This window comes from Diabrotica virgifera, chromosome 4 (genome assembly GCF_917563875.1).
Source record: "Diabrotica virgifera virgifera chromosome 4, PGI_DIABVI_V3a".
Taxonomy (NCBI): Eukaryota; Metazoa; Arthropoda; class Insecta; order Coleoptera; family Chrysomelidae; genus Diabrotica; species Diabrotica virgifera.
The window spans coordinates 188513089-188657267 of NC_065446.1; positions in this window are offsets into that span (position 1 = coordinate 188513089).

Consider the following 144179-nt stretch of genomic DNA (forward strand, 5'->3'; position numbering starts at 1 on the left):
TTTTTTGGACATTTTACGTTGAACTAGTCGATTTGGAATTTGACGAATAAGAACCAACTTTTGATTAGCTCCAACTCTGTTTTTATTGTGTGTCCAGACTTCATACATACATCATTTTTTTTACTGTTTTATAAGCTTTATATTTGCTAGGAATAGTTTTTCGATCAAATACTTACTTTTTGATTTATTTGCGAAAAACCATCTAAAAACAAAAGTTACAAGGAATTTAATTAGTTTATCCACTTACGGACTTATTTGGACCTATATTTTTTCACACTCGAGAAGGGGGTGGTACTCATCCCCAGAAAAAAAGCACACACTGGCACTCTGATGTTCATTTCGCGAAATATCGCAGGGTTCGTATTTAAAAATTTTAATTTACTCCTCACCCCTTTCCGTGGGGGTTCGTTTTTGGTATCATTCGATAGACTTTTGAAAAATATTGAACACGCATTTTTTAGTTTTTCGATCTGACGTTCATTTCGCGAAATATTCGCTTTTTTGTGAAACTTTGTGGCTCGCCCATCATTTCTTCAGATTTGGGAACACTTAATAATCGGAGGGGGCCAAGTCAGGAGAGTAAGCCGCATGAGAAAGTAATTAGAACCCCAACTCGAATTTTTGCTACTGTCACAACGCTCTTGTGAGTCGATGTATTGTCTTAGGTCTTGAGAACACTTTTTTCTTCTGCTTATGGAGTCGTTTTTCATTCATCACATACCGGAACTCACCACATAAATTTTGAAGACCCTGACATCAAAACTGTATTAAATTATATGTGATCTAAGTAAGTTAATGAAAAGTCAGAATAGATAGAGTAGAACACTTATAAAAAAAATTGTAACAAGCAATTGGACATCGTAAGTTCTAATTTTTCACAAAAAGTGACCGGAAGTTGAACCGGCAGTCGATATTTGAACCCTTCGTGTAACTTTTTGTCAGCTGATATGACGGATGAATTTTGTTCACCTACAGATATGGACGAACAGACAGGCATGAAACCGGAAGTATGTATTTGTTCTGGTCTTTCTTAGTCGTGTTGACCAATAGTTTGTACTATTTCGACGAATTTAAAACAGTACTTTCGGTTGCAACTCTGGAACAGGCAGTCCGAGGTCAAACTTCTCACATGTAATATCATATTTTGGTTATAGGCTTTCATTTGACACCTTATTTGTCATTCTTTCTGTCCTACTAATAGACGAGTTGTGTTTATTGACGGACAGACATGGATAATTCTAGGTTTTCACATTTAATGATAAAAACAATAATTATACAATTCAGTTAACCTGACTATATCATTGTGATAATGACTTCTTATCTAAAAGTGACAACGGCAATAATTGCCGTTGTAATAATTATTATTCCATTCACTCACGATAAAATATCGCAAAACCTCCAGATTTTAAAGAACCGCTTGGATTGACATAAAATTTGGCACACACGTAGCTAAAATGCCAAAGAAAAAAGTGAGATTATGCCGATATGTTCTCTTGTCCTGGATGTGACTTTCACCCCTTCTTGGAGGTGAAAAAACATACGTGCAAAATAAGTCCGGAAGTGGATAAACTGACTAATTCTAATTCTAAGCAAATTTTGTTCTATAAAAGTTTTAGGTCAATACTTTTCGAGGTATGTGCGAGTGAATATGTTTACTTTTCATAGAAAAACACGTTTTGGACGGATTTTCGCAAATAACTCAAAAAGTAAGTATGTACATATTTTATCGAAGAAAATATTCCTAGCAATAATATAGCTTATGAAAAAGAGGTGTCAGTATAAGGTCTGTAGACCCCAGTAGAAGCAGGGTTGCAGCTAATGAAAAATAGGTTCTTATTCGTCAAATACCAAATCGAATATTTCAACGTAAAATAACCAAAAAAATAAAGCACTTTTCGGGAAACACTCATCATAACTCTTTTAAAGTGTTTAAAAAAAATTTTTTTTGGTGTTTTTAAAACAGTTTCTAGCGTGAAAAGTAAGCAAGTTACGCTGAAAATAAAATCGTTCCCTTTTTTTTGGCAAAAGAAAGTCATGAAAATTAATTGTTACCGCTTCACACGTTACTTTAGATAAATGTATTGTTTATACAGGGTGTCTCCGAAAATAGTGCGTTCCTTTAAGGTGTGGATATAATACACAATTTAGAACAAAAAGGTGTTGTAACATTTTTTCCTAAAGTTAACCGTTTCAACAAAAATTACGTTGTTCTCCATAAGAGTAAATTTTTATTTTCATAAATTTATATGACCTGGCAACATGGCGTAGAAGAACCTGTGACTGTGAAATTTAATCTAATGGGACCCCTTGTTTATTTACTAATTGAGTATCAATTTGCATATCAAAATGTATTTTCGTTTTTTGGTCAAACGGCTGAATTTAGAATAAAATGTTATAAGACTTTTTTGCTCTACATTGTGCTTTCTATCTATACCTTTAAGGAACGCACTATTTTCGGGGAAACCCTGTATATGATCTGTAAGTTGCATTGGTTCAAAATGCTTATTTTTGAAAGGGGTTTTGTTGAAAAGGCCTCGAACGAATCACTAGTCACGAGTATGTATATGCAAATTTTGAACAGCCATATCTTAACCAATTTTTGTCTTCCAGAAAATCAAAAAATTCCAAATATTTAAAAAAGCAACACCTACATTTTTTACTCTTTAAGATATTTGGTATCACTAATAATTTTTAAGTTATTTTGACAAAAGTCTTTTTTTCAAAATTAAAGATTTAAAAAAATTTACTTTAAAACCAAATTTTTCCACAAATAAGCACTTTGAACTGATGAAACTTACAAACACAAACAATACATAAAGTTACTTGTGAAATGGTAACGATTAATTCCATTTGGGCTGTTAATTAGAGGGAGTTTTTAGAATATTTTTAACCAAAAAAAAAGGAACAACTGTATTTTGAGCGTAACCTGCTTACTCTTGCTGCTGGAAACTTAAAAAAAAAAAAATAAACGTTTTCTTAAACACTTTAAGAAAGTTGTAATAAGTTTTCCCAGAAAAGTGTTTCATTTTTTTTATTTCACGTTAAAATATTCGATTTGGAATTTGAGATATAAGAGCTTATTTTTCACTATAGTCTGTTTTTAAACAAGAGGAGTCATTCAAATTTCCCGCGCCGTACACCTTGTTTGTAATTGGTAAAACCTCAGGCAATTTTACTCATATCAAATTTTGACACTATTGGCATTTCATAGGTCAGTTTATTTATTTTATCAGCAATTTTTGTATTTTCTGCGTTCTTCCTTTTATTTTTAGATTTTTAGTCAAGATTACCGTCAAAGGCCGATATGATCAACCAAAAAAGAAGATTTATCTGATGATATTTCTAGTGACTTTCTTGGGTGTGAATCTGCCATTTAGTTTACCTACTCCTCTTGGTTTTAAAACAAAGCTTAGCAATAACTCTGCTTCTACTGGGTCTACAGACCTGACACATATACCATTTTTTTACTTTTTTATAAGCTATATTTACTATTTGCTAATTTTTTTTCAATAAAGTACCTACTTTTTGAGTTATTTGCGAAAAACCGTATAAAAACGTTTTTTTTTTTGTTGAAAAATGAACATATTCACTCGCAAATATCTCTAAAAGTATTGAATTAGTGAAAAACGCTATAAAATAGAAGTTGCTTAGAATTAGTCAGTTTATCCAATTCCGGACTTATTTGAACGTATTTGTTTTCATACCCTATAACCGACGAAACTCACCTCCAGATCAAAAGCACATATCGGCACAATATCACTTTTTTTCTTTAACATATTAGCTATAGGTACGTGTCCCAAATTTTATGTCAAACCAAGCGTTTCTTCAAAATTCTGACCAAAAACCCTAAGTAAATTAAACGAAAATATAAAATGAATTTTTCAAACAAATATTTTAAGTCGGTATGAGAAATTTTAATTTAACAGATGAAATCAAATAAACACAATTCAACTCGTAAAATATTTAGACCCTTGCTTGGTAATCCAGCTGAACAGGTAAAGAACCTACCTTTTATGTAGTTTATAATCTGAGAGGATGGAATATTTTACCAAAATATTCCATCCTCTAAGTTTACAATAGACCTTTTCTACCTGTCCTCAAAAGATCGGTATTTTTAACTCGTGGCAACGTCGAAAAGCGGCAAAATGATGGGAAATACACATTTTTATGTGGTGGAAGTCAAAATGGTTATGAAGTGTAAAAATTTTTGTATATAATTTAAATTTTTAAAATTAAAATTTTAGAAAACTGAGAACGATACAGGGCGTTAAAAAATGCGCTCAACAAACATACACGAATTAAAATTCGAAAATGATAGTATTTCTTGGTGATGCCAAATGACTGCAACATGAAAAGATGACATAATGATAGCGGGATGTATATATATAAATATATATATATATATATATATATATATATATATATATTGCATTTGCGTCCCTCGTGGCTTCTGTATAGTTTTGACTCTTCGTGACTTCCGATCAATATACAGCGTGTATATTAACAAGAATAATTTCATACAGTTAGCGCTCGCTTTGGCATCCGTTATACTGGCAACAATGTACTTATAGTATCAAGTAAAATATTTAACCTTGGTCGTGTTTATGTGCAAATTTAGTTGTAGAACCCAGACCAATTCTATTTATAACTTTTGCCAATTAGGTGGTTTTGCTCGGATATACGATAAGGATTTGCTGTAAATTGTTTGTTTTCGTTTTTTTTATACTCTTAAATCAAGTTAGGAAAACTTATTTCTTGGGTGTAGTTATGAAAGATGTATTTTCTAATTTTTTAAATTTTCTATTTTATTTCGATGGAAGAAGATTATGTATTATATATGATAATGTAATGTTATATTATGTATGATAATGTAATGTACTTAACAATACCACTATATACCCTTGACAACTGTTTATTTTTTAAAGTTAATAATTGTTTGATGAGCCTTTCGATAGGTTAGGTTAGGTTTATTATTAAATTTTATTTTGATAAATAATCGGTATTGTTTCTCTCTCTCTCTCTCTCTCTCTCTCTCTCTCTCTCTCTCTCTCTCTCTCTCTCTCTCTCTCTCTCTCTCTCTCTCTCTCTCTCTCTCTCTCTCTCTCTATCTCTTCCTGTAATCCCTTCCCAGCGCATCCTTTTCTGTTTTATTCTTTCGAAATTTGCTATACAAGTATTTTCCATTGCTCTCTGTTTCTCGCTCTCTGTTGGACTTCTCTCCATCTCAGGCCAATTCTTTCATGATCTCTTATAACAGTTCTTCTCCAGCTATTATCAGGTCTTCCTCGTCTTCTTCTTTCGTCTGGTTGGTATTCGAGTGCTTGTTTGGTTATATTATTTCGATCCTTCCCCAGAGTCCGTATAATCCATTTCATATTTTTAATCGTGACTGTTATTTTCTCTTATTTTGTTCTTCTCCGTAGATCTATGTTTTTTATTTTATCTGGCCAGTATATTTTTAGGATTTTCCTCAACGATTTTTTATAAAGGTTTGTAATTTTTTGCTAGTTGTTTCTTCCTGTCTCTTCCTGTAAATATTTTGATTTTGGTTAATTCTGATATATCGCGTGTGTTCCAGTTTTTCCTTAATGCATTATGATTATACAGGGTGTTAGTAAATAAGTATGAAAAATTTTAAGAGCTATTTCTACATGAAAAATTAATGACAGTTTGCTCTATAAACATATGTCCGCAAATGCTTATTTTCGGAGATACGGGGTGTTGAAATTTTTATTTCAAACTTCCAATTTATTTATTGCTCTAAGACCAGTTGAGCTATGAAAATGAAATTTGGTGAGTTTTAGGGGGTAGTTATTACAAATTTTATGACATACAATTAAGAATTTTGTATTCATCATTGGCGCGCCTACGGGCAATGGTCTGAATTATTTTAAAGAAAAAAAATAGTACGCCACTGAGATATTTCGAATTAGAAATTATTTTTAAATTTCGCATCTAATTTATGATAAAAAACCTTTCTTGCCTTTTTTTCATATGATGCACCTTTTTTATGCAGAAAAATAAAACATCTTGGCGCATATTTTTCATTTCTTAATACATCATCAAGAACTATCCAATATAATAATACTTAACTAGAACAATAACAGAAAATATTACTAATACCATTTCAACTAGGTGCAAAGCTGCAAGAAATGTTTAAAATGATCTCCTTTACAGGTAACAGAAGAATTTTATATTCATCATTGGCGCGCGTACGGGTAATGGTCTGAATTTTTTTAAGAGAAAAATAGTACGCCACTGAGATATGTAAAACTAAAAATCATTTTTGAATTCCTCCTTCAATTGACGACAAAAAATCTTTCTTGCCTTTTTTTCATATGCGGTGCTGTTTTTATGCAAAAAAATTAAACATCTTAACGTTCACAAAGTATTTGAACTAATTTTCTATGCATATGGAAACTACCTCAAATACTTGGTAAGCGTTAAGATGTTTTATTTTTTTGTATAAAAACGGCGCCTCATATGAAAAAAAGGAAAGAAAGATTTTTTATCGTAAATTGAAAGAGGAATTCAAAAATGATTTTTAGTTTGACATATCTCAGTGGCGTGCTATTGTTTTCTTCAAAAGATTCAGACCATTACCCGTACGCGCGCCAATGATGAATATAAAATTCTTCTGTTATCTGTAAAGGAGATCATTTTAAACATTTCTTGCAGCTTTATACCTAATTGAAATCTTATTAGTAATATTTTCAGTTATTGTTCTAGTTTAGTATTATTATATTGGATAGTTCTTGATGATGTATTAAGAAATGAAAAATACGCGTCAAGATGTTTTATTTTTCTGCATAAAAAACGGTGCATCATATGAAAAAAGGCAAGAAAGGTTTTTTATCATAAATTAGACGTGGAATTTAAAAATAATTTTTTAATTCGAAATGTCTCAGTGGCGTACTATTTTTTTCTTTAAAAAAATTCAGACCATTGCCCGTAGGGGCGCCAATGATGAATACAAAATTTTAAATTGTACGTCAAAAAATTTGTAATAACTACCTCCTAAAACTCACCAAATTTCATTTTCATAGCTCAACTGGTCTTAGAGCAATAAATAAAGTGGCAGTTTGAAATAAAAATTTCAACACCCCGTATCTCCGAAACTAAGCATTTGCGGACATATGTTTATAGAGAAAACTGGTATTAATTTTTCATGTAGAATTAGCCCTTAAAATTTTTCATACTTATTTACTAACACCCGTATAATGAGTGCATATTTTGCCTTTACTATCCTTTTTTCTACATCTGATCTACTAAATAGCTTTATTCCGCTAACTGTTCACTGTAATGAAAATCTATGCACAATGGAATTTTACTTATTAAATAATAAGCTACAATTTAGTAGTCCATAAGTTTTTTCGTATCTCCAGTATTTTCGGAGATATTTTGAAGTAAAAGGTGACAAATAGGAAATTGCAAAAAGTCAATTTTTCTTTAAACTCCACTTTTTCTAAAATTGGGCCTTTTAAATAGGTCAAACTTCTTGGGCGTATTGATAATACGAATATAAAAGGAACTACTTACAGAAAGGTGAAGATCAATTTTTAATTAGAAGGGTAGTTGGGGGGCTGTTTTCACTGATTTTTTCATAGAGAATAGCAGGTACCGACCTTTTTTGATCATAAGTCTCTTAATTTTCATGCTAGCAGCTTCATATTATTTTTTGAAAGGTCTAACAGTATACTCGAAAAAAGATTGTTTAAGTTTAATTTAATTTGTGTTACTAAAAGATTAATTTTTGATATCTACAAGTTTTTTATTAAATGCATATTTTTCGATGTATTCTCAAAAAACCCTCTACAGTGGAGTCACTGAAGGTGGATATGAGCTATTACCTCCGATTTCATTGAACCTCCATCGATTTGTATAAAAATTGGTGAGTGGTTAGAGGCTATCTCAAGGAACAAAGGTGACATGGTGCCAACTTGCGCTTTTACCCTGGGGGTGGATGCCACCCCTTCTCGGGGGTGAAAATTATTTTATTGAAAATAACCCCATAATTCAATAGAGAAGCAAATTCTAAGCAAAATTTATTATATAAAGTTATTAAAATAAATCAAAACTTTTTGAGTTATTAAAGACCAAAGTTTAATATTTCTTGAGAAAAATGCATGTTTTACACCGATTCTTCATCAATAACTCAAAAACTATAAGTTTTTACAAAAAAGTTATTATTACTAAAATTGAAGCTAATAAAAAATGAAATAAACTCCTTACTAGAAAAACCTTTTAGTGTTAACTAAAAGTGAGTTATAGGTAATTGAATGTATATTTTTTTTCGGCGAGTAAAAAATCTACGTATTCAAACTGAAATCACGGGAAAATGATGCATTTTATAACATAAACTTATTAAACATTTGTCAAAGTACTTAAAAATATCTACCAAATGAGCCCCCGAACATGTTGATAGCATTAAAATTTATGCTCCAAAATGTTTTCAAAATTTATCCTTTAAAAATGTCTCCAAAAAATGTTACTGTTTTTTTTAATAACTCCGTTCATTTTTACGATGTAAGGTTCATCTAAAAACCGTTTAAAAGCTAATTTCAAGGGCTATTTCGTCAAGTTAAACTTAATCTCTTAAACCCCTTATTTTTTTAAAATAAAAGGTTAAATGGCCCCGGTTGTATGGTTCTCACAGCAAAATTTAATATTTAAACGTTTCTATCTCGGTTATTTTTTACCCTGTAGAAACAATAAAACAGGTAAAGTATTTGTCACAAAAAAATCTAAAATTTGGTTATATATTATTTTTACGTGTATTGAGTATTTTTGGAGTTATTATCAAAAGAATATAAAAATTACAATAATTTTAAAAATTACATTTTTTTTTAAATTATATCTTTTTTTCAAAAATATGCATTTTAAACCGGTCAAAATTATCGAAATCATTACTTATGCTAATATGAAGAAGTTCCTATAAGGATTATTATAAATTTTATTTTTTATGGAAAATCGCGTATGATTTATTTTTCACTTTTTCTTAAAAAATTCCAAAGGGTTCTTTTATTTTCATCATAACTTGCTTAATTTTAACGCTTTTAACTTGCTTCGCAGCTCATTTGATAGGTATTCTGAAGTAATTTGACAAATGTTTAGCAGGTATATTTTATATATTGCATCGTTTTCCCGTTATTTAAGCTTGAATACTTAGATTTGAGTACTCGTCGAAAAAAATACACATTAAATTGCCAATAACTCACTTTGATATAACATTAGTTTAGTTCTTTAAGTGAGGAATGTATTAAATTTTTTTATACAGCGGCATGATATAGAAAATGATCCTTGGACTATTCCCTACCTTCTGTGAAAATTTCAAGTAAATCCATGCTGGACGAAACAATTGCGAGTCAAAATGCTTCATTTCCTCGACTATAGAAGGAGGAGAAACAATCAGTAAATGTAACGAATATAAATACCTGGGTATGAATATGAAAATCACGAATGATGGAACACTGGACGGAGCCGTTAAAGAACGAAACACTCAGGGCAGGAAAGTAATTAGGCTCCTAAACTCAGTACTCTGGGACAAGCAGATAAACAACCAAAACAAGAAAAAGATCTATAACGCCGTAGTGAAAAGCATTATAACATACAGCTGCGAAGTATGGCATATGAAGGAAAAATCAAAATGAATGTTAGAGGTCACCGAAATGGATTTCTGGAGAAGGGCTGCAGGAAGATCAAGAAGAGAACATGTCACCAATGAACGGATACGAGAAATAATGAACGTTACACATACAATAAATGACGAAATTAACGAAATACAACTACGATGGTTTGGTCACGTACAAAGAATGCATGATGACAGAAAACAAATAATAATACTATACACTTCGCGCTCGTTTTGGCATCCGTTATACTGGCAACAATGTACTTATGGTATCCGGTAAAATATTTAACCTTTGGTCGTGTTTACGTGAGAATTTAGTTAAAGAACCCAGACAAATTATATTTATATCTTTTGCTATTTTGGCGTTTTGTCATAGAAAATCAGTTTTATATATAAAAATCTTTTAGAATCCTAAATTTATTCTTTAAACACTTGCTCTGTAGAATTTAGAATTAACAGGAAAAATTATAATTTTATAATTAGGTAGTTGTATTTTGCTTGACCGGTTTCACAAAGTTTGTCTTTGCATCATCAAACGGTTTAATATAATTAGATTTTTAATGGTAATGGCCAACGTTACACTAAAACAAATAATATGGAGAATAGAAGATTATGTAAGGTACATTCCATGTCAAATCACTCAGGCAAAAAATTTTGGATCTCCGATTTGTCTGAAAATTGGTATATAGCTTCTGCGTGACGTAAAAATAAGATATTTAAGGTCAAAAAATCTTCTTCTTCTTTTTTTTTCTCAAAATGTTATTTTATGCGATTTTACAGTGATTTGGTGTTTATTTAAACAAATTTTCTGTGGCAAAGTATCAATGAAAAACATAATATTTTAATAGAGGGGACTCAAAAATGTCATCATATGGCATATGGCACAAGTTATTTTGATTCAGAACAAGGTTTTGATCAAATTTTATAGTGTAGAAAACGTTAAAATACCGTTTTTTTACATTATTCTCCATTCCCAAAATACATCATCATCGATTTGGCTAAAAATTTGCCCACAGATAGCCAAAATATAGGACTTTAAGTAGTTAGAAGGATTTGAATTATATTACAATACCAAAAAAGTTACATGCAGTAATATCAGACTCAAAAGTATATTATTCCAGTCACAGTCGGAATAGCATTTGACCTTGCATGCCGAGCTGCCCAAAATTTTATTTTTCTAACCTTTAGGGGAGTCAATAGTAGCCTAAATTTAAAATCACGAATGAATTCCTTCTTTACGTTAGCCGCCATCTTGATTTTAAAGGAGAACCTGTTTTGCTCAATATCTCAATTTTTAACTTTTCGACAAAAATGGTAGAAACTGAAATTGTTCCTATTTATTTTACTATTTACTATTTACTATTTACTATTTACTATTTACTATTTACTATTTACTATTTACTATTTACTATTTACTATTTACTATTTACTATTTACTATTTACTATTTACTATTTACTATTTACTATTTACTATTTACTATTTACTATTTACTATTTACTATTTACTATTTACTATTTACTATTTACTATTTACTATTTACTATTTACTATTTACTATTTACTATTTACTATTTACTATTTACTATTTACTATTTACTATTTACTATTTACTATTTACTATTTACTATTTACTATTTACTATTTACTATTTACTATTTACTATTTACTATTTACTATTTACTATTTACTATTTACTATTTACTATTTACTATTTACTATTTACTACTTACTATTTACTATTTACTATTTACAATTACTATTGAAACTATTTACAATTACATATTACAATTTCTTTTTACCAATGTTTTCCATTTATACTTTACGATAGAAAATGCAAATTTGGTTAAATAAACACCAAATCACTGTAAAATCGCATAAAATAACATTTTGAGAAAAAAGAAGAAGAATATTTTTTGACCTTAAATACAGTCGGAAAAATGAAAGAATACCCATGAGCGATCACCTCAATCACTTATTTTGTATTTGCTGTCTTTTTCTATAAATAACAAACGTTAGTTATAGAAAAAGAGAGCAAATACAAAATAAGTGATTGATGTGATCGTTCATGGGTATTGTTTCATTTTTCCGACTGTATTTAAGGTCAAAAAATCTTCTTCTATCCTAAGGTCTTCTTATAATAGCTTCTGCAACCTTGTTTATCCAAGTATTTTCTACTCTGCGTACGTGGCCGTACTTTACGTGGCCGTACTATTTTAGTCTTCTCTCTTCTATATATTGCAGGGCATCTTTTTCCACTTGCATTCTTCTCCTTATCTCCTCATTTTTTATTCTGTCTCTTCTGGTGAGACCACAGCATCTTCTCCAGTATTTCATTTCGGTTGCCAGAATGCTCTTTCGGGCTTTTTTGTTTATAACCCAAATTTTTGCGGCATATGTCATGATCTTAATCTCGGCACAAGTACTAAAACAACTTCCTCGTAAGGCCATTATTATGCTAACAGTAATATTTAATCGCATGCTAAGTTTATCATACTTTCCAAAAATATGGAAATTTGCATAAATTATAATGATCCTTAAGCCAGGCAAAGCTCCCAATGAAGTAACATCTTATCGACCCATCAGCCTACTCCCAATCGTTAGCAACGTTTTTGAAAGATTGCTGCTATAAAGAATATACGCAGATCATGAATTCCTAACATTACTACCAGAACATCAGTTTGGTTTTCGGGAAAATCACTCTACTGCACAAGCCCATCGAATAGTAAATGAAATATCAAAAACTCTCGAAGAAAAGAAATACTGCAACGCTGTATTCCTAGATATCTCAGAAGCGTTGGACAAAGTTTGGCACAGAGGACTGCTTTACAAAGTAAAATTAGCACTATCTAGTAACTATTTCCTCCTAATCAAATCCTACTTATCAAATAGATATTTCTCAGTAAAATTCAAAGACCAACAATCCAGCCTCTATCCTATTAACTCCGGAGTTCCGCAAGGTAGTGTTCTCGGACCGCTGCTTTTCTCACTCTACACAGCCGATATACCGGAGTCTCCTAATACTACGATCGCTTCCTTTGCTGATGACGTAGCAATACTAGCAGTAAATGAAGATCACATACAAGTCTCACAAGACCTGCAACACCATCTGGACATACTCAGTGAATGGTACACAAAATGGTGAACTAAAGTAAATAAAACAAAAGCATCTCAAATAACGTTTACAAACCGCTACAACACATGCCCACCTGTAAGAGGAAAATGTACGAATACCAACAGTAACAGAAGCTAAATACCTTGGCCTCCATCTTGACCAACGTCTTACTTGGAAAAAACATATACAGACTAAAAGAAGACAACTAGACTGGAAGTTTCGGCAAATGTATTGGCTCCTTGGACGCAGATCAAAACTCAATATCCAAAACAAAATTCTGCTGTACAAAGCAATAATCAAACCTATTTGGTACTACGGACTACACCTCTGGGGCTGTGCAAAGTCAACATCACTGAATATCATTCAAAGATTTCAGTCGAAAGTTCTAAGATCAATAGTGGGTGCACCCTGGTATGTAACTAATCAAACACTTCACGAAGACTTAAATATACCTTTCATCAGAGAAGAAATCCATCGAGCCTCGGAATCACAAAACGAGCGTACCATTCACCATGACAACGAGTTAGTAAGGGAATTATTTCATAATGGCCCTGTCACAAGGAGACTAGATAGAACCTGGCCTCAGGACCTATTTTAAAACTTTAAACGTAAATAGAATAAGATGAGACATCATTGGAAGTCTCTTCTTCATGGCCAAAAACATGGAAAAAATTTACTTAATACTCTTTTAATGATGTAGATTGTAAATAAACATAATTACATAAAAAAAATATGTCATGAATGCTTCTCACTATTGTTTGGTATATCATTTTTTTTATTTCCCGTAATGTTCTTATTTCAGATTACATTATGGAGTTGTCTGAAGCAAGATCTTGTTTGTCCCAATCTATTTTTTATTTCTGCTTCTGTTGTTCCGTTTTTTGACATTATACAGCCCAAATATTTAAAATCCTTCGTTCCTTTTATTTCTACTTGTTCTTCTATTTCTAAGTTTTTGACGTCTTCTTCCGATATTGCTAAGTACAGTAGAACCTCGATTATCCATCAGGGCACCGGACCAAGGGTATGACGGATAATCGAAAAGACGGTTAACAGAACATTAAAAAAAAATTCAAAATTCATAGTATAACTCACAAATTTCATTTGTATGTTTTGTTTGACAATATAAGAGGGATTTGTATTCGTAAGATCGAATCAATTTAAAATATTCTGAAGTCTTTGTTTGTTTTACTGTTGCTTCACATTTTGCGACGGCTGAATTTATTAATCAGCGTAAGATCATGCAATCTACTTTATTGGCTTCTTCTTGTTGAGAATACCATTGATGAATTATTGCATGTGCGATGCAGCTTCTCTAGATTATTTAGGCAAATCTTTATCAGTTACAATAGGTTCATCAACATATCTACAGTCAAATTCCAAGTCTGTGTCAGCTTCTGAATCTGTTTGGTCCGCCTTTGTTGCCATTTCAACGATTTCTTTATCTGTCAGCAATGGCTAGCCCTTTCTGTCCTCATCACAAATCAAATTAACTTTTTTTTATTTTTTTACATTAAAATTTTTGCTTATGTAGTCAATACAACGTCTGTATGTACCCTGACGGTTAACAGAGGTGACGGTTAGTGGAGAGACGAATAATCGAGGTTCCACTGTATTCCGTTTTCTTCATATAAATTTCCAGGCTCACCTTTAGTATTCCTCTTTTAGTTTTCTGCAACTGATATCCTCTGCAACATGCAAATGGTATCCTCTTCATCTTGAGACATAACCACCTGATCGTCTGCGAAACACAATGTGTAGAGGTAATCGTCTCTTATCGGTATTCCCATACCCCTACATTTTGTTTTCCAAGTTGTTAGTGCGTGTTCTAAAAATATTTTAAATACAGTTAGTGACGTTGGGCATTGGGCATCCCTGTAGTAATCCTATTGTTGTTTTGAAGATAGCAACTGCCTTGTTTTCTATTTTTATATTTGTTTCATTTCCACTCTACATGTTCTTGATGCTTGTGTTAGGTTAGGTGGTATCCCTATTTTAGTCATTGCTTTGTACAGTTCTTTCCTTGGCACAGGTCGTATGCCTTCGTAAGGTCTATAAACACCATGTGTAAATCTTTGTTCTTATCTCTTCTTTTTTTCTCTATTGGCTGTTGTATTATATGTATGGATATGATCTAGACATGATTTCCCTGCTGTGAAACCTGCTTGTTCTTCTCCGATTTTACGTTCTATATTTTTATCTATTTTGTTCCTGAGGATCCTGCCATACAGTCTTCCCATTGTAGTGATGACGCTTATCCCCCTGTAATTTTCGCAATCTTTTCTGTTCCCTTTTTGTATATTGATGTTAAGTAGGATTCTTACCATTGTTTAGGGATGTCGTCTCCATTTATTGCTCTTTCCATGATTCGGCATATAATTCTTCTTAATTTCTCTGTTCCATATTTGATTTGTTCCACCATTCCATTTTAATTAAATGTACGTTAGTATTATGCTTTTCGTCTGTTCTTAAATTTCTAAGGGTTTGCCAAACTTCAGATACTTTCGTTCCTCCCATATATCTATTCAATTCAGCGCATTTAATTTCCCACATTTCGTTTTTTCTTTCTGCAACTTTCCTTTTCACTTCTCTGTTTAACCGGGCATAATATATCTTTCTACCTTCACCGTCTTGTGAAACTAACCATGTCTGGTAAACTTTCTTTTTGTTTTCTATCAAGTATTCTAGATCTTGTGACCACTATTCTGGGTATTCTCTTTTAATGTTTTCCTTTTTTCCTAGCCCTTCTTCTGCTGCTCCATGAATGGCTTTCTTTACCTCCTCGTATATCGCTTCTGCGTTTCTATCTACTATGTCATGTTGTTTAGTTTTGCAACTAGTCTCCATTTACCTATACATAAAATATTATATAAAAATAATAATTAATGTTTAATTATTTAAGTAGTAAATATACGAAAAAATATAAAATTTTTTCATTATCATAAATAATTTCAATTCAAATACTGATTTGAAGACGTGTCTGTAGATTGTAGATTGTAGATAAATAATTTGACCAGGGCGTCGACGTCGGACCGTTGAGTATCGAGAAGTTATATCTTTAACACATGCCGACACAGAGTTGGTGACATAATTAAGAATTTAGTTGTTTAGTCTACGATGATTTATGGTTAACGGTGCGAATATGATTTTGAGAAAAAAATATTTGAAGATGATATTAGGTTCATAAAGTCAAAATCTATTCACTTGTCATCATTTTTTTTTTTTTTTGTTAAGAAAAGGTAACAACCTCGTATTAATAGAATCACATTATTAGCCTTCACTTTATTTTATTATTTGGTATTATCTAATAAAGTTATAAACTTCTCATTATAAATTTAGAAAACATTACAAGAATAGAACCAAATTTAAATAAAGAACCAAAACACGGACCCACTTTAAATAACTTTTTCAAATACTTTTCAATTACGATTAAGTGAAGGACGTTATAACAGTAGAATAGGGTGACCAAACATTCCGTAAAAATGGGATTGTCCCGTTTTTTAACGATTTGTCCCGGGGTCCCGAAAAAGTCTCTCGGGACGCCTAAATGTCCCAAATGTTTGCTTTTGGTTGATTTTTTGTAACTGACCATATTTTCCCTCTTTAATTTTTCTTCAATTGCGGCATTTGTTTTCATTCGTATTTCTCTCTCTTTTGCTACATTGTGGCCCAGTATTATTCTCATTCTGTGTTATTAGATAGTTCTGAGTTATTGTGTCATCCTTCCCTACCGTCATGTATTTTGTTTTTTGCTTGTTTATCTCTAGTCCTATTCTCTTCGCTTCCTTATGTAATTTTCCAAGTGCTTTTGAAAGTGTCATCTTTGCCTTCTCTATTATGACTACATCATCTGCATTATGTTACTAGTTAAAGTTGATCTGTAATGTTTTTTTTTTGCACAGTTTGTCCTTCTCATGATTACTTTCAATATAAGATTAAATCATGTCGTAGCGAGATAGAGTCACCTTGTTTCACACCTTTGTTTTCATTAATCTTCTTAGAAGTTGTTCCGTTGAAACTGATCCTTGCTCTGGTGTTCTTTAGGCTCACTGTTAGCATATGTCTTAATTTTTCTGGGATTCCAACATTCTCTAGCTCCCCCATCATTTTCTTCCGATTGATTGTATCAAAGCGCTTTTGAAATCCATGAATATTAGGTGTATTTCTCTGTTGTATTCTCTCGATTTTTGAATTATTTGCTCCACTGTATGTATGGAACTAATCATCGACCTTCCCGGTCTGAACCCGTTCTGGTATTCTTCTAATATTCGTTTAGCGCATGATTCAAGTCTTATGTTTAGTATGTTTGCTAGAATGTTATATGTGGTGTTAAATAAAGTGCTTGCTCTGTAATTCTCGCACTCCTTCCGATCTCCTTTTTATATACAGTAGAACCCCGTAAATCAGAACCCCGCTAATCCGAACGTTCGGCAAATTCGGACCAACGGCAAGTGAAAAAAATTCAAGACAAAAACTTAAAAACATGTTTATTATACAGAGTAAAACCAGAAAATTGAACAATCTACGTTTAATAGGTCTTTGACTCCATAACTTTGTTCTGACGCATGGAAGTGTAGCCAATTGACGCAGTGATGATAAATTATTTACACATAAACATTACATCTACTGGTAACGCAGCAGAGTTATGCTCCACGTAACGTAGAGCCACACCCAGAGCTTTAGTGGCATCTGCGTGTGACACCCAATATGACAGGGAAACTTCTTTCTCGCTTTCTTCATCTTCATTAGTCATTAGGGTTGCCTTGAGGTTGAACCAAGTCTACAATGTATTCATCCGTAAATTCTTCGCCCCCTTTGTCGTCAGCTTCAATCCATTCTGTAATTACACTTTCTTCTTAGTTTTCTCATCCATCTTGTATAGGGGAACGGGGAAAATGGAGCTTATTCAAATTAGAAATCAAGCCATGGAGTTAACGACTAAGCACAAATGATGACACTGGCTCTGCATCAGTGACATCAATCTGAGATGGGTGGAAGAGGGAGAGAGACAGGCACAGCGACTCAAAATCAACGACAAAGTAAACTTTCAATTATTAGTTAGGCTAACTTTCGGATAATCCGAACTTTTCGGAATCCGAACAGGCTGTCCCCCCAATTAGTTAGGATTTGCGTGGTTTTACTGTATATAGGTACCTACTATAATATCTGCGTTCCAATCGGCTGGTAGTCTGTTTTGATCATATTTTTTGTTGTATTAGCTGGTTTATTTCCTTATGTAATTCTCTTCCTCTGTATTTTATTCCACTGTTATTTCATTTTCTTCTGCTGCTTTTCCGTTTTCTATGTTTTAATATTTGTTTTTGTACGTCTTCTTCTGTGAAAATTTCTACTTCGTTGTTATCTTGTTCTTCTTCATCTGTTTCCTTCATAGCGAATAGCATTTTTTCGTAATATTCTTCTCATATTCTGCTGATCTGTTTGTCTTCAAACAGCGTTTCTTTTTTTTTTTGTTTTTTAGTACTCTTATTTTAATGCTGGACATATTTTTTTTTATCTGACTTTTTTGTAAAATTGTTGTATTTGATGGTTTTCTCTGTCTTTTTTAATGTGCTCCAGCGAAACCCGTCATTTTTCTTCTTTTTATTTGTTGAGTTTGCTGTGTTTCTCGCTATTTTTTATTCTTCCCTGTTTTGTTTTGACGGATTGGTTGTTTATACACGTCATTCTAGCGTAGTTTTTTAGTTTTCTGCTGTTTCGCAGTCTTGATCGTACGTAAATTACACATTTAAAATTGAAAATGATTTATAGGTTCCAAATTAGCTAAAAGACGACGTTTCAATCTCTGTTTGGGTATCGCTCCAAACCCTTCTTGGCAGTAGCGCACCCAGGGGGGGATTTGGGAGGTAAACCCTCTTTCCCCCAGGGCATATGAAAAATATATAAATAATAGCAGGAAAATGTAACTTGTCTTTCACAAAATATAGAAAAAAATTTCGAAGCCCAAGCCAACCCCCTTCTCCCCAGAGAAAAGTTATAGGTGCGCTACTGCTGCTTGGATGTGTCCCGTTTTTTCAAATTTATGATATGGTCACCCTACAGTAGAAACGCTTCTTAATTCCCGAGAGTATTCTACACACTTGTTCTTAATCCAGAATACAGTTTTTTGTGTCAAATTAGAATTTCATAATGGTAGATAAGTTTATTTTAATTTTCTAATTTATTTCAACAGTAAGGCCCCCGCATAATGAAGACTTTTTACCTGCCGATAGTTTAGTCGGGTTGGGCAAAATTAAAGATTTTTCTTTTAAAAATATGTAAGAATGTAGTTCGTTTGGTATGGCATGAGTGCTTTAATTTTTTTAAGTATTCTATTTGTTTTTAATTTTGTAGACTAGCAGACTTAACTACTTTATGTAATGTGAAATTTAAGATTTATTACTATATTTTAAATATTTTTCAAAATATTATTTTCTATATCCTTACATAAAAAAATACATTGAGTGTATGAAATAAGTAAGCAATATTTTAAACATTTTTATTATTTTCCAGACACTTTTGCACGTATTAGTTGAACAAATTATATTATTAAAAATGTTGTACTTATGTACTTTACTTAAGCCGTCCTCTTGTACCCTACGCTGTCGAGGTAAAAATTTTGTAATAAAAAATTAAGAATTCAATTTTAACACTTCTATAATATGTTACAATTGAGCAATTAGACCAGCAGATTCGGCAACTGGCTATGATAAATTCATCAATTTTAATGAACATACTTTTTAATTTTTTATTTTTGCAGTGAAAAAAAAAATACATTGTTAATTATACAAAAAAATATCATTGATATATCACAACAACAATTTTTTCAACATACTACAATAATCAATTATAAAAATATCCGAAGTCTAAATTCCAACATTTGAGGTGGCAACAGCGCAGTGGAAGCCATGAGGACATAAACTCAAATATACGGAGACCACCACAACCGCAAACTGAATAAATATATATTTGGATGCCATCAAAACCGTTAAAGTGATTTTAGATATACAGCAAGCGAACATGGCGCGCCTGACGGCAATTGCTCCAAGTAATGTGTATATTATTATACAGATAACGTGACTGAGGACGTCCGGCCAATATTTTGTGTAAGCATTGTAGGAAGTGGTACCTTTCATTTGCGATACATTTTAGGGAAAGTCCTCGTGGCAACCGTATATCGGAGTTCACGAAGACATGGAAGCCACGAGAGACTACGGTTTAACATGGGAGGACGTCATGAGATGCTAAAAATAAATATATATATATATATATATATGTATATATATATATATATATATATATATATATATATATATATATATATATATATATATATAGATATATATTATATAGTATATATTCTTCAAACCACTATATATATATATTTGTATTTGTACAAATATTATCGACCGTACTATATATTATATATTATATATTATATACCTCAATTTTATTTAAATTTCTAAATACCAGTCTTACACTAACTCATGAAGTACCATCAATTACATTTTATAAATCAATTTAACTTACTCTAGGTCCTTTCTTAGTTTTCTACTATTACCTTTCCACCTTAAAATTTCGTAAATGTATAATTTCCTTTTTTACTTTGACCTATTCACTAAAAATTGTATATATCAGATAACATTCTATTAATATAAAATATATTGCAGTTACCATAACTCCCCAATAAGTCAAAATAAAATCTGTCATTTTCTAAATCAATTTTCAAAATAATGTTAAAGAAATTTAAATTTTTACTCTTATAGTTGTAAGTATCGAAATATTTAAGTTTGTCCATGTCTAATATTAATAAATTTGCAGTTTTCTCCTGAAGAAGTCACCAAATAGTGACGAAATATTGAGACTTAAAACAAATAGAGTTTTCTTTCAACTGACCGAATTGCCGTTATTCAAACATTACTATATATATATATATATATATATATATATATATATATATATATATATATATATATATATATATATATATAAAATTTTATTTTTTCTTTACTGGTAGGTACAGCAGTATGAATTATCTTTTAAGTAGTCTCGCCCGGTTTCTGCAGCATTTTTAAAACCAATAGAGTATTAACTTTAATGCTAGTTTTCATGGCTTTTCTGCTAAAACTCTTAATGAATTATTAAGACTCTTTCCCTTCACGTTTCAACGTGATTGTTATTCAAATTTATTCGGAAACGTTGTATACCTTGCATATTTCAATAACTTAAGCCGACCTCAGAATTTAACCTTCTCTTGTAAAAAAGAAATTCATTAAAGTAAAGCTCTCGAATTTCAAAAGATTTTTGTTTTAATATTTTTCATTTTTGCTTCGCTCCTCCGCAATCAAGTCGAAAGGCTGAAAAATGGCAGTATCTCTAAAATTACTGAAAATGATTAAGGTAAGTGTTTCACCAAAAAAGCAAATTTAAGAGTGGTTTAAAACTGATTCGAAAGAGAACTTTTTTATTTTCTTTGAAGTTATCTTTGCAAAAATTGTAAAATCTTAATCTTGGTAATGTATAAAGCATGTCCCTAAACTAATACTACTTAATTTGATGGCACACAAACCAAAATATTTGAAATGTTTCATTTAGGGTTAAATTTTTCAAAGGACGTAAATTGGTTTTCTTTTTTAAGTATAGGGGGGTTAGTAGAAGTTTAATCTATAACCACTGATATGCGGTGTGTCATACCTGGCCGACAATTTATTTTATTGCGAAACGTGTTTTATCAAAGATTTCTAGAACACCATCTGTATACCTTCAAATGGTATTTAATTGTACCTGCTCCCAACTGCTGCAGTTTTAGTAGGGATGGTAAAAACCTACCGGTTTTAACTTAAAACCGGCTTTTTTCTCTGCAATAATCGGTTTTTCCGGTTGTTTTTGTCCCGGTTATAACCGGTTTATTCTTTATAAAATAATAACCGATGAAAAACCGGAGAAGCGGAAAAAATACTGAATTTCATTTACATTTAAAAAATGGGAAAATTTTTCGGCCTCGCACTAAAATAAGAAATTTTAAGATGACTGAAACCAATTTCATAACAGTGATGACTGATTTCTATACTGATATGGATTCAAATGAAATGTCGCAAACTAAAGCGCAATGTAAATGTAATGTATTGGGTATTGGCTATGACTAAAAAAACCGAACACCGGTTTTTGGAATAACCGGTTTTTTTGACCGGTTGTAACCGCCAGGCTAAGTCGTAGGTAAAAATAACCGGTATATCCGAAAACCGGTGTTTTGTCAACAACCGCCATCCCTAAGTTTAAGTACGGAATGGGACGTTTCATCGCCGCCGGTTCATCGTCGCCGGTTCATCGCCGCCGTTTCGATGCCGCCGGTTCATCGCCAGTACATTTCATCGCCGGCCGTTTCGATGCCGCCGGTTCATCGCCAGTTTAGTCAGTTGATTTTGTATTATGGGAGATGACACGACATGCGACGTTAAATTCAGTTCAAAATTTATGACAATTAAAAAGATAAAAAATATTATTATATTTACTGTTCTACTTTCCCTAAATTTTATAAAAGATAGTACTAAATTTGTAGTGTTAAATTACCTTTGTAGAAATATATTATACAGTGAGCACGTAAAGGTTGACATACATTCATTTTCTCGAGAATCGATGATTTTGGAAAAAAATCCCGAAGCAGGTCAATTTTCATTTTTAAATTACGACTTTTTGGCATATACAAGGTGTCCAGAAATTCTCCTGACAAATGAAAACCGGAGATTCTTCAAATCATTTCAAGACAATTTAACCCAATTCACCTAGTCCGAAAATCCTTCCTAACGGAGCTAGAGCTCTTTGAGGAAAAAAATTAAAAAAAACTATTTAGAAAACCAAAAACTGGTATGTTTATTTATCTTGCAGAGATAAATCGATTTCCTCAATTGAGAAATTCTAGGACCGGCCATATGCGTCCGTTTTGGGTAGGTCAAAGGTTATTTTATCGAATAGCTATTTTGTCTTTATTTTTTAAGCATTTTTCACACTTACTGATTAAAATTATGAGGTAATTTAGTACTTCAAGTTACTATATTGCTTTAAGTCGGTAAAATACAACGTCTTTTTCTGAAAAAAAATGATTTTTTTAAATTCAGTAAACGAAAAATTTTTAAGTCGATTTTTCTAAAAACAGTGCATCCTACCGACTTAAAGCAAGAGTACCTTTTAGTACTAGAATACTTCACAATTTAATAATCCTGTATCAAAAAGGCCTATAACTTAAAGGTAAAAAAGTTATGCGATAAAATACCCGTCGGCTTACCCAAAACGGGCATCTATGATCGGTATTAAAATTCGTAAATGATGGAATTGGTTTTGTTTTTGGAAGATAAATAAGTGTACCAGTTTTCGTTTTCTAAATAGAAGCGTTCTGGAGATATTTAAGAAAAACTAATTCCAACACGCCATATTCAACGAGCTCTAGCTCCCTTAAGAAGCATTTTCGGACTAGGTAAATTGGGTTAAATTATCTTAAAATTATCTGAAGAATCTCCGGTCTTCGTTTGTCGGGAGACTTTCTGGACACCCTGTATATCATACTAGTGACGTCCCCCATCTGGGCGTGATGACGTTATCGATCATTATTTTAAATGAGAATAGGGGTCGTGTGATAGCTCATTTGAAAGGTAATTCAATTCTATATTCAGTAATATAAACATTAAAATAATTATTTATACAGGTTGTCAAAAAAAATTTTGGATTAAATTTATTGACATAAAAAGAAGAATGTATGTAATTTATTTACTTTAAAATACATTTTACTGCTCTCAGAATACTGAAAAAAAATTATTTGAACAATAACCATTGCTTTTCGCTTAAATTAAATGTTCAAACTGTCACGAGGCTGATGGGTGGCGGCTTTAATATTGAATTTAAGCAAAAAACAATATTTATTTGCCAAATACATTTTTTCCTGTTTTCTGATAGAAAAAAAATGTATTTTGAATTAAATAAATTACACACATTATTCTTTTTATGTCAACTGTTTTAAAAATTTTTTCCAAAATTGCTCATTCTCGAGAAAATGAATGTATTCCAACCTTTACGTGCTCACTGTATATTCTTTATGTAGTGTTCAACACACCAGTGGTGTATCTACTTTATAATTTTTATTTACATAATTTGCATTTTTTAAATATGCGTTGTACATAATTTTTTTTTCAATATACAAGGCGTTCCGTAAGTAGTAGTACCAACGAAGAGTTGGTGATAGATGGGGCTAAAACACATACGAAAAATAAGTTTTATTGTCTTAGATCCAATTAAAACATGCATATGATTAACCGCACATTTCTTGTGTTCTGTACAATAACAAATAAATAACAATTTAATTAGGAAGAAAAATGTACATCAAAACAACTTTGACAATAAAAAAAGCAGAGATAATAATAATATCAAACAATACAAAAATTACAAATAATTTAAAAATAAAAGACATCTCCTAACTATTAGTTCAAGGACAATAAAACTTATTTATTGCGTGTAATAGCCGCCCCCCTAACACCGACTCTTCTTTGATCTCCTACTTACGGGACACCCTGTATATTCAATGTTCAAAATATGTAGTCGAAAAATCTTTAATTATTTTGCTTTACTTTATACGGCGCATACATTGTTGCCGCACTAATAACCGGCACATACATATGAGCGCGCTAATAACCGGCAAAATAACGCAAAAGATGGAAAACATATTAAGTTGTGAGAAAAAATAAATGAAACTAGTGGAGGTGGGATATTTAGCGAAAAAAACTTACATTCTATTTATAACACTTACATTCTATTTATTGTTTCTCATCTTTAGACATATCAGAGCAGAGGAGTATGTCAATTAAAATTGTCACTGTCACAGTGGTAGTTGCCAAACTCGTCCGATACGTCTAAAAGTGGGAAACAATAAGTAGAATGTACATTTTTACGTTTTTATCGCTAACTCTTCCACCTCCACTAGTTTCACTTTTTTTATCTCACAACTTAATATGTTTTACATCTTTTGCGTTGTTTTGCCCTTATTAGAGCACTCATCACTATACTTCACGTTATACTTACATTTTTCTAAATATTTTCTAAATTTCACTAAAAAAAAGAATCATTCGTGTATCAAAATTGTTTTTAAAATTGTGTTCAGTTTTTGTCGTCATAAAACTCAGTAGTGTACCTACTGACTTATAAAATATTGATGATAAGAAATATGGAGAAAATTTAAACTGTATAAAAAAATTAAAAATGATAATTATGTGCCAAACCGCGCAAATATTAAATTTTTTCTCTATTAATATAATCAGAAACTATGTTTTTGATGCGTTCGTCAGCTTGGCGATACTTTTTTAATTGTATTGGTGGTTGATTACCGGACACTAATTGTTCATAAAACATATCATGACCTTAATCAACTTTTTTTCATACGCGGGATCCAGACCTAATTATAATATATTTGATATTATAAAAATTTAAAAGTCTATTAAAAGATTAAGTATGGCAACGGGAATGGTCATATCTCGCATTTCCTAGAATTCCTAATTAATACTAAAAATTAATAATAAATGTAACTGTCGAAAATTGGTCGAAAATTCGGAAATATATCAGTTAGCGATTAACTGACTGGCGATGAACCGGCGGCATCGAAATGGCCGGGGATGAATCAGCCGGCGATGAACTGGCGGCATCGAAACGGCGGCGATGAACTGGCGGCGATGAAAAGTCCTAGACCCGTTTAAGTATGGTTGATTTTTGAGCTTCGTTGACGTAAAATTTTCTTGCGGTGTCACGTACAGTATGTCAGTGTTTAGGTGACTATATTTAGAAGCAGTTCAGTGTATTATTTCGCTATTAGTATAGCAGCAAATTTATTTATTTAACACTATACACACTGCATTTTGCTGACGATCAGGTGGTGATTGCCCAGGATAAAGATGATCTAATATTTATGACAAACCGGCTGTTTCGAAAATACAAAAAATAACTTCATATTAACCATACGTTAACATGAAGAAAACCAAATATATGTGTATAGGAGGAAAGAAAAGTGAGTTACAACTAGAGGATGATATGGTTATCGAGCCAAGCTCTGATTATGTATAACTTGGAACGAGAATCCAACAAAGTGGAAGGACAGAATTCGAAAGAGAGGAAAGAATTACGAAAAGAAAGAAGGTAATAGGAGCTTTGAACTCAATACTTTGGTCAAAAACCATATCAAAAGAAAAGAAAACACAGCTTTATAATAGCATCTTTAAAAGCATGGTACTGTATGGATGTGAAACCTCGCAACTAAATAAGCGAACAGAACAGAAGTTGCTCGCACTGGAAATGGACTTCTGGCGAAGATCGGCCTGCATCTCCAGACTCTCACATATAACGAATGAACGGGTGCGAGATATTATAAATAGAAAAACAAACATAATTGAAGAAGTCCCACAAAAACAATTTTGTTGGTATGGCCATGTACATAGAATGGAGGAACATCGACTCCCAAAGTTAATAATGGAATGGCAACCCCCGGAAAGAAGGAAAAGGGGCAGACCGAAAACAACCTGGATAAGTGGAATCCAGAAAGCCATGTCTGAGAGAGATCTCCGACCAGGAGATTGGACAGATCGACGCGGCTGGAGAATAGGAACCGGAAGGCGCAAGACGCTATAAACCGGTGTTATATATATATATAAATATATAAAAAAAAATATAAATTTGCTATATATATATATATATATATATAGCAAATTTATCCAGTTGCTTTACCTTCAAGGAGAAAATTATATTTTACTATTTTTGAGTTACCAACACCAAAATTGAGTTTATTTGTTGTAATTCAGTTTATAAAGAATTTTTTAAAAACTTTTACCATTGTTATAATATTAGCATTAGACAAGACGAAAACGGCGGGTTCGTCGGAAAATATATTCCCATGAGATTTTTTTGCATATTCACTTTCGTGATATACCCCAGAATAAAGTTCAAGAAGTCGCCCACGCGAAAAGTGGTCAAATTGTGTTTTTGTGGTCAAATTTTTTTTAATCAAATTGCAAAAATGAATTGTTTTGGTACGAACAATTTTTTTGATTTTTTAGACCATTGTGGACAAAATAGGTGTCTTGTAATTTTCCTCTAAAATTGATAGTTTTCGAGTTATAAGCAATTTAAAATTTGAAAAACGCTAATATGGCCATTTTTAAGACTTAATAACTCGGTTAAAAATTAATACTATGAAAGTTAGCCAGAAAGTGACTGAATCAAAGTTTAAAGCCCCCTACATGATCCTTAAGAAAATTCTGTCTATAATTTATTACTAAGCTGTTATTTTTAATTATTAACAATGACCGGTAATATCGTACTGACGCGGCTGTAAATGTGAGTGCGAGTAAGATGCACGAATGGCATCTCTCTCGCACTCACCATTGATGGCAGCCTAATACGTGTATTGCGCTCATTATTATTACTTATAAATAACAGCTTAGTAATAAAATAATGACAAACATTTTTTCAGTATCTTGTAGGGGTGTCACTTTCTGACTCTTTGGTTTAGTCACTTTCTGACTTTCATAATTAGGGGAGTGCAATTACAACGAAAACATGCATTTTTTCGGAAAAATTCAAACAAGCTTATATTTTTTTAAAACTTTTTTTGTTAGTTTATATACATGTTAAAGTAAAAAGTTCTACTCGCAGATTTGGCCGCTAATTGTTTATTAATTGTTTAAACAATAACAATTGTTTTGTATAAATAATTTAAAAATATCGTTAAATTCATCATTTTACTTTGATCAAATATGTTCCTATTTTGTTTTTGCTTATGCTGAATCTGAATATGGCATTGCAATTTGAAAATTCTTATATAGAAGCTCTTATACAGTGTGTCTGCGTAGCTAGGAACCACATGGAAAACTTTTTTATTATCAATTTTACGAAAAAAAATTGTTCTTAATAAAATGCTCTGGATAGTCAAAAATCTAAAACTCAACCATCAGATATCAAATTTTATCAATTTTATACGAGTGATGTCAAAAATATGAATTTTGTTAAAGATTAAAATACCTTTATATTCCAGAATATTAAAAAATGCTATAATGAAAAGTTGTTTGAAATTAGAAACTATGTCTAAATATACAATTACATCATTCTAATCGAAAAAAAAAATCAATTTTTTCTCAAATTACGGATACTCATCATCATTTTATTACAATTATGATAACTATTTTATTATGACTTTTACGAAAAAAAGTTATTATTCATAAAATGCTCTCCATATTCTAGAAACTAAGATACAACCATCAGATATCAAACTTTTTTAATTTTATACGAGGTATGTAAAAAATATTAATTTTTCTTAAAAGCTAAATGCCTTTATTATTTACAATATTTTAATTAGGAGGATGTAATTGAATATTAAAACATAGTTTTTAATTCCAAACAACTTTTCTTAACAACAATTTTCGATATTTGATATGTGAAATGTAAAGGTACTTTACTCTTCAGTGAAATTTATATTTTTTGACATACCTCGTATAACATTAATTAAATTTGATATTTGATGATTGCTTCTTAGATTATATACGATGGAGAGTATTTTATCAAGAATAACTTTTTTTCGAAAAACTGACAATAAAAAAGTTTTCAATAGGTTCCCAGTTACGCAGACATACTGTATAAGAGCTAAAAAAAATTTTTTGCTGAACATGTATTATTGTTGAAGCTTATTATTAAATGTATTTTAGGTAAGTTTTACAGAAAACAGTTTTGATCACTTTGTTTGAACATTTTTTTAGCTGGTAATTTTCGGGTTTTTTTATTACATTTTTGTTATCTTTCTTAATTTTCTTAAAAAGTTTTACAGAAAACAGTTTTGATCACTTTGTTTGAACATTTTTTTAGCTGGTAATTTTCGGGTTTTTTTATTACATTTTTGTTATCTTTCTTAATTTTCTTAAAAAGAAATAGTGTATGTCAATTCTAAAGTAAATTAAGTTACTGCATTGTAAAGACTACATGCTACGCTTTAGAAAAGAAATTATAAAACTGTAATAGATCTGTTAAAACTTGAGTAATACCGTCTTAAATTGGTGGTAGTTCTATAAAACTACGAAGATTTCAAAAATTAAATTTTTTGAGACGTCATATAATTTGAATTAAATTTTTGAGATTTTTTTCGAATGAAACATCATTTAGTAAGATGCTTGTAAGTGTAAGTTGTGCAAAATTGAGATTCTTATCAGAAAAATTGTATTAGTTACACATTTTTAAACCATTTTTAAACAAAATGCATGTAAGGCTCATTTTCTGCCCACACCTTACTTATGCCCATACATTTTATTTCTTTCATCCTTTTAATTATCCTTCTTTCATATTCAATTTGTAAAATTTCATTTGATCCATTAGTTAAAGAATTATATTAAAAGAACTCAACCGTGCACTTCGCCGTACGCTAGTTTACAGTGCGCCAATGTTTGTGAGAAGGGTGACTTTAGCGTTAAAAATAAAAAATTACAGAAGCTACAGATTTAATTTTAAAAAGATCTTTATAGGTTTTTTGGGAAAATTTTCTGAATATTGCAATGGTCACGTCAGTTTTTTTCTAAAATTTATATTTTCGGAGTTATTTAAAAAAACATCTAATTTCGCAGTTCATTTGTTTAATAAAAAATAAAGCATCCACTTCTCGAGTAGAACTTTTTGATATGTTGTTTATTAAACATTTCTTAATGAAATTACAAAAATTTCTATCTTGTTTGATTTATTCCGAAGTGAAAATCTATATGCACTCCCCTAAATCGCCATTTCTCGTATTTTCAATTTTGAATTGATTATAACTCGAAAACGATCAATTTTAGAGATAGATAGATAGATAGATAGAATTTTATTGTTTATAAAAACTTTACAGTTTCATAACAAGAAATTTAGTTCTCTACATGTACCGGGTGTCCCAATAAGAATGGCTCTCGGCCATATCTCAGGAACCGTTTATAGTAGAGCTTTGAAATAAAAAAATTTATAACAAAAGTTGCCTCAGGAAAAGCCTGGAAATTATTTTCATAATTGTGGGACCACCGCTAGAGGGCGTAATTGAATATCAAAAATTAAAAAATCTAAATTTTACAAAATTTTCCTAATGAAGGGGCACTGGAAATCCGATCGTCGTATTCTTCATAAAATTCTACGCATATTTGATTTGACAAGTTTAGGTCTACCTTTGGAAATAAGAGGTGGGGGTGAGTGGGAACCTTGTTATGAAAAACTGGCTGTGAGTCCGGTTCTGCTTAATCAAATTTTGCAAACTTGGTCTTGTTGAAGACAGATCTTTTTCGTCAATGTAAAAGTTATGATTTAGAACCAATTTACTGAGTAATATGCCAGCTACAAGGCGTTATTTAATTTTTTTCAGAAATCTAGTGTTCCTTGGAAAATATTAAATATAAACATGCATTTTTAATACCATATTACAAAATTAGACAAAATTAGCAACAGAATAGCGAAAACCGCATGTTAATACCTTTTTTCTATCTCGAGATATCTTACAAAACGTGTAAAATTAAAAACATAACTGTTACTGTCACCGGTAAACGAAATAATTCATTAAAAGTAGGTTGCTATGGAAACAACAAAGAAACATTTTCCAGCTGTCAACGTATATTAGGTCTTTTCAACGCTTCTCATTTGTTTCGAGCCTCGTTCATATCTCGTATATTAATATTGTACACGGACTATACGGCATATGACAGAGGCTCGAAACAAATGAGAAGCGTTGAAAAGCCCTATTACAAAGAAATAAAAACAACTATTTAGTGATGACATAAACGTTCAAATTTTTGCCCATCATTTTCATTGCAAACATTTACTCTTTCAAGAGTAGATTGAACAGCAGTCTCAATTTCTGCTCTCGATATGCTTTGAATGGCGTTTAGTATTCTCTGGATAATGTATTCTAGAGTAGTGTATGATGGGCAACAATTTGAATATTTAGGTCGTCACTAAGTAGTTCTTTTTGTTCTGTGTTATATTTAATTTTAATAGTATTGTTTCTCTTTATATTGTTGTTTTAATTAATTATATTTTTATACGTTGACATCTGGAAAATGTTATTTTGTTTTTTTCCACAGCACACTACTTTTCATTAACCTGGTTTACCGGTGATAGTAACAGTTATGTATAAAATTTACACGTTTCTCGAGATATCTTGAGATAGACAAAAGGTATCGACATGCGGTTTTCGCTATTCTATTGCTAATTTAATCTAATTTTATAAAGTATGATTAAAAATGCATACTTGTATTTAATATTTTCCAAAGAAAACTAGATTTCTGAAAAAAATTAAATAACACCTCCCAGCTGGCTTATTACTTATTAGGATGGTTCAAAATTATCACGCTTACATTGAAGAAAAAGATCTGTCTTCAACAAGACCCAGTTTTCAAAATTTGATTTAGCAGAACCGGACTTACAGCCATTTTTTCATAACAAGGTTCCCACTCACCCCCACCTCTTATTTGCAAAGGTAGAGTTAAACTTGTTAAATCAAATATGCGCAGAATTTGCTGAAGAATACAATAATCGGATTTCCAGTGCCCCTTCATTAGGAAAATTTTGTAAAATTTAGATTTTTTTATTTTTGATATTCAATTACGCCCTCTAGCGGTGGACCCACAATTATGAAAATAATTTCCAGGCTTTTCCTGAGGCAACTTTTGTTAAAAAATTTTTTATTTCAAAGCTCTACTATAAACCGTTCCTGAGATATGGCCGAGAGCCATTCTTATTGGGACACCCGGTACCTACATAAATACCTTAGATATAAATATCATTAAAAAAGTATAAAAATGCAAGTAAGTTCTAGAATACAAACTTATACATATATAGACATACCTATATTACATATTATATAAACATACACACCTATACCCACCTACCCGCATACACATACATATACTTAATTACATATCTAGAAAGAACAAGATAAATATATAATGAGATTAAGGGAACACGTAACTGCAATATTACTTACATTATAAATTTTAAAATAAATAAATAAATAAAAAAGAAAAAAACTTGTGAGTTATTCGGATACTTTTTTTGTAAGTGCTACTAATAATCTTTTAAGGTACGCTAATAATACATTGAGAAATTAGAGCTTGCGTTATTAATTTTTTTTTTATTCGTTAATTACGAAAGCTCGTAGCTTCAGAATATTCTATATATGATTTGAAATTGTTTTCGCGGTAGAGGGTGTAATATTATTCAAGGTGTTTGCTAAATGTTCTGGATTTAAGAGATTGGTAATATTCTGTGGTCTCATTGCTGTTCTGTCTCATCTGTAAAAATATTAGTACATTTGGACGTTGAGAGGTGACTCAAATTCTTTCGCAGAAATTGTTCTAAAACAGCTCAAACAACAATATTTGAGTTATCCTCCCTCTCAAAAAGGTCCGGAACATTGTCTAAACAATCAAAATGTCAAAAAAAGATGGAAAAATTCGATTTTTCCCTTCGTTTTCTGATTATAACCCCAAAAGTATTCATTTCCGAGAAAAGCCGTACTGACACAAAAGCTGAGCAATCAAACTTCCCACAACATAGAATTGGTAAAAATCCAAAAAACATCCACCCCTGTTGCAAAATAGCAACAATTGCGAAAAAACCACACAAAAACAAGTATTCGCACTTTACGCCTTTCAACCACCCATGCTAAACCTTTAGAGATAAATTATAAGAGACCTTTTTTGTCCAGAGTGGTCCAAAAAACCTAAAAATTTGTCCGGGCCGAAAACATTGATTTTTACAATTTGATTAAAAAAAATTTAAAAAAAATTGGACACTTTTCACGTGGGCGACTTCTTGAACCTTATTCTCGGATGTCTCGTGAATATGACTATGGAAAAAAATCTCATAGGAATATTTTTTCTAACAAACCCGCCGTTTTCGCCTTGTCTAAATATGTTAATAACTTTCTTGAAAAAATAAAGTTTATTTTAAATGAGTGAAATTAATGTCAACAACGTTGTAGACATTCATTTCACTAATTTCATCGTTCTCCGTTAGAGGTCGTTCTAACCATACTCCGGTATAAATATTTCATTATTTATACCGAGCAGAACGAACGTTTTGATTCAGATCGGTCTTCTTGCAAAGCCCTCTTGATAACGGGTAAACCTAGAAACACGTGTCGGGAGATGGCAAAGGAACCCGATTTGAAACAAAAGGAAATCTTTATTTTTATAAAGTTTATTTGATTTGGAGCAGTATTTTATTCTGCAGCAGTGTGAAGAATCATTCCGTAGTTTATGTAAAAAACAAACACAATGAAATAAGACAAATTCATATTGAAAATAAAGGAAAATGGCAAACGGTAAAACATACCGCATAACAGAGTCTACGTCCTGAATTATCCACGTCACAAGTTAAGGGTTAAGTTCGACTTTGTGGGGTTGCCACTCTTGTCACCCGGGCCAATATGTTCAAAAACGGGTTCAAAGTTACGACATTATTTGTAAGGTCTGGTGCAAATTAATTAGACCATCGCATATTTATTCTGATTGCTTTCTGCATTTTTATTTGCATTAGTTCTTCAATACACACTTGACGATATACGAGTAATTTTCAGAAAAAATATTAGAGATGTTATTGAACAAATAAATAGTTATCACTGATTGTGTCATCCAGTGAAGTTTGCAAGTGAGTTATCCAATAATTAATATGCACCAGTCATTAAAAACTGTAAGTATTATTAAACACTGTTGATTATTTGGCAAAACAACATAGTACCAAACAAGCTAATCATACCCGTTTCATTTTTAATAGTTAATTAAATTCTAGTTCAGAAAAATAAAATTTTGTTACATATTGGTCTTGTTCGAATTCATATGCTCAACAATAATTGTTTGCTAATCAAAACATTTCTACAACTAAATACTGGAACATAGTTTTCATTGATTTTCCTCGCGTTTCTTAAGTTTTATCAGCCTGACGCAAAGAAGACATTGAAGTCAAACATACGGGTAGTGCGTATCGAAGTCTGGGGATGTGCAAGCAAATCTAATATTGCTATCATCCAAAGGAGCCAGTCAAAAATACTACGCATGATCACAGATGCACCTTGGTTCGTGTCGAATTTAACACTACATGAAGATCTGAAGGTTTCATTCATCACAGATGTCATTAAAGATAGGTACAACAAACACCACGAGAAAATGGAAACACACCCCAACGCAGTATTACAGCCGCTAGTACAAGCTCCAATTGCCAAAAGGTTGAAGATATTATGGCCAGCTGACATGAAGACTATCTAGGACTCCTTCATTGGAGGGAGTTCCTTCACGCCAATGAGGGGCCCAGCTCCCAAGCCAACACTTTAACTTATAGGATGCTAATGTATTCTGATTGTTAAATAAAGCATAACAAAAAAAATTAAATTCTAGTTCAGAAAAATAAAATTGTGTTACATATTGGTCTTGTTCGAATTCATATGCGTCTGGCCTCAAATTTAATTGTTTGCTAATCAAACACTTCTACAACTAAATATTGGAACATAGTTTTCATTGATTTTCCTCGCGTTTCTTAAGTTTTATCAGCCTGACGCAAAGAAGACATTGAAGTCAAATATACGGGTAGTGCGTTGTCAACAATAATTGTCACGCGCCATTTGGGTATGAATGGTTAACAACCGTCAGTTTTATTACTAGTAAAATAAAATAGTGGCACATGGAAAGCCTACTGATCCAAAAGTACGAGAAATTGTTATTCATCAGTAACATAAAGGGTAAACCATACGTGAAACTTGCATTGAATTGACTGTTGCAACAACTACTGTGTTTAATATTAAGAAATATGGCGATACTGCCAGTCTGGCGGCAAAAGCTCAGGCCATCCAAAAGTTGTTTCTCAAAGGAGTGTAAGGCATTTAATTAGAATATGTAAGTTGGAAAGAAGAAATACACTACGAGAAGTAACTGCTAGGTGGAATAGAGAAACTGAGATGCATGTTTCTAGAGAATGTTTGATGGGTATGTTTGATAGCTTCTTCTTTGTGATATATATTTTTTTAATTTTTTTATTTTTTCAGGTAGGCCGAAGACAGACCATTGTTGATAGAAACTTCAAAAAAAATCTTTACTTGTGGGCTAAATAAAAGATTTCGGGGACCAAACATAACTAGGACAATGTTGTCTAGAGCGATGAAACGAATTTGATGTATGTGTGGGAGCGGTGGCGAGCAAAATCCCGACAGCCAAAATCCCGACAGCCAAAATCCCGACGCCCAAAACACCGACACTAGGGTGGATCGATTATCGCAAAATTTAAAAAAAATTGACATATTGATTTGGAATACCAGCCAAAAGTTACCTTTTGTAACGACAATAAAAAAGTGTTATTACAACTTTTTGATAAAATTACATCTTCTGCCCTCTACCGGCCTTTGAAAATGGAAAAAAATGTTGCAGTAATAATCACAAAATAAAAAAATGACATATTGAATTGGAATACCCACCAAAATTTACCTTTAGTAACGACAATTAGAAAACATTATTACGACTTCTGGATAAAATTACATCTTCTGCCCTCTACAGGCTTTTGAAAAATGAAAAAAAATGTTTTTGGCATTATCAACAGAAGCCCGGTCCTGACGGCCCTGGTTTGTTTAGTCTATTAGTCCCATCTTCAGGGTGTGGAGGTGCTGCGACTTTGGACTTTTAGTAATGTTTAATGTTTATAAGTCTGCACATGGCGCACTTAAATTTACAATTAGTCGTGAAAATTGAACAGTTTTGTGGATTTCGGCGATCGTGTCATAAAATATGAGTTCTTCAAAGATACGTTACACTAGGCAATACATTGAGTGTCCGTTACAGCTTGTTTACATGGGGGCGGTTTGCCAGCATTTGACGCCGCGGTTAGCCGACGTTCGCATCATACACATGAGAGCGATTGACTGGGGGTCTCATTCCTCCCCTAGTGAACCTACAACCGCCGCGGTTTGACGACGGATCGGTTCCATATATACGATGTTGAGCGGTTGCATTTGTTTCTGTTACTTGAACCGCGGCGGTTGGGGTTTTCAGGTAAACCGCGGCGTCAAACGTTGGTAAACCGTCCCATGTGAACAAGGCCTTAGCTGGTGTTCCTGCAGATTTTAAAGGTAACGTACTTCCTTCAAAAGCTCATGTTTAACAGTGTTATTTATGGACAAGGTATAATTTAAAATCTCCAAACTCAGGGAAGGAACCAACGGTTTTTGAGATATCTAACATACTGTCTGACAAGATTTTAATTGTGCGGCAGAAAGCTGCAATTCCTACCATAACAAGAAAACGTGTTTTACAATTAATAAAAACTCATCACGACAAGTACTTAAAACTTTTGAGGTACCTATCCGGAAGTTAAGAAAAATGATAGTTACAATATACGTGTCCAGGAATTTCAAACTGAGAACACTCGTCTGTTTGATATCAGCGCTTGCGAATGCGAAATTTTTGAACAATGTCCTTGCGACAAGGGAAAAAACTAAAACCTAAAGGGTACCTAAAAATGAACGGGAGTTTTTACTAGATCAAAGAGAACCTAGAAAAATGATTATTGGAAATATCGATTTAAAGGAAACCTTAAAGTTGACAAATAAGGCAAGAAGAGTGGAAAAAGAGATGCAAAGAAAAGAGCTACAACAATCCGTGCAACACGAAAGCTGCCATAACTTATCAAGAAAACGAAAGCTAGAAACTGATCCAGAAATAGATCCTGAATTGCCTTCCACTTCCCATGCCAATATCAGTACAGAAATGCAGTGTTCACAAAATTATTTTAGACTACCTACCTTGGCCAAAGTCTGTGACCGCTATGGACTATCGGACAGATCTGCAGCAGCTGTGGCAACTGCAGTGCTACACGACCTTGGAATTGTTACCAACGCTAACACGAAAAACGTAATAGACAGAAACAAAATGAGAAGAGCAAGAGACCAATCAAGAAAAGGTTTTATGCAAAACTCCCCCGAAACTTTGAAGGCCATATATTTTGACGGAAGAAAAGATAAAACCTTCGTTATCAAAAATATTGAAGGCAAGCCCCACAGAAGAACCGCACTCGAAGAGCATGTTTTATTAGTTCAAGAGCCAGGCTCCATATTTTTAGGTCACACAGTACCCCTTTCTGGATCGGCTCTAAGCATTTGTCAAAGTATTGTGAACGTTTCAGAGAGTTATAGGTATAATCTAGAAGAACTAGTGGTAGTAGGATGTGACGGAACTGTAGTAAATACGGGAAGAAAAAATGGTGTTATTTCTCAACTAGAGTTAAAGTTAGGTCGCCCTTTTCAAAAATTTGTCTGTCAGCTTCACGCAAATGAATTGCCTTTTAGGCATCTTTTCCAAAATCTTGACGGTCAAGCTCAAGGTCCAAAAGCTTTTGCAGGAACTATAGGAAAACAAGTAGTGCAGTGCGAAAATATGCCGGTTGCAAACTATGACATTATTGACTGTGAGTTGTCAGAAGTAGATTTAATTGACTTAAGTGCCGATCAGAAGTATTTGTTTAAAATTTGTGTCGCAATTTCTACAGGGGAATGTTCTGTCGATTTATTAAACCGAAGTCCTGGAAAGTTGAGTCATTCTCGATGGCGCACGTTGGCGAATCGCATTCTAAGTCTGTAGTTATGTAAGTACTGAAAATCCAACATCAGAATTAAAGGAACTGACCAAATTTATTGTTACGGTTTATGCTCTTTTATGGTTTCATATCAAATGCAATTCATCATGTGTGAATGGTGCAAAGCATGTGTTACAAACAATTAAGCGTAGTAGATATTTAGAGCAAAATTTGAAAAGTGTTATAGATCCTGTAATTCACAGAGATGCCTATTTTGTACATCCGGAAAATCTTCTGCTATGCAAGCTGCATGACACTCACCCGCATATAAGAGAGCTTGCTCTTCGTCGCATTCTCAATGCAAAAACTAAGGCCAATATTGATGATTCATCTAATATCCGACCTTTTATTATACCAAAAATTAATTTTGAAGCAGATGACTATATTGATCTTATTGATTGGCAAAACAATCAAATAACTTGTCCTCCATTGCTTCAAGGTTTGAAAGTAGAAGATATGAAAAATATTATTTCCGGATCTCCTGAGAAAATCATTGACATCGCTACATTTCCTTGTCACACCCAATCTGTAGAGAGAATCGTGAAGCTCGTAACTGAAGCATCCTCCTCGGTTATTGGGTCACAAAAAAGAGACACTTTTATCAAAGCAAAAATTGATTCGCGTAAAAATATGCCAAAATTTGAGTCCAAAAAAGAGTATAAACAATAAATAATCAAAATTAAGGGAGAGGGTAGGAAGTGGGTAGAAGAATAAATATGACCTACAGTAAAACCTATGCTACCGGCCACCTGCCAAAATCGGCCACCTGTACTAACGGCCAGTTTAAAAATTTTCCAAATCAATTATATGTAGACTACAAAAACTGGCATTACCGGCCACCTTTCCAATACCGGCCAATAGTTGTTTTATTTTTAGTGGCATTTACTGACAGGTTTTACTGTATTTTGAAAATATTTCAATTGGATATCATTTTTATACTACTAGTATATACTGATTACTTAACTTTTCAATTAAAATCATAAGTTCGTATTTTTTATTTTTTTTTTGATTTTTTCAATCCCCGGTAGAGGGCAGAAGATGAAATTTTTTTGAAAAATCGCAAATAGAGATTAGGTTTGTAATACTAATTGGCAACTTTTGCGCCCTATTCCAAAACAGTTTTCGAAACTTCGATTTTTCGATCCACTCTAACCGACACGCCAGAAAATTTCTGACCCTGGTGAGATTCGAACTCACGACCATTCGGACCTTTCGATTCAAAGGTAGGCGCTCTTACCACTGAGCCACAGAGGGGGTTAGAATTCAAAGTTATTTTCACAAAAATATTGTCAATGATCTATGAATCTGTCAATTAATAGACGTCAAATTTTTACTGTTTGAGTCTTTTGCCGACATTGAGATTTTTTTATGAAGAATGAAACTTACAAAAGCAGACGAATCGAGACTTTTATCGTAATTTGTTTTTGAGATAGACGAAAATGGTAAAATTGAAAATGAAAAAATGTTAAAAGTACGAAAATATTTCCTTGATTATTTAATTATTCGACGTTCTTTTTACCCAGGTTATAGTTGAGTCCGGAAATCTTTACCAATGCGTCATCATTTAAAGCATACGAAATAAATCGATGATGAGTCGGAAATAAAAATAAGTCGAACAACGACAGCACGACGACCGGAATTTCGGTCGCTTAAGGAGACTGCTGGAATATACAGAAAACGAAGACCAACTACCATAGTAAATCAGAATAACCAGACAGTGCTAGGTGAAAAAGAAAAAATTCATATATGGGAAAACTATATCCAGGAGCTCTTTCATGACGAAAAACCCATATGTAAAGTTTATACAGACGACTAGCTGACTGGCCCTTCAATCACTAAAGAGGAAATAGAAAAGGCAACATTATATTCAAAAAACAATAAGGTACCTGGACCAGATGAAATCCCTTTAGAAATACTCAAACTACTGAATGAAAGGGGAATTTCAGCACTACATAAAATATTTAATTTTATTTATTAAACTGGTTGCTTATCAACAATTGTTGCTCTCTACATTTATCCCCTACCCAAAAAAGACAATGCAAAAATATGTGAGGATCACAGACTCAGAAGCCTGATGAGTCACACTTAAAAATATTCTTGAAAATACTACATCAAAGATTATGCAAAAAATGTGAATGGGACATCAGTAATTATTCTCAGTTTGGGTTTAGGTAAGGGTTAGGAACAAGAGAAGCAATAGTAACAACACAGGGGTTGGTCCAAAATTGTTACGATCAGAGGAACGAGGTATTCCTGTGCTTTTTAGATTACGAGAAAGCGTTTGATCGTGTCCAACATCACAAGTTAATGCAGATTCTCAAGAAGCTTGATATAGACCAAAAAGACATAAGATGCATTGAAAACTTGTACTGGTATCAGGCAAAACAAGTAAAAATAGACAATTTTATATCCAAACCCATACATAAAAGGAGGGGTGTTCGGCAGGGATGTGTGCTTTCCCCTCTATTATTTAACATTTATTCGGAAGCCATATTTCAAGAGTCTTTGGAAGATGCAGAGATGGGAATCAAAGTGAATGGAGTATTGATCAACAACATACGATACGCTAATGATGCTTAATTTGTGACCACATAGCAGATCTTCAACAACTTGTCACTATAATCGAAGAATACAGTAAGCGAATGGGATTAGAGGTTAATATCAAAAAGAACAAATTCATGATCATCTCCAGAAACTTGGATGCATTTGAAAACTCCACCATAACACTGAATACTAAGTCCATTGAAAGAGTGAGCAAATTTAAATACCTGGGGACGTGGCTTTTTGAGGACTGGGCATCGGACAGGGAAGTAAAATGTCGCATTGAGCAAGCTCGACAAGCTTTTGTAAAATTCAGGAAGGTACTGACCTGCTCAGAGTTCGACCTTACACTAAGACTAAGGTTTACTAAATGATACGTGTGGTCGGTGCTGCTATATGGCATATAGGGCTGGACACTAAAAACGAGGGATATAAACAAATTAGAAGCCTTCGAAATGTGGCTTTATTGCCGTATCCTTAAGATACCATGGACGGCGAAAGTCACAAATATAGATGTCCTTAAAAGAATCAACCAAGAATGCCAGCTTTTCGAAAACATCAAGAAAAGAAAAACGACGTATTTGGGTCACATCATGCGATACAAAAAAAAACAGTTCCTTCAACTTATAATCCAAGGTAAAATTGAAAGCAAGAGGGGAATAGGACGCAAGAAAGTGCCCTGGCTCCGAAACATAAGGCAATGGACAGGGATTAACGACATACAGTCTCTGATACGCATTGCAAGGAACAGAGGGTTAATGGAAAATGTGATCGTTAACATCCATTAGTGGATTTGCATTTGAAGAAAAAGAAGAAGTCGAAAATTGAAATTTACTAAACGCAACAGCAAGTGACAGTAAGTGACTTGCTGTTTCGTTTAGTAAATTTCAATTACCGACTTATCATCCACTTATTTCGTATGCTTTAAATGATGACGCACGGGTAAAAGATTCCCGAACTCAACTGTACAACTGTACTTTAGCTTCCTTCGTGGTATAGTATTAGTTGATGTTTCTGGGATTCAGAACCTTCTAGTATTATTACTACAAATTGGTTGCTTTACTTCCTGTTTTGTTTTTTATTTATATTGATTAATTTCCAAGTTCATTTTATTTTTTCAACTTGGCTACACTGCCGCGCTAAGCCCAAAGGCGGGAACTGATTTTTTATCAAAAATGAGATTTTTGTATTTTTAGGTAAAATAGGGTATTTAGTATATATTTATAAAGTTTTTGGAGTTGTAGAAGCATTATATTTTAAATACGCAATTTTGTTAGCGGTATCTACACTTTTCAGTTAAAATACTAAGCCATTTAGCGGCAAATGTTAAATACTATGGCGTTTTGACGGTATCTGCTACAGTTGCCGTCCATATACCTTAGCATATTGCACTTACCGCTAATCTACTTTCAAGAATGAAACCTACATTTAGAAACCGCCAAATCGCCTTAGTATTACAAAGTAAATTCGGCCTAACTTTACAATAAATTATTGTGTTAGTTAAAAGAGTTGTGTGTGTGTGTTCACAAAGAGGGGATGGCATTAGATAGTTAGTAAAAGAAATAATTAGCGGGGATGGTAAGAAATTTTCGAGTTTATTATATCTATTGAAATGTATTTTCATTTTTGTTTATAATATTTCAAGAATTAACCAAATTATGTTGTCCTAAACAATATGAATCTGCCCCAAGTGGATGATTTTTTATATCTTGAATTAGGCAGTAAGACATTTTCATGTTTAAAAAATATGTCTTTTTTTTAATTAGGTTTTAAAAACTTAATAATATATCCACACACTGTCCACAAACATTTTTAGAAAAAGAGACTTAAAATAGGTATTATGTTTTTTTAGAAAATCAAGTAGAGTCGAGTAAGAGTTGTGAACCACGAGGTGATACCACTGAAGACAATATTGTAGAATGAGAAAAATTTATTGTAAAGCAATTACAAGAGGTGAAAAAAAAACTATGTTCGGCCTATACAGGCGCAAGGTTTGTTTCATACTTTGTTTCAAGGTTTGTTTCAGTTTTCTGTATGTTTAAACCCTTTGTTGGTCGTACATGGGATTAGAATTAGCAGTCCCATTGACTGCGTTTTTTTTTGTTTAAATACAAGTTAATATTATTGTTTAACTAGATAATGTCTAGTAGTCTAGTTATACAATGCTATTATAGATACGGGATTGTAGATTTGGGATATCTTTATTTAATCTTTTGAGAATTCTTTACGTAAGTTTTATACAAAAATGCTGGTTTTATTCCTTTATAAATTTTCTAAGAATGCGTCAGGTACCTGGATAATAATCCAAAAATTTGTTTGCATATTTTAAAAATCTTATATATCCCATAATTAGGTATTTTTCGATCTAAAAGACAATGGTCATCATATTTTAATTATAACATATAACTAGTTTGTACAATACAACTAATAAAATGTTAAAATTTGCCCTAATTACTGTAAATTATGGTATTTTCCCAAATATAATATTGTGAAATACCCAATAATACAACAATACATAATAATATTAGGGCAGGTGTCGGCGATCATAAAAATCTTGAAGCTCTATAATAACTCAGGCCTGTCGTAAAATAGCAAACCTTTGTCGCTAAGAAACAAAATAAAAATAGCTGAGAAAGTCAAAAGTATGGTTTACAATCACATTCACAGTTGAAGAATTCTTTAAAACGCTCCAGCAGATGTTTAAACATCTATAACAATCTGAACGAATTCTGTTTAGTGTAAGTACAGTTCTGCCCAAATTATTAGACGCACTATAAAAGATTTTATAAAAATGTTAATTATGAGGTAATACCATTGTATTGTAATACTAAATAGGTTTTGTATATATGTACCAGACACAAATTATGTTGTTTGGTGGTCTATTAAATTGTCTATATTGAATCACAAATAGACCATTAATATTAATGAAGCAATTTGTATTTATTGACTCTTGAAAGAAACAGATATAACTACAACTAAATATTGTCAATTTGTTGTTGTCATATTGTAGCTCAACAAAATAATAACATTTAATAGTACTTTAATTCTTTCAATTTAATAAACTGTAATACACAGAAAAGCTTTTTATTTCATATCAATCACAACTGTAAACCACATACCGCTAATGGGCTTAGTTTTATAGTAAGTTTTGATAAAACGTTTTAGCGGTATCTACCTCTTTTTATATAAAACTTTGTTTTAAAATATAATTAATGGTTCCGTTAATAAACTGGGGTATATATCCATGCATAAAAACTATTAGCTAGTCCATAAATCCCTTACGAGCCAAAATTTCAGCACTCAATTTTGAAATCGATTTTGCCACAATTTGGTGAAATGTTAGTTACCGCCTTTGGGCCTAGCACGGCAGTACACCGTACTGATGAAGAACAATGGTCAAAAATACGTACCTACTGTTGCCTTTTTTATTATTATGTCCATCTATTTCAATGCAAGGTATGCTGATATCATTTTACATTATTGAACTATTTATCCGGAAAATGTTTCTGTGGTCTAAAAAAAGCATAGCTAGGAAAATAATTAAATTGAACCTTAATAAACCTCGATGATGAAGAACATATTTAATTTTTGTGTGAATATTGAATACAATTGAGATAGAATAAAACTCAATGATTAATTCAAAAACAGATGGTGTAATGGATTAAAATAATAATAGAGAAAAACAAAACTAACCGTCGCATTGAGCAGGCTCTACAACTAAAACCGTTGTCTGATGGCCGTAACTAAAAATAAGAAGATGAAAAATAGAAGAAAGATATTGGCACTATAGATATCATATTATAAAAGATGAAGGAATAAAATGTAAATGAAACTAATTCATAATACTAAGCAAAACCAGAAAAATATCCAATGTAGAAAACGTAAAAAACAGGGATAAATATTGACGAGTATTACAGGCATAAACTAAAAACATTATAGATATTGCACTATAAATCTACAGGTATATACCGTAACAACTTTTTACAAAACCAAAGGAAAAATAAATTTCTCTTTTAAGTAAGGCAAATTACTGTATGTATTATTCTTACACTGTAGAAAAAAATGTGTCCCTGAAGATGTATTCATATTTTATATTCCCCTAGTACAAATTCATTTAAATTTTTCCGGAAACCAAAGCAGATCTGTATGCAATCACTGAGTAAAATTTTTTACATAAAAGTTAAGAAAAGATAGTTAAGTGCACAATAATATTTAAATTTTATATTAGAATGCGGGCTTTTGCTGTTATCGCGTTAGTTTTATTCTGTTTTTCTAGTCTTTTCTCATCGCGGTCTAGTTAAATTTTCCAGCTTTATGTAAATTTGTATGTACTACCCAAAGTAACTTTTCAGATATTTTCAAGTAGTATTCGTATGTTTAGAAATTTGTAAATTTTTTGTAATAGGGTTACTACCATTTAAACGGTTTCAAAAATTATTTCTTTTATATCTTCCTTATCCTTATAGATAAGGATACAGTAAGATAATTACCCTTAAATCCGAATCTATTCCGACCATACATAGGCAAATACGTCTTGCTTGGATTGCCTATCAAAATATATGTTCGTAGCTATTCTTAAGTGAAGGCGTAGCACATTTTTGTATTTTTTTAAAGTATAGTAGAATTATGTTATCCTTAAATTATTTAATTATATTCAGTACAATATTCTTTATAGTCAAAAAAATATTCACTAGTATTACCACTAGAGGTCAAATTATTTCCGGAAATTTTTTTGAGATCATGAATATTTTTAAAATTTCCCGAGTCGCAGACGAGGGAAATTTTCTAAAAATATTCATGATCAAAAAAAAATTTCCGGATATTAATTTGATTTCGCGTGGTATTCGGTAAGAAAATTCCACACCAAATTTGCATTTGAAAATCCAAAGCTGCATGAACAGATTAATAGCGTGCCATAGCTTTGTCAGCAATTATTTAGGCTTTCAAATTCGTAATTTCTACTCATTGTAGTTGCATGGGAATACCATTTCAAGATAGAAAATAGTATATTCTTCAATTTTACATAAGTTTTGAGTAACTACAAGTGATAGAAAATGAATCAAAACTAAATTATGTAAACAAATAAAAACCAGTCTGTCAAAAATGTTCTGTTATTGTAAACGTCAAAAAATGTCCAATATAATTCGCTGTTGGGTACCCCACGAGCAAAAAATTTCCGATAAAATACCTCCGTTGCCATGGTGATCTGTCAAAATAACGTATTTTGATTGGTTCAAAATTACAGGTGTGGAATTTTCAAGGAAAAATATTGAAAAGTAAACCAACCGTGGCAAATTGTTTCAGACACCCAAAAAAATGGATGTTGTGGTGGACATCAGAACTAGTCATTGGATCATGGAAAATAAAAAATTTAAAAAGATTCTATTGGTATTAGCAGTATTATCAGTTTACAGAGGTAATGTTATCGATTTTTTCAGTTTTAATGACATTTCACTGTTTGTATCACTCAGAAGTCAAAATGTTTTGCAAAAAGGATGAAAATCAACATAATATGTATTATTGTTAAACTAAAAATAAGCATAGAACAAAAACTATCTCGACAGCGGTACCTCGCAAAATGTCTAAAGGAAATATAAATATGTAAAATTTCAGGTGGATTTGCTCCTATAAATCTGAAGATTTTCAGAAAGTATTCTCGAAGGTATGTACTTTCATTTAAAATTAAATAAACCAAATATTTATCTTTGTTCTTGTTGGTTAATTGCCAGACTTCAGCTGAATAGGTTGGTCTGGATCCCGCGTATGAAAATAAAGTTGATTAATACCAAGCTGAAAATTTGTTAATAGCTTAAGGGTGTCTAGTCGGATAAACTTTCATATAGGGGAACACTGGAACAGGGGCAGTTTTAATTGTGGAACAGGTTAAAAATTTGGAACGGTCAAACTACGAAAACGGCACATTTACTTTGTCCGACAGTATAGAATTTTTACATTTACTTTTTACGGCAGACAGTATTTATCACCTGTCATAATTCCTGTCATTTGACATATTCTACATGTTCCACTCATTAAAACGCCTATTTGGTGATAAATAACAGTCTGACTTTTGCATGAGAGTTAAATCTCTTTTCGGAGAGTTTAAGTCTGTTCTGTCGGACAAAATACATCTGCCGTTTTCATGGTCTGACCGTTCGAAATTTTTAACCTGTTGCACAATTAAAACTTACCCTGTTCCAGTGTTCCCATATATCAAAGTTTGTCCGACTAGACACCCTTAAGCTATTAACAAATTTTCAGCTTGCTATTAATCAACTTTTTGAAGTTATACTTCTTTACCGGCGATAGAGGGTGATTTTTTTATATGTTAAAACCTATCAGCCCGGCGGATGCGCATTATAACTTTGTTCTGATTGGATATTCAAATGACATGTCAAAAATTATCCGATATGGCAGCTGTGGTTTGGAGGTAAAGGTAAAGGTAAACAAATGTATAATATATTAGTTTTATTATTGTGAGGACAGAAACAAAAAAGTTTATAATATTGTAGTGACTTTTAAATAGTTTTTAAAAGCAACAGGTACGTAATAATTGTTAATGTAACATGGGTATAAACCTACCTATTTGATCTGCCAAAATACATAGTATGTAATACTTTTATTTATATAATTTGATTACCATCAAAATTTCTATCAATATTCACCTAATATACAGTCGGAAAAATGAAAGAATACCCATGAACGAACATATAAAACACGCTGTATTTTCCTGTCACCGTGCCACAAAGAAAATTGTCCAGTGTAAGTACATGTAACAATAATTATTACATGTACTTGCGCTGGCCAATTTTTTGTCTCACACGGTGACAGGAAAATACAGCGTGTTTTATATATTCGTTCATGGGTATTCTTTCATTTTTCCTACTGTATTGTTTTTTTACTCTATGTTTTGTTGTATTTTTTCAATTCTAAATCATTTCAATTCAAAATTAAAATAATTTGATCAATTTTCAAAATATCAAAATATCACAAGTTTAATCCGTTTAGTTAGTCGATCTTCGTAAATAATGACACATAGTGTCTGTGGCTAAGCGGAGAAGGCGAATGAATTCCAATACCAACCGCTCTTATCAGCGCTGGTTCGAGTCCAAATAGAAACTTTCTTTTTTGTTTTTTTTTTAATACATTTTATGATTGTAAGTATATTTATTATATAATTGTATTTTCAGAAAATACGTATTTAGTTAAAAACATTTTCGACAATAATTAATGTTCAGACATCATTTGTGGCTTGTTTAATGTGTTTGTGTGTGTTTGATTCTTTTATTATTTTAATTTTTGGCACTGTTCTAATAAAAATGTTTGAGAAGTAGTAAGTATAAATTAGTTTAATATTTAAACAAAATATAAATAAAAAGTATATTAATTTCGTTTAAATCATATAATAGAAGTATAACTTCTTACGTGCGTACAAAGTACACACACATTCTTTTTTTTTTTTTTTTCATACGCGGTATCCAGACCTATTAACACTGGTTTTATTATTGTGTTATAAATTCGTCTTTTTATTTTCTGTTCTTATGTTTTTTGCCACAGTACCGAACTCAGGGCTCCTATAACCTGTTTTCCCTTTACCATTCTTTCTTTAATATTTTCTTCGTTTCGTCCTGTACTAGTTAGTTTTATTCCCACATATATGTATTCATTGAAGCTTGTAATAATTGTCTCCTGTTCCAGGTTCAGGTTCTCCGTTTCTTCCCTTCCTACGCATAGATATTGTGTTTTTTGGTATTTACCTCCAAACTACATTTATATTAGTTTCCTTGCTATACAGGGTGTAAGAAAAATACAGGTCATAAATTTAATCGCTTATTCTGGGACCTAAAATAGTTCGATTGAACATAACTTACCTTAGTACAAATGTGCACGGAAAAAAATTTACAGCCCTTTGAAGTTACAAAATGAAAATAGATTTTTTCCAATATATCGAAAACTATTAGAGATTTTTTATTAAAAATGGACATGTGGTATTGTTATGGCGGTAGTATTTTAAGAAAACATTATAATGAAATTTGGACACCCCATAAAAATTTTATGGGGGTTTGGTTCCTTTAAACCCCCCAAACTTTTGTGTACGTTTCAATTTAATTACACAGGCCGACATGATTTTTGGTGTTTTTTAGTTTGACAAGTGTCCTTAGCTAATACGGGTACGCTGATTCTGAATATAAATTCGGTTTAAGCCCATCACGTCAAAATTTTTCACAAAATTAAAAAATCGAGTGAGATATTATGTACTAGCTCAAACAAGTATCTTATTGATATTTTGTAAATTGCATTAAAATTATTTCTTTAAAATACTTGATAGATCGATAGAAAATATTTTAATACAATATGTGAATTTTATTTGAAGAGCAACACTGCGCATCAAGTCAAAATGTTTCACAAAATTAAAAAAAAAGACTTTGAGATATTATATACTAGCGCAAACAAGTACCTCATTGATATCTTGTAAATTGAATTCCTCATTCCCCCACCTTTTCTTCACACCATCCAACAGCCATCATCAGATGAAACTTAAAACGAAAAATCCGATGAAGACGAATTCAATCCTGGTATAGACCAACCTCCAAAGTTCATCCAAGCTGAACTAAATGACTTAGTGATAGACTTGGGCCTATCGAAGGATGCTGCACAAATCTAAGAATCTCGACTGAAGGATAAAAATGTATTGGCTCCAGGTACCACATTTTCGTCGTATAGGCGAAAAAGATTTCGTGGAATATTTTTGTCAAGAGGGCTCACTGGTGTATTGTACTAAAATTCCTGAAGAAGTCGAGAAACTGGTAGCTGATTACGATTCCATATCATGACGGTTATTTATTCATTGTTCTACGAGAAGTCTGAAGGGTGTCTTGTTGCACAATGCTAATACTAATGCCTCAGTACCTGTTGCTCACTCTGTGCATTTCAAAGAAACATAATATAGGAATCTTGAGCTGTTCCGAAATAAAATAAAGTATAACGGATACCTACTGTTGGCATCTCTATGAGATCTCAAAATAATATCTATGCTTTTGGGTCAGAAGTCTGGATTCACAAAGTATCCGTGTTTTTTGTGTGAGTGGGAGCACAAGCAGAAAAAATTAGCTTACGTTAAGAAAGAATGGCCACAAAAAAATGTGCAGCGTGATACTCTAGTTGACCCAATGAGTCCCTTTTCCTCCTCTTCACATAAAGTTAGGATTGATGAAGTAGTTTGTCAAAGCTTTAAATAAATAAGGTGACTGCTTTAAATACCTTAGCGACAAATTTTCTGCATTTTCTTAAGCTAAACTTTAATTTTGGAATTTCTATAGGCCCTGAAATTTGAATCATAAAGTCGGACAGATTGTTCCAGAATACAATGGCCCAGGATCAATTTGAAGCATGGAGTGCTTTCGTAGCAGTCATAGACTGTTTCCTTGGAAACAACAAGTTCCCAAACTATTAACAAATTGTGACCAACATGGTCGAAAATTATAAAAACTGGGATGCGATATGAGTGTCAAGCTTCATTTTCTGGATTCCCACGTTGACAGAAGAAGAGCAGGGAGAGAGGTTCCATCAGCATATAAAGGAGATGGAAAGACATTACCAAGGAAGATGGGAAATAATAATTATGGCTGATTACTTCTGGACCTTGAAGAGGGACTCGACCACAAAAATTCATAAGAAAACTACAAAACGCAGTTTTCACGGAAAAAGAAAAATGATTTTTTTCAAAAAAAAACCAACGATTGTCTAACGTAGGTTATACTGCATTGTTTGTGTAGAAACAACTCAATCTTCAAGTTTCAATAAATATTTAGTCAGTATTTTTGGCAGTTTCTATGAAAAATTTCAAACACACTTTTCTTGAAAACCTGACGTGCTGGAAAAAAACTAAGCACAGAATTGTGATCAGCACATCCCATTTACTATAGGACACCAATCAAACTTAAAACACTTTTTCATGAAAATAAAAATGTAGGCTTGTGTTACTATTGTAGCGCCATTAGTTAAACACAAGTTTTTAAAAACTTTTTTGTCTCTTAGTACTTTTTCCAAAAGTCAGTTTTTATCGAGATATTTGAATATTTGTCAAATCCACCACATATTTGTATATGGTAAAGTACGATTATGGAGACTTGGTAATAATATGAAAATTTATTTATGATTTACATTTTTAGGTATATTTTGAACCATATTAAAAAAGAAGCCACATCTCGATAAAATATGCTTTATCAAAAAATACAAAGAGGCAAAAAAGTTTTGAAAACACTGTGTTTAACTAATGGTACCGCATTAATAGTTTAATTGGAACGTACACAAACATTTGGGGGGTTTAAAGAACAAAACCCTCATAAAATTTTTATGTAAACATATTAAAAAAGAAGCCGCAAATCGATAAAAACTGCCTTATCGAAAAAATACTAAGGGATAAAAAAGTTTTAAAAATATTTAATTTAACTAATGGCACCAGAATAATAATTTATTTGAAACGGACACAAAAGTTTGGGGGGGAATTTAAGGGAACAAAACCCCCATACAATTTTTATGGGGTGGACAAATTTCACTATATTTTTTTTAAGATATTCTTGCCATAAGAATACCACATATCCATTTTCAACAAAAAATCTCTAATAGTTTTCGATATATTCGAAAAAATCGATTTTCATTTTGTAACTTCAAAGGGCTGTAACTTTTTTTGTGTGCATATTTGTACTAAGGTAAGTTAGGTTAATTCGAACTATTTTTGGTCCCAGAATATGTGGTTTGATTTATGACCTGTATTTTTGTTACACCCTGTATATTCCAGATTTTCCTTGTCCTGTGCAATTACAATCGTATCGTATCTCTTATTGGTAGTCCCATTCCATTGCACTTCATATTCCATTGTCTAAGGGCTTCATCAATATATATGTTACCGGCCAAACCCGATTTCAGGATAAACTAGTTTAGCCTAGGCCAAACAAGTTTATCCCGATATTAATACGGAACTGCATAATATTCTATGTACTACGACCTAGTTTAAATATTATCAGTAGTAATTGCACAAGAGCTCTAAAATTCCATATTAATTTTAGAGATCTAGTGCAATTTGTTGCGATTATTTCATGAATAAAACTGTTCAAAACCAAAATTTTAGTGTAAATATTTATGTAATTACAAATTAGTACAATTAAACACACAGTTGTTATAAATATTAATTTGATGGTTGAAAGCCATCACTTTTATAATTTTTACAACATTAATTGTCATTAATGTCACTGAATATATTTTTTTGTAGCAACGAAGGGCATCTGATGTAATATACTTGACGACGGGAAATTATCAAAAATTATCAAAAATTATCGGGTATAATATCACAAGAGAGTGAGAATAAATTGAATATAATGCGACAGTTTTTCGAAAATTTGTTGTCTGGCAATAGATACGAGAGCCCGCAGGGCTCGAGTGGCTATTGCCCAATGACAACAAATTTGAGTAAAAATGAAGCATTATTTTCTTAAAAATGAATAACCATTTTCAATTTCTGGGAACTTTACCGCGCTGAGCAGATGGGACGTGAATTGTAAATTGTAGAATTTCCTCATCTTCCTTAGTCTCAGCATCCGTATTGCTTGCAAATTGTAGAAGCCTCGGAGGTGTAACCAGAGAAGGTTCCCATTGTTTTCATTCTGGTGGGATGTAGAATAGCATTATGTTGTTTTATATGCCATTAGAGTGAAAACTTAGTCTTTTCCATTATTTTCTTATTTATTCTTACTGTCGTGTGATATTTGTAAGATTATTTTTTAATACGTGTATTATGGATATTTTCTTTAATGTGACAGTTGTTAAAACTAGGAAACTGGTTGCCATTAAACAGAAACAATCTACTTAAAAAAATTCTATCGGTAATTTTCTACAGTAGATAATTCTCAGTATAATTTTAATCTGATTGGACAGAATTAAACACGTGATCAAATATCTTACTATACGAATGGAAGTTGAAATCATCAAAAAATAATCGATTTAATTTAGATTTATGTAGCTTTCTATTGGTCAGAATCTCCTATGAATGAAATAATCATTATAGTATACCTACAAAGCTAAAATAAATAAATAAACGGAATAAAATACTCTGTAACTGGATGTAAGATAATTATTATTTTTTAACTATTATAATGCATCGTTAAATCTAATGGACAATTTGGAAATACAAACAATCATATTAGAAAAAACCTCAGTTATAAAAATTATTATTTATTTTTTTATCGACTGCTTTGGTGACACTTATAATTGCATATTATCATTGCGCTTGCACTTGCATCTGTATGTGGAGCAGTTTTTGTTGCAGTTGCAATTGACAAGACCTTGTCCTCATCCAAGTGAATTTCTTGCAGCTTATTAACACATTTGTGGACACGACTGCATACGCAGACACATACAAAAGGACATTACTGTCTATAAATTCGTAACCGTGAATATGTTAAGTAAGAAAATGAAAATCAGAATACAGTTTCCGAAGGACACCAAGTTTGGTGCAATCTTTGTAAAATTCTTTGTCATTTATCTGAAGAATAATTCCAATGACGTTTCTGAGATCACCTTTCCCTGTTAGCATCATTGACTTCTCTTAGATTAACATTGTAATTGCAGTCTATTATCTTCCTTAAGTTATCTTCATTCTGAATTTCATTTATGATTTCTTGCTGCAAAGATGAAGTCGAAAGTCCTAAACCAAGGCTTTCAAATACCTTTAATGGTTCCAGCTACGATATATTCAGTTGAACCAGAACAAGGTTTTGTCAAATACACCTGCAACAAAAACTGTTCTATAAACAGATGCAAGTGCAAGAAGACAATGATATTCCGCAATTCGAAGTGTCACTAAAGCACTCCATAACATAATAAAAAAAATTTTATAATTAAGGTATAATGATTTTTTTTATAAAAAATACTGATTATTTTTTATATGATTGTTAGTGTTTCCAATTGTCTATTATTTTATGCTGAATCATTATCGTTATTGCGAGGTTGAATCGGGTTTAGGTCTTAGCGCGATAAAAAAATATACAAAAAAATACATAAAAAAAAATAAAAAAAATAAAAAAAAAACTAAAAAAAAAACTAAAAAAAAATAAAAAATGTAATAAAAAAAATGTTAAAAAATATATTAAAAAAAATAATAAAAAAAAGACAGTAAAAAAAAACTTAGTAGTACTAATAGTTTTAAATTTAGATACTAATAGGTCTGGATCCCGCGTATGAAAAAAAAGTTGATTAATAGCAAGCTGAAAATTGGTTAATAGCTTAAGGGTGTCTAGTCGAACAAACTTTGATATATGGGAACACTGGAACAGGGGCAGTTTTAATTGTGGAACATGTTAAAAATTTGGAACGGCCACACCACGAAAACGGCACATTTATTTTGTCCGACAGAACAGACTTAAACTCTCCGAACAGAGATTAAACTCTCATGCAAAAATCAGACTGCTATTTATCACCAAACGGGCGTTTTAATGAGTGGAATATGTAGAATATGTCAAATGACAGGAATTATGACAGGAGATAAATATCAGTCTGATTTTTGCATGAGAGTTTAATCTCTGTTCGGAGAGTTTAAGTCTGTTCTGTCGGACAAAATAAATGGGCCGTTTTCGTGGTGTGACCGTTCCAAATTTTTAACCTGTTCCACAATTAAAACTGCCCCTCTTCCAGTGTTCCCATATATCAAAGTTTATCCAACTAGACACCCTTAAGATATTAACAAATTTTCAGCTTGCTATTAATCAACTTTTTTTTCATACGCGGGATCCAGACCTATAAGCATATATTTTGTAAAAGAGATAATTCAAAACACATTGACTGGCCAGTTGGTTGCTTAAACCAGTGCCAATAAAACATAAACACACACACACACATTATCGTTATTCGTAATAAAAATGATTGTCTTACCTTCATTTACAGAGTATTTTATTCGGTCTACTATCCATATATCTTGGCTTATATCAGTTATACTTTATTGTTTATACTAGGCCGTACTAGTATATCTTGCAGTGCCGCATTAATATCAGGATAAACTAGTTTGGCCTAGGCTAAACTAGTTTACCCCATCGTGTTTAGGATAAACTAGTTTGGCCTAGGCCAAACTAGTTTCTCCTATCGCGTTCAGGACAAACTAGTTAGACCTGGGATAAATAGATTGAGATGTAATCATGCTCTTACCCCCCTTCATATGTACAGTTTGGGTCTCACAGAGTCACCTAACTGTGAGTGTGGAAAAGAAGGCGATCTACTACATATTCTGCTCGAATGTTCACATCAATCAGTAAATATAAACAAATTTTATGATAATCTTAATATATTAAAAATTCCACTTCCCGTCTACCTGAACAATTTGATATTTTCTGAAGATATCAATATATTAAAAACAATTTACGAACATATCAAAAACTGTAAATATAGATTGTAGCAATAAAATTTACCCTGTATTTAAGAAATCTTGTTAAAACTAAGCAGGCATGTTTGTTAAAACAAAACAAACATGTTTGTTTTGTTGTTATTTTTTTAAACCCTGTAGATTTAAGTAATTATTGTATATTATAATTGAAAAAAGAAAAGAACAAAAAAAAAAGAGAAGAAAAAGCAAAAAAAAAACGGAAAAAGCAAAAAAAAGCCAAAAAAATAATAAAAAAAAAAACTAAGAAGATGTAAACCTCCGCGAGGTTGAATCGGGTTTACGTCTTAGCGTAGTAAAAAAACAATTCATAAAAAATAACAATAAAAAAATAATAAAAAAACAAATTAACAATACAAAAAAAATTCAACAAAAAAAAATAAAAATTTACAAAAAAAATGAACAACCAAAACAGAGTATTATTTAGATAATAATTGTAGATAATAATGTTAGTTTGTTATGTATTTAGAGTTAGAAATACAGAAAAAATTCCTCTGATTGAAATATCAAATTTGTTTGTTTTTAAAATAACAAAATGTCTGGCTAATTGGCTCGGCCAAAGCCATCAAATTCACACAAAAAAAAATAGGCCTGGGCCAAACTAGTTTGTCCTGAAATCGGGTTTGGTCGGTAACATATTATATTTCATAATACTGGAGATATACAGCATCCTTGCCTTAGCCCTTTAGTGGCCAGGAAACCTTTTGATATGTTATTTCCGCTTTTAACTTTGGATGTCGAGTTTCTATATAGTTTTTTGAGTGCCTGTATAATAGATATATTTATGCTGGTCTTTTCTAGTACTTCCCACATTTTATTGATGGGGAAAGTACCATATGCATTCGTTAGATTTACCATGAGTAAATGCAACTCTTGGGCTGTTGACAGCCTTTTTTCTATTACCTGAGTTATACAGCAAATGTTGTTGTGAATATATCTGCCGTAACTCTCGCAGGACCAACCTTTTAGTAGAAACAGCGAGGACCAAGGAGGGCCAATAAATGTCCACTCATAAATTAATCAAAAACTTGCTTCTTTATTTAAACTAATTAAAAAATATCACTCTTGTATTTGTATTATTCCTAGACGCTAATGTAACAGTTAAAAGATACGAATTTATAATTTACCCGGAGTCTTCGGCTTCAGTGGAATTGGCATCATCGTAATCGACCCATGCAACGAAGACTATAGTAACTCAAAAAACGTTACATTTGACTTACTATTATGGTATTATTCTTCTTTTTAAGCTTTATTTGGTAGAAAAGTATGGTAAATCAGGTATGAATTTTAAGGCAACCAGTAAAGCATTTGCATGTATATAGTAAGTTTACTGACCCACACTCCTGCAGGCGAAAACCATAGTAAGTTGAGTTACTGTAGTCTTCGTTGCAAGAAACACCGGAAGGTATTGCAAGTTTGAGTCAAACTGTTTGACTTACTATAGTTTTCTCTAGTAAGACTCTAAGTTTAGTTATTCCGATTAAATATAGAAATGTGTTTTATTATAATTTTTTAAATAGTACTGCTTTGCTTCAACAAATCTGTTACTAGAAAGTCTAGTTTAGAATAAGTATTTTTTTCATTAACTGTTTCGACGAAAACTAGAGTAAGTCTACAGAATTTAGCAAAAAACCTATTTTTTTATGTTTGATCTGTGAAATCTTTTAAAACCCTTTATGTATATAATATAACAGAAATCTAAATTTGTAAGACGTATTTCTTCCAAAGATTACGTCATTTACTGTTACTAAGTATAGAGTAAGTATGTTTTTTTCCTTAATTGCTTCGACGAAAACTATAGTAAGTCTACAAAATTTAGCAAAAAAAATGTGTTTTTTGTTATGTTTGAACTATGAAACCCTTTAAAACACTTTATCTATAATATAATAGAAATTTCTGGTTGTAAGGCGTCTTTCTTCCAAAGATATCGTCATTTCTTAGAGCGATCTCTTTGCGAAAAAATTTTCAAACGCGATTATCTCAGTTCAATCAAAACTGAGTTACAATAGTCTTCGTTGCATGGGTCGGTATGATACATAAACATTTTTGACTTCTTGCCATGCTTACCGCATACATACTTACATTTTGAACAAACTATGGTTGTTTTTTCCCACTTATTGGGTCTTTTTGCTTTTAAATTTTGCTAATTTGACAAATGAATGATATCGTCCCTTTCCATTTTGGGATGGTGTTGAAGGTATTCAAGGGGATTATTTATAGTCCACTGTGAAGTTTGTGTAAAAGTATGAGGAAATGAATTAAATTATATAAATGCTAATTATGCCATCTAATAGGGCAGTAGTACGCCGACAACTACTAATTATTTGAGATTTTTAGGAACAAAGGTATTTAGAAAATCGGATGTAATGCAAGGTTGGGGATACTTTTGAATCCTCCTTGGTGCTTCTAGGGTTAAAGCCGCTTTGTTCCTCTGATTCGTACGGATGGTACTTTTCACATATTGGATCTTTAAGAATTCTTCCGTACAGCTTACTCAGTGTGCAAGTTACGGTAATACCTTTGTAGCTATTTGGACCTTGTTTACAACATTTCTTATGTACAGATGTTATCGATCCTTCTTTCCATGTCTGTGTACCGTTTCTTCAAATAAAAACCTGTTAATTAGTTCGGCAGTTACTCCTTCCGGCCCTGGGGCGCGGCCGTTTTTTAATAAGGATATTGCTTTTTTGTTCTTGTTCTTGTTCTTAGTGATATTTTTGTGATTAGTGAAATATAAAAAAATTGAAAAAATAACAAATATTTTTGTAGAAAATCTTTCAAAAGGTTTCAACAACATGAGGGTGCTGATTTATGCCGAAATTTAAGCCAAATGAATGATAACAATTTCTGATATGTCAGACATGTCGTAAAATATGTCAAACCTATCATTGATTAAATAAATCTGATTCTATCTCATACAGTTGGCTTCAGAAGTAATCACTCTACCATTGAACAAGTACATTGACAAGGATATCATTGAAGAAATTCTTATAGTAGAGGATCCGGTATAAGGTCGATCGGGACCGATCGGTATGATGAATAAAAATGATTGATTATGTGATTTAGTATGTTACCAATTATAAAAAACATGTGATGCCCGATCCAATTTTGTTTTGACTAGAAATTAATTAATAATTAAAAAGTGATTTCTTTTTATAAAAGCAAAAAATTTTAACCCGCGCAGGTACTATTTCAGAATTTTTGGATCATTGTAAACAAAAAAGGTCTTTTGTAATTTTTTTCGAAAGTTGGTCGTTTTTGAATTATAAACAATTTAAAACTAAAAAAATAACAAAGATGACGATTTTCAAGGTTAAAAAACACAAGTAAAAGATATCATTTTTGAAATTACGAAGTACCTAAATTCAAGCTCAAACCTTCTTCTAATCAAGTCCCAATAAGAATTTTTGTTATGTTTTATTCTTTAATTGTTAATGAGGAAGGTTGCCGTAGATCGGGTTTATTAACAACAACTAAAAACGATATTTTAAATAAAATAAGTGCAAAACATTAAATAGGAACTGATGGAATAAGGTTTGAACTTAAATTGACTTACTTTGTAATTTCAAAAGTGATATTTTTTACTTATGTTTTTAAGCCTTGAAAATGGTCATATTTATTTCGTTTTTTTTTCTGTTTTAAATTGTTCATCACTCGAAAATGATCAAATTAAGAGAAAAATTACAAAAGACCTTTTAGTTCGGAAAAATGCAGGAAATCTTAAATAATACCTGTCCGGGTAGAATTTTTTTGTTTAGTTATAAAAAAAGTAATTTTTTAATTATTAGTTAGTTAGAACCAGAACAAAATTTGATCGTCAGAACAAGTCACCCCTTGTTTTTCATAACTGTCCCGATCGATTTTATATCGTATCTTATACTATTATTAGATTAGAAAACAAATCTTTATAAGAACTGCTGTCTTTACAGCATACAGGCACAGGCATCAATATCTTTTCCATAAATTAATTTAAAAAAATATTTATAAAACTTTCCTATTTTTCAAACAGAAAACAAATAATTTTTATATTCTATTATAGTTGACGATTTGTCAAACAAAATTTTATTATATGTATTTCATGTAAAACCATATTGTATGCCCGTCGTTAATAACACAATATCTGATGTAAAGCCTATAAAAAAACATCAGAATACAAAATCATTTTGTTTATAATTTTAGAATAAATAAATTGTCGAACGTCAATGAAAATTCAATTATTGGGAACTCTGAATTAAAAATCAAACAATAATGTGTCACTGACATCTCAAAAGGCTCGATTTTAAAAGTAATTGTTATGTCATGTCAGTTCGACCTCAAAAGCATGTTAGTGAAAAATGTGCAAGTAATTTCATTACAAATTACAAACGTGAAAGTTTGAATTTACTTTTTGTGGCAGTTCACACCTTTTTTATTTCAATTTTTCTGAAAGCGTCCTAATAAAATAACTTTTAGGCATTATACAGTCTGGAAACTACTTATAGAATAAACGTGTTTTTGTCCTTATTTTAAAAGATATTGTTCCGAGAGCTGTTAGGCCGCACATCAAAAAAACATGAACCGTGAAATATTAAACGTGAAACATGAAACAAATAAATTGTAAAAAAATAATCGATAAAACAAAAATAAAATTTGTATAGTCGGCAATGGATAGTGACGTAGTCGTTGCTGTCGGCACCGCTCTTTAATTGCTTTTTAATATACTACATTCGCTCTCGCGAGATTTTTTTTGACACATTCGGAATAGGAAACATACAACACAAAAATTCCTACCTCACACTATTAACTGCTAAAATCAACTCAAATCAACTTCATCTTTCATTAAAAAAAGAAGAATTATTAGAAATAGTGGGAGTGTCTACTAATCTCATAAAATTTTGTGAAGTTTATTTCTACAAAGTATTTTTATTTTGTACAATAAATAATTTTCTCATTTACTATCAATACATTATAATGGTTTAAATAAATAATTATTGATTGGCGTAAGGTTTATGTTATTTTTATGTCTGTTTACTATTAATAATATTGGATATGAGCAGGTGCGTTGGTTTTGTAGTAATTTCCAATCACTTCTGACAACTGAACTTTTCTAAAAAGAAATTACTAACGTCAGTGTCAAAAAAAATCTCGCGAGAGCGAATGTAGTATATCAAAGAAACGTTAAACATGAAACAAATAACTTGTGAATAACGAAACCGTTTCATGTTATATAGTATAGGAAACAAAGGTTGAACTTCGCAAATAAGTCTGGTTATTTTTTTTTTCAGTATATCAAGGGATGCTTTTAATGAGACTAACTTTTTCTTAAAAGATTTCGCCCCGGAACACCCATTTTCATCCCTTTAACCCTTAAACGCCCAAGGGTGGGTAAAAAATGTCCACCTAATGCGTATTCCCTTGTAACATATTTATTACGTGTTTAAAAATTTTTTAAAAATTATTTGTTGTTAAAAAGACAGCTCTTTATCGAATGTTAATTTGGTTTTACCGATATTTTTGAAAATAAAAGTAGCATCTTGAGTTGAATATGGGTGGGCATAAAAAGTACACCCTTGGTAAAACTTGTTCCTAAAGGTTTCTATATAATTTCTCGTGGTAGGAAAATAATTCATGTAATTATCGACGTGAATTATCGAATATAACTATCCGCCAATGAGGAGGCTGACTGGAAGAATGTGGAGAAAATCGACAAATCTGAATTATTGGTTTTTACTGGTATGTTAATTTTGATGTGCATTGTAATTTTGTTTTAAGGTTTGTAAATTGTTTATATTAATATTTTAGAAGATGCTGTGTTTATTAAGCATAAGATTCTTAAGTTTAATCCATTTCCAACAACTCTCAATAAATATATTAGCTATTTTCGAGGTGGACATTTTTTACCCACCATTGGGCGTACATGGAACCTAAAAAAGGTTGGGCGTTTAAGGGTTAAAGGGGGTAGTTTGTCGTTTTTGAGAAACGTAGCCCTTCCTGTAGGTCATTGCAAAAAATTCCTCAATAGAAATATGAAGACGACTATATTTCCTACAATTTATTCCGCGACAGCATATGTCTATCACACACCGTTTAGCGGAGGTGGCGCCTTAAAATTGATAGGATTTTAAAAAAGATTAAAAAAAAATATTTTTCCCTAACCGTAATGAGAATCAAGAAGCAACCCAGCGGTAATTAATCACAAATAAATGTCTGATTTTTGGTATAGGTTTCATTTAAGGGTAATTGTCCATTTTATAATTACAGGGTGTTAAATTTTAAAAAGCCGCTTTTTATATATACCATCTGAACTGCTTATGCTAGCGTAAAAAACTTTCAGCGATTACCCATGTACAAGTATTATTTACAAATTTGTATAATTCACCCCCACATTTTCCCCGAAACCCCCCCAAAAAAAAGGAAAATGGATAAAGAAAATATGCAAAACTTGACACTGGGCCACCACTGTGGCTTTAAGGCGCAAAGAAAGTTAAATATATATAGGTCATAATATGTAGCAGACAGTGTGTTCTTTTACTTGTCATAAGCATATTATTAATAAAATGAATAGGTGACGAAAAAAAAACAAAAACTGTAGCCCGCCAAAGCATTTCTCAGGTTTGCGGCGCCACTGTTCCGTAACGGTTGCTTATACGAAAACAATGCATAGGACCTTATCTGTAGAGCAAATAGTGATCTTTAATTTTGTATAAGCGCTGTTTCAAAAATATATATAGGTAATGAGAAAATCGTAAAAACATGCTCGCCAAACTTATTTTCAGGGATAGGGTTAGTTTCCGTAGGGACGTTGCAATAACCATAATATATAAATGTATTTATAAAAAACCCTACTGATGGAGTACGATTTTTCCCTACCCACTTTAAAAGAATGAAAATGGGTGTTTCGGGGCAAATCTTTTAAAAAAAGATAGTCTCATAATAAGTACCTTTTGATATACCAGAAAAAAAAATACCGGACTTGTGTCGAGTTTGCGAAGTTTAATCTCTATTTCCTACACTAATATACTAATCAAAGAAATAAAAATAAAATTTTTATTTAATAATAGAAAGTGATGATGACGAGGTCGTTGCTGTTGTGGCAACTCTTTTCTTACAGTCCAAAAATCATAACCATAGACCTAATATTTGGTTGCAAACGAATTAAATAATCATCTCGCTAAATTTCAATCATTTTATAGAATGAGTATTCAAACATTTACATTATTTTATTGTGGGTTCTGGTTTAAAAAAACCATATTTTCTTGTTATTGTCTATTCGAGTATCACTTCAGGTTATAATTATTGTACAACTCTTCGTTCTGCTCCACCAAAGAATCCAATATAATATTTAATTCTTGGTCGGCATTCATTTTACGCATGTAATTAATTAGTTAAAACAATGAAACTGATATCGAAAAATAGAACACGTCCTATTTCATGAAACACGTTTCAAGAAGATAAAAATGTTTCATGGGCATGAATCACACTCGTTTCATGGATGTGCGGACGTCTATTTGTTTAGTAGTGTTTTATTTCCATGAAACGTGTTTCACGTTTCATGTCTCTTTGGTATGCGCCTTCGGAAGATAAAAATGTTTCACACGCATGAATCACACTCGTTTCATTGGTATGCGGACTTCTATTTGTTTAGCATTGTTTTATTTTCATGAAACGTGTTTCACGTTTTATGTTTCATGTTTTACGTTTCATGTTTCTTTGATGTGCCTTAGACATTTTTGGGTAGGTATTTGGGGCAATCTGAATTTTTTTCACAGGTAACTCTTCCATGAAAGCCCAATACAAAATTGCTAGTCTGGCTGGAGGATAGCGGTCATATCTTTGAGGTGACTTTATAGTAACTATAAATATTCAAATATAAATACAATAAGTAAGGCAGGCAATTTGCGAGGGATTTAACTCTACAAGATGGGGGTGAATCTGAATTTCAGGCTATTTTATCTGAAGCTATACATACTATTAATAATAAAATAGACAACTACTTACACATGTATAGCTATGTACTTTATTTCCAGGGAGAGGGGTGCAATTGCTCTTTTGACAAAGTATTTCTTAATATTAAAAATAAATATTCTAAAAAAGACATGTCTTTTGGAGAGAATATCTACCTGCCAGGTGATAAAAAAAAAATAGGTACGCGTGTATGTGAATGAAAAACGCTATCGGTAAGCTGCAATCTGAGAAAGAATCACGTGACCTGACGATATTTATGTTGTTGTGCCTCAATATAAATATAAATCAATTTTATTCTGTGTCCAATCTTGTAACTACTTCTTCTTCAAACTCCTCATCCAAGCTAAAATATTTATTTTCTTCTTCTTCTTCATCATCGGACTCCCTTCAGACTCGGAGTCCTCTATAATATGATCCGTATATAGTTCAATTAAATTATTAAATTAATTCAATATTATTTTAATAATTATTGAATTTAGATGCTACGTGTTACATTTTTCTTAAGGTAAAGCCTTGAAAAAATGTGAAAAAGTTATTAAAAATGTGGAAAATAGAATGTATACAACACGTAACAAACATGGAAGAAAAATGAGAAAGGAAAAAGGAAAAAGACATACTCAACAATATTGTTAGAAAATTTTCTAACATATCGATAATTATAATTTGTGCTTATACAATCTCAATACAATTCATCGCGTATTTGACTATTTCAAAATGAACACATATGCCTATTTGTAGATTCTAACTGACTAAATCCGAGAAAATATCGCATTTACGTAGGCCTCGTTTGATACAAGAAGTGTTGCACTATGAAAACATTCGATTCTAAGATATCTTGTTTCTTACAGTTTCGCCTGAAATAAAAACAGTTTTATATCCTAACTTGACCATGTGTGTACAATTATAGTTAGAATTCGAAAATTAAGCTGTTTCGCTATTGGGTTTATGTTTCCTAAAATTAATAAAAGCCCTTGTGGTACCGGACCGCATTAGAAGTTTTGCTTATTCTAAAACTAAAATTAGATATGTATATGAGTTTGATAAATTGATTTTCCCTCTTGTTGCCAAAACCGAAAGGATGAAGAATTCTAATGCTTTTAGTCGGTTTAATTTCTCAGTCAGTCACTAGCCACCCTCACAGCTAGACTTTCGCCTTTTAGCTCAACTCAGAATGTATTCTCTCAGATGATTACATTCACACTTCACGGCTCGCATTTTCTTATTTCATATAAATGGTTATTCACGCGAATTATTGCTCTCAATCCTAAGGGTAAGAACATAACAAGTAAGTCGAGGTGGATGTGTAGGTCGCGGTAGATGCCACTAGTTAAGTCGCGGTCGATGTCGACAGCACATAGCAAGGAGGTCACCTGCGCTGTCAGTAGAGCTAGAATCACTATCAAGTGAAGTAGTTTAATGAAATTTGAATTACAAAAAGACTGTGCTTTTGCGATGTTGTGTCATTCAAGTGATGATAGCGATGAAATGTCAGCTGTAAATAATCAGATCCTTCTTCATATTTCAAAAATTTACTGAATTTAATTACTTTAGAAATTCAAAAATAAACTGAATACAAAAAAGGGATTATATTATAAAAAGTATCAACTCAGATAGCGCAGTTAATGACAACTTGGCTTCGAACGGACCAATCACAAAAAAGCATCCTTGTAGGCCGCGCAGTAGACATCCATGTAAAACAAACTCATTTTATTTTCAAAAGCAGCGATGTAAACCTCCTAGATGGCATCGCGCTAAACCTCCACCGCGACTTACTTGCTCTGTTCTCTTTCATTCAGTAAAATGTGTTTGTTTTACATGGATGTCGACATCGACCGCGACCTCCACATCCACCTTCACCGAGACTCACTTGTTATGTTCTTACCCTAAGGGTACGATCATGTAAAAGATACATGGATGAGAGCGGTGTAGGTCGCGATCGCGGTCGAGGTTTACATCGATGACGGGCAGAACATTGCGAAGATACCTTCTTTTCAGTGTTCTTGGTGGTTACCATTATAACCAAAACTTGTCGCAACCTGATTACAACAAGAAATGAATAAATACACCAGCCGTTTCTCCGGCGAATGTCACGTGATTTAAAAACCACCAATTAACTTTAATTTGCCACGTGATCAGCAGCTCGATCGCGATTAAAACCAACTATTTTGTTTTTTCATCGACATCGCAGTAAACGGCGATGATAGGTCGCGAGGGTAAACGGGTGACACATCCTTGGTGTGTGTGATCTCATAAGAAAATAAAAGTTTGTTTTGGCATCGATGTAACGACCGCGATCGCGCCCTACACACACCGCGCACATCCATGAACCTTCGGCATGTTTGTACCCTTGTTACTCACATACTCTTAAATCGCAGTTCATTTTACTCTTAATTCTACATAGTAAATGTATGTAAGTTTTTGTAATAAACCCAGTAATAAGTATATTGTACAGTGATTGTAAATAGTGATTGTGTTAAATAATTATCCCACACGTTTATCAATCACTTCAACACCGATTTACCCTTGCTCTACTCGTCAAAGATTATCAGAGTTTACAATATCAACCACTAAAGGAGCTGGTTCCCATCTTGTGTGAAGGACAAGAGATATTCACCAGGTCCATTTAACAACTGGTGAAGCGTTCTGCACAACTATGAAGAAAAGAAAAATAAGCTATTTTGGTCACATATTAAGAAATAAATAATATGAGTAAATAAATAAACATAGACACAAAACGTTTTCGCTCTGTAGCAAGAGCATCATCAGTGTTACCTAAAATAAGTATAACCATATTAATTAAGCAAAAGGTTAAAGTTAAAATGATGACCAAGGTAAAAGCAAAGTTTGGTTATACTTACAAGAACATGGTAAGCCAACCAAAAAATACAAAGGTCAAAGCCTTTCAAAAACAGACTAAAAGTCTTATATAGTTGCCAACTTGGCAAAATCCAAAGGATGGATAAAATTCCTGTGGCTACGGCCCTAGGGCAACATATGGCTCCCACACGTGTTAAGTGGGTCAAAAGATAACATTAGGTCATTATGTTAAAACAGGTGACAGGCAACTAAGAGATCAGACTTCAAAAGCGAATCTGTCTGATATCAGGGCAAAGATTGTCAATGAAACTTGAAGTTTTATGAAATGTTGGTTACGTAACCACTAAATTTAAAGTTGTTTATGGTACAAGCAGTGATAATAGCTAACATCAGTGTGTTGGAATTATAAAAATACAAGAGTTAGTGAAAATAAATTATCTAAGATGTAAAAAAGAGGCGAATTTGAAATCCCGCAATCATCAATGAGGTGTACTTGAATTAATGAAGTAAAGATAGGCAAACCAAATTACAGAAGGTATGTTTCGTAGTTTGCATTGGAAATAGATAATTAATATTTGTGACCCAACACAAATGATGGCTATACAGGATAAAGAAATTTGGACTAAGCTTTTTAAACACCCAGTCTTTGAAATGTGTGTTGATGAGTCTGTCTATATCCTATAAACTCACAAAAAAGTTTTGCATTTACAACATTTCTCATACTCTGGGCTAATTAGCAAAATACAAGGAAAAGTTATTTACCAGCAATTTTATTGCTGGAATCGAATCTTATTATTGTATGTATTAATAATATAGGTATGCAAAGTCCGCAGATAGTGTGCTACTTTTTTTATAAACCAAATGGCACCCGAAAATCGTGTTTTTTTCAATTTTTGCTCTATAACTCCAAAGATTTTAATTTTACACCAAAAATACTCAAATAAAAATTCACCGCAATTAAATTCTGCATAGAGACGTGTTTTTCCCGATTCATTTTCACAAAAAATTTCCCCAGAAAAGCGGGTTTTTCCAACAAAATCTTTAATTTTCAACTAAAATTTTAGATAAGTAATTGTTAATCAATAATTAAATAACTTGGTAATGCAAAAGCCCTTCTTGTATAGATTATAATTCCAGAAGCCGATGGAAATGCAATGAACCGTTTAGCAACAATTGAATTGTAAATTAAAAATTTACGGTCGCTATAATGACGACAATAATTATGGTGCATAATAATAACTATGATTTTTTCATAAAAATGCACTATACCTATCTAACGTACTTTACAGAATTAAAATTGGAATATTTGAGCGGCCTAAGGAATATTTTAAAATTATAAACAATTTTTTGGCTTATAAACAAATATAATATCTCGGGAAATGTTAAATTAAATTAAATCGTGAAAGCGGGATTCGAAAAGTAGCGACTGGACGCTTCTGCTAAAAGAAAAAACGTTTAATTATTACGAGGGGTTCCTGAGATACAACCGGTCAAATTTGACCGGAATTTACGGCAAAGATATAAACAATAGGATCATAATTTTCAAACCAGCACCTTTTTGTTTTTGTCCTCTTTCTCCGCACCAATTTTCATATCTTTAAAATACTTATAACATATATTATTACAATAAAAACTATCGATAATACATGTGAAAATTGCCAAAAATAGCAAAATTCCAATCAAAAATTAGGTTGGAGAAAATGTAACCCTCAAAGTTCAAAATCGGTATACGTTAAAAAATGGATTTTCTCGGCTTCCGATGGAGCAATTTCCTTCATTCTTTTTTTGTTCCCTAATAACTCGAGTAGAGCCATCGAACTAACGCATTATTAAATGTCAAACTTGCTTTTGTTTTGTTATAATAAATTTATTTATTTATTATAACACAAAATTTTAATTTGTTTGAATAAAAAATTGTTTAAATAATTATACAGCTTTCAAATGAGATTATTTATGTTTCTAACTTTAAAAGGTACACTTGATGTAAGTTTATCTAAGAAAAAGCCTGCAAGTGGAAAAAATATGTAGTTTTCTGTTCTTATAAATAAATTAATCTATTATAACAAAACAAAAGCAAGTTTGACATTTAATAATGCATTAGTTCGATGGCTCTACTCGAGTTACTAGGGAACAAAAAAAGAATGAAGGAAATTGCTCCATGGGAAGCCTAGAAAATGCATTTTTTTAGCGTATATCGATTTTGAACTTTTAGGGTTACATTTTCTCCAACCTAATTTTTGATTGGAATTTTGCTATTTTTGGCAATTTTCACACGTATTATCGATAGTTTTTATTATAATAATATATGTTATGAGTATTTTAAAGACATAAAAATTGGTGTGGAGAAAGAGGACAAAAATAAAAAAGTGATGGTTTAAAAATTATGATCCTATTGTTTATATCTTTGCCGTAAATCAAGGTCAAATTTGACTGGTTGTATCTCAGGAACCACTTGTCATAATTAAACGTTTTTTCTTTTAAAAGAAGCGACCCGCTACTGGCTTTCGAATACCGTTTTCACAATTTAATCTAGTTTAATATTTCCCGACATATTCTATTTGTTTAAAAGCCAAAAAATTGTTTATAATTTTAAAATATTTCTGAGGCCACTTAAATAGCCTAATTTCAATCGTGTAAAGTGCATTAGATACGTACAGTGTCTTTTTATGAAAACATCATAGTTATTCTTATGCATCAAAATTATTGTCGTTATTATAGCGACCGTAAATTTTTAATTTACAATTCAATTGTTGCTAAATTGTTTATTCAATTTCCATGGGCTTCTGGAATGATAATCTATACGAAAATGGCTTTTACATTACCAAGCTATTTAATTATTGATTAACAATTACTTATCTAAAATTTTAGTTGAAAATTAAAGATTTTGTTGGAAATACCCGCTTTTTCCGGGGAAAGTTTTCGTCAAACTGAATCGGGAAAAACATTTCTCTATGCAGAATTTAATTGTGGTCAATTTTTATTTGAGTGTTTTTGGTATAAAGTTAAAATCTTTGGAGTTATAGAGCAAAAATTGAAAAAACACGATTTTCGGGCGCCATTTTGTTTATAAAAAAGGCACACTATCTGCGGACTTTGCATACCTATATTATTAATACATACAATAATAAGATTCGATTCCAGCAATAAAATTGCTGGTAAATAACTTTTCCTTGTATTTTGCTAATTAGCCCAGAGTATTTCAGCACCTTCTGGTTTACCTAATCGATGGTTAACCTTATTAAAATATCTGCTTGTAGCTCCTTCATTAACTTTCTTTTGTAAGCACTATGCACCTGGCTTATGGGTTGCTAACTATATATTAATAGGCTATTGATTATGTACTATAGAAAGGAACTACAACGTTAACGGGGTTTTATTATTTCATATGGTCAATGAATCTCTATATATGAAAAATCCTCGGAGTGCTACCATTTAACGGGGTGCGTTTTTGAGAAATGGGTGAATTAGTCCCTGGGCACAGGTTACATTAGGGTGAGTTCTATGCACGTTTGGTAAAAACACGTCTACATAAAAATTGTTCCTGGTTAAATTTTCTATCTAAATATAACTTTTTACACTCAAAGATACTTTTTTGACAAAAATATATTCAACAGAAGAAGCACAAAGAAACCCAAAAGAAATAAATTTTGTTTTTTGTCCCATAAATTTTGTCCACGGGGATATAGGTATAGATATTGCTTCACAGAAAACAAACTTACATATTTTGTCTTTAAAATGATGTTTGGTAGAGGTCATTTGGATTTACAGTTTTCAAAATATGATTTTTCAAAATTCGTTGTTATTTCGCAAATATTTTTCTGTAATTTTTTCTACGTAATTTTAGGCATATGTAATGGTACATGTATGTACATTAGGTGTAATGAGTAGGTAAATAAGAAGTAAAAAATTGTAATAATATTATAATAACCAAATTTCACTAATTGGCAATATCTTTAATACATTTACTTTTGATTGAGACTGGCTGAATGACCATAGTCCAAGCCAAAAAAGAGAAAAAAAAAAAAAAAAAAAAAAAAAAAAAAAAAAAAAAAAAAAAAAAAAAAGTAATGGTACATGTAATAGGAATAGAGATCAATTACCTTTAAAATGTTCTACTGTGTAATGTTGTACGACTTCTATTAAAAAGGTTATCTTTTTCAAGACTTTATACTTTTAACGAGTTCTTATATTTTTTACGATTATTTTTTAAATTTCCCATTATAACTTTTCTTTTCTACATTTAGGTATATATTATAATATGATAAAAAAGAAAGCTTATTCTATTTACTTTAAAATGGTGTATCATAAAAAATTCTAGGGATATTTTTGAATAAGGTATGCTTTTTCAAAATATAATAAGTACTTGCAACGATTTTTTATTTTAGGATTATTTTTTAAATTCCTCATTATAACTTTTTTATGTGATTGTGTGTTATGATTGAATCTTATTTTTTATAGGTAATACTTTGGATCCACTTGACTCGGCCGGGAAAACTTCAAAATATGGATTAATTCCAATATTTACTGTCAAAACTCCTGCACCACAAGTTTTGCTTGAAAAAATAGCATGTAAATGTACCAAAGGATGTACAAAAAACTGCGGTTGTAGGAAGAGAGGAATTAGTTGTTCAATATTCTGCAAAGGGTGCATGTGCATGGGTACCAATTGTGGGAACTCTAAGATAACTGAGGTATCAGAGGAAGATATTGAAGCTAATGCTAACGAAGAGATGGACTTTGATTTTGAAATTTTTTTTAAATATCAACGTTTAAATAATTTTAACTAAAGTGATGTTTTCTGAGACTAATGTTTATGTAATTTTTGTAAAAGAAGTAATTTTAAATAATACAGGTCAAAAAATACCAAAGAATAACTCGGTTTCCATTACGTATTTAAATATAAATGATACACCATTTTAAAGAACAGAAAGTATGGCCTCTTTATTGAGCAATACATAGTATATTCATGTACAAGAAAAAAAAATTTATAATGAGAAATTTCAAAAATAATATTTTTTTATATTAAGTATTATATAATATATAATATATAATATAATATTATATTATATATACTATATATAATATAATATAATATACAATATATTATATAATAATATTATTTTATTTTTATATTATATTATAAAAAATCGTTAAAAGTATAAAACCTTAAAAAACCATAATCTCTTTAAAAAAAAGTCGTACAACGTTATACAGTAGACCATTTTAAAGGTAATTGATTTCTATTCCTATTACGTGTGCCATTGCATATACCTAAAGTTACGTAGAAAAAAGTTACAGAACAATATTTGCGAAATAACAAGGAAAATTGCCCAAAATTGCTGTGAGTGGCGAATTTTGAAAAATCATATTTCGAAAAGTATAAATCCCAATTACCTCTACTAAACAACATTTTAAAGAAGAAATATGTAGGTTTTTTTCTGTAAAGCAATGTTTATAACTATATCCTCGTGGACAAAAGTTATGGCATAAAAAACAAAATTTATTTCTTTTAGGTTCCTTTGTGATTTTTCATTTCAATATATTTTGTAAAAAAGTATCATTGACTTTAAAAAGTGATATTTAGATAGTAAATTTAACGAGGAACAATTTTTATGTAGATATGTTTGTACCAAAAGTACATAGAACTCACCCTAATGTAACCTGTGCCCAGGGACTAATTCACCCATTTCTCAAAACCGCACCCCTCTAAATAGTAGCACTCCGCGGTTTCTTCATATATAGATGTCCATTGACCATATGAAATAATAAAACCCCGTTAACGTTGTAGTTCCTTTTAGTTACCTTATTTTGAATATAATCAATAGCCTATAGGGCTTTTCATTCACAGTCATTTGTTTCGAACTTCTGTCATGTGTCACATATTATTAATATATCTACGACATACGTTATTGGTATATACAATAATACAAACCAAAGACGTATAACGTAGATATATTAATATAATGTGACACATGACAGAAGCTCGAAACAAATGACAATCGATGAAAAGCCCTATAATCGGCGCATCACTAATCTGACTTCGTCCAGTATAAAGATATGTGTTGGTGGTAGATAAGTAAGTGTTCATATATTTAAAAAATAACTTTTTTGTAATTTTATTGTTACATGAAAGACAACACCTTATATTTATATGCCTTTATATTCGGTCATTATAAATAATTGCGCCTAATTTGCAGGTCTTTGTAACAGGGCTCTTTTGACGCTATGGCGTCATCCTGGCGCTGATCTTAGAGATGCTTCTTTACTCACACAAGTACGAATAAGTTACTGTTGTATCGGGGTTGAACGGAGGATGATCACAATATACCCCAATTTTTGAATCATTTTGTACCGTTTCATTAGTCATAATATTTTTTGTCCGTATACGACATCGATCTGATGGTGAATTTAAATTGCTTCCACGCTTTTGACATGAAAACGACTAACAGCATAAATTTCGCAATCAGCAGAATTCTAAATCAGCGGAGGAGTTTTTTATACAGAAAAGCAAATATAGGTATAAACAATCCATTTTTGCCATAATGGCGTCTGAGTCTAGTCAATATAAAGTGGCGTAACCATAACATATCAGCCCAGTGGAAAATTAATTGTATGGAACCCCAAGAAAAATCGTCATACAGGGTGAGTCATGAGGAACTGTACATACTCCTACCCCGTATAGAGGCTCATATGGGGAATAACAAGTGACCATAAAAAGTGTCTGCTCCCATTGTTTAATAATATACAGGGCGAGTTTCGCATTTTGACAGAAAATTGTATTCGTCATAATTTTTGAACGGTCAGATCGATGTGTCTCTTATTTTGGCCAATCGTTACACTATTACCACCTAATCAACTAATTTATTCAAGCTAGAAAAAAATCAGGTCCGGCTTTAAAAAAATTAGTTCGTTTGGGTCTTAGAAAAAATTTCACCCTGTATACGCTTTTTGAAAACTCTGATATGAATTTTACAAATTAGACAAATAGGCAATTAAAGTGGCATATTTATTTTTTTCCGCACACGATTACTTAATTTTTTATAAAAAAATCAAATTTCACTATGAATTAAAAGTTTGGTAAAGTGAAGCATGTATTTAAAAAAAATAAATTTTATTACAAAAATTATTTTTTTTGCACAAATAAGTAATTTATGTTACCATCCAATCAACTGATTTATTCAAACTAGAGAAAAATCAGGTACGGATTTAAAAAATTAGTTCGTTTTGGTCTTAGAAAAAATTTCACCCTGTATACGTTTTTTGAAAACTCTAATATGAATTTTACAAATAACACAAATAGTCAATTAAAATGGCATATTTATTTTTTTCCCCACACGATTACTTAATTTTTTATTAAAAAATCAATTTTGTCAAAATCGGAATTTTAACCTAAAAATGAAAAAAAAAAATGAACTCACGGTTTAACTCGCTACAGCTCTGTTCCATTTTAATATTTTTTTTCTGAAATTTTTACAGCACATACCTCTTACCATTGTGAAGACTATGAAATTGTTGTAGACTTTCAGTCTTCTTCTTGTAAAAGTTGCAAACTTGCAAATCGCAAAAATTAAGTGGAAAAATTTAAAATTTATCAATTTGATCACGTCTATGTTAAACTATAGAGTCCAAAAGAAGTGTTATGGGAAGTTTTAGATGTAGACGCGTTATAGAAAAAAAAATGGTAAAATTTTTAATTTTAAGAAAAACGTTTTTGTAAATTAATTTTTGTGAAAAAAGTTAATTTTTTTAAATCTATGCAAAAACTTTGCCAAACTTTTTATGCATAGTCAAATTTGATTTTTTAATAAAAAAATAAGTAATCGTGTAGGGAAAAAATAAATATGCCATTTTAGTTGCCTATTTGTCTTATTTGTAAAATTCATATTAGAGTTTTCAAAAAACGTATACAAGGTGAAATTTTTCCTAAGACCCAAACAAAATAAGTTTTTAAATCCGGGCCTGATTTTTTTCTAGTTTGAATAAATCAGTTGATAAGGTGATAACATAAATTAAATATTTGTTTAAAAAAAAATTCATTTTTGTAATAAAAGTTATTTTTATTTTAATCTATGGTTCACTTTACCAAACTTTTAATTATTCATAGTCAAATTTTATTTTTTTTTAATTAAGTAATCGTGTAGGGAAAAAAATAAATATGCCATTTTAATCGACTATTTATCTAATTTGTAAAAATCATATTAGAGTTTTCAAAAAGCGTATACAGGGTGAAATTTTTTCCAAGACCAAAACAAACTTATTTTTTAAATCCGGGCCTGATTTTTTTCTTGTTTGAATAAATCAGTTGATTGGTGGTAACATAAATTAAATATTTGTTCAAAAAAAATTAATTTTGGTAATAAAAGTTAATTTTGTTAAATCTATGGTTCACTTTACCAAACTTTTAATTCATAATCAAATTTGATTTTTTTATAAAAAATTAAGCAATCGTGTGCGGAAAAAAATAAATATGTTATTTAATTGCCTATTTGTCTAATTTTTAAAATTAATATTAGAGTTTTCAAAAAGCTTATACAGGGTGAAATTTTTTCTAAGACCAAAACGAACTAATTTTTTTAAAGCCGGACCAGATCTTTTCTAGTTTGAATAAATCAGTTGATTAGGTGGCAATAGTGTAACGATTGACCAAAATAAGAGACACATCGATCTGACCGTTCAAAAATTATGACGAATAAAAATTTCTGTCAAAATGCGAAACTCGCCCTGTACATTATTAAACAATGGGAGCAGACACTTTTTAATGGTCATTTGTTATTCCCCATAGGGGCCTCTATACGAGGTAGGAGTATCTACAGTTCCTCGTGACTGACCCTGTATAGTAATTTAATTTTAAAAAATTACTGGGATTTAGTTACCGAACGGTAGTATTGTGTCAATTTTAGTTAATGGTATAGGCGCAAAATCTCGCTCTATAAACGTATATTAAGTGCTTTCATTTTCTTTTTTTTTTTCGAATCCTGAAGTCCCATTTTTTTATTATGTTTTTTGCATTTTTTTTAGTAATTAGATCTTATTTTAGATAGTAGATTTTTTTAATGTTGTTCTGAAGCTATTTCCTTGTGGCATTTTTATGATTAACTATTTAGATGGGAAATAAGCCACGATTAAATTGAAAAAATAATTTTATTAACGTTTCGACTTTAATTTTTTTTAGATTTTTTTAATTTAATCATATTAAAATTTTTTTTTTCATTTTTTATTATTTTTTTTTTAATTTTTTTAATATTTTTTTAAACATTTTTACAAATACCCATATCTAATTACAATAATATTTTACTATCCGAAATAGTTATTTTTCTACAACCACTATTCAAAGTGCACTTTTCTGCACGGTTTTATGTTAGCAAACTTGATATTTTCTCACAGTATAAGATATTTGACATTAGTGTGCAGAAAAGTGACGTTTCTGTGCCGCAAAGTTCTTTTCTGCACAGTTGACTACCTCATTCTGAGTAACGTTATATTCTGTTTACATCCGTGGACTACCGCATTATGAGTAACGTTATATTCTGTTTACATCCGTGGTTAAACTTTAGACAAATATATAACCTATAAGACAATTATTATATTTAACTATAGCATAGAAACTAAATTATGGATGTTACAACTGTTTTATTTTACAATTTTATTCTTATTAAACATTTTATAATTATCAAATAACCAATAAGGATTTAGCAACCTGTGCAAGAGACGTCGAATGAAGTAGGTTTTGTGTAAATCCGTGACTGCGACTGCATAAATATAATGTCAATAATGTGTAATAATTGTTTAAATTTAAACAAATTAAGGCAGTGCATTAATTTTTTAACTGATTTCTGTGCAATTTATTTAGGTATAAGGAATTTAAATTGATTAGTAGGTATTAATTAAATACAGTTTAAAATTTATCACATAGGTACCTATTATAATTAATCGTCGTTTGGAAATTGTGATTTTTATTTTTAGGAAAAACTGTGCTTGTAGAAAAAGTATAGTGTGAAACACGTGCAGAAAGGTAATTTCTCACTCGTTTGAATTGCGGCACTCGCTTACGCTCGTACCGCAACTTTTCAAACTCGTGAGAAATTAGTACCTTTCTGCACTTGTTGCACAATATACTATTTCCTAACAAGTGCAGAAAGTCATATTTTCCGCACGCGACTGCAGTTTGCTTAACGACGCGAAGCGGGAGTTCGGCAAGCAGTCGAGTGCAGAAAAGAGACTTTCTGCAAGCGTTAGGAACAATATTTTTTTACGAGTCTTTAAAAAATGACCAAATCTTAATCAATTAATTTAATTAATATGAAAATACATACACAAATTAATTCTTGGACAAGGTTGTCAAAACCAAAGTTTCAGCATATAGATCAATCAAGTTAGTAAAAAATAAGCCGATTTTCAACATAATTGAAAAGACGAGGCTTGACAGTTGAAATGTGTAGTATGAGATATTACAAAAAGGCTACCATCTTGGGATTCATCAATTTTTTAGCTGAACAATTTTTAAATAAACAATCAAAACGTCAAACTTAGTTTTGTGCTCATAACTTAAAAACTTGTTTATTTAGAGATTTGACGTCCACAGGTAACTTTTTTAGAACAAAATGATACATCGAATGAGATACGCTAAATGAAAATCGGTTAATAAACAAAAAAGTAATTGCAAAACGGACGACAAAATCACTGTTTTTGAATATTGTTAACCCGCCATTACACGCGCTATGAGGGAATCCCTCACCATATTTGTTTATAAGCAATGAAATTGTGTAAATTAATACGATAACCTTAAGCACCCAGGAATGCCTTTAGCATGGTTCATGAGAGGGTATGAAATAGTTATAGAATATTTCAGGCGGTCAGTGTGCTGTGTGATAGTTGAAAGAAGAGACATCCCTCTTCAAGTGAGGGAATTCCTCACTGCGCGTGCAATCACGGTGAAATCACGTTTCTGTTATCTCAAAGAAACTTTTAGGTTTTTATTTAATATCTAGGTAGGTTTAATTAAAATATTATTGTTTGGATTAGGTTAGGCACAGTTGCACACCGAGGGGGAGGGTTTGGGGTTAAAATCCCACCCAGACCATATAGAAATATATATAAAAGAAGGTAGGAAAATGTAACTTGTCTTTCACAAATAATACAAAAAACTTTCGGTGACCAAGCAAACCCCCCTCCCCCAGAGGAAAATTCTAGGTGCGCCACTGGTTAAGAACCCATTTTTAAATTTACCTATTCTAATTGGGAAATAAGCCACAATTTAACTTGAAAAATTAATTTTATTGACGTTTCGAATTCCACCTCGGACGTCGTTATCAAAATACAAAATATTAATAGTTAATTACATAAATGCCACAAAGAAATAGCTTCAGAACAGTTGTTAATTTTAATTTGTATTTTTAGTAAAATGAATTCGCGTAAAGAACGTTAATATCTTCAGTGGCTTGCTGAAATTGAAAATTAAGAAAACTTGCTTTTGATCTATATTATTTTTACTTTTGTTTTGTTAAATTAATAAAAAAAATTGGTTTACGAGTCTTTCTATAATATGTGAGTACAACCCATTTTATATTTATACATGTTGACATTCATTCTTTCTCGAAATAAGTCGAATTTATGTAGGTGAGGGCGACGCTCATACGCGTGCAACCACGTCACAATAGAAGACGCGTGTAACGGCGGGTTAATAACAATTTTATTGTTTATTAAAATATGTTTAAATATACCTAAACTTGAGGGCATTATGGTGTTTAAATGGTGTGCAAACAATGGTCCAGATCTGTTAAATAGTTTTCGCAAAATTGAATTTGTTTTAAATTTTTTTGAAAAACGAGCTAATTTCTGAGGCCTGTCCAGTTAATATGGTTGAATGTATCTCAATAATCCAGGGCTCATTCCCTTTTTTAAGATGTATACTAATAGCCTGTGAAAAAAAAGTAAAAAAATACATGTACGTACACAAAATTATTTGTTACTAAATAGCAGTTTTTAAGCTTATAAACAATTACAATGATTTCGTAGAAAGTAGATCAAATTAAATGGCAATAAAAATACTGAGAGCTGGTTAAAATACACAACTTCTAAAAAATAATTTTAGGTCCTACGACCCTTGGGGTCTGAGATAGCCCTTTTTTTAAAATCACTGTTACGTTAATTAACAACACTAATATCTGAAATTAACCAATCTTTTACAAGAAAAGTCAAAGTTTTTAACAAAGATTTTAGCAAGAAAAAATGTTAAAAATGATTTAAACAGTAGTGTTATAAACAAAGAGTATTTTGCGTTGCGACTAGAGTAAAAAAAATAATGGGCGTAGCCGAATGAGAATAAATTGGCGGACTACCATTCGCTAGCGCTAGACCGTTGGAGCCCATTTTTAACATTGACAGTATACCGGATTTGAAGCTTAATATTATATTTATATATTTTGGTAGAAATTTGAATTTTATGAATATTATTATGTTGCACATTTATGTAGTAAAATTATATTTTAAATAAATAAATTTAAAAAATAACAATAAAAAGGCCACTTCAAAAAAGGTTTATACATCCCATTAGCTGCTTTATTTTGGATAATTTTGCAATGAAAATAAGATAAATGTTATTATTTTAATGTGGTATCATAGATAAAAAAAAATAGTAAACTTGGTACAGTAGAACCCGATTGGTAGGTATAGGCCATTTTTTCTTCTCTATTTTGAATCCGTGTGTAGTCCAGGCTGTATTGTCGACCCCATTAGGTAAATTATTCCGATTCGTATTTTTTGAACAAACTTACTCAAAAAAAAGTTCCTTATAAAAAAATCCAGAGGGTACCAAGAGCTACCGAGGCCGGAAAATTGTTTAAACAATTTTTTCATTAGTTTTATGTTTACTTATAAAAGTTGGGTGACAAACTATTTAGTTTATAATTTTAATCAACGCAGCATTAAAACATGGGTCCTGAAGAAGTTTTCTGGAAAATTTCAAGTCAAAATATGCAACAGAAAAAAAGTTACGCGACCTTATAGACGAGTGGTACTCCCCCCCCCAAAAAAACGCTCATTTCTCGAGATATCAACCACGGTGTGGTGAATGGCTAATTTTGGTCTTACTGTATGTTTTTGATGGTGCTGAAAACGAAAATGAGTTATTTTGAATTTTAGATGGGGAAACATTGTCAAAATCGCAATTTTACCCTAAAAATAAAAAAAATGAAATCACGTTTTTCTTAAAATTAAAAGTTACACCACTTTTTTCTATAAAACATTTTGTTTTCTGTACTCTAGATTTTAACATAAAATTAATTAAACAGCTAAATTTCAAATTTTGTCACTCAACTTTTGCGATTAAACTTTGCAATTCAAGAATCTGCACCTTTTACTTCAAACAATTTATAACTTTCTTTATAGCAAAACAGAAATATTGAATCAGGTCCCATTGTCTTCAGAAAGGTGAGAAATATGTACTATAAAAATTTCATAAAAAAACATTACAATGGAACAGAGTTGTAGCAAGTTAAACGCAAAAAAGCGTGATTTTTTTTTATTTTTAGGGTAAAATTGCATTTTGATAATGTTCCCCCACGTAAAATTCAAAACAACCCTAATTTTCGTTTTCAGCACCATCAAAAATATAAAGTGTGACCAAAATTAGTATCAGTATCTCGAGAAATAAGTTTTTTGGGGTGTGCCGCTCGTCTATAAAGTCACATAACTTTTTCCTATTGCATGTTTTAAATTAAATTTTTTTGGAAAACTTCTTCATGAATTATATTTTATTTCTGTGTTAGCTAAAATTATGAACTAAAAAGTTTGTCACTCAACTTTTTTAAGTAAACATAAAACTAACGAAATCTGACGATAAAATGTTTAAAAATTAACAACTTCTCTTTTACTGTGTTTAATAATTTTGGACAAATCTCATTGTTATCTAAATGCTTCAAAGATAACACAGTAAAATTTTCAAAAGCAAATATTTACAGCGACTAAAAATAAAGTGAGTTAAAGTTGAAAAATTATCAAAATTGATTTTTCGCATTTTTGCATAAAATTTGATTTTTGAACATGTTCCACTAATTCTAGAAAAAAATAAACTCCATATTCGTGTTCAGAGACCTCGGAAACATAAGGAATGACGAAAATTTGTCATTCACCTTAAAGTTGATTTTTGTGGTCGGTATAACGTAATTTTGGGAGTTGCTGCCGGTCGCCAACCGCGCCCACTATTCAGTCAGTCGACTACGCCCGCTATTTTTTACTTTGGTCGGAACGCAAAACACTATTTGTTTATAACACTCCTGTTTAAACAATTTTTAACATTTTTTCTTGCTAAAAACTTTGTTTAAAACTTTGACTTTTCTTATAAAAGATTGGTTAATTTCAGCTCTTAGTGTTGTTAATTAACGTAACAGTGATTTTTTCAAGAGAAGGGGACATCTCAGACCCCAAGGGTCCTAAATTTTTTTTTATCAGTTGTGTATTTTAATCATCTTTCCGTAATTTTTATTGCCTTTTAATTTGATCTAATTTCTACGAAATTATTGTAATTGTTTAAAAGCTTAAAAACTGCTATTTATTAACAAATAATTTTTTGTACGTATATGTAATTTTTTGTACGTATATTTAATTTTTTTTACTTTTTTTTCATAGGCTATTAGTATACATCTTAACGAAGGAAATGAGCCGCGGATTATAGAGATACATTTAGCCATATTAACTGGAGCAGCCTCAGAAATTAGCTCGTTTTTCAAAAAATTTTATAAACAAATTTAATTTTGCGAAAACTATTTAACAGATCTGGACCATTTTTTGCACACCATTCAAACACCATAATGTCCTCAATTTTAGGTATATTAAAATATATTTTAATAAACAATAAAATTGTTATTAACAATATTCAAAAACAATGATTTTGTCATCCGTTTTGCAATAACTTTTTTGTTTATCAACCGATTTTCATTTAGCATATCTCATTCGATGTATCTTTTTTTTATAAAAAAGTTACCTGTGGACGTCAAATTTCTAAATAAACAAGTTTTTAAGTTATGAGCAAAAAACTAAATTTGACGTTTTGATTGTTTATTTAAAAAATGTTCCACTAAAAAATTTATGAATCCCAAGGTGGTAGTCTATTTGTATCTAATATCTCATACTACACATTTCAACTGTCAAACCTCGTCTTTTCCGTTATGTCTATTAAAAACCTAACTTGATTGTCCTAATAATTGGTTAGCATGACGACGATCTTGGTTTCCATGACGACGATTTAAAACCACTGTTATTGTGTACTGATTTGACTTTTGAATATTATGTCAAAATTATTTTATTTCATCGAATTCTCGCGTTCATTTCATTAAAACATGAACACAATAAGATATATTTGAAATAAATTAGTAAATAATATCTAAATATTAGTTTATTGCATGTATTATAATTACTTTAATGCCATATTAACATATCTGAATTAACACGCGTGCGGAAAAGTAAAACGCGTGCGGAAAAGTAAAACGCATGCGGAAAAGTATCACGCGTGCGGAAAAGTAAAACTTTCTAAACTAAAATGCGTGCGCGAAAGTAGACATTTCTGCACGCTCGTAGAAAAAGAAAGATACCAAACATTCAAAAAATTTGTTTTTATTCAGTGACAGAATAAACAGGATATTTACAGGGAGTGGGATGTTCTGGTATATAATTCTTTTAACTAGGTGATTGGTTAGGTGTTTATTCTTCTTGCATTCAAAAAATATGTGGTTCAAATCTTTTTTAACCTCACATTCTTGACAAATATTCGAATATAATATGTTTATTTCAAATAAATATACAGGAAAACAGGCATGCCCAAATCTAATTCTACTGATGGTGGATATGTATTTGCGAGGGAGGGTGAAATTATTATACTAAGGTTTTTCCGGAATAATCGATTGTATCAAACTATATTGTGTTGTTAATATGCTACAGTACCTTTCCCAGTGTGTTTCCAGTTCTTCATCTGTTCAGTTCTTAAACAAGCAAAAGCATCTAGAATGCAGGGCTGATATTTGGTTACTGTTCCATGGATGAGAGAATTTTTAGCTAATTGGTCTCCATGGGTATTATGTGTAATTCCTGAATGTGCTTTGATACACATAAGTTGTATTTGTGGGTATGTTTATTAATTTCAAATAAGATATTTTTTATTAAAAAAAATGTATGAATTAGAAGTACTACAAGGTAGTTGAGGTGTTTAAATAGCAGTAAACACAGATAATGAATCACATAAAATTACTGCAGAAGTATAGGGTGATAATTTGAAATAAATTAAAGGCTCATATACCGCCGCAGCCTCGGCACTAAAAATGGAGAAATTTGAGGGCAGTTGTTTAAAATAATACTGTTTAATAAAGAGTGATCATGATACCTGCGTTGTATTATATCTACTTGATTTAATAACTCAAAGAAATCTTCGAAATCTACCACTTTATTTGCAACTGCAATTTCAGTATTATTTTTCGCAGTGTTTCGGAATGCGTCACATAACGGTGGCGAGTTTTTGTGAGCCGAATATTTATTTGTTAAATCACAATAATTTGAAGTAATAATTTCTTTATATAAACAAGTGTTGTAACATCGGATCTTAAGAAGAAATTTTTGACTGAAACATTCCCTTCTGAATTAAGTGGGCGGTTCCATTGTTTCAACATAGAGTGGTTCCATAGGGGTAGATCTTATAGCACCTATGCAACAACTCAATACTGTGTTTAGAAAAACATATATGCGACCTAACATATTATTACTAGCCAATCCATGCAGTACTGAGCCATAATCTATAATAGATATCATATATGAACGATAAAATAGTAGACATGTTTCAACGTCTGCACCCCACCAAGTTTTTTCAATTGATTTAAGAAAATTTAGTGCTTTACTGCATATATCAAACATAAAATCAATGTGCAGTTTCCAGGTCAATTTGGTATCCAGATTTATACCCAGATATTTTACTGATTTATAAACAGAAAAGTAATCATCATAATTGTATTTGTTCTCTTTGAGGTACATTGTGTCTAGTGAATATACATATTTAGACTTGTTGTTTGCTAACTCAACACCATTTTTTAAACCACTCACAGCAATGTACATGGATATTTTCCAATGTATTTAAGCAATCATTATATTTTTTAGATTCGGTATAAATACAAAAAATATCAGCATATTGTATTATATTTAATGAAATATTGTCGATACTAATATTACCAAAATCATTTTAGTAATATGTTTTTGCTTTTGGGAAATTACTCCAGATTATCGTAATTAAATACAATATTTGATATTTTCCGGATGTAAAATATATTTTCCTATATATTACAATTTTTATTTATTATTTTCTATTTCTTTGAATAACTTGGTCAAAATCGGACGCTAAAATGTTCCACGATATCAGCTGCCTTTCAAAATGCTCCGAGTGCATCAAAAGAATCCATAGCAACAGGGATTTAAAGTGAAATAAGTACTCCCTACTTTCCAGCGCGGAAGTTGGTTAAAGGAAAAATAAACGCGTTTGATAGCAATCTCTTAAAATGTGCACTTTCGAGGAGGAAACGGATACAATTTCAAAGAGGCCCTAAAACATTTAGAAATTAATGTCGGTATTGTAGACGTCATTTTAAGAATATTGAATGCGCATAGACACACATATACACATATATAAATATACATGTATTATAAAATATATTTTGAAAAGGATATATTAATACTTTTTTTTCTTTTTCGGTGTGGTAGTCGCCGAGACAGAAGACCATCTCCAAAGATTAACACACATCTTCAATATGACAGCCTCAAAATACCCACTACGATGTAAAATCGAAAATGATGGGAAAGTAATAAAGCAGGAAGTAAGATTTAGATATCTGCGAATAGATATAACTAGTTACGGAGATGTTGAAGAAGTACAACAACAAAGCTTAGAGACGAGTAAAGCGGCGAGGTCTCTTAATGACAGAATCTGGAAGAACCGACACCTAAGACAAGACACAAAAGCAAGAATCTATAAAGCAGCAATTAGGCCTATATTGACATATACGGCGGAGACAAGATCTGCCACGTCAAAAACAAGACGACTACTAGAAACAACAGAGATGATAATACTCGACGAATATCAGGGAAAATGCTATTGGATAGGGAGAGAAGCGAAAACATAAGAAGAAAAGCATGCAATGTGGACGACAAAAATTGGTGGGTGGAAAAACGTAAAGAGAAATGGAACGAAAACATTAGTAGGATGGCAGAGGATAGGATATTTGATACGAATAGCACGAGATAAGTAACCAGATGGAGGAAGAACTATTGACAGATCAATAAAAAGATGGTGCGGTAATTTAAACAATTTAGGAGGCTAGCATTGAAGAAGAAACAGGCTTTAAAGCCTATATAAAAGAAGGAAGAAGAAGAAGGATGTGGTAGAAAATAAAAATAGGGTATTTGCTAGAGCATATATTTATTTCTTTCTCCTCTTCCTTATACCCTTTCAGGTGTCGGATTTGGGTTTAATATTTGATTCTTCATTATTGTCACTACTACTACTACTACCACTGCTATTTATACGACCTATACTACCAATATTTCCACCACTCATCCTATTTCTATTATTACCAGAGAACGGCAGTTCTCGCCAGTGGCGCACACCTACACCTCCTACACGCGACACTATATATACACGAAAATTTCGATTTTCTAAATCTGACTGAATTGAAAATTGGGTCAACTTCCACCTTAAAGTTCAGGAAAAGACACCCATTCATATGTCAACCATCCATTTTGGTCCAAGGGTGTGGATTTTACGACCCTTCCTATTTAGGGTCTGTTTTTCGTTCTCGTCCCCAAAACTCCCAAAAATTTCGAAAATTTAACTCCGACCTTTGCGGCTTTTAATAGAAGCGATCATTACCGTTTCAACGTATGTCTAATTTTGAAAATTGGTTATACCGTTCAAAAGTTACCGTGCTCAGAAATATGACTCATTTTTATTTAAAATGGGAAAATGTTTGTGGATATGTATGTATGTGTCTGGAAAAGTTAAACCGATCTGAATTTTTATTTCTGTGTTTGAAGAGGGGGTGAGGGCCGATTCAGAACCGGTGTAGTTTGTGAGTTTTGAGTACCCATAAGCCAGCTATAGGACATGGTAGGTACAAAACGGCATATTTTTTGGCGGTATATATCTTCGGTTGAAGAAGAGACAGGAGAACAGTAAATACACCAAATCATTAGGGTTGAGTTAAGCTTTTAAATGGTGTCTAAGTTGTCAGGATCAGACATACACACGGCTCAGTATAGCCGAAAAACTGAAAAACTAAACTTTGAAAATTTTGATTTTTCGACAATTACTCAAAGTTTCAACCTACGAATTACGTCAATAACTGAGCGTTTTTAGAAGGCCTCTAGACGATTCTAACAGTGTATACCTTATATCCGGGAAGATCCGAATTTTTAAGTTATAGGCTTCATAAATATGATCAAATCTATTTCTTATGGGAAAAACGGTTTTTCAAGCTCAATAAATTGCTGTAATACCTTAAATTATCATACTAGACCTTAGATGTATAAGGTACTACTTGTCAATACGTTTGAAACTCATGTTTAGTGAACAAAATCGGTTAAGCCGTTTAGAAGTTATTAAGCTACAAAAGTATAATCCAATTAACGATTATTCCGTAAATGGTTTATGTAGTTGTAGTGGTTACGACGCTAATTTGATCTGGCAACGAGCAATCCGAGTTTATTTACCGGCCATCCCAATATTTTTTTCAATCTATTTCGAATAGAATAAAAAATCTAGTGTACATTCGATGGGCACTAGATCATTTGGGAGATCATGCGACAAAGGCGACCATTTATAAAGCTTAACGTGTAATCGAGAAACATTGCATTTATCTTTATACATTTAATTTATAAATAACTTTAAAAACTCCTGATAAAAAAATAAAAAAACCGCTAAACGCCCTAAAAATGAGTGCGCATACAATATTCCAGCTACAAAAGATCTGATATGAATATTACGTGGCGCGAAAATGTATTTTCATTTTGATGCAAAACAAAATTCTAGTTTTATTTTAAAAGATTTTTTCATAATATTTGCTAAATTTGAAGTAAACGCGCCACAAAAGAGTTTCAAAATTCAAACTTTAAAAAATCTTTTAAAATAAAACTAGAATTTTGTTTTGCATCAAAATGAAAATACATTTTCGCGCCACGTAATATTCATATCAGATCTTGTGTAGCTGTAATATTGTATGCGCCACTTATTTTTACGACGTTTAGCGGATTTTTATTCTTCTTATGTTTAACATTTGAATTCCTAAACCTAACCTTATCACTAATCAAGTCTATACTTTTATTTTCATTGTCCAATATATTCGTAATTTCCTTGTTTTCTGATCCTTGTCTGGCCTCTACTTCGTCTCTTCTCTGCCGCTCTGCTAGTTTTTTGGACTCGTTACCTTCACTACTTTTTCCTCATTGTAGTTCTATCTCCATTCCTTACCATCCACTGTAATTTTGTTGTACCCAATTTCCACTGTTTTTCCTTTATTTCTCATCTCCCTTGCATTGTCTCTTAGCGATTTCATTTTTTCTCTCTCTTTTTTTGTAAGGTCCTCTGTTATCCATATTTTCTTGGGCTCGACATTCTTTAGTTTGTTCCTATTTCGTAGAATGGCAGTTTTTTCTTCTCCGTTCCCTAGTTCTATTAAGCATGTTCTAATTCCAATCTTACATGCTCTTTTAATATTAATATTTACTCCTAAATGCTTCCCAATCATATGTATTGCTCTTCCTTTCAGTGCTGCTGAATCGTCAGTATATTTGTCTAACCCACTAATAATTAAATTATTTTCCTTTTGTCTTTATCCATTGTTTCTATTGTTCGTTGGAGTTCTTTTATATCTTGTGTTGTCTTTTTATTTTCTTTTTTAATCAATTCATTTTCTTCGATCTTGTCTTTCCTTGGTCCATTCATTTTTCATTTTTTGGATTTCTAATTTTATATTATGTATTTCTTCATTATTTTGTTTTATCTCTTCTTTTAGTTCTTTTATATCACTTCTGGTCTCCTTATTTTCTTCCTTCATTTCTGTTTTATTTATTTCTTTTTTAATATCCTGATTCAGTTCTACTAATATTTTCTTAGTTTCATCCATTTATTGTTTTTCTTTGTCGTCTTTTTGGTGTGGTGTTCTTATTGTTGACTTACTTTTCTTAAATGCTCATGTACTAGTAGGTACTACATGTAGTATGTCAAACGAATTATCATGCTCCGGTTTTATTTTTCATTCGAGTGGGATTATACCCGTAACCTTATTTTATTTAAAGTTGGCGTCAGGCAGTGTCTTCCACCTCGACGGTTCACAGAAAACACTACCTACCAACTTAAATTTAATTTATCTTCCACCTGATTAAATTTTCCAAGGCCGTCCCTGACTTTTATGTTTAATTTTGCTAAATCGTTGGTCTTAATCTATTCTCGACAAGTTTTTTGTTCGTGGTTTATTTTAATTAGTTTTTGAATATATGCTTCAATATTAGGTACTGGATTTTTGATTTTATAAATATTAATCTAGGCATGCATTAACTTACGAGTATAGCCCGGTTATAAATAAATGAGAAATTTAAAGAGATACACCAATTGGTGTACAAATGGTATTACCACTTGTACAGCAATTGGTCTATCTCTTTAAATTTCTCATTTATTTATAACCGGGCTATACAATTTTTTGAAGGCTTTTGCGTTGCATCTTACACTGCACTTTTCTTTAACTATTTATCTTATTTTTTATATTTTATTATTTGTTTATATCACTTAATTTTTTATTTTTATGAGAGCTAAATTTTTCACGTTGTTCACTTTCGATTTGCAGAACCGGACCGCTAGAGCATATCGTTGATTGGGAAGAATAGTATGATAAGTCAAAAATCGTTCATTTTTAGTTTATATCAACAAACTACTCAGAATGAATGGATCTATTATGGAGAAAAGTATTGTAAGTGCAGTTTAAACGACAAGCACTAGAGAGCTCTGTGACCAAGTATGGCATCTCCCACTTCCACACAACCGGTGTGGAGAAGACTCGGGTAACTCAGTTATCTACAGTTCGTGCTAAGCTTAGGTCATTTTTATTTAATCAATACTATTATAAGTCAAAATATTAACACTGCTTGCATCTTATTAGTGAATATTTTTGGAGCAAGAGAATTACATTTCAAAATATCATACTCTTCTTTAACAGGTAAGCATTTATTTTTATTATAATTTTGGTCAGTATGATGATTACAAATAATATGATACTCTTGAATAAAATAAGTACGCCTGTGGGCATTTTATTTTTATTTCATTTTGAGTTAACATAGTTTTTAATATAATTTTGCGCCAAGTATAACGTGATATTTTTAGTTAACATTGTCTTCAACATAATTTCACTCAAATCCAAGAAATTTTTCGTTTTATCATTCTATTTCTTAAAATATTTTTTTCTTACTAGATACTTAATAACGCATTTTTTTTTCACATACGCAGGAGAAAAAATTCGTGTTTGCAAATCCTTCTTTATGGCAACTCTTTGCATTAACTCTCAAGTAATTGAGACCATTTTACGCAAACAAAATAATGAAGTAAATGGAATAATACAGGCAGATAATCGAGGTAGACATGAAAAACATAGTGTTCCTGAGGAGTTGAAAGAAGAAATGAGTAGTCATATTCGATCTATTCCTTGAATGGAGAGCCACTACTGCCGATCTCAATCAAAGAAAGAATACATTGAAGGAGGAAAAACTATTGCCGACCTGCACAGAGATTATGAGCAGCGTTGTAAAGAACTCGGGAAACCTGACGTAAACTACTTGATGTACTCCAATATATTCAAAGGAGAGATTAATTTATCTTTTTTTATTCCAAAAAAAAAGATAAGTGTGATTTTTGCCAGGGTTTTATTAATGCCTCCGAGGTAGAAAAACAAGAACTTCAGGAACAGTACAATAACCATATTGAAGACAAAGAACTGGCAAGAAAAGAGAAGGACATGGATAAAAATTCTCCGGATATAATTGACGCTGTTTATGATATGCAGGCAGCATTGCCATGTCCACAAGGGGACTCGTCTTCTTTTTATAATGTATCAAAACTAAGTGTGTATAATTTAACATTGTACGAGCTTAAAAGTACGGACGAAATGTGCTTTATGTGGCACGAAGGTCTTGCTCACAGAGGTGCAAATGAAGTGGGTTCGTGCGTTTGGAATTATTTGAAGTCTGTGAACGACAAAAATAGTGAAATGATAGATGTTGTATTTTATACTGACAACTGCTTCGGACAAAATAAGAACCGCTTCGTATTTGCTTTATACATCTATGGAGTTTCTATTCTGGAAAATATTAGGTCCACCACCCATAAATTTTTAATTAGTGGTCGTACTCAGATCGAGGGAGACCACGTTCATTATGTTATTACAACGTTCAATTTATAGAACATATAGTGTTATAGAACGTTTACGTACCAGATAAATATGTAACACTGGTTAGACAAGCAAAGAAGCATGGAAATCCATTCAACGTACATGAAATGGGTCATGAGAATTTCTTTGATCTAAAACAACTATCAAGTGATATGGGCATAAAGGATTCTTTTAAGACGGAAGAAGATGGGTCAGTCCCTCTCTCAGGAATAGGCGTTTTAAAAGTTACCAAAGAAAATCCTAGTCACACGCTATATAAAATGTCGTACAAAGAACAGGAATTTAAAACCATAAACGTTCTTCAAAGCAAATGACGACTTCCATCAGCACGTGACCTTACTCTAAAACAAGCTTACAAGAAGAAAGTGGGAATAAGTGAAAAAAGAAAGCTGGCCTGCTCTCTCTTTTTGAAAAGAAAAAATAATGTAGCGGTTATGCCACAATACTATAGGGATTTTTACGCTTGTAGAAACGGAAACTTGTAGAAACTTTAATTTTTTTTAAAGGGAGCCCAAATTTTTTGTTTTTTTATATTGGTATTGTACTGTAACTGCGATTTTTTCATTAGTTGTTGTTTAAACTCTAATAAAACATCTAAACTGTTCCGTTTTATTGTCCCTAATAACCTTATAATTGTGAAATAGTACAAAATTTTTATAAAGAAAAGTATTATAACTCAAAATGGGGATGAAAAATATGAGTTGGGGGTGGTAGGGTAGACTACCCAGTGATTGGCCGGTCACATTTCTATTAAGGGATTAAATCATAGAATTATGTAATAAATGTTTATCATTAGGAATATTACGTTCCTCCCTATAAAAAATCAGTTGTAGTTTATACAAAACCAAACTTTTCTAGTCTAGATTCAAATATAAGTTTCAAAAAATCTTTTATAATACCTGTCTGTCAAAAATTAGTTATTGGCATGGCTCCTCCAGTGATTAGCCACTAATTTGTCAGTTATTGGCCAGGACGGATTATGAAACTTCTAGTGATTAGCCACAAATCAATCAGTTATTGGCCGAAAAAGATAATCAAAAAAGAAACAGGTTTAGGTAGGGTAACGGGTACAGTGATTGGCCACTTAAGGGATTTCAAATTGAATTAAAATTGTAAATTGGTAAATTTTAATGTGAAATATTTTGTAAGGGTTTTGAAATAACAATGAAACATCAAATTTTATAAAAACTCAGGTTATTTTAGTAAAAATAATAATGTACATAAAAAATTAACACAAATTTAAAAACATACAAAATTACACAATTATTGGCCATGCAAACATAGTTATTGGCATATAGAATTACAGTTATTGGCCACTCATAAAATTCCTAATTTTCTTTTTTTGTTTGTGCAGTTAGGGCACACAAAACTATTTAGATTTTCAATTTCTTGTTGTTTTTTAACACAACTACCAATATGGGAGCCTCTGACACAAAATAAACATTTTATTCCAACTTTTCATTTAGAAATATTTTAGGAACAAGATTAGCACCATCCTGTATACAAAAGATTATTATTTACAGATATGTTGGTGTTGTCTGATTGTTTCACCAATATATCTGAGAGAATTTGTATTTTTTCATGTTCTGGATATCCCTCTGTTTCGAAAAACAACTTTCTTTTAGCCCACTCACCAGCACGTTTTTCTTTGCTGGTTTCCAAATTTGTACATGTGCTTTGGGGAAGTATTCCTCAAATTTGATGGATTCTTATTGTTGGAGACATCAAAAGATACGTTATCAATTGAGGGCAGAATAGCGTTTTCCTCTACAGAATCAGGAAATTGATTCCGTGGCAGTTCGTGGTTTTCTTTGGCGTTAATCACTTCTGGTATATGTACTCTAACTCCACTTCTCAAAGTAGTGCTTTTAATTGTATGATGAAGAAGTGTGTCTGATTTAAAAGTATTTGTATTAACAATATCACCTGTATTTAGTGTAAAATTTTCTTTATTCTTCACAACATTTTGACATTTTTTGCTCTCGGAATTGGCTCTTGTGGCAATTTTTTTTAATACTTTCTTCTTGGTTTCTTTATTTTGTTTACCTTTATTGTTTGCTTTTGCGCCAATTTTCTTTTGTTTTCGTTCTAATTTTATTTTTTCTTCTTCGTCTTTCTCTTCAATTTTACGCCTCTCTGCATTTTGACGATCTAAAGAAGTGAGCACGAAAGGCAACCGTTCTGTTTTCTTTTTACCCTTTCTTTCTGGGGTTTTTGGCCAAAAAAGAATTTGTCAATTGAGGTGTCAATTTCTTTATATAATGAGTTGTATTGATTTACTAAAGGAAGATTATCGGATGTCGATTGAATATCTAAAGTCATTGTATCTTATGTGACAATAGTATATTTTTTCTTTTTGTTTGGGTTTTCTCGTCTAAACTTTAATACTGCCCGGTTCCAATTTGCCTTTAATGGTTTAAATACATCTGCAGGCTGTATAATTCTGGTCGCATTGGGATATAATGCCACTAAAATAATTTGTAACTTTGAGCATAATTCACTGGTTTGAATGGTTAAGTGAGTTTTATGTCCATCAACGAACAAAATGACTGGAAATTTAGTGTTTTTTGCAACTAGGTACTTATATAAGACGTTTCCTATGTATTCATAGAAGTTTTCATTCTTCATCCATCGCGTATCGCTACAGCCTATGCCCCATTCTCGAGGAACTGAATTTATAACATTGCTAGGAAGTAGTTTGTATGGGTAAATAATCATCGGTGCTCTTATTTCTTCAGATGCTGCAAATCTAAACATAACCGTCAAATTAACTTTGGAGTGATGTTCTATTTGATATACATTTTTATATAAATTGTTCAGCGGCTTTCCGTTGGCTCATGCCATTTTCTATGGCCTGAAAAGCAGACTGAAGATCTTGTTCTGTATATTTTTTGTGATACGTTTTATCTTTCCGGATATTTGGCATTTTTTATTCTAAAAATAAAAATCATTTAATAGTATCTAATAATGTTATCTACAATACGGACGTTTCAAATTTGATTCAGATTGCCCGCATTGGCATTAATTTTATAACAACTAAAATAATTTTAATGTTATAAAAACGAATCCGGACAAAAAATATATTCTTTTTACACATTACAGTTATTGGCCACCCTGTGGTTTAGTGATTGGCAGTCGGCCAACCACTAGTTATTGCCATAAAAAATAAGAAAAAATTCTTGAAATATGTTGTGTTGGGCCAAACTAAGCTAAAAGAGCCTAAATTATAATAAATATTTTAATTTAAAGTAGGTACAGTAATTGGCCGGTAGGCAAATCATTATAATGCAGACATATTTAAGATACAGTGCTTGGCCACTAAAATTTACCGCCAAAAAATTATAACCTTACTATTAAAACCACCGATAACGTAAGATGTACCCCACTAAATCATAACAAAACATTAATATAAGCAGATACACAATATTATTAGCCAAGATAACTCACCTCATGAAAGGCCTTCCTTAACAAATTCTTTAAAAAACTCTTAAAACTGGATGCACCTGTTAAGCTTCGAACAACACATGCTGTCACAACTAGACAATATTAACTGAGAGAGATAATGGCTAGACCAAATATATAGCAATGTTGCCGAATTGCAATGCAAATACATTTATTTCCTTATACTTTCTAAAAATCTTAATATTTCGGATTTTTGTGAAAGTGGCCAATCACTAGTGACGGGCCAACAACTGTACCCGTTACCCTACTAATTAAAATATGTATTATTTATTCACAGTAAAAAATAGTACACAAAATCAAAATAATTCCCTATTAATATAATTCCCTTTTAATATAAAATAAGAAATGATACATAAGTATAAGACTTAATTAATTTTATGTTGGTTTTTTAGACATATATTGCAGCTAAATATTTGTGAATTTGATTTATGCATATTAAGTCTATTTATGAAAGAAATGTGGTAGGCCCTTCGGCAAAAGTTACATTTAATTCCAAGATTTTGCTCTTTAAAATTATAAGTACAGGAGAAGCAAATACCCTCAGTCAGCTTAGGATTTTTAAATAACGAATTATTCTTGCAGGTTTCCATGAGCTCATCGGTAAATAAACTCTTTTCTGCCTTCTCTATTGCAATATTTTTCAAATCACACTTTTCGTTATCTTGAAAAGACGAGGAAGATGATATCTCGGACAGAAATTTATCAAGAAGCCAATTGTCTTCACATGTATTAAAACAATACTTCTCTGGTAAGATAGTTTGCTCGGTAAGTTTGTTCAACATTTTAGGCTTATCATCATCTTTTATTTCTTGGTTTATACTTTTCTCTGTGGTTTTACTTTGTGCTTTTTCTTTCTTGACAGTTTTTAAATTTTTAACCTTTTTGGAAATTTTGCTAACTGTAGCAGACTTCTTTTCCAAACGTCTTTTTCTCTCCTTCTTTTCTGCAGCAATATTTTTTTTAAGATTCCTCCTCCTCGGCTTTTTTTTAATCCACTGGGTAGATGTAATTGCGTATGTTATTTTTTTGGTGTTTCTGTTTCCTTTTCGTTTAGGTGTCTTTGCAAACTGCAAAGTCTCATTCAGATTTGGAGGCCTTTGTTCGTTTGTGTTTTTATTATTATTATTAGGCTTTGATAGTTCAATTTGCTCCGTGCTTGTAGGTTCAGGGGGCATATCTTGGACGTTAATAATTTGAATATTTTCATCCAGCAGTCCATCTAATATTTGATCGTGACTTACAAATAATACAGGAATCTCATTAATGTTGAAATCGGAAGGTTCAGGATCTTCTGTATGGGCAGTGCTATCGGTAGGCATATTTAAAGTTTGCTGTTCCACCGGAATCACTTCTATGGCCTGAGGAATGTGTTTAAAACTTTTCCATAACTTAAACAACATTGGTTGTTCATTTTCTGTGACATCCTTATAATCATTGTTAAACTCTTCAATAATCTGATTTTCTACTATGCGAGAGAAATATTTGAAACTTAAAAATGTGTTACTTAGATTTTCTGACTTTGTTTCGGATTCAACTGTCAATATCTTTTGTCCTCCAAGACACTTGGAATAATCTAAAGCATTTGGATTCCAAGGGTATGCTCCGCAAGCCTTGAATCCACTTTTTATTGTTTCTGACTTTCCAGTTTGTTCCACGGCAATTTTCAGAACAATTGCAAAATGCTCTTTTAATAATGTCTCTGAAGGATGATCTCGTATCCATTGTATAACAGCCTTTTTCCATCCACTTTTGATAGGCTTGAAAGCTGACACATCTGTCGGTTGAAGAAGTCTCGTAGAGTTAGGATATAGACATATTAAAACAATATTTAGTTTTTTACATAAGATACTAAGGTTGTACGTCATGTGTGTTCGATGACCGTCTAAAAACAAAATGATCGGAAAAGACGTATTCACCTTTTTTTAAATGCGGATAAAGTATGTTTTCAATATAATCACACATTAATTCTGCTTTCTTCCAGTCCGTATCAGAAAGGCCAATGCCCCATTCACCAGGAACAGACTTGGCGATATTCGCAGGAATCCGCTTATATGGATACACCATCGGTGGTGTTATTCCTCCAGATGCTGTAAAAGTAAACATCACAGTGATGGTAGATTTAGACGATGCATGTTCCACTTCATAAACATTTGATGCCCCTCTAGGCGCTAGAACTTTATTGTTTTTCGGGCACAGATTAAAACATGTCCCATCTGCATTCATAACACGATCGGGATACTGTAACACTTCCGTAAGTCCTTTTTCTACGAAAAAACTTTCAACTTCAAAAAACCATTTTCGTATGTCACTTTCCGAAACATTTGCGCTAGCCGCGGTTTCAGCTTCTGCTGTACGCAAAGAAATCTCGGGATTTCTTCGTAGGAAATCTTTGTACCAAGTTTCGCCAGGGCGATTGTTAATAAAAGGATTATATCTGGGATTACTATCAAGAAACTGCTTAACTGATTCCTGCACATCTTCCTTTCGACGTGGAAACCCTTTCCTATAATTTTCGAAAATCCAGTTCACCAAAATTTTTTCTTCTTCTGGTAGAACTGGATTAGGTCTTAAATTTCGTTTCGTAAATTTTATACTTTGTCGAAACTGTAGGGTTGCCCTTGGAACTTTATAGCGCCTTGAAACTTCTCGTAATAAAAACCCGTTGTTTATTTCATCTAGGGCAGTTTAAAGCTTTTCTTCTTTATACTTTTTTTGATATTTCTCTCCGTCACTAATTTTAGGCATTGCTCCAAAAAAATTCAGTTCAATATTACCTGCAAATTTGCAAAAATCAGTTATTGGCCCTGTGTAACATCAGTTATTAGCCCCCGGCCAATACCTGATTTTAATGATTTGTTTGTAGCATATAGACTAGCAATAGCGTTAGTACGCCCAAAGAGATCAAAAGCATTTGTAGAAAATATAATTTCGTCGAGGTATTTAAAATTCAGTTATTGGCCATCAGGCCAATCACTAATTTAGTATCAGTTTTATAATCTAGAGATTGGCCGCCATTTATTTTCTTAAATTTATTAGTTATAACATACAAAAATCATTTAATTAGCCACCAATTACTTAACTAAGACAATCAAAGTAAGAAAATCAGGGTTTTAAAGAAAATAAACTGCACAAACACTTACCAAGATGTAGTCGTCCTTAGCAAATACTATAGAAATATAACTGAATACTACACACGACTGAATGACCTGTTAACAACGAGTTATAGCGCGCAAATGGCAGACTGTTTAACAACGGAATTTTATAGAAGTGGCCTTGAATGTTGGAAGACGAATTTGATACTGGTATTTAGTATTAGTTGTACAGTGGTGCCTTGTTTTTAAAAGTTTTTTAATGGGGGCCAATGACTGACACAAATATTAAATATGGCCAATCACTGGGTATTTTACCCTATATGGATTGGATGTAAAACCCATATTGTCAGTTAATACTGTAAGTTTTAATTATTCTGATGAAAAGGATATTTAATATGGTATTGCTTAAGTAATCCGATCTCGTAACCCATCTCAATCTTTAATTGTCTTTTCTGTAAACTTAATGTTTTTGAAATATTATACTATTCTTCCCAATCAACGATATATATTATTATTTATTCTAATCCAAACTTTCGGTTACAATTGCCTCCTTTGATGATTAAAAAATACGTTAAGGTTTAAAAACAACTCTTAACTTTGTACAATTTAAAATAAAAACCTAAAACGACATACTGACTGCCGTTATAAGTCTAAATCCATTTCTTAATCAGATCAAAACAGATCATTTCTTAATTGAATATTTTCTCAAATGTAGAACTTTTTTGAAACACCGAGATCAAGTTTGTCCAGAGCGATAAAGGCAATGTCACTGTGGCAATGTTCATAAGAGAATATAATATACAAAAATATGATGATTTACTTACAGCCACTAAATATTGCAAAAAGTTAAATAGCATACACCATAAGGTGTTTTCGTGGTGCAGATCTTGAACGTGTTGAGAGGAAGAACGCTTGCCCATTAGAATTTTGGCTGTTCGCGGTGTTAAAAAATCCTCCTCTGAATAAAATGTTCTGTGTTCGCGGAGCGCAACAACTTGTCCTGAACGTATTCGGAATGCGTTCAACAAGTTCTGGGATTAAAGAGAGGATTTATTGTCCGCGCATATGCAGAAGTTGATTTGACGAATTTATTTATTTTGTTTAGAGATTCTATTTCTAACCTAACAAATTTAAAATTTTAAATTGTTGTGTTATCATAAAAATTTTGTACAAGGTAGGTAAGGTTTTCTAAATTGTATTATGTACATATTTCAGTTTCTTATATTTTTAAAACCTTTTTAGATGATGAACCTCAGTTCAAGTGATGAAGATTTGGAAGAGATTGTAGGACTTTTTGAATGTTCCAAAAAATGCAATTTTTTTTTAAATATATAAAACTACTTTTCCTGTCTCGGAGGTGTCGATTGTCTTGTCGATGATATGTCATAGATATGGTGATATGTCGTAGATAAAGATAAAGAATTAGGCAATTAGCATGGGCAACCCAAAAAACATCCCGAAATTGTTCGTGCAGAAACAAATTCAGAATATATTAGGAGACACGCTTGCGCATATATTTGTGTCCGGGTTAAGTTCAGAGTACATTCAGGATGTGCACCGCGAAAAGACCTATAGTCTTACCTGACACAGTACATCGAAAATGAAATGAACAAAGTTTATTAACTTTTACCTGCGACAGACCCTAAAGCTCATCGAAGACAACGCTGGATATTCTGTCGTGTTCTTACAGATTGGGATATAGATAAATTAACTAGTTTTGATGGGAAATAAACCACAATTTTACTAAAAAAATGATTTTAGTAACGTTTCGACGCCCAAATCGGGTGTCGTTGTCAAAATACACAAAATATTGATGAAATAAACAAAAATGTTGTTGCTTAGTAAAAAAAATTTTTCTAATAATTTATTTAATCTGACTCATTTATATCGGCAATTCAGACATATATTATACATTTTAAAGTAGAAGACTTTAAAATGATATTTCCCATATTTATAGTTGCGTTCCTGGGACGACTTCGTTGAAAGATAGTTCATTCGATTACATGAAATCAACCCCAACTCAAGAATATCGGTCACAAATAAATCATAACATGTGATCTGTCTTTAAAAAGACAACAACATGCAATGGTGATAGAAAACCAGGAAAAAACTTCGTGGTACTATCCCGACATCGTAAGTATTGCGTCTTACTTTAGTTTACTCTCAAAACTAATGCCAACTTCTGACCTTAATAATATGTACATATGTTATTTTAAATTATAAATAATATTAGTAATACAAAGATATGTAAACAATACTAAAATATAAAATATGTACTAACTCGATATGTTATTGGGTGTTTTTACTGGTATTTTCTTTCTATTGACTTCCTCTTTTAGTATGGGTAACCACATCCTACTGCATTCTACCGAGGAATTTGCGACACAATTGGTTTCATTTAGCATAATTAAAGCCACTTCTTTGATTTTTTTCTTTTTACTATCTGTTTCTTTCAGGACTATACTTGAATATCTCCACTGAACTCTTTGTTCATTATCCCATGCATGTTGACATATTTGAGATCTATCAAATTCTCTATTTTTAATATATGACTGACGTTCACTTATTCTAACGTTTAATGGTCTTGATGTTTCACCTAAATAAAATTGTTCGCATTCACAAGGTATTTTATAAATACAATTCTTTGTTCTTTCTTGTTACCCGTTAGGTTTAGTTTTAGATAGAATAGATTCCAACGTGTTTGTTGTTTTGAATGTTGTTCAAATGTTGAATTTATTTCCTATTGTTTCTCGAATAGTTCTTTTATATATTAGAGAGATTTTGCACCTCTTAAAATAACCGCTGATTTTGGCTCCGCTATGGTTAACTTTATTACGGGCCATTCCACGAACATACGCCTGTTTTGGATTACTTCGACAACGAATATTTTACTGTGCAACATAAGAAGTACGAAAGTAAATGTTGCTAATAATTATTCCAATAAACAACAATGTAATTTGCAATTTACTTTCGTTTTTCTTATTTTGCACAGTAAAATATTCGTTGTCGAAGTAATCCAAAACAGGCGTATGTTCGTGGAATAGGGTATAAGCATAACGATTACGGCAACGTTAAAAAGCAGAGTTTTTGCAGCCTGTCAAGTAGGTTTTTCGTGTCATCGTTATCGTTATTTAAACATAACCTCACTTCACAACGTTACTGTAATTTTAAGCATATACTTGAACAGGTTTTGATATTTTAATTTATAGGAAATCAAAATTAGAATCTATGTAAATATAATTTTACTGATTTTTTTACATTCTGGCAACAAAGCAATTTAACCATTACTATAACTATAACGATAAGCACTACTTTAAACCTCCGTAAATTACGGAATCCCTTATGTTTAATAACGATAACGGATCATATATTCGCTACTGCGCAGACGTAGTATAACGATAACCATAACGGAATTGCAAAATAAGAGGTGCAAAATCTCTCTATTATGGTATTGATATTTTCCTCATATTATTTCTTGTGAATGCTATAGGATCCCGTTCTAAGTTGTTCTGTTCCATTCTACCCAATCTTGACAAATCCTTACTTATAAACGATAAAGGATAATCATTTTTTAATAAAACAGATGTTAACAATTGTTTTTCTACTAAGAATGAATTTTTGTTAGAACAAGTAATTTTGGTTCTATCATATAAGGATTTAATGATTCCCTTTTTAATGTTGATGTTGTGATTTGATTTGTAATTGAGATATCTGTTGATATGTGTTGGTTTTCTATACACTTTAGTCTCATATCCAGTATCCTTCTTTAAAACTAAACCATCGAGGAAAGGTAGGGTGTTATTATATTCTTTTTCCATTTTAAATGTTATTGTTTCTTCTTGATAGTTTATAATATTTAGGAATGTATCCAACAATTCTGATCCATGAGGCCATATTAAAAACACATCATCTACATATCTCCACCATACTCTGGGTTTTATATTTTGTTTAGAGAAATGATATTAGTTTCAAAATCCTCCATAAATATATTAGCCAATAATGGAGATAAAGAAGAGCCCATTGCTAGACAAAAATTTTGTTTATAGAATTCATTATTTAGTTGAAAATAGGTACCTATTATTAGTCCATAATGTCAATAACTCCATTATAGCTGATATAGCTGATAGTCTTGTCCTAGTTTTCAATATATTATCACTCTCTAATTTCGTTTCGATTATGTTTAAAGTTTTATCTAATGGCACATTTGTAAATAAACTGTTTATGTCAACACTTACTAAATTCAATATTTGATAATTTGTTTAAAAAATGTTGTGTATTTTTTATAAATGTGTCATTATTATTAGCAAATGATTTTATAATGTTAAGTAAAAATTTGGAAAGTTCACTACAAGGAGAATTGATGGTACTACAAATAAGTCAGTGGTATATTAGTTTCATAAATTTTCGGCACTCCATGGAAATGCGGTGCCTTACTGTAATGAGGTCTCATTAATTTTCTTTGATAGTATGTAAAATCATTTTTAAATTTGAATAAAGTTATATATATTGTTTTCCAGTGTCTTCGTTGGATCCTTCGTTAATTTGGTATAAGCTCCATTTGTTATTAGATCTGTAATTTTGTCCTCATATTTAATAATTTTATTTATTATTACAGTTGCATTTCCTTTATCTGCTGGTAGGATTATTATGGAGTCATCATTTTTTAAAGCTTTTTAAGCTTTCATTTCCTCTTGGCTGATGTTCTGTTCAATTTTATTAGACTTTTCAAATTCAAGTTTACATAGCACCCTATATAGTTCTTTTCCATGAGTTGGTAAACACTGGGATATTTTATCCACTGAGCTAATTATGTCTAATTTTGGAATAGATGGATGAGTAACAGCACTTGTATTTTCATGTAATCAAATGAATTATCTTTCAATAAAGTCGTCCCAGCAAGACGCAACTCATAAATATTGGCAATATTATTTTAAAGTCTTCTACTTTAATAGTACATTGTTTACCGGGTAGGAAAAGCTTAACATTCCTGGACGACTGTGAAGATTGCTAAGTCGAGGCGCAAGCCGAGACTTAGCAACACAGAGTCCAGGAATGTGGCTTTTCCTACGAGGTAAACATACTATTTTTCCGCAAATCGTTTAAAATTCGACAGATATTGATTGATTTAAAAAAAACGCGATAATTTTATTCCCAAATAAATGGTGCTTTGAAATTCCTAATAAAATTACTTAGGTTACTATGGAAACGTATTGAGGTTGAATTGTCAAACTTGACGCTTATAAATTTAATTCCTGGTGTTCTCGAAAGTAAAATGATAAGTGATGATGAAATTTCCATTCCTGGGACTCCTCCAGAGCTGGTTGAGGCAGTGAATACTGCTTCATTAGAATTATTGCCAAAGAAATCAAGAGAAAAGTACGAAAATGCATACAGACGTTTTATGGATTATTAATAATTTTCTATCATTTATGTAGAACACTAACAACTGTACGGAAATATCATTTCCTTACAGTAAGGAAATGACATTTCCTTACAGTAAGGAAGTCCTGACTTTTTCTTCAAGAAATTTTGACAGGAATGTCAAAATTTCCTGGCGATTTGCGGAAAAATGTATAATATATGTCTGAATTGTCGATATAAATGAGTCAGATTAAATAAATTATTAGAAGAATTTTTTTACTAAGTAACAACATTTGTGTTTAATTCATTAATATTTTTTGTATTTTGACACCGACACCCGATTTGGGCGTCTAAGCTTTAACAAAATCATTTTTCTAGTAAAATTGTGGCTTATTTACCATCAAAACTAGTTAATTGTTAAAATGCCACAAGAAAATAGCTTCAGAACAACAATGGGATATAGATAATTGAAAAAAATTTCCGTTATCCTGATGATCGTCAAAGAGTGTGGAGAAGGTCTGAAGAACGCTAGTGTCCATGTTGCCTACTCCTAGAGTACAGTTTTTTGGTGAAGGCATAACGGTATGAGGTGGGATTCCTTTGCAAGCACATACAGATCTCGGTATGTCAGGGGAAGATGACACTAATGCTAACAGGTACACTAGGAATGTCTGAAAGAACATGTGCTATCTTACATGAATTTTGTAGGTAAATATTTTCTCCTAATACAGGAAAATGCTCGGCCGCACAAGGCGCACAGAGCCAGAACAACAATGCAATACTTCACAGATGTTCGTATTCAGCGCGGCCTCCTAGAAATCCAGATCTTAATCTGATATAAATTTTATATCGGTCGAAATTAAGCAAAAATGTTTGCTTTAAAAGTTTTGATTTTTTTTTTTCAAAAATAAGCACTTTTAACCCATGAAACTTACAGACCATATCAACAATACCTAAGTAAAGTAACTTGTGAAGCGGTCACAATTACTTTCAGTTTGGATACTAATTAGGGGGTGATTTTCACACATCTTTTATCAAAAAAAGGAACCAACTTTATTGTGTGCGTAACTAGCTTACTTTTGATGCTAAAAACTTTTCAAAAAACAGAAATAAAGCTTTTTTCGACACTTTCAAAAATATGTGATGATAATTACCCGAAATGTGCATAACTTTTTGGTTATTTCACGGTGAAATATTCAATTTGGAATTTGACGAATAAAAATTTTTCATTAAGGTACGTATAGATATATGCGTGCCATGCTGTGAAGATGGATCGTGCTGCGTCGTGTGCGCGCCGTTTGTGCCTTACTTGAAAACACGTACTAATCTAACGATCGCGCCACGAAGTCGCAGCGCACACACGTCGCGAAGTGCGCGGCGCGCATATCTATACGTACCTTTAGCTACAACATTGCATTTACGAGTCTACAGATTTCGTAAATACACCATTCTTTTCATTTTTTCTGAGAATATTTTTCCGATAAAATACCTACTATTTGTGTTATTTACTAAAAACTGTCTAAAAATTTGGTAAAAAACAGATAGTTTTTATTATTGTAATATATGTTACAAGTCTTTTAAAGATATGAAAATTTTTGTGGAGAAAGAGGACTGGAATAGAAAGATGTCGGTTCAAAAATTACCATCCTATTATTTATATCTTCGCCGTACATGTCGTTCAAATTTGACCCGTTGTATCTCAGGAACCACTCATCGCAATTAAACGTTATTTCTTTTAAAAGAAGCGTCCTGCCACGTTCTTTCCAATACCGTTTTTGTAATTTAATTTGGTTTAATATTTCCTGCGATATTCTATTATTTGTTTATAAGTCAAAAAATTCTTTATTTCTGAATTCCTGAGGCCGCTTAAATAGTTCAAGTTTAATTTCAATTCTGTAAAGTACATTAGATAGTATAGTGCCATTTTATACAAAAATCATAGTAATTCTTATGCATGATAATTAGTGTGGTTATTATGGCGACCCTATAGTTTTACAAATGAAATGTTGCTAAACTGTTCATTTAATTTCCATCAGCTTCTGGAAATACATATAATATATACCAAAAGAGCTTTTATATCACCAATTTATTTAATTATTGATAAATAATTACTAACCTAAAATTTTGGTTGAAAATTAATGATTTTGTTGGAAAAACCCGCATTTTCCGAGAAAAATTTTTGTCGAAGTAATTTGAGAAAAACATGTCTCTATGCACAATTTAATTATGGTGAATTTTTGTTTGATTGTTTTTGGTGTAAAGTTAGAATCTTTGGAGTTATAGAGCAATAATTGAAAAAACATGATTTGGGGGCGCCATTTTGTTTATAAAAAAAGTTGCACACTACCTGCGGACTTTGCATAACTATATTATTAATGTATACGATCGTAAGATTTGATTCCAGCAATAAAATTGCTGGTAAATAACTTTTTCCAAAAATGACCTATTTTCCGATAAAATGCCCAGACTATAAAGCATGGCTTGAATCTGAAATTAAATATTATCCTTTATAGTCTTGACTGTACAAATTTTGATAAATAATTGGTCAATATAGGTTTAGCCAACACCGCTTTTGCCTTTGACGCAAAACTACCACAAATAATTTAATATAGTCGGCTATGAAGTGATGGACAAAATTGTATATTCTCCGAAGAGGTCAGCGAAATAGAGTATTAGGAAAATCTACAAAGGCCATGAATAACTGGTACAGATTTAATAGGTAATCAGAAACTTAATGGGGGTTTGAAACTAATATTTCATGCGCACTTTTTGAATTTTTTTTTGAAACTGTGGTAGAATTATTTTATTTCTAAATTCAATATTTATATTCTGGACAATTCAAAGAATATTAAAAAAAAATTCAAATGACAATATTGAAAAATAAGCCAGTGGTCCCAATTTTTTACAGATATTCCAAACAAACGGACTTACATCAAAACTTAAATCACGTGAAAACAAAAAATTTAAAAAAATTTGTTATCCTATTTCGAGGCAACGCTGTGAAATTTTTTAGTTTTAAAATTATTGAGTTTTTGGCATAATTTGGAAGTCAAAATATCGAAATGTCTTGTAAAAATGGGATGAAAATCAACATATTTATTATAGACCAGTAAGGATGTGTGAAAAAACGTCTATTTTTGGATGTGAGAGGTGGCATTCGGATTTTTGGAGATAAAGTTAGGTGACACCTTCAGTAATAATAATTGACTTATGCTCCTTCCCAAATATGCCCAGAACATCAATAAAAAAATTAAAATATTTAAAAATTTCGAAAAACGTGGATTTTTTTCTGCTTTCTTTGCTTATAACTTTAAAACGATTCGTTTTGGAACAAAGTCGTAGAGAAATAAAATAAAGATAATTGAATTTTGTGTGATATACGACTGGTCAAAAATGTCTTAATGTATTACTTTTTCTGCAATATAGCAATAAATACAAAATAAGGGGGCAAAATACGCCTGTTGTTATTCAATGTTTTTAACCACTTCGGTGGCACTTAGAACCTTAGTAATTCACTTAGGAAATTCTTTGTAACATACTTAAACCGCGTACCAAATTTTATTAAAATCTACTTAATAGATTTTGCATAATAAATTTGCAATCTAATTGTTTTTAAAAAAGTTCAAATTTTTAAAATCTTCCTGAACAAAAAGTAGACCATTTAGAAGTTGTCTAATTTTTTACATATAAAGAGGTGCTCTACCTATCTAATACACTTTACATAATTAAAATCGGATTATTTAAGGGGCCTCAGCAATGTTTTAAACTTATAAATAATTTATGGCTTATAAACAAATAGCTATGTTTAATAATAAAAAAATTAATTTTTAGCAATGCGAATAATTAAAACCGGTTTAATTTGACTTAAACTTTCAAATGCTGTCAGCAGGATTGCTATTTTATTTTTTAATCAAAATTTATTCGCGTTCAAAAATTGCAATTTTTCGAATTTTTGAAAGTTCCACTGCGTTTATCTCGAAAATTATTCATCCTACGAAAAAACTTTTAAGAACATTTTTTGCTTAAAATTACACAATAAATTCAAAAAAATGTTTTATTTTGCGAAAAATTGATGTTATGTAATTCATCAAGTTCTTTGTTTATAACAATCTTATCGACATCCGGATCAACTGTTACCCAAAAAAATCGTGTTCTACGGGTCGAAAAATACATAAAAATCTTGGGTAAGTCCATCTAAATAAAGGAGCCCGTAGCACCCCCTCCTGGCCACAGGACTAATTTGTTTATAAGCCAAAAAATTGTTTATAATTTTAAAACATTGCTGAGGCTGCTTAAACAATCCGATTTCAATTCTGTAAAGTACATTAGATAGGTGGATTGCTTCTTTATATGCAAAAAAATTGACAAATCTTTGTATGTTCTAGTTTTGGTTGTGCAAGATTTTAAAAAAATTTAATTTTTTAAAAAAAGTTTAGATTGCAAAATTATTATTCAAAATATAGTAAGTCAATCTTAATTAAATTTGGTGTACGGTTTTAGCACATTACAAAAATTTTCTAAGCGAATTAGGAAGGTTCCAAGTCTAACCTAAGTGATGGAAAATCATTGAATAAAACAGGCTTGTTTTGCCCCCTTATTTTATATTTATTGCTATTTTGCAGCAAGGGTGATAACTGATAAATTAAGACATTTTTAACCAACCGCATCTGATAGAAAATTTAATTATCTTTGTTTTATTTCTGTACGACTTTGTTCCAAAGTTTTAAAGTTATAAGCAAAAAAATTAGAAAAACAACGAAATTTTTTGAAATTTTTAAATATTTTATTTTTTTATTAATGTTCCGGGCATATTTGAGAAGGAGCATAAATCAATTATTATTAATGAAGTTATCACCTAACTTTATCAGCAAAAATCTGAATGCCACCTCTCACATCCACCTAAAAACAGATCCTTACTTGTCTAATATTGTTTAACAAAAAATAAGCATAAAAAAATATCTCGACAGTGCTACCGCAAGAAATGTCTAAAGAAAATCTATGCAAAATATCTGGTGAATTGGTAAAGTAGTTTTCGAGTTACAATGTCCACAGCCTTGGAAAAAAGCAGTTTTGAGAAAACACGCGTTTAAAGTTTTGACAACTTTATTTTCAATTTCTTTTTCGTCTGTTTAATCGTAAAGTGACGCTTACCAGAATGTTTTATAATTGCGGAGTCATTTACGAAAGAGAAGCTGTTAAACGTTTCTCACACACCCAAGCGCGCTGCCGTGAAACTGCTTTATATTCAATATGCTGTATTTCCCATAATTTTGATCCTTTAAAATAATAAAGAAAAAATAGGATTTCTCAAAATTTTTAAACCATACCCCTACCCTCTCCCTCACTTATTTGGAGCATCTATTTATAAAAGTCCCAAAAACTAACATCGGTCAAACTGGTAGAACCTTTAACAAACTTATAGCAGAACACAAATTGCTTTCAATATATATAAAGCCATATACTACGTAGGCTACATTGCTATAACTTGAAAAGTTATCCGTATTCAAAATAAAGTCCTGAAGTTATCGTTATTAGTAGAGCTCGGGAAATATGCACTTAAAAAACCCTAAAATATGCATGCAAATATGAACAAAAAACAGTTGAAATATGCACTTAAATATGCTTTTATGCATTTAATGCATATAAATAAACAACACGGTAATCCTGGTTTTGAAGGTACTTAATTATTTATTTGATGCTAATGGACTGTCGAGTCATTTAAGCTAAATAAAAAAAATATTTATTGAAATTTCTATAACCTACACAGGACCGCCGCCAGAAAAAAATTTAGGGAGGGTCAAAATTTTTAAGTCGCTTTTTTGTTCTAGAAATTAATGAAAGAACAAGAAAAATTTATATTTTAATAATCATATATAATACAAAAAAAGATGAATCGCTAAATAAAAACTGTAATCTCCTTCGATCTTGACCAAATTTATCAATAACCTTGTTTTATCTTAAGCTGTAATTATCCAGGGGGGGTCGGCGGACCCTCCCTGGCCCCCCTTGCCGGCGGGCCTGAAGCTACATCATTATATTCATTTATTCTTTATATTTATCATCATTCTTTATTATTTATTATTACAATTGTTATTAAAACTGTACATTATTAAACTTTTTCTAAATTTTCTACAGAAAAACAGCCGTAGGTATATCTGATTGTAATTGTTTAAGCATACACGGAAAAACTTCTTTCTACTTCACATGAAGTTAAAGAAGTTAACTTAAAATATTGTTTAATTGAGGGTTCTACCTATAAAATTAAATTATCTTCACATTTCCCCATCATAATAACTTTTTTTTTAATTATTTTGTGATATTTCTCATTTTTCTTTAACGCCTTGCAGAATTTTTGATACACTTTGTTGGTTTCACCAAAGTGTTTAATTATTTCATTTAACGAATTGATAAAATTTCAATACTTTGGTCTAAAGAAATGTTTCGCTTTTCTAATTTAGTAATTAGCTAAGCAATATTTACAAAATTGGTTTGGATATGTGTCAAATTACTTTTTAATAACGGTTTTTTTAAAAGATCCACACATTTTTCATAGCACCTGAGTTACGTCTATATCGAAACTACAAATTGACCTCTCTAATTCCTTCAAAATATCGGTTATGAAATTTACAGAATTTAACCATGTTCTCCATCTAGTTATCACAGGTTCAGGTGGTAAAGGCACATTAGGTAAACGATCTTTATACACCTATACTCGCAGAAGGGCTTTCAAAAATATACTTTTATTTTTGATAGAAGGGGATTGACCATTGGAAATTCCATCCTTACAGTTTGTAGCCTCCTGCTACTCTATTTGTAGCAGAAGCGTGCTCTAGACCAGTAATAAATTTGAAAAAATATTTTTAAATGTTGTCCACTTTTGGTCATATGGCGCAGCATCACCTAACAATAACAAAATGTTTTCACTAACAAAATGTGACTGCATTGCATATTGTAGAGTCTCCTTCGTCTCCTTTATTCGTCGCCTTATAAATTGTAAAAGGCAGAGAAAGGATGTTACCAGAAAGTGGTTCCACGAGAATTTTCAGATTTATTGTTTAGATCTTGGACTTCTCATATCTCTTTAAAATGCATTTATGCAAAAAATGCAAAAAAGTCTAAAAATATGCAATTTTAATAAATGCATATGCACTTACAAAATTTATCCGAAATATGCAAATATGCACTTAATATGCATTTTGCATATTTCCCGAGCTCTAGTTATTAGAATCTGCGGGAATTAATAAATTAAAAAATATAAACATAATTCTGTGTGGCCAACTTTAGACAAACAGCTTCCTTCAACTTATTCAGTTAAGACTGTAAAGTGTAGGAGCTTACATCCCATATATCACTTGAGAAAGGAACTCTGCCGAAACAGCTGTAGTAACATTAATTTGTAATAAATTTTGTGGAAGTGTTGAAACGAAAGTTTTCAGTGTTTTATTATTAGATAAAATGAACTTCCCTCAGGTGACGGTCGAATCAATCACCAATTATTCTTATAGTCCAGGGTAATATGGAAAACAGGGAAACTTATGGTTTTCTTAGTACAAATATCTTCGAGATTATGGAAAAAGCTTAAAAATTACGTATTACAAAGTTTGATATACTCACTTATTGTTAATATAATTGCGAAAAAAGGTCGGAATTGAAAAAAAATTATTTTCGCAATAACTGTTGTAAAAATTAATGTACAGCTTTGAAATTTTGTCAAATAAGTGTTCTTTGGTTCTTAATATGTGATAAAAATTTTAAAATGATTCATTCAATTATTTAAAGTTTATTGAAATTGATTATCCCAGAAGGCATTTTTTTTGCAATAACATAAGTCAGAAGAAAATGACGTTAGAACGATTCCACAGGTGTCAAATGAAAGAGCATGAGCTATATTTTAAACTTGGTTTAAAAAAAGTGAATAAAAAATGCATTTATTAATAATAAATAATTATGCAAAAGTATCGTAAATCTTTCCTTATAAACTTTTTATTTTGTTATATAAGAAATTATACATATTTATTACAATTTTTTATCAATTATGATATAGATAATATTACTTGGTATTTGTGCACTTAAAACAGGGTAAAAAAGTAAATTTTTTTGGAAAAAGTTATTCAAAATGTTTATAAAGAAAAATTGACGATAATTTTACATAATTAATTATTACTAATAAATGCATTTTTTATTCACTTTTTAAACCATGTTGAAAATGTAGCTCATGCTCTTTTATTTGACACCTGTGGAATGGTTCTGTGGAAAGGTCATTTTTTTTGACATATGTTATTGCAAAAAAAATGCTCTCTGGGATAAACAATTTGAATAAAAGTTAAACAATTGAATGAGTCGCTTTGAAATTGTTATCACATATTAAGTACCAAAGAACCCTTATTTCACAAAAATTTCAAAGCTATACACTAATTTCTACAACAGTTATTGAGAAAATATTTTTTTTTTAATTCCGATTTTTTCGCAATTATATTAAAAATAAATAAGTATATCAAACATTGTAATACGTCATTTTAAAGCTTTTTCCATAATCTCGAAGATATTTGTACTAAAAAAATCATGTTTCACTCTTTTCCGTTGATTTGAAAAAAAGGGGAAATGTCATTTTTTGACAGTTAATTATTTAAAAATAAAAATGGCCGCCAGATCCTACGCAGGAAATAGTTATAATTTGTTCCTATAGGTATTACCTGTCGAAAAAACGCTACGGTACCCTGGCTGCTGAAGTGTCACGAACAGGGTATATTTTTGTCTTATTACTCTGGCCTATTAGTTTAATTTAATGGTACATATCTAGATAGATTCAAGGCAAAGTAGATTAGCTGGAAATATTTCTGCCGAAACCGTTAGAGCAATTTATGGAGGAATATGTACATAAATTGGGTGGAGAAGAAGAACAAATTAAGAAATGGAAAGTTTAATAATAATATACACTAAGCGCCAAAATTAATGCACAACCTTAAAAATGGGACATTTTTATTGTCTCATATTTCCTAAACCTGTTGTCCGATTTTAGTGATTTTTTTAATATGTTATAGCTTTGTTCTTCAAGAATATAGGTGTAATAATATTGTTGCTACACAGACAAGTGTCATTTTATACCGAGTGTAACAATAATTGTGTGTTTTTTCCTCAAAGTTTGGAACACTCTGAGGAATATTCTAGCGTATATAAAATATTGAAATTAAAACTTAACTGTAGCCTTAGGCTTTCTTAACATTTCTCTTTTTTATTTATTTGATTATGTTGGATAATAAAAAAGTTAATTACTTTAACAACTAGCAACGATCTTCATCAATACAGGGTGTTTCTAAGTAAGTGCGACAAGCTTGAAGGGGATTCTGCAGGAAAAAATAATGACCGTTTGCTTTATAAACATATGTCCGCAAATGCTTTGTTTCCGAGATACGGGATATTGAATTTTTTCTTACAAACTGACGATTTATTTATTGCTCTAAAACCGGTTGAGATATGCAAATAAAATTTGGTAGGTTTTAAGAGGTAGTTATTGGGCATTTTTTGGCATACAATTAAGAATTTTGTATTCACCATTGGCGTGCATACTGGTAATATGACCGGGTAATATTACCCGTATGTACGCCAATGGTAAATATAAAATTCTTAGTTGTACGTCAAAAAATGAACAATAACTACCTCTTAAAACCTACTAAATTTCATTTGACTATCTCAACCGGTTTTAGAGCAATAAATAAATCGTCAGTTTGTAAGAAAAAATTCAACATCCCGTATCTCGGAAACGAAGCATTTGCGGACATATGTTTATAAAGCAAACGGTTATTATTTTTTCATGCAGAATTACCCCTTAAAGTTTGTCGCACTTATTTAGAAACACCCTGTACTGATGAAGAACGTTGCTAGTTGTTAAAGTATCTAACTTTTTTATTATCCAACATAATCAAATAGATAAAAAAGCGAAATGTAAAAAAAGCCTAAGGCTATAGCTGAGTTTTAATTTCAATATTTTATATACGCTAGAATATTCCACAGGGTGTTCCAAACTTTGAGGAAAAAACACACTATCATTTTTATACCCGGTATACAATGACACTTATCTGTTTAGCAACAATATTATTACATCGATATTATTTAAGAACAAAGCTATAACATATTAACAAAAATCACTAAAATCGGACAACAGGTTTAGAAAATACGAGACAATAAAAATGTCCCATTTTTTAGGTGGTGCGTTAATTTTGGCGCTTAGTGTATAAACAGAACAAGCTTTATGACGGGATCAAAAGTAGGTTGGTTAAGTTAAATAGAAATTCTTTAAAATAATATAATAGCAAAATTAGTAAAACGGCGAAAGTCACTAAAAAATATAAGAAAGGAGAGACAGCGAAAAAATTGATGAGACAACTATTTGATGCCTTTAAAATGATAATAATGTTAATCATTTTAAAAATTTCAAAGACAGAATGCTAGAAATTGAAAGTAATGTAAGGGAGAACCTTAAAATAGAATATTCTATAATTTTGTAAACTGTAGAAATACATTTTTTATTTAAAACCGGTTAGAAAAATAAAGCATTAACCGTTAGTGGAATATACAGGGTGTCCCAAAAAGATTGGCCATAAAATATACCACACATTCTGGAGTCAAAAATAGTTCGATTGAACCTAACTAAACTTAGTACAAATGTGCTCATAAAAAAAGTTACAGCCCTTTGAATTTACAAAATGAAAATCGATTTTTTTCAATATATCTGAAACTATTAGAGGTTTTTTATTGAAAATTATATACATGTATTATTCTTATGGCAGGAGCATCTTAAAACAAAATGTGAGTAAAGTTTGTCCACCCCTTAAAAATTGTATGGGGATTTTGTTCCCTTAAACCCCCAAACTTTTGTGTATGTTCCAATTAGTTAATTCATTATTGTGGTCCAGTAGTTAAACACAACGTTTTTAAAACTTTTTTGCCTCTTAGTATTTTTTCGATTAACTAGTTTTTATCGAGATGCGGCTTCTTTTTTTTTAATATATTTACATAAAAATTTTATGGGGGTTTTGTCCTTTAAACCCCCTTAATGTTTGTGTACGTTTCAATTAAATTATTATTGTGGTACCATTAGTTAAGAACAGTGTTTTTAAAACTTTTTGCCTTTAAGTCTTTTTTTTTTTGACAAGTGACCTTTTATCGAGATGTGGCGTTTTTTTTCAAAACATACCTAAAAATGTAAATTACTCGTTTCTATAATAATCGTACTTAACCATATTATATATATACAAATATGTGGTGGATTCGACAAATATTCAAAATATTATGTCGATAAACACTGGCTTATCGAAAAAGTAATGACAGACAAAAAAGTTTAAAAAACATTGTGTGTAACTAATAACCATATGCCACAATATGGCACATTATGCCACAATAATAATTTAATTGGAACGTACACAAAAGTTTGGGGGGTTTAAAGGAACAAAACCCCCATAAAATTTTTATGAGGTGCACAAATTTCACTTTAATTTTTTTTAAGATGTTGCTGCCAGAAGAGTTTCACATGTCTATTTTCAGTAAAAAATCTCAAAGATTTTTCGATATATGAAAAAAAAATCAATTTTCATTTTATAACTTCAAAGGGCTGTAACTTTTTTTGCGTGCACTATTGTATATAGGTAAGTGAGGTTCAATCAACCTATTTTTGACCCCAGAATCTGTGGCATAATATATGACCAATATTTTCGGGATACCCTGTATAAGTTAAAGGCCCTTATTATATCGATCGCATCGAGCATCGCGGCAAGATGCCTGGCGAGATTCGAGGCTTCACTATATTTATACGCCAAAATTTAATTTTTTACTTCTGAATATAAGTTCTTCAAATTCGTACAAAACGATCAGGATCTCTTATAGACTAAGAGCCGGTATAGGTGAAATTTTCTGATCATTTTAGGCATGATAAGAGTCTACAACTTAAATAGTAGAATCTGAAATAAAACGTATGAACACTGTACCGTCACTTTTTAGGGGCACATGCGTCGACAGTGGCGCATCAAACTTTCTACTTAGGGACGAGATAAATAATGTACCCTCCCTCACTCCCAGAATTATTTTTTTTTTATTTTTTAAGTTCTATGTGATTAAAAAATAAGACGCATCGTAATTTTAAACCACCAATCCTTTCCCCTTCCCCTTCCCCCTTCGCTTATCAAGAAAAACTTCATTTTTCGTTTTTATTTTTTGGGTGGGATCAAATCAATTTTAAAATTTCAAAGAATTAAACCGCATAGTTGAGGATATTACAAAACATGTCTAATTTTTATAGACCCGTTCGTAGGTTAAGTGTACATAAACTCAAAAAAAAATTTTAATTTTTTTGGAAAGAATCGTACAAATCTCTTTTGTTGACGGCTGGAGGTCTATTTATTTTTAATTTTGTGTATTTTATCAAACACTATATTTCTAATTTTTTTCAGATTTTACCGTAAGATTCGCCCTTTCCAAAATCCGGAAAACTGTTTTTTGGTGAATTTCTCTACGTTCAAACGCTTTTCTTTTCTTCAATAGTTTACATCAAATCTTTAGACGTTAATTTGACTGACTTTTCTTCAACGCAAATGAATGAAAATTTGCAGACATATGCATACATTCGCGGGAACAATACACGAATAGTTAATAAAAAAAATTTGTGTGTTTATTAATTGTTTAAATAAAAAAAAACGATTTTAATAGAAAATTCTTAAATTCTCTCGTTTTTTACAATGTGGAAACTTGAAACTTTTACGGGTTGTAGCTAATGATATGAACTATACATAATTTCACTTCTTACGTTAATTGTCTACGTTATGCTTCATAAATAAACAATAAAGTTTCTAATTTTGAATGCTCATATATTTGTTTATACAGTGAGCACGTAAAGGTTGGAATAAATTCATTTTCTCGAGAACGGACGATTTTGGAAAAAAATCCCGAAAGAGGTCAATTTTTATTTTTAAATTACGACTTTTTGGCATATATATTATACTAGTGACTTCACCCATCTGGGCGTGATGACGTCATCGATGATTTTTTTAAATGAGAATAGGGGTCGTGTGATAGCTCATTTGAAAGGTAATTCAATTCTATATTCAGTAATATTATAAACATTAACATAATTATTTATACAGGGTGTCAAAAAAATTGTTTTGGATTCAATTTATTGGCATAAAAAGAAGAATGTATGTAATTTATTTAATTCAAAATACATTTTACTGCTCTCATAAAACAAAAAAAAATGTGTATTCGCAAAATAATCATTGCTTTTCGCTTAAATTAATTGTTCAAATTGTCACGAGGCTAGTGGGTGGCTGCTGTAATATTGAATTTAAGCAAAAAACAATATTTATTTGCCAAATAAACATTTTTTCCTGTTTTCTGATAGCAGTAAAATGTATTTTGAATTAAATAAATTACACACCTTCTTCTTTTTGTTTCATTAAATTTAATTAAAAAAATTTTTTTCTGGGCACCCTGTATAAATAATTATGTTAATGTTTATATTACTGAATAAAGAATTGAATTAACTTTCAAATGAGCTATCAGACGACCCCTATTCTCATTTAAAAAAATCATCGATTACGTCATCACGCCCAGATGGGTGACGTCACTAGTATGATATATATGCCAAAAAGTCGTAATTTAAAAATAAAAATTGACCTGTTTCGGGATTTTTTTCCAAAATCGTCCGTTCTTGAGAAAATGAATTTATTCCAACCTTTACGTGCTCACTGTATATAAATCGGCGTTTATTCGTGTCAAATTTCAATAAAATATGAAACAAAACTTCAATCAAAACTCGAATTCAAAAAATTCCTGTTTTATCGTAGTCTTAAAAAACCACCGGTAGAGACGTTTTGTACTACAATTAACATTAGAATTCGTTTTGTCGTATTAATTAATAAACGCATTTCTTTAGTTTAATCGTTTGGGTCAAATCTTTGGACGTTAATTTGACTGAGTTTTTTTCAATGCAAATGACTAAAAATTTGCAGATATGTGCATTCGCGGCAACAATACACGAATAGTCAATAAAAATTTTTGTTTATTAATTGTTTAAATAAATAAACGATGTTAACGGAAAATGCTTAAATTCTCTTGTTTTTTACAATGAAGAAACTTGAAACTTTTACAGATTGTAGCTAATTATATAAACTATACATAATTTCACTTATTACGTTAATTGTTTACGTTATGCTTCATAAATAAACAATAAAGTTTCAAATTTTTTGCCGATTCCAACTACTTTTCATGTTTGTACATCATATTATGTTTTATACATATTTTAATAAACATGACGATATATTTTAATGTTTGAAAAGTGTAAGATTAAAATGTAAAAAATAAAAAAATATGAAAATAATATTTTGAAGAAACGCTTTTCTTTAGTTACGAGTGACTAGAATTAAACATATTATAAAAAATCAACTAAAAAGCAAAAAATAAAAAAAATTAAAAAGTCTAACACATTCGTTAAAGAAAAGCCTGGTGCGAAGACCGTTTATTCGATGAAGACGCGCCACGCTTTTCTTTGACGAATGTGTTAGATTTTTCAATTTTCTTTATTTTTTGCTTTTTAGTTGATTTTTTTATGATATTTTTAATTTTAGTCACGCTAAAGAAAAGCGTTTCTTAAAAATATTTTTTTCATATTTTTTATATACACTTCAAAATAGATCAAACCAATGTTTTTTTTATAGTTTATATATGTAAATTGAAGCAACAAAATTTTTAAGATTAAAAATTGGGAGAAAAATAATCAAAACCACAAAAACCCCATAAAAAAGATTTTCGGATTTTTGAAGGTGCAGAGCCTTATGTAAAAATCTGAAAAAAAATAGGAAAATAGTATTTGATAAAATACACAAGCATAAAAAGCATTAAACCTGCAACCATCCACAAAAAAAGTTTACGCTTTTCTCCAAAAGAAATATTTTTTAATTTCCTTTGAGTTTATGGAGGTAAACTCAACTTACGGGTATATAACAAATAGACATGTTTCATAAAAGCCTCAACTACGTGTGTGAATTTTTTGAAATTTTAAATTTGATTGGATCCTACCTAAAAAAAAATAAGAACGGATAATGCAGTTTTTGATGGTGGGGCAAGGGGGAAGAGGTGGTGGGTTCAAATTAAGCTCCGTCTTATTTTTTGGTCACAGAAATCATAAAAAAATGAAAAAACTTAAATTCTGGAAGTGAGGGAGGGCACATTTTAATTTATTTATCCCGTCCCTAAGTGGAAAGTTTGATGCGCCATTGTCGAAGAATGCGACACTAAAAAGTGACGGCACAGTGTTCATTCGTTTTCTTTTGGGTTCTACTATTTAAGTTATAGAGTCTTATGGTGCCTAAAAGATTATCAAATTTCACCTATACGGGCTCCTAGTCTATTAAGATAATTTAATGTATTCCATTTACTAAAACGTTTCCATTGATATTTTCTCATTTGAAATGTTTATCGTGGGAAGAAATGGTTCCGTTCTCTTTTAAGTTTAAGAGAGAAGTAATTTAGTATAATTCTTTTATGCTCAAAACTTTGGGATATTCTTCTTAGGTTTTGCTTATTACGTTTTCCTTTTGTTTCTAAATCGTTTTGTTTTTTAAACGGTTGAATAACGTCTTTGTTGCGTGTCGTTCAAACAAAATTTTCGACGTGAGCAATATTTTAATATTACTTTTTAATGCGACCAAATAATATCGTTTCTGTTTTTAATAACAAGTTAAAATAAGTATTTATACTTTTTAAATATTTAGTTTAAATTATTTATTAATAAGATTTAAGATGGAAATTCTCGGCCATCAACTGTAAAATATACTCGGGCGCAGATTGTAAAAATGGCCATCAACTCCTAATAGTATTAAAAGCATTAGAGAGTATTAAAAGGCTTCGTTTTAAAATCCTCAACAGGAGACCAAAAAAAAAATCGTGTCCCTAAATTCGTCAAAAATCCACAAATTCAACAATTAGAGAAACCTTTCTTTAGATCAAGTATACAGTAAGCACATAATGGTTGGAATAAATTCATATTTTTTAAATAAATCCCAAAAAAGGTCGATTTTTATTTGTAAATTAAATTTTTTTTGATACATCCACAGAGAACGGCAGTTCTCACCAGTGGTGCACAACACCCCTACATGCGACACTATATATACACGAAATTTTCGATTTTCTAAACCTGACTGAATTGAAAATTGGGCCAAAACCCATCTTAAAGTTTAGGAAAAGAGTCGTCCATTCATATGTCAACCATCAATTTTGGTCCAAGGGTGTGGATTTTACGGCCCTTCCCATTTAAAGCCTGTTTTTCGTTCTCGTCCCCAAAACTCCCAAAAATTTCAAAAATTTAAGCCCGACCTTTGCGGCTTCTGATAGCACAGATAATTACCTTTCCAACGCATGTTAAATTTTGAAAATCGGTTTTACCATTCAAAAGTTATCGAGCTCAGAAATATGACTCAATTTTTATTTAAAAAATTGAAAACGTTTGTGGATATGTATGTATGTATGTATGTATGTATGTATGTATGTATGTATGTATGTGTGTGGAAAAGTTACACCGATCTGAATGATTTTTTCTGTGTTTCAAGAAGGTGTGAGGGCCGATTCAGAACCGGTCTAATTTTTGACTTCTGACTACCCTTAAGCCAGCTAGAGGGCTAGGTAGATACAAAATAGCATATTTTTTGGGCGTATATATCTTAGGTTCAAGGAAAGACAGGAAAACCGCAAATACATCAAATTAATAGGGTTGAGTTAATCTTTTAAATGGCGTATAAGCGATTAAGCTGAGGCATATACACTGCTCACCATAGCCAAAAAACTGAAAAATTAAACTTTGAAAATTTTGGTTTTTCGACAATTACTCAAAATTTCAACCTACGAATTGTGCCAATAACTGAGCGTTTGTAGAAGGACTTAGGACGCGTCTAACGGTGTATACTTCATATCTGGGAAAATTCGAATTTTTAAGTTATTGGCTTCATAAGTATGATCAAATCTATTTCTTATGGGAAAAACGGGTTTTCAAGCTCAATAATTCCTGTAATATGTTCAGTTATCACACTCGATCTTGGATGCATCAGATACTACTTGTCAATACGTTTCAAACTCATGTTTGGTGATCAACATCAGGTAAGCCGTTCAGAAGTTATAGAGCTCCAAATGTATAATTAGTCCAGGAACTGTAATTTTTCACTTCGCAATTTTTACAGAATGGATAGATTTGTTTGAAAATTTGACAATAAGTAGTGGATAGTCCAAGGATCAAAATCTATATGATACAGAAATACGCTTTTACCATGGGGTGGTTGCCACCTCATCTCGAGGGTGGAAATTTTTTATTATATTTTGACCGCAAATGCTGGTAAAAACATTAATTATAAGCAAAAAAATGTTCATTATACATTTTTTTCATAAAATTAATAGTTTTCGATTTAGTGGTTATCGAAGCTATTAGTTTTATATCGAACAAATTACCAGAGACCGGCAGTTTTCGCCAGTGGCTCAGAAATACACCCCCCTACACGCGACACTATTATATGCACGAAATTTTCAATTTTCTAAATCTGACTGAATTGAAAATTGTGCCAACTCCCATCTTCAAGTTAAAAAAAAGACTCACCCATTCATATGTCAACCATCCATTTTATTCCAAGGGTGTCGATTTTACGGCCCTTCCTATTTAGGGTCTGTTTTTCGTTCTGGTCCCCAAAACTCCCAAAAACTTCGAAAATTTAAGTCCGACCTTTGCGGCTTCTAACAATACTGATCATTACCTTTCCAACTCATGTCTAATTTTGAACATTACCAGAGAACGGCAGTTCTCGCCAGTGGCGCACACCCACACCCCCTACACGCGACACTATATTATACACGAAATTTTCGATTTTCTAAATCTGACTGAATTGAAAATTGGGCCAACTCCCATCTTAAAGTTCAGAAAAAGACTCACCGATTTATATGTCAACCATCGATTTTGGTCCAAGGGTGTAGATTTTACGGCCCTTCCTATTTAGGGTCTGTTTTTCGTTCTCGTCCCCAAAATTCCCAAAAATTTTAAAAATTAAGTCCAACCTTTGCGGCTTCTAATACAACTTATCATTACCTTTCCAACGCATGTCTAATTTTGAAAATCGGTTATACCATTCAAAAGTTATAGAGCTTAGAAATGTGACTCAATTTTTATTTAAAAAAGAGAAAATGTTTGTGGATATGTATGTATGTGTGTTTAAAAGTTAAACCGACTTGATATTTTTTCTCTGTGTTTGAAGAGGAGGTCAGGGCCGATTTAGAACCGGTGTAGTTTGTGACTTTTGACCACCCATAAGCCAGCTATAGGACTTGGTAGGTACAAAACAGCATATTTTTTTGGGGTATATATCTTCGGTTCAAGAAGAGACAGGAAAACCGCAAATACACCAAATCCATAGCGTTGAGTTAAGCTTTCAAATAGTGTCTAAGCTGTCAGGATCAGACATACACACGGCTCAGTATCGCCGAAAAACTGAAAAACTAAACTTGGAAAATTTTGGTTTTTCGACAATTACTCAACATTTCAACCTACTAATTGCGCCAATAACTTAGCGTTTGTAGAAGGACTAAGACGAATCTAACGGTGTATACCTTATATCCGGGAAAGTTCGAATTTTTAGGTTATAGGCTTCATAAGTATGATAAAATCTATTTCCTGTGGGAAAAACGGTTTCTTAAGATCAATAATTCCTGTAATAGCTTCAGTTATCATACTTGACCTTAGATCCATCAGATACTACTGATCGATACGTTTCAAACTCATGTTTACTGATCAAAATCGGTTAAGCCGTTTAGAAGTTATTAAGCTATAAAAGTATAATCCAATTAACGATTATTCCCGAAATGGTTTATGTAGTTGTAGTGGTTACGACGCTAAATTTGATCTGGCAACGGGCAATCCGATTTCATTTACCGGCCATCTCAATATTTTTGTTTCAATCTATTTCGAATAGAAAAAAATCTAGTGTACATTCGATGGATACTAGATTATCTGGGATATAATGCAACAAAGGTGACCATTTATAAAGCTTGACGTGTAATAGTTAGTGTGACCAACTCCAATTCAGTCGAACTCGGGACAAAGCTGAAAAAAATACTTAAAATCAGGGACTTTTCAATGAAAATCGGGCCATGTTTTTTAAATATAGAACTTTAATATCATCATTTTATTGATAATATAACATTTTTATGTTGACAATGATATTTTTGTTGGGATTAAGCAACAATTGATTGTAATTATAACTACATTTTTCTTAGTTTTTGACGTTTCGACTCCCAATCCGGAAATCGTTCTTAAAAAAGGAAATTTTTTATGTGGTACTAGTAATACAAAGAGCACTGAACGCTAGAATGCTGGAAAAAAGACCGGTTGGAAAGCCAAGAAAGGGCTGGGAAGACACAGTAAACAGCGACGCACAAGCACTTTTAGGAGTCCGTGTATGGAGAAGAGCAGCCACATACAAACAAGGGTGGAGGCAAAAAATAAAGGAGGCCAAGGCTCAATTTGGGCTGTAGCGTCGTAGAAGAAAAAAAATTAGTACATATTGCATTCCAGACATTGTCGACTTTTTTGCGTCCCACCAGTTCAATTTAATGTGAATTCTTAAAAGAATAACGTATTCAAAATTTCAAAATAAAATTTTACCAAAACTTTGAAAATTCGGATGGCCCGGAAGCCTTGTTCGGGACACCTGGACACGACTTCGTAATTCGGGCCATGTCCCGGATTTTTCGGGCTAGTTGGTCACATTAGTAATAAGGGAAAATTGCATTCAACTTCATACATTTAATTTATAAATAACTTTGAAAAACTCCTGATACAAGAATAAAAAACCGCTAAACGCCGTAAAAATGAGTGGCGCATAAAATATTCCAGCTACAAAAGATCTGATATGAATATTACGTGGCGCGAAAATGGATTTTCATTTGATGCAAAACAAAATTCTAGTTTTATTTTAAAAGATTTTTCCATAATATTTGCTAAATTTGAAGTAAACTAAAAAACTTGAAAAACTCCTGATACAAGAATTAAAAACCGCTAAACGCCGTAAAAATGAGTGGCGCATACAATATTCCAGCTACAAAAGATCTGATATGAAAATTACGTGGCGCGAGAATGTATTTCATTTTGATGCAAAACAAAATTCTAGTTTTATTTTAAAAGATTTTTCCATAATATTTGCTAAATTTGAAGTAAACGCGCCACAAAAGAGTAACTTTGATACAGTTTGAAATTTGAAACTCTTTTGTGGCGCGTTTACTTCAAATTTAGCAAATATTATGGAAAAATCTTTTAAAATAAAACTAGAATTTTGTTTTGCATCAAAATGAAATACATTTTCGCGCCACGTAATTTTCATATCAGATCTTTTGTAGCTGGAATATTGTATGCGCCACTCATTTTTACGGCGTTTAGCGGTTTTTTATTCTTGTATCATACTAATGACGTTATCCATCTGAGCGGGATGACTTAATCTATGTTTTTTTACATGAGAATTGGGGTCGTCTGCTGGTTCATTTGGTAGGTTATTCAATTTTACATTCAGTAATATAAACTTTAACATAATTCTTTATAGAGGGTGTCCAAAAAACTTTTAAATTAAATTAATTGAGACATAAAGAAACATGTATGTAATTTATTTAATATAAAATACATTTTACTGCAGTCAGAAAACAGGAAAAAATAATTATTTCGTAAATAAATATTGTTTTTCTCTTAAATTCAATGTTAACCTTTAACCACACGCGCTGACGTATTTTGTACGCCAGATATAAGAATTCTACTGCAAATATATTTAAAAATTTAATTTTTGACCTTGTTTATCTCTCTAACCTATCACTGGACTGTGCTTTACAATTTGGTTTTAGTTGCGTTATAATCGGCGTTCTGGGAAGATCGTAATTTACAGTTTATTATTTGTTGTTTCTGGTGGTGGACAATATACGCCACGATTATATTAATATAAGTCGTAATATAAGTACATATTTCAATTGTTTTTTAGTCGTTAGGGCACAAAATATATTTTTCTTTATAAACAATACTTTTTCTCCTGTAAAAAATCACATTTCAAAAAATTTTTTATTAGTAATTTTATTTATCATGGAATCTAGTTATTCCATGATTCCAGTTATAAATCCCAATTGGCTTACTGAGAAGGAACTCCAAGTATTCACTGAGGCCGAATAAGGTTTATAACAAACAACTAAGTGTATTAAAAGAAATAAACAAATTCGCTGTTTTTAAGTATTTTCTTGTGGCGTATAAAGTACGCCACGCGTGTAGTTATGTTATAACTTGATGCGCGGGTAGTTAAAGGTTAAATCTGTCACTCACCTGCCTTTTGTCAATTTGAACATTTAATTTATTTGTGAAATAAACACTGTATGCTGTTTTAGATAGAAATATAATGAATGTTGAATTAAATAAATTACATACATTCTTATTTGTGTGTCAATTAATATTTTAGTGTTTATATTACTTAATAGAAAATTGGATAGTCTTTTAAAAAGCTAGCACACGACCCCTATTCATTAAAAAAACGGATTACGTCATCACGCCCGATCGATGACCTCACTCATATGATGTAGGTATATGCTAAAAAATCATATTCTAAAAATAAAAGTTGACCTGTTTCAGGATTTATTTCCAAAGTCGCCCATTCGTCAAAAATGAATGTATTTTAACTTTTGCGTTCTCAGTGTATAGTGATTCTGAAAACACTAAGATCTATCTCAAAGGTCAAATAATCGAGACTTCAATCGACTATAACGTATGTCCTAAAAGTTTTGGCACAAAATTCATTGGCTTTAATTTTAACAAAAACAGAATAATATCTAGTGACCTTTGAAAGCAAGAGCTTGTTTACTTTGTCTACTATGCTTTTTTTCATGAGCATTTTTAGTGCTTCACAAATGATAGAAAAAAAGGTAAGTCTGTGATTATATACAGTCGGAAAAATGAAAGAATACCCATGAACGAACATATAAAACACACTGTATTTTCCTGTCACCGTGTCACAAAGAAAATTATCCTGTGCAAGTATGTACATGTAACAATAATTATTACATGTACTTGCGCTGGCCAATTTTTGTGTGACACGGTGACAAGAAAATACAGCGTGTTTTATATGTCCATTCATGGGTATTCTTTCATTTTTCCTACTGTACATTGTAGTGACATGGCATTTTAGTTAAATCTGACGGTTGTCACAATTTCATTTGCAATTTGGCATAAAAACAAATTAATTGTGTTTATTGCATTTATAAAATGGTATTTTCTTTTATTTATATCTATATTTATATCTTATTTATAAATAAAATCTTATAAATTTTACAGATTATATTCGTAGATATATTATATAATTCGTATATATATTTTTTTTCGATAATAGCGACATCTATTGACAACTAGAATAAATGTTTAAATTTAATGCGTTAGAATGAAATCGAAAAACTGTGACGCACTGAAAGATGCTCATGAAAAAAGCATATCAGTTAAAATTTATTTATTTTGAAGTTTGCGCTTTAATAAGTGGTATAAGTTATAAATAAGAAAATGTATCTACAAATTGGTTGGGCGGGTACTCAAAACTGAAATCTGTCGAACATTTCAGAATGACAACAATTCACGCAAAACCATTTATAGAACAACTAATGCAGTGCGAGCAGGGAATACTATGGCTGAATGTATCAAAATGTGGAAGACCATGTGCATTTACTGCACAGAAGTCAGAGAGATTGGCCAGAAGAGCAAAAAACCAGCTTGGATTGTAAGCTAGAGCAGGGTCACCAATTAGCGGACCGCGGTCCGCATCCGGACCTTAAGCTAGTTTTGTGCGGACCGAGATTCAATTTAGAATATACATACTATAGTGTTTTGCAATTTTGAAAATATTTGGCCACGAAATTGTGTACTATGTTTGGTTCAACTTATATGTGCGAAGCGGCTTTTTTAAGAAGGAAAGGCTATAGCGGGATAAGATGGTCAAAAATGCCCCCGCCCCGATCAGCGCCGCTACTTATGTTTTCGATAAAGGATATAAAATTATGCCCCCATGCAAATTTTTATCTTCCCAGAGGTCCTAAAACCTCTTAAATCGAGAAAAGAAAAATTTTTAGGTTTTATTTTTTTGTGAGCGCAATTTTAATTTAAAAAATCTGAAAAAATTCAAGAGGATGTATATTTTGAATACGAAATAGCCTGATGTTTTTTAGATTTTTGTAATAAAGAATGAGCCCAGGAAAAATTTTTGAAATTTTCAAAAATTTTTTAGGTTATGTAAATATGATTTGGCCAACTTTTAAATAGTATTTTTGTGTGCTTTTTGCAGTTCTTTTGAATGGCAGAGGCAGAATTTTTAATATCTGAGCGGAAAGAACGAAAAAATTGAAAAAACCGTTTTTGGCTGTCTCGAGATGCATCTCGGGACAGCCAATCTTAGGATTTAGGATCCTGACTACAACAACAGAAAAAACGCTAAAAGTGTGAATTTTGTCATAAAATTTGGTATGTGGGCTTATAATAATATTTGGAACAGCTTTTCCAAATAACTTTTTTCGATATCTCTAACGCGAAGCAAATCGAATCGCATATCGAAAATTCACTCTGTGGATATAATAAAATCAATTTGATAAATTTATAGCAACTGATATAGTCGTATTTTTTATACCTAGATTCAAAATATACATTTAAAATACTGACTAATTCACTAATTTTATCATAAGAAGTTCAAATTGATTGCATTAAAGTATTGAACCAATTAATGTGTAATAATAATATAGGTATACAGAATGAGGTTTATGTAGGGAAACCCTTAATTATCTCGAAAACGGTTTGCACGATTTTTATAAATTTGGGTGGGTAGGGGTTTTTTAATGCGACCGATATTATAGTGATAATTACATTGTTGTCGGATCTTCCGTTTTTCTAAAAATCTAATTAAATTTTTTACTTCAATTGCAATAACCTCAATTTTTTGCGTTTTGAAGTCCTTAAAAAATACTAATTATTTTTTATGTTATATTCCCCATACCTAAAGGCCATAATTTCGGAGTTATTGCTACATTGATTTAAAAAAAAAATTAAACAAATTATAAAAATCAATTTTTTTGGCCCGGGTAGACATTATTTTACGTTCTTTGGACCATTGGGAACAAAAAAGTTCTTTTGTAATTTTTCTCTAAAGTTAATCGTTTTTGAGTTATTAACAATTTAAAACTAAAAAAAAATTGAATAATGACGATATTCAAGGTTCAAAAACACAAATCAAAAATATTATTTTTGTTACTACCCAATATACAAATTCAAGTTCAAGCCTTATTTTATTAGTTACTAACAAGTAACTTAAGATTGTTTCATTCTAAAATATTGTTTTTTAGTTATTAATGCCTTCATTCGCCTCCTCTCATATGCACTTCACTAACAATTATTAAAAAGCAATGTTTTAGAATAAAACGGGCCAAAAAAGTTTATAGCTAGCACCTAGAAGAAGGGCTTAGCTTGAATTTGGGTACTCAGCAGTTTCAAAAATAATATTTATATTTGTGTTTTTGAACCTTGAAAATCGTCAGTATTCGATTTTTTTCAGTTTTAAATTGTTTAGAGCTCGAAAACCATTAATTTAGAGAAAAATTACAAAAGACCTTTTTTCTTCCCAATGACCAAAATAATGTAAAATAATGTCTACACGGGCCGAAAAAATTGATTTTTATAATTTGTTTAAATTTGTTTTAAATACATGTAGCAATAACTCCGAAACTATGGCATTTAGGTATAGGGAATGTAACATGAAAAATAATCAGTATTTCTTAAGAACTTCAAAACGCAAAAGACATACAGGGTATTCCATTTGAAATAAGAAAGTTCATTAGATTTCCAGAAAAACGGAAGATCTGACAACAATGTAATTATTACTATAATATCGGCTGCATTAGAAAACCCCTACCACCAAAACCTATAAAAATCGTGCAAGACGTTTCCGAGATAATTGAGGGTTTCTATACATAAAACTCACTCTGTATATTATAATTACTATAATAATATTATATTAATACGCATTAAATGGTTCAATACTTCAATGCAATCAATTTGAACTTTTTATGATAAAATTAGTGAATTAGTCAGTATTTCGAATATATATTTTGAATCTAGGTATAAAAAATACGACTACATTAGTTGCAATAAATTATCAAATTGATAATATACAGTGTGTCGCATTTAAGATAAAGACACCCCTATATTTCGGCTATCAAAATATATACAGATTTAAAATGTGGCAAAGTCATACAGGTTGATGGTTCACAATTTTTAAAATAGTCAACTGAAATTTAAATTTTAAACACGGTCTACTGCGAATCCACAAACAGGGTGAATTTTCGATCTGCGATTCGATTTGCTTCGCGTTAGAGATATCGAAAAAAGTTATTTGGAAAAGCTGTTCCAAATATTATTATAAGCACACATACCAAATTTTATGACAAAATTCACACTTTTAGTGTTTTTTCAGTTGTTGTAGTCAGGATCCTAAATCCTAAAATTTGCTGTCCCAAGATGCATCTAGAGACATCCAAAAGCGGTTTTTTCAATTTTTTTGTTCTTTCCGCTCCGATATTAAAAATTCTGCCTCTGTCATTCAAAAGAACGACAAAAAATACACAAAAAAATACTATTTAAAAGTTAGCCAAATCATATTTACATAACCTAAAAATTTTTAAAATTTCAAAAATTTTCCTGGGCTCATTTTTTATTACAAAAATCTAAAAAAAATCAGGCTGTTTTGTATTCAAAATATACATCCACTTGAATTTTTTCAGATTTTTTAAGTTAAAATTACGTTCACAAAAAAATAAAACCTAAAAATTTTTCATTTCTCGATTTTAGAGGTTTTAGGATCTCTGGGAAGATAAAAATTTGCATGAGGGCATAATTTTATATCCTTTATCGAAAACATAAGTAGCTGGGCTGATCGGTGCGGGGGCATTTTTGACCATCTTATCCCGCTATAGGCTTTATTAAACATCGGTACAGACCTCAGCTAACGGGGCCCGGACAAATAATCCCCGGACAAATATCCCGGACAAAAAATCCCCACAAATTATCCCTGGACAAAAAATCCCCAGACAAAAAAACCCCACAAAATTTTTTTGGACAAAATATCCCCACAAAAAATCCCGGACAAAAAATCCCCAAGAAATATTTACTGCCGAATAGTTCTCTAAAAGTTTTTCCCGTGAATGCAATCGACGCAAATGTTTTTCAGCCTCAGTGCATGAGAGCTGATATTTTATAAGATTTTGTATGTATCCACACAATTGAAATTTCCACAAATTTCAATTCTAATGCCGGAACCACACATTTCGAGGAAATTTATACATAGCTTTTCGATTATTTTGACCTTTTGGATGTTTTTGGGAAGAAACTTATGGGCATAACTATTCGATATCCGGTGTTTAAACAACGTAATTAAATATGTGCGCATCCATAAAAAATCTTTAAAAATTAGCTGCTTGGGGAGAGGCCAAATAGGAGGTCTGTAGGACGGCCTAGAAAAAGGTGGAACGATGCAGTCAGAGAAGCTCTGGAGAAAATGGGAGTAAGACAACGGGAAATAGTGACACAGGGCCGACAAACATGGAAGGCAATAGTAAACCCGGCAAAGACTCTCTAAGAGTTATACCCAGTGGCGTAGCTGAAGATTGCGGGCCCCCCCGCGACAATTTTTGTGGACCCCCGTATTACAAAAAATAACGACAAGTAATAACAGTATAGTTACTAAAATATGTGTAAATGACAATAGTTGGCCTCTCTTTAAAAGTCTTCATTAGTTTATGAATAGACATGAAAACCTATTATACATAATGTATCTTAATCCGACAAACCTATTAGTAATAAAGTTATTGCAATATTATATCTAAATTTACATTAAAAACATTAACTACAAAACTATTTTGGCTAAAAGTTGTTTTTTCGTCACAGCTGAGCTCATCGTAAACTTTTTTTATACGTTTTATCCGTTTATTTTTAAATTCCGGTGTAATACCCCACTATTCTGCTATTCCTGCTGCTTTTGCTAAAGTTTCGGAAATCGAATTTCTCATTTTTAGAAGATTATCACAAGTTTTTTCAAAAAGTTGAAGGGCGACCTTTACCTTTGCCGTTTCAGATTGCAAAAGTGTTGATGTTAGATTAATAAAGTTAAGTATTTAATATTGAATAGTTATGTTAACGACAAATTCAAAATTATTCATATGCTCTAATAATGAATTCACTTGTAATTTTTCATCGTTTTTTAGAGAGCAATGAATTTTCGTTAAAGATTTCGTTACTTGTCGGAAAGCTCGACCCAAAGCCATAAAAGAATCATGTCTGGATGACCACCGGGTTTCACATAACCTGGTGTTGCTAAGCGCCATGGATCCAAAGTTATAATAGTACATAGTACATCCTATCTTTTAATACTTGCACTAAAAAAACATAATCTCTTTAATTATATCCTAAAAAAACCAACTCCTGTACACCAACAACGGCATCATTCAACACTAGGTTCAGATTATGGGATGCACAATGAACATAGGAAGCTGTTTTTTCAATCTCAGTTATACGTCTTTGTACGCCTGAATATACACTCATAACCCTTGCCCCATCATACCCCTTTCCTCTGCAGTTGTGTACGTAAAGGTGCTTTGATTGTATAAATTTTAAAATTTCATTTACAAGGCCTTCTGCACTTTGCTCTACTTAACATGCGAATAAATCCCAAAAAACTTTCAACAACTTCTGCTTTAGAAGATAAATTATTTTCATCGCAAGTTACATACCGGAAAATAAAATTAAGCTGATCGTGTTTCGAAATATCTTGAATGGTATCAAGAATTATTGAATAAAATCAATTTTTTTTTAATTAAATTAATCAATTTGTTTTCAGTGTCTTGAGACAGCAAATTTATAACTTTGTTTTGTATTTGGGGGCTCAAGTAATTTGTTTATTTTTGTAGTTATTGTTTTTATCGATTAATTTAGCTAAAACAGGATCATATTTAGCTAGTAAAAGAACCACCAACAAAAAATTACCTTTTTGGGATTCACTTTCATCTAAACTACCAATATGTCCACGAAAGTACGAAACGCTAAATTGCACACGAAAAAGTTACGTCAATTACCAGCTTCATTAATTCCTTCCAAATTCCCTATTTTAACGCTTATTATGAAAATATGTTTTGGTCCCCAATTTAAAGAAAGTACAAGTAGTAACACATTGAACGCCACGTGAGTTGTATTTAACTCACGCCTTGTTTGGCCCAGGCGCTTATTGAGTTAAATACTATTAACATTAACATTGAGATTCTCAACGTGGAGCCTGAAGGCACAGACAAAAAATTTTAATGTGGCGGTTATTGTGTTAAGCTTGAAGGCTTTAAGGGGCCCCTCCTAACGTCGGGGCCCCCCCGCCTTGCGGGCCCTGCGGGCCTGTCAGCTACGCCACTGGTTATACCATTGATGATGATGATTAGGAGTAAATATATTTGACGTTAAATTTACAAAAAGGAACAGGTTTTTTTTGCATTACAATAAAGATTATCGTTTTCAGGACAAGCAATTATCATCACGAATAGGCAATCTTTTGAACGTAGTTATTCAAAGCGGAGTGTGCAAAAGATTTAAGCGAATAATAAAAATCGGATTCCCACAGCCAAAAAACTCACAATTTGAATTCGAAATTTGGTAAACGAAATTACAATTAATGCTTAATTTTAATTGTTAATAATTATTTTCGTGCCGTAAAGAGGTTTTATAGACGAAGCAACGAAGCACTAAAAAGCCCAAAACCTAGGAATTTTGTGCAGTAAGGTGAATCGTAATGGAACTTTTAGCATTCGATTAGAGAGAGTGTCAGGCAACTTTGTGAACTAAATTAATCTAGGGCAAAAATTTTTGTGCGTAAGAAAATGCATTTTAAAAGTGCATCTCGAAAAGGTGAAAATGAAAAATTTAGAACTTAAGAAATATTGACGCAAATGAGTTGAATTTTTATACTCGGGGATTTTGGGGATTGTTGAGCACGAATTTCATATCGGCGATGGTTTCCAAGGTACCTGGTGCCCACGGTGGACCTCTTCGCCTACAGTTTTATGTTATATTCATTAAAAATCAGTCAACAATAGTTACTTGGGGGTTTCGGTGGTCGCTGAGTACGAATTTCATGTCGGTGATGGTCTCCAAGGTACTTGGTGCCCAGTGTGTAACTCGTCGCCTAGAGTTTTATGTTATAATAATTAAAAATCAGTCAATATCCATTACACGGCGGTTTTTGGGGTCGGTGACCACGAATTTAATGTCGGCGATGGTCTCCAAGATACCTGGTGCCTAAAGTGGAACTCGTCGCCAGGAGTTTTTAGTTATAATTTATCAAAATTAGTCAAAAACTATTACCCTGGCGGTTTTGAGGGTCCCTGAGTACGAATTTCATGTCGGCGATGGTGCCCAAGGTACCTGGTGCCAAGGGTTGGAATTCATTGCCTAGCGTTTTACGTTATAACCATTCAAAATCAGTCAATAACCATTACTCGGGGGGTTTTTGGAGTCGCTAAGCACAATTTAATGTTGGCGGTGGTCTTCAAAGTACCTCGTTCCCAGGGTGCAACTCGTCGTTTGGAGTTTTAGGTCATAATTATTCAAAATCAGTGAAAACCATTAATCTGGGGGTTTTGGGGGTCGCTTAGCATGAATTTCATGTCGGCGATGGTCTCTAAGTTACCTGGTACCCAGGGTGAAACTCGTCACCTGGAGTTTTATGTTGTAACCATTCAAAACCAGTCAATAACCATAACTCGGGGGGTTTTTGGTGTCTCTGAGTACGAATTTCATGTCGGCGATGGTCTCCAAAGTACCTGGTGCCTAGGGTGGAACTCGTCGCCTGCAGTTTCCTGTTATATTCATTCAAAATCAGTCAATATCCATTACTTCGGTGTTTGGGGTTCGCTAAATATATTTCTCATTAATAATTTTTCTTAAAACACTTTTATAGTATATCCAAAAAATTACCCATTTAAAAATAATTTTAAAATTTTGTCGCTTTTAAAGCAGTTGTCGTTAAATTTTGACACTAATGACAGTTATGAAATTTTGACATAATTGGCATTTCAAGGGTAATTAAGTTATATCAGCGATTTTTTGTGTTTTCTGCGGTATTATTTTAATTTTTAGATTTCTATTCTGCATTTATATAAAAAAACAGTGGTTTTAAGAACTCTTTAGCGACGTATTAGTATAATATATCTAATATTGATGGATTGCCGTCGAAGGCCGATATGATCAACCAAAAAAGAAGATATAGGTATATGGTGATTTTTCTATTGACTTTTTTGGGTGTGAATCTGTCTTTCTATTTTACTGCTCCTGGTTTAAAAACAAAGCATAGTATATATGTGAATACCTTCAAGCTACACTTTTATGTAGGTCTGTTCTTTTAAAAAATTTTAATTAAATATAAAAAAAACATCTAAAAAGTGATACCGTATTTAAAGCAAAGTGAGTTTTTAATGTTGGTGTTTTGAAAAAGTCATATATTTTACACTTATTAGTTTTGTTAATTACAGAATAAATATCAATATTGTAATACCAAACCGTTTAATATTGGTATTAAAGGAATTTTCATTATCTACAGTCTATAGCTGCGCTGTTTTATTATTTTGATTTTCGAAATTGCGGAAGAGAGAAATTTGTGTTACTTCAAGTAAGTAAATTAATTTTTTATTTTATTTAACTTTTGTATTATTTTTTCATTATATTATACAAATAAATTGATTATGAGTACGTGCACTAACATTTATTTTAACACGTATTTTTTAGATTATTGTATACCTACCTTGAAGACCATCGCCAACATGAAATTGGTGCCCAGCGACCCCTAAAACGTTCATAGTAATGGTTATTGACTGGTTTTGTATGATTATACCATAAAACTCCAGGCGACGAGTTCCACCCTGGGCACCAGGTACCTTGGAGACCATCGCCGTCATGAAATTCATGTTCAGCGACCCCCAAAACTCCCCGAGTAATGGTTTTAAATTATTTGTAATAATTATAACATAAAACTCCAGACGACGAGTTCCACTTTGGGCACCAGGTACCTTGGAGACCGTCGAACACATGAAATTATTGTTTAGCGACCCCCAAAATCCTCAGAGTAATGGTTATTGACTGATTTTGAATGATTATAACATAAGACTCTAGGCGACGAGTTCCACCCTGGGCACCAGGTATCTTGGAGACCATCGCCAACACTGAATTCGTGACCGACGACCCCAAAACCCCCCGAGTAATGGATATTGGCTGATTTTTAATGATTATAATGTAAAACTCTAGGCGACGAGTTCCACCGTGGGCACCAGGTACCTAGGAGCCCATCGCCGATATGAAATTCGTGCTCAGCGATCCCCAAAACCCCCGATTATAAAAATTCAACTCATTTCCGTCAATATTGCCCGAGTTCTAAATTTTTAATTTTCACCTCTTCGAGATGCACTTTTAAAATGCATTTTCTTATGCACAAAATGTTTGCCCTAGATGAATTTAGTTCACAAAATTGCTTGACACTCTCTCTAATCTAATGCTAAAAGTTGCATGACGACTCATCTTACTGCACAAAATTCCTAGGTTTAATGCTTCGTTGCTTCGTCTATTATGGCGATTCATTGCTATAACTCTCATGCAGTGAGGCTAAAAAACATTTGCGTCGATTGCATTTACGGGAAAACATTTAGATAACTATTCGGCAGCAAATATTTCTTGGGGATTTTTTGTCCGGGACTTTTAGTGGGGATATTTTGTCCAAAAAAATTTGTGGGGATTATTTGTCCGAGATTTTTTGTGGGAATTTTTTGTCCGGGGATTTTTGGTCCAGGGATAATTTGTGGGGATTTTTTGTCCGGGATTATTTGTCCGGGGACTATTTGTCCTAGCTTCCAGCTAACAGGTGAATCTGAACTCCCTAATGATTATCAGTTGCACTAAACTTATTGGAGACTTTAGACAGGCTGTAAATTCTTTTTACATAGGAAAAAATTTTTTTAAATAAATTCAAAATTATCTTTTTGACCCGAAAAATTCATGTGTAAATTATTAGTGTTCTGGTTGACAAGTGCCTAAATTGAAACTTATACATTCAATTTCAAGATTCTAATGAGTTATAATGCGTCTCTGTTGCAATTATACATATTATATGTACTTATGCGAAAAATTCCCAATAAATACTTGACATTTATTAAAATTTTATAACATATTATTAACATAGTTTTTTAAAATATTTTGTTTATTTATTCAATTAATTTTTGCCATTGTGCTAATTAAATACGCCAATCATCTAGTGCAATACGCACCACATATTGCGACGCGCCGCCGCGGCGGATTTCGGGTCAAGAGGACGCGTATAATCAACAATTAAAAACGACGGTCTAAATTGAAATATGCCCTGATTACTCATCAGAATCTGGAAATTGAATGTTTGAAGTTCCGTTTAGGCACTTGACAACCTCAAGAATAATAATTTTTGCACGATTGATCATTTTTGACTGTTTACCATGACAGATTTTACGTCAGTAGGTGACATTTATTAGCAACTCGACGGTAAGTAATCCAACTCGACGGTACGTACTCCAACTCGACGGTAAGTAATTCACTTACCGTCGAGTTAAAAAATCTTTTAATTTTAATTTATTTTTTGAAAGAATAAAGAAAACTAACGAATTATTTATTAATATTGAAACTTATGGTAAAATTTGTTAAATTATTTAATGAAATCCCACTTGTTTGGGCTGCGGTTTCACTTCTAACAGAAACTCCGGCAGAATCGCATACATTAGTAGTATTACTAGTATTGCACAATATTTTTTCGGCAAAATCTATTTTATTTTGAAGAGAACGCCAACCTCCATGACGCTTTAATCCGAGGACATCAACACCTTTATTAGCTAAAAGCGTTGCTGATGTCCTCCTGAACGAATGGTCAGTATAGTTCTCGGGATTAGGCAAATTTAAGAATTTGGCAATTTGAGAAGGCCAGCACCCGATTGTCCCTTTCCCTATTACTTGAGCACAACAATTTCCTTTGGCGTATCTTAAGAACAAATGATTTGATTTTACTTGTAATGGACGAAGTTTTATATACTTTTGCAGAATTTCTAAATATGGAATTTTATCGTCTGGTCTCTTAACGACTGTAAAAGTACGCTGGATGTTCGTTTTTGTATTGGGTACTTTTACAATCATTAAACCATCGGTTTGTTGGATGTCATTCATAGTAATCTTATATAATTCTTCTCTTCTACAGGCACCAGATATTCCTAATATCATTGCGACCTACAAATTATGAAAAAATCTTCATTAGAGTATTTCTTTTACCTAAACTAGCTTATATTACCTTGTGAACTAGAAATTCTTCATCCGGTGCTTCTATCAGAAATTTTTCAAATTGCTCCCGTGTAAAAATGCTCGCTTTCTTAGGCCTATAGCCAACATTTTTTCTCTTCAAATACGCGATCAAAGTTGAAAACTTGGAAATATCAATGCCATCATAAAGAAAAACGGTGGATTTAATCATTGAATATTCTGCCCAGAGGCTTCCAGAAGCTTTCAACTGCATATGTCTTTGCGTCTATCAACGAAATATGCCAATAGAGTCTTTTCTTCGATTCTTAAATTCTTGTCTTCTCACAATTTTTTAAAACTTTGGTAGGTATTTTGATAACGGATTTTGGATTTTTCGGGAATAATTGCGGAACACCCTTCTTCCCAAGCCCGTTCAATTTCTTCAAATTCACTTTCGCGCATATTTTAATTTATAATAATCAAAATTGTACTTAAAATTATTGACAACTAAATAAAAACTCAATTCTCCATTGTTGTTATGCACCCTAGTTACTACCTAACAACCAAAGTATCTATCTTGATAAAATGAATGAAACTAGTCAATATGACGAAAATGTTTAATTTTATAATTTATAATGGTATCAATCGTGCAAAAAACGTTATAAGCATGTCGAACGTTAAGGGTAACCGATCTCAGACAATAATTGGAGTCGTCGCTCCGCTCCTCCTCCAAACAATTGTCTTCGATCGGTATAAAACCCCTACCGTTCTCCATACTTAATATATTATTACACATGAGTTTTCAAGCTTCAAAAATGTTTATTTTCGCATTTTTCAGATTTTAAATGAATCACTTAAAACTCGAAATCTATCAACTTTTGATAAACAAGATCTTTTTTGATTAAGTGGCCAAAAAATGCTACAAAAATATTTTCGGGGGCAAAAAAGGTGATTTTTTGAATTTGTTAAAAAAAAGTGTTAAACAATTTCTGCCTAAAAATTTCGCCCGGCACCATTCTGATTTGTGATTATGATGGGGATGATATTTTTTAACAGGGATCCCCAAAGAAACTGAATCAGTACAACCGGACGCATGCAGCAATAAGTCCGGACCCCGAAAGTGTCACAGGTTTTCGAAACGGACCCTCAGGGAATATAATTGGTGACCCCTGAGCTAGAGGATGTGTTCGTCAATGCAGATCTTCTAAGAGTACGATATCGTCCGAAATGAACAGGAATGGTCTTAAATCGAGGGTTGAGAACAATAGGGTTCCAAGCGACATTTTGTACAAAATCGGTTTTTGCAAAGGATTCTATTTAATAAACAATTCTGCATCGAATGATATTTGAAATACGTTGAATTGTTTCTAGATGGCGGTATAATCAGTAATGAAATATGGATTCAAGTACGTGAAATAGTTTCAATTTGGGTCCATAAGGTTCCAAGCGACATATTATAGGCAGGAAGGTCGTAAATAAATTAAAAATTTGTAAATTCGTGATGTTTTCAATAAAAAAAAAGATAAATTTAATTATGAACATTTTTCTATAATGTAATTATGTATACCGTAAAGCGGGGTTACTTTGCACCATTTATTATTATTTTTTTTTCTTAGAGTGGATATAAAGTTACTTGAAAGAAGATCTGAACTTTTTATTATATACATCTATTGAAGAGGTCGTAATATAGCTGTTATTTTAGCTATTTTTTAGGTATATTGCATAATTAAAAGAAAAACCTAGTTTTATTAGTGGTGCAAAGTATACCCTAGAAGAGTCATACTTTGCACCATTCGATATTTTAATAATATTTGGCTACAAGATGCTTGCTGGTGCATAGTAATCCTACAGGGTTTTAAACTTTGCACCAATTAAATGCAAAAAAAATGTTTATTGGCCAATTTTTTGAATTTAAACCTACCTACATTTATAAAAGAAACATAAAAGGAAAAAATATTGCTACATTTTAAACGAATAACCTTTATTATAACGACAATAGTGAAAATACAAAGTTTGAAACTAATCCCACCACAATTTGTCGCATTCTGGAACAATGTACAATCCTCGTCTAGAAATTTTTTTGGGAGGTTTTATGGCACCAATCACATTGTCCCACGAATACCATATTTCGTCGCGCCTTTCTGGCCATTTCCAAGACTTTAACGATTTTGCCATGGCATTGATCATCGCTCCATCATTTTCTATTGCTGTTATTACGCCGGGGTAAACATGATCTTCATAGAAAAATAAAACGTACTCACCAATATTTTTTTTAACAACATCTAATTCAGAGTTTTTAACTTTTTCAGCAATATTCCTTCCAAGAGAACCAGAGGCGAGTTTTTCATTAAATTCGCTTTCTTCTTCCATCTCTTGCACCTCATTTATTTCATCGTCTGATGAATCCCTGCCTAGTGGAAAGTGGTCGTCCAAAACATTGTCCTCCTCTGAATCATCTACGATTTCTGGTTCAACAGCTTTATGAGGTGTGGAAGTAGATGCTTCAGTTAGATCTTTTAAAGTAATTTCAGAATGGGCAATACTTTGTCCTGCCGGAACAGTTATTTTCTTTTTCTTCCCACGTGTCTTAAACTTTGTGGCTTCCTTTCTTTTATCTTCTAAATACTGAATGAAAGTGTTTTCGATATCCGACGAACTTGATTTATTATTTGTTGAATCACTATCAGTTATCACATTAGATCGCTTAGTTGTTTTTAACCGCTCCAAGAGCGGTGCTACATCACAAGGAACGATACCACATTTCTTAAATCCGGACTTTAATATCTGATCGCCATTTTTTTGTATTTTTTCGATTAATGACCGTAAAAGCGTTGGAAAATGTTGTTTCTCAAGTACATTTGATCTACTGCCTACATGAGTTTCCTTATATTGAGATAAAATTTCCCTCCAGGCCTTTTTCATTGGAGCAAAGAATGCAACATCTAACGGTTGTGTAACGGGGGTGCTATTCGGAGGCAAACATATAAAATGAATGTCGTGTTTTCGACACAAATCCAAGACTTCAACATTAATATGAGAAGACAAATTGTCTCCTAAAACGACCTTCTTTCCCTGAATTTTTTTAAGCCTGGGCAATAGAATAGTGTTAAACCAATTTGCAAATGTCTGTGATTCGAACCAACCAGAGGCAGTATTTGCATAACGTGTACCAGGGGGGCCATTTTCAGTCCAGGTGTCCCACAAATGCTTGGATTTGTACACCACATAAGAAGGTAGTAGCTCACCAGCTGCATTTCCACACATCATAAGAGAAATGCTACTTTTTGAAGAGTTACAAATTCGTTCAGGATATTTAACCCCACGTTTAGTTAATACCTTTTTTTTTCCGGGATCATCTGTTAAGTTAGTCTCATCATAATTAAAAATAGCATGTGGCTCCACACCAGTTATGGTTTGTCTTAAATTTTCAATGTATTCAGTCATTTGGTCTGCATTGAGCGCTGCTCTGCTTCGTTTAATGTTTGAGGCTATCCTTGCAGTAAGGTCCTTATGACGACTTAAAAATGATTTGACCCAATCGATACCTGGAGTATTATCCTTAAAGCGAGTAATATTTTTTCCTTGACGATTTAAATAGCTCTTTATTATTTGCCGCAATTCCATCCCAGTAACAGGAAAACCAGCATCACTAAGGCTCTGAATACATTGTACGAAGCACCTTTCCTCTTCGTACGAGAATATTGTTGGGTATCCTGGTTTGCCAGCGTGTACTCCTTTTAATTTATAAAATATAGTTCTCCTTGGGATTTTAAAGGTTTCAGCTGCAACTCTTGTGCTCATGCCATCTTTTATGGCTGACAAACATGCCTTCAGATCTTCTTCTGCGTAGTCTGCATATTTGCGAGATCCCAGTTTCCTTTTATAATGTCTGGGCATTTCCTGAAACAATTTTTATATTTAACTTTTATTCCTGGGGATACTTTGCACCACTTGCAAGTTGGCGGTGCAAAGTATACCCAATTTCACGTCTAAGTGCACATGTCAACAATGTTTTTTTTTGTTAGTGCTATCCTGGTTTAAAACCGTTATTTTAACAACTAAAAATCGCAATCGGTTATGGTATATATCATTAGATGTGTACTTACCAATTTTTGACCGCTGTGACTGTCTGTACTGTATGATTTTGCAAAGCCAGAAAATAATAAATTTTTAAGGTTGATATTTGAATCGTTGCTGATGAATAACTGACGACCGCAGGGACAATCTCGCGCGTCTTACTGATGTATTGCGATGTTGCCTATGTGTTCTAAAGGTAGTACAAATATCTAAAGAAAATTGAGCGTAGATTTACACAAAATATACTTTTACACGTTCGGTGCAAAGTTACCCTGCTCAGTGCAAAGTAAACCCGTTTTACGGTAAGTATTTTTTTATTTTTATTTAAAGTTCTGTTTTTTTGGCTTAATTTAGGAAAAATATGTTTTCTTGTTTTTTGTTATGATTTTCAATTTAAGAATACATACTCGTTTTATTTTAAAATTCATTGCTTAATTTCGCCAATTACGCGGAAATATTTTTTGGAAAATTAAAAATTTTCTGTGAACTCTTTATCTTATAATTCCATGGGGTTCCAAGTACAAGGCTTATAGTGCACTAAGGTTCCAAGTACACTGCAGAAAAATGTTCGTAAGTGCACTAAGGTTCGTAAAAATGTTACATAATCACACATTAGAATCCTACTTATGACCTTATCTAACTTGAGGCGTTGTTACAATTTAACAAAGTGTAGTATAAAATAATGTTATCTACTCTATATCTATGTCATATTATGTACAAATTTTAGTTTGTGAAAACTGTCATTATAGATAGCAGTGCGTGAAGGGTGTAAAGTGTGCGTGAAGTAACAATGTATTTTAAATGGGATTTATTTTTCGCACAATTTCAATGGGTTTTTTGGCACACTTTCATATTATCAAATAACCTTAACTTTCACGTTGTCATGGTGATGACAATATGAGCAATGAATTACAACAAAATTTTGATAGTTTTGTGGTTTGAAAGTAGTTAGGATTTTTAAATGTCAAACTTCTAAAAATTGTAGAAGAGAAATGAATTCCAGTGACGAAGAGTTACAGGTTTTTTATTTGTTTATCATAGATAAAATGTTGTATGAAACTGTGGGTGAAGTACTTTTTGCGAACTTACACGATGTATAGCACTCGCTCCGTTGTCGCTCATGCTCTAAAAATCGCGTGCGTTCGCAAAAAGCATACTTCACGAACTGTTTCATAAATAACTCTTAATATTTATAGTCCTTAAAATAACAAAGTTATGAAACTGTTAAGAGGAAACAGCAGCGATCAACAGGTAGCGAAAACACGTTCCAAGATTGCGGCTGTAATTTTGAATATTTTTTCGAGATATTTGGCACACGTATTCGTAATATAATAAAGAATGGCTGTACAGAGCTCAATTTGAAAAATTTATTAATATGTGGAAATTACTCTCTAATTAAATACAATATTAAAAAAACGAGCCTGTACCGCCATTAAGAAGAACAAAAAAATACACTTTCTTCAAATAAATTTTTTATCCGATGCCTAGATTTTGTGTCATTTTGGAACTACTAAAATTTTTTATTTTATTAGTAGTTCCAAAATGACACAAAATCTAGGCATCGGATAAAAAAGTTTATTTGAAGAAAGTGTATTTTTTTGTTCTTCTTAATGGAGGTACAGGCTCGTTTTTATAATATTGTATTTAATTACAGAGTAATTTCCATATATTAATATATTTTTCAAATTGTGCTCTGTACCGCTATTCTTTATTATATTACGAATACGTGTGCCAAATATCTCGAAAAAATGATCAAAATTACAGCCGCAATCTTGGAACGCGTTTTGGCTACCTGTTGATCGCTACTGTATCACCTTAAATTAGAAATTGGTTTCCTGAAAAATCTGTGAAATGGCTGTTGTAACCCTATTGTCCTCAGCCCTCAAAATATCGAAAGAGACGTAAGGTACCAAAATATTCTTAAGCGCAACTCCTTCAGACCTGCTATTACTTAAGAAATATCCAAATCTGGCTTCTACAACACCAAATATCCTTTGTTCCCAAAAACGATCTAATCTAATCCTCGAAACTTGTCGCAGGCTCGCCTAATAGAGGATTTTTGGGCTTTACTGTCTAGAAAAGTTTATCACGGAGGGTGGGAAGCCCAAGATGAAGAACGATTAAGACGGCGAATTTACGAACAACTAAGAGAAATTGATCTGAATTCCGTCCAGGACCTCATGACCGACATTCGAAGAAATTTGCGTCTAGTAGAGAAGAATGGCCCTCTACACGTACACATAATTTGATAGTACAGTTTAGTTAAGATGAGTCGGTTCGAGTCGGGAAGCCAAGGTGTTAAGACGTGTGGCCAAGACAGCGGCGATATATAAATTTCGTATACCGGAAAATATCACGTTTTTCGAGGTCAGATAAATGTAATTAGTATATTTTTATATCGGAGACAAAAACGATAAATCGATTGTTTACAAACTTAAATAAATTGAACTAGTTAAAAAACTTATTTAGGGAATAGTGTAATATAAATAGTATTATTATAGTATAGTGAATAAATATTATTATTAAGGATAGTGAATAAATAGTAATAATTATAGTGAACAACGTAAGTAACAAAATTAACAAGAAAGGACTAAGGTAAGATTTTTAATATAACTTCACAGTTCAGTAAAAGTCTCTGAGAAAAGTTTAGGCCTCTGCAGGGTGGACCTGGGAATAAGCTTTTAACGCGGAGACTGCTGAATAAAATAAGTTTCAGAAATGGAGGAAGTAAGGAAAATACTGGAAGATATGAGAAAGGACATAAAATAAGATATAAAAGAAATAAGACAGGGGCAGGATGAGTACCTGCAAGTAATTATGGAACTGAAAAGAGAAAACTCAAGCTTAAAGAAAGAAATATTGAAACTGAATGAACACGTCGAATAATTAGAGAAAGATAAAAGGAAAAATAACGTCGTAGTCACAGGGATAAGTCTACAAAGCACAAATCAAAAAGACATGAAAACTAAAATAAAGAATTTCATAAGAAATGAACTAGAAGTGGAACCAGAAATAAAAGAAGTTAAGAAAATCAGCGAAAACAAATGCCTAGTGGAATTGTTAGATACAGAAGGAAAAACGAAAGTAATAGAAAATAAACATAAATTAAAGAAAAAGAGAAATCTAGTCTATATTAACAATGATCTCACCGTATAGACTACCACATAAGAAAAAGAGCACAAACAGAGAAGAATAAAGGTAAACAAGTACAGATTAAATATCAAAAAATTATAATAGAAAATGAAGAATGGATATGGAATAAAGAAAAAGGAGAACTCGAAGTCAGAAATATGGAAAATTCAAAAAACTGATATACGAAAATACGACGGAAATAGTGGAGACGAAAAAGCCAGGAATAAAGACAAAGAAAACAAACAACGATAACAAAATAAAAAATATTAAAGGAAAACAGCAAGGGCGTGAACTAATAAATAACGAAACGATAGAAATAGGTATTTGGAACAAAAGAGGAATAAATGGTAAAGAAAAGGAAATAGTCGAAGAAATGAAAAAGCTGAAAATTGACATATTAGGAGTCACAGAAACAAAGAAAAACGGAACAGGAATGAAAAAAATAAAAGACGGATACAATATATGGTGGTCAGGAGTGGACCAAAGTAGCACAGCGAAAGCAGAAGTAGCAGTAATTGTAACTCCATCCTGCATGAAGAACATCATCGATGTCCAATTTACAAACGAGAGAATTTTAACAGTTCAACTAAACATTAAACAAGAAAAGTATAGTTACATCATAACATATGCACCAACTGATAATACAATCAAGAATGAAAAAAATGAGTATTTTGAAAAACTTCAAGAAATAATAGACAAGACAGAGAATAACAATTTAATAATAATGGGCGACATGAATGGAAGAGTGGGAAAACAAAATGCGGGTATAGAGAAATGGCTAGGAAAAGAGGGAGAAGAAACGAGAAACGATAATGGAACAAGGACTATAAATTTATGCATCGAAAATAATCTGATAATAGGGAATTCAAAGTTTACACACAAAGACGTCCACAAATACACAAGGGAAGAGAGGGGTAGAGGCGAGAGGTCCATAATTGATTATTTCCTAATTAACTCCGAGATATGGAAAGCAGTAAAAAATATTAAGGTAAAAAGAAGCGCAGCGATTGAAAGTGACCACTATCTAGTAAAAATGAGTTTTAGAATAATAAAAGACACACAAAATGACAAAAAGAGAAAAATAATAAAAGAAAAAATCAGAAGCTACAAACTGAAAGAAATAGAAGTTAAAAAGAGATACCATAAATATCTAGAGGAACATAGGAAAAGAGAAAATAAGTACCAAAATATAGAAGAAAGATGGAAAGATTATAAACATAGTCTACTAGTAGCTGCAAAAGAGAGCTGTGGAGTAACAAAAATAAGTAATAACCCCAAAAAACGCACGGCATGGTGGACAAAAGACTTAAAAAAAATAGTACAAGAAAAGAAACAACTGTGGAAAAAATACTTAACAGACAGAAAGCAAGAAAGCTATGACAAGTACAAAGAGAAAAGAACAGAAGTTAAACAGATGGTTAAAAATAACAAAGACAGAAAGTGGGTAGAATTTGGAAATAAATTAACAGAAGCATTCGGTGAAAACTGGAAATTGTTCTATAACACACTTAAGAGCATGAGAAAACCAAAACCAAATACATTGAAAAACGTGAAGGATAAGAATGGAACCGTACTCACAGAAGAGAATGAGATTATGGAGAGGTGGAGAGAATACTTTGAAGAACTCTTGGAAGTGAAACAAGTAGAAGTAAATAAGTTAGAAAAAAAAACAAAAATCAACACACCCCACAAGAGCAACAGGAACAGATGGAAAATATAACACAAAAAGAATTAACAAATGCAATCAACAAAATCAAGCTGGGAAAAGCACAAGGACATGACGATATAACTGCAGAAATGGTCAAATACATGAATGAAGAAAGACAACAAGAATTATTAAACATCATGAACCAAGCTAAGAAAGAAAAGAAAGTACAAATAGACTGGCAGATAAGCATTATAACACCATTGTATAAAAAAGGAGATAGCAAAGAATGCTCAAACTATAGAGGAATTACACTAGGAAGCACAGCAGGAAAACTTTATGCTAGTTTATTAGAAAACAGGCTAAGAGAAAAACTAGAGAACACCTTTGAGGAGAGCCAGAGTGGTTTCAGAAAAGAAAGAGGGACGAATGATCAGATTTTCATAAACAGACAAATAATAGAAAAAGCTCTTAAAACAGACAAAGAAATACATGCATGTTTCATAGATATGGAAAAAGCTGTCGACAGAATTAAAAGAGAAGGTATTTGGAAAATACTAAAGAAGAGAAAAATTGAACAAGGTCTAATAGGATGCATCCAGAGTTTATACGAAAAGCTATGTAAGGACAAGAAATGAAAAATCAAAAGTATTCGACAGCAACATTGGAATAAAACAGGGTTGTGTCCTGAGTCCACTACTCTTTAACCTAGTACTAGATGACGTAATAAAAAACTGCAAACACAAATGGAGAAAATATAATGTAGGATATTGGAAGTTGAGAATGATACAAATGACAGAACTATGCTACGCGGACGACCTGGTGATCATTGGGCAGTCAGAAAAACAATTACAAGAAAATATAAACATATTGTATGAAGAGCTAAAAATCAGAAACATGAAAATAAACAGAGAAAAATCAAAAACAATGATAATTGGAAGACAAAACGGAAAACACAAAATAGAAGTAGATGGCAAGCAACTTGAACAGGTAGACAGATATAAGTATTTGGGGGTAATCATAAGCCGGAATGGAAAATTAGAAGATGAGATAAATGAAAGAATTGGAAAGACTGGTAAGCTGTACAATAGTATTAAGAGTAACTTTTTAAAAAAGAAAGAAATACCTAAAAATATAAAAACCGAAATAGTAAAAAAGGTTGTGAAACCCACTCTAACCTACGCCTGTGAATCTTGGGCATTAACAAAAAGGCAAAAGAATAGACTAGTAAGCACAGAAATGAGATTTTTGGAACAATAGAGGGAAAAAAAAGGAAAGATAAAATTAGAAATCAAACCTTTAGACAAAATCTGAAAATACACCCAGTTACAACAACAATCGAACAAGGACAAATTAGATGGCTCGGACATGTACTGAGAAGAGGAGAAAAAAAAATAGTAAGACAGATATATGAAGCGAGAGATATGGGAAGAACGAAGAGAGGACG